The 135,139-nt window shown below is 37.5% G+C and overlaps 1 long non-coding RNA gene across 1 annotated transcript; it reads left to right on the top strand.

Moving 5' to 3' along the window:
• The first annotated feature begins 31,609 nt into the window (after window positions 1–31,609).
• LOC114044092 lies at window positions 31,610–101,184 on the top strand. The gene is made up of 3 exons (XR_003569172.1): window positions 31,610–31,631; window positions 35,193–35,371; window positions 101,088–101,184. It is a non-coding gene; the product is annotated as an uncharacterized LOC114044092 (long non-coding RNA).
• The last annotated feature ends 33,955 nt before the right edge of the window (window positions 101,185–135,139 follow it).

Genomic DNA, 135,139 nt, shown 5'->3' with positions numbered 1-135,139 from the left:
TCCTTCCTTCCTTCCTTCCTTCCTTCCTTCCTTCTTTCCTTCCTTCCCTCTCTTCTCTTTCTCCTCTCCTCCTCTCTCTGTGTCCATATAGGGAATCATACCCTTACCTGCAGGTGCCCTGCCCAAAGGAATATAGATTTTGATTGCTGTAACCTCACAAGATATCTTGGGGTTTACAAACCAGATTTCTTTTTTAAGGACCATGCCTTAAACCCAAATCACTTTGGCTGTCATTGATTGTCCAACAACAGGTCCCATCCCAAGCCTCATTTGGTCATTGTTTGAGCTCTGATGACTCAGGGTGAGTGTAAATAGTGATTGTTTCTGTTTTGGCCAGAAATCCTGAGGGTCTTTCCCTCCCAGGTTGATATTTTTTTTTTTGGACTAGGTAAAAGAGGCTATTCTTTGCCTCATTTCTAATCTAGCCTAAATCACTGAATGTGCCTTGCCTCAGACAAACTGAGACTTGGGAAAGATTAGCTTTGAAAGACCAAGGTTTCTCACTGCATCCAGGGCTATCTCCAGTCATTCTGATCTATATCTTGCCACTGGACTCAGATGGCTCCAGAGAAGAGAGTGAGGCTGATGATTTTGCACAGCCTTCCCTCACTTATATTCAATTCACTTACAAGTCATGACATTACCTTCCTGATGCCATGATCCTCTTCAAGAACAAAGGCCAAACAACAAACAACAATATTCCACTGGAACTTTTCTTGGCCCTTCACTACTGATGCCTTCTTTACTGTTGATGATTTTATAGTGCCCTTGTAACTGAATTCATGCTTTGTTGTTGTTGTTCAGTTGTTTCAATTGTGTATGACTCTTTGTGACCCCATTTGGGAATTTCTTGGCAAAAATGCTGGAGTGGTTTGCCATTTCCTTCTCTAGCTCATTTTACAGATGACAGAACTGAGGCAAATAGTATTAAGTCACTTGCCCATGATCACACAGCTCGGAAGTGTCTGAGGTGGGATATGACCTCAAGAAAATAAGCCTTCATGGTTCCAAGGTTAGTGGCTCTATACACTGTGCCACATAGCTGCATAGACCATAATCAGTCTTCTTCTATATTTGAGTCTGGCATTGGCTCTGAGTTTTGCTTAGAGTTTGGAATGTTGAATCTTAGCATTCAAAGAGATTTAGAGATCACATAGCATAACTATGTCATTTTATATATGAGGAAATTGAAGCCCGGAGATTGGTCGTTGGTCACAAAATGAGTTAGTAGCAGAGCTAAAGCTAGAATTCAGATTCTCTAACTCCCTTTTTTTCTACCACGTGAAGTCAAGCTGCCTATGGTGTGGTGGTAGCAACAGTGCTGGATTTGAAGTCATAAGACCTGGGTTCAAATTCTGGCTCTGCTGGTTATTATCTATGTGACCACAGAGAAAATGTTTAATCTCTCTGAGCCTCAGTTCCCTTGCATGTAAAATAAGGGGTTGATCTAGATGACTTCAAAGGTCCTTTCCATAAAAGAAATCTATGATCCTATATTTGGTGAATATCATATTCATAAAATCATAGTATCATAAATTTAAGGCTAAAAGGGGACCTTAGAAGTTATCTAGTCCAATTTTCCTACAGACGAAAAAATTGTGGGCAGAGATTGCTAAATGTAATACAGCTAGTTAAGGAGTAGAGCTGAGATTCAAGTCAAGAAGGCCCGAGTCCTTTGCCCCTCTCAATGCTGAGTCAGGGCTATAAGTTAAAATTCTGGGCTTTCAAGAAAACACCTCTGAATCCTTTATCCTTTGTGGGAAAGGAAGGAAAAATAGTAATGGGAAAACTAAAATTCAGAATGAGCTGAAGCTGGTGAAGGAAGCTAAGGACAACAGAAAGAGGCTATCTAGGGTTTTTAAAGCTATATTGAGAGGGAAAATAAAAAAAAAGGAGTCTTATGAAGGATTTGCTTCAGTTGAATGGCACAGATGGGAGTGAAGGAGACACTCATTTTTTAATGTTTCTGTTTTTTCTTTTCTTTTTTTTTTATTGAAGAAGAGAAGAATAATTTCCCTGGAAATGACTGAACAAATATGACCAGCTAGGAGTTGGTACCCAAGAGAAGTAAGGAAACAACAAAAAAACCATCAAGTTAAGCTTGATGAATTTAGACTTCTTGGTCCAAATTAACTCCCTGGTTGGGTCCTGAAAGGATTGGCTGAAATGATTGTTGAGCTATTCTCAGTGATATTTGAAATTTAATGAAAATGGAAGAAGTACCACAAGATTAGTGAAGGGAAAGTGTCTCAGTTCTCTAACAAAAGAAGGGAACAGAGTCCCCAAACTATGTGACACTGAGCTTGACTTTGATTCCTGGGAATATTCTAGAATAGATTATTAAAGACATTAACAGTAAAAATTAAGGGAAACAATGAATAAAAAGAGTCATCTTGGCTTTATCAAGACTAGGTCATTTCAGTCTAGTTTTAGTTCCTTTTTTTGATGGGAATATTAAATTAGTAGGTGACAGGAATATAATGGGTCTAACAACAGATTTTGGCAAAGCTTTTGATAAAGTATTCTTTTAGAGAAGATGGAGAAGACATGAGAAACAATACAAGACTTGCTTGCAGGGCCTAATGGAAATATATGTTAATGCATCAAGGCCATCATAGCAGGAATCTGCAATGGAGTACCCCAAGGATCTCTAATTGGCTGTGTGCTGCTTAATGTTTTTACCAATGACTTGGTTAAGGGCATAGATGACATGCCTATCAAATTGGTAAATGGCATCAAGCTGGGAGTGATAGCTAATATAGTAGATGTCAAGATTGAAAAAGACATTGATAGGGAGAACATTGGGTTGAATCTTATAAGATGCAATTCAATAGGGATGAGTATAAAGGTCTTCTTGTTCTTGTTCTTCTGCCTATTTCTCTTCCTCCTTCTCTGCCTCTTTTCTTCCTCTCATTCTCCTCCTCCTTTCTTCTTCTTCTTCTTCTTCTTCTTCTTCTTCATCATCTTCATCATCTTCTTCTTCTTCTTTTTCTTGTCTACATTTGGGTTCCAAAATAAGTTCCACAAGTAGAAGATTTGGGAAGCATGGTTAGATAATAGTAGTTTTGAAAAGAAAAAGAGATCTACTGAATACAAAGTCAATATTAGTCGGCAGTGGGATGTGGAAGTTAAAAAAAAAAAGTTCATGTGATCTTGGGCTACATGAAGAGGGGCCTAGTTCCCAAGAAAAGAGAGCGCAGAGTTCCATTTTACTGTATCATTTTCTGACTTTACATGAAATATTATGTTAGCTCTAGGCACCATAATTTAAGAAGACCATTGATAAGATAGTGTTCAGAATAGGAGTGGTGAAGGGCTTTCACTCTATATCATATGAGAATCAGTTGAAACAACTGTTTAGCCTGGAGAAGAGATGATTCAGTAGGGAAATGATATCTGTCTTCAAGTATTTAAAAGGCTGTCATGTAGTGGAGGGATTAGATTTGTCCTGTTTCATCACCAGAGGGCAGAACCAGGAACAACATGTGGAAAGAGGCAACTTTATGCTTAATGTCAGGGGAAGACTTTTCTAACAATTCCAAATTTTCTCACAGCTTTTTTTTTTTTTTCATAATTCCAAAGTGGAATATATTACCTAGAAAGTTGGTGAGTTACCTTCCTTTGAGGCCTTCAATCAGACACTGGATGACAACATGTTAGATATATAATAGTGGAGATTCCTTTGGTATATAGCTTGGATTATGTGGTTGTTGAAGTCCTTCCCAACTCTCAAATTTTGGGATTCTGTGAAACAAATCATCAATAGATAATAGTAATTTTCCATTGTAGGTTTCTCAGCAGTGCATGGGGGGTGTCCTGTTTACTTAGAAACTAGGCCTATGACTTTTTTTCAGTTCTTTTAAAAATGTTTTTAATTTATGGAATAAACAAGCATTTCCATAACACAATATAATAAAAAAGATGATTGTACATGAAACTGTAATCTACTATGCACAACTTGGTATTCCTTTCAAATATATGGCAAAATTACCATTTAAATTTCTTTTTTCCTTTTTTCTTCCCTCTCCCCACCCTAGAGATGTCTACCATTAGACACAAATAGGCATATATACATATATACGTATATATATATATCTGTGTGTGTACATACATTATATATACATATATGTGTGTTTATATAAAATTATTCTATATATACACCTATTTATTATTTCTTTCTCTGGATGCAGATAATGTCCTTCTTTATATGTCCTTTATGGTTAATCTAAGGCCTTTTTCTTCAGATCTCTTACTTTCCTGTTTCAGGACCATTAGATCCTAGAAGAGCACAGGACTAGAATTCCATGACTATAATTCATAGGGAAAAGTCTATAATATTCCAGAGAGTGCTCTTCATATTAACTTTTCATGAAAAGAGATACTGCAAGCAACATGTTTGTAAACTTGGCAAAATAAAACAAAATTGGAGAGCTTGAATCTTGCCTGCTCTTTTATTAGTGCATTTGCCAGTACGTGGTTTCCTTGAGAGAATACAAAAGCCATAAATTAATAAAAAAAAAACTAAGAAATTTTCTGTGTTAGAAATATGTTGTTCATTTTCATACTCATGTGATGAGTAATCTCCCAATGTCCTTTAAATGAGGACTAATTATTTGTTAGAGTTATTATCACAAATGTGAATTTACTGGGAAAAAATATGAGAAAGTTCCAAACGACAGATCAAAGGTTCAGTGACACCAGAAACCCCCTTCCACATTAATGTCATTGAGCTCTCCCTGCCTGAGTTTGTGTTTAGTTCACTTAACAAACTCAAGGAGAACCAGCTGTGCCCTGTCTGCTTTGCTTGTGAAGCTGAGCCTTCCGCCCTCCTTCTAGGCTTAGCAAGAATGGAGAGGACCATTAATCAAACAGTGCTTCATGTAGTTCAATGGCTCTGCTTCACAAGTTCAGTCAGTACAAAATGTTTTGCTCTTTCGATGACCCAAAAGTACAGCTTCAGGGAAATTTCTGTGGAAATTAAAATTGAGCTCTGCCACTTCTCCCTTAGGCTTTTGGATGCCTGTTTTCCTTCTCTGGGCCCCAGTTTCCTTCTTAAAATAAGGGGGATGGGTGAAAAATAATTCCAAAGGTCCCTTCTAGCTCTAACATCTGAAGTTCCTCTGAAGAATGGTTCTAGTGCACCTTAGAGATGTGGGTTTATCTAGGGGGCTAATCTATTGCCTCCTAACTATCTGTCCAACTCCACCCATTTTACCCTGGTCAACTTCCTGCTATCCACCTTGTTTGGACTTTATCTTCTGGCTGCCTCCAAGGACCATGCCCAAGAGAACTTAACTCTTTCAGTTCTGGAACTCTTGCCCTGGGACCTACATGATCTTAACATGATGAGTGTATAGCCTCATTTACTATATCATCCCAGCTATGTTTTACATCCCATCCCAACTATCTTACTGCTGTATACACTGCTTCCATGGTTTCTAATGTCACATTCACCCCCTTCTAGCTTTTGGAACCATAATCAAATCAATACTACCATTATTACTGGAAAGAATGTATCATTTTACTCCTCTACGGTTAGCTTCAATTTATACTGTTTATTGAGCTTATTCCAATGCAAGTTTGATTCACATTAGTGCTGCCATGCCATGGCATGGAAGGCTTATAGATGTCCTTTCTGATTATGATCATATCTTTGCAAAATGCATAACTTTTTAGCAATTGGTAGCACTGTTTTATGACATCTAGAATTTATTTTTAAAAAGAATTGCCGAAAGTATTATGATGATAGCTACTACTATTAATGATGTTTATAATATATTTATATATTATGTTATGTGTTTATATATCATAATTTTATATATTAATGTAATATATTATAATAATATAATATATAATTTATGTATTATATATTGTAATATGATATATATGTTTAAGACCTAAAGAACAGTTTTACATACTTTTTGGGGGGTACAGAATTGTGATCTCATCCTGTAGAGAATCCTCAGTGTAGAAACACCTTCTTCTGATGCAGGTAGGCAAATCATTTGTAATATATAGTCTTTGAGAGTCACTTCATGCACTGGAGAGATCATACAATTTTTCCATGCTCCCCAACTAGTGTGTCAGAGGCAGGATTTAAATCCAGTTCTTCTAGATTCCAGATTCAGTCTTTTAACCAAACAAGGGTGGGGAGCCTGCAGCCTTAAGGGCTCATGTGGCCCTCTAGGTCCTGAAGTGCGGCCCTTTGACTGAATCCAAACTTCATTGTTCTGTGAATGAACCATCACCTGATCCAATCAAGCTCCAAAGAAAAGATTCTAAAAAGGCCTGAACAAATCTGAAGCAGTTGCTAGTGTATAGCTTTGTAATTGGGCTGTTATTCTCCAAGGCAAGGATTCTTATTCTGGGATATGTGAACTTAAAAAATTTTTTTTTAGATAATTACTTTCCTTTGTCATTTTATACATTTTATCTCACACATTTAAAAACATTACTATCAGATGGGGTCCATGGGATTTGCCAGACTGTAAAAAGGGGTCCATGACAAACACAGAGAAAAAGGTTAAGAACTTCCTCTTCATATTATTTGATGTTTGAATATCTAGAGCAGGAACCTGGGCATATTGGTTCTGGAATGGTTGTAGAATGTCCACGTACAAATGATCCAATAGCAGGGCAAGGGGGAAGCTTCTTCTGAGTGAATCAAATGTGGTATTACCAAAAACAAATAAACAAATCACTACCCTCGGAGTAAGAAACTTTGGGTTTGAGCCCTATGCTTACCACTTACTAACCGCAGGGCTGTAAGCGGCTACATGGTGCAAAGAATAGAGTGCCAGCCATAGATTCATGAGGCCCTGAGTTCAAACTTGGCCTCAGACCCTTACTAGCTGTGTGATTCTGAGCAAATCACTTAATCCTCTTTGCCTCAGTTTCCTCATCTGTAAAATGAGCTGGAGAAGGAAATGGCAAACCACTCCAATATCCTTATCAAGAAAACTCCAAATGAGATCACGAAGAGTCGGGCGCTACTGACAAATAACTGAACAACATTGGGCAGGTAATCTCATATCTTTAATTTTAATTTTCTCCATATGTAAAATGGAAAAATGTGGATTAAATAAGATAATCCTAGTGACTTCCTGTGAAATTGTTCAGTGCTATTATGTGAATATAAGAAGTGTAGAGATATTTCTCATTCCTCCTATTTGAATTAATGGAGAAAATGAAGTTTCTTCTTTAAGAAAGATACATACTGCTAGGTGAGGTCGATTTGGTGACCGAACAAGGCTCAAAGTGAAGGTGTGCTAATGCTGGAGAGTGGGGTGGGGGAAGCAGAAGAGAAAAGAAAGAGTGAGGTTTTTTTTTTTTCCTCTCCTTTCATCATATGCCAGGGAGATGGCACCAAAGAAGTAGATGACTATAGAGATTTGCAAACTTCTCTTCAGCCAGAGGCAGCTAGATGGCACAGTTTATAGAATTCTGCATTTGGAGCTAAGAAGGCCTGAATTAAAATCCTGCCCTCAGACAATTACAAACTGTATGACTCTAGGCAGGCCATTTAATCACGGTTTGCTTCAGTTTCCTCATGTGTAAAATGGGAACAACAAAATTGGGATAATGAAAGCATCTCCCATAGTTGCTGTGAAGGTTAAATTAAATAACACATATATAGTGCTTTGTAAGCTTTAAAGTACTATGTAAATGATATTATTATTATTATTATTACCTGAGAAGGTGATGAACTATATGAAGATCACCAGGAAACTGGAGAAAGGAAGAGAAAAATACTGGTGTAAAGTACATTGTCTCTTTATGGTCCCTTTCATAAGGAACAATTAATGATGAAAATAGTAGAAAAGGTGTTTCTTTGTAAAGGAAGAGATTTATATTTTTTCAAGGGATTAAGATATTGCTGCTAATGGATGGTCATTTTGATGCCAAATTTGAATGGGAAAAGAACTTTGTTTTAATATAAAGTTCTAAAGTCTGTGTATGAAAAAAAACAGCTTTCTGATAGGGTTTGAACAATTTTGGAGAGAAGGAAACCTGTGGTATATTTGACTGCTGTATATGATTGAAAGACTCTGGTCTCTTTGTTAACAGTGTGGCATGATGCCTTAACTTGTATGTCAGCAGTTTAATATTATAAAGAAGCAGAAAAAAGATCTTTTATTTTTTAAAAAATAGAGTATAAAGAAACAGTTTTAAAGGTATCAAAGAATTGGAGAAACTTATTGGAAACTTCCTAGATAAGGCATTATGGGTAACTACCCTAATTTGCATATATAGGTTTTATGACTAAGGAGGACTAAGAAAATGAGAAATCACTTGAATATTTGGAAACTGAGGTATGATTTTAAGAGGACTATTGATTTGCAGGGGGAATTTGGGGAGTTGTAACTTTTTAAGTAAAAATTGAGTTACTGAGGTTCAGGAGGCTCTCATTTGAGCCAGGACAGGCACAGATAAAGCAGCATCAGTGGGATAGGAAGAGGAGTTGAAGACAGAGCACCAGTTGAAAACCTGCTCTTTTGGAGCTATGGCTATTTGAAGAAGTCAGATGAGAGAAGGCTTAAGTTAAATGACTCCTGATTGGTCATTTATTGGTTATGATTGGTTTTATTGGTTATGAGCTCCAGTGACATCTGTTGCCTTTCAGAGCCACCATAGATGGGAAAAAAAGGTGAAGCTCTTCATAAAGACTTATTGCCCTTTATTGCTATCTTTGACTTGAGAAGAAAAATGAGAGGGAGCTTTGCAACAGCTTTGGCATCTTGGTGAGAGATACATTGCTATGAACTCTTGGATGGGAGTGAATAGTGCATTGTCCAAGTGAGTGAAGAGCTTCCTGGGCTGGTTTATAAAGCCCAGAGGTAACCATTTTGATAGGGCTGATAGTTGTCTGGCTTATGGAAAACTGCTATTCACATTGACAGCTAAGACTTTTTAAATGCCCATTTAAGGGTGGTGGTTAATTAAAAAAGTTGTAAAGACTGTGTTTGAGTTGAGGAAAGGGGGTATCTCCAGTTGAAGAGTGTTATCAGGAGTCAAACAGTGAGCAAAAAAGCAGTTTCATGTGATGCAGATAATCTTCAACAGACCAATGATACTGAAGTCTGCAGTCCAGAGTTGTGAGTTACTTTAATCACATGAATTTTCCCCTTCCATGTGTTTTCCTACCAGATTCCTATAAATGTGTGCACACCCTTTACCATAGCTATTGGGTTCATTGACAGAAGCGTGGGATCTGTGTTTATATGTGCATTGTGATATATTTATTATTATTATATCTATTATTCGGGCAAAATTTATTCATTATTATTCATGCTTTAATATAATAGCATCTATGATATTATTATTTCTTTTTCAAGTAGATTATTATGCTTAAAATATAAAAGTATCATTATTATGAATGGTTGACTGCATAAATATCACATATCACATGGATACATTTTGCCTTTCTTTATACACCCAGTATTTGGCTTAGTATTTGACATGCAGGGGCTTAATTAATGTTTTGTTGACTTTACTTGACTTGTGATGGTTAGTTGTGTAGATAGAAAACATATTGGATGGGTGGGGGGGTGGTCAATAGCTAGAATGGTGAGTAGAGGAAGTGTATTTTCCCTCAACAGTGACCTTAAGAGTATTTTAATGTAACCATTATGTTAATGTGGCATGGTCTGTTTATGGAAACTTAGACCTGCTAGTGTGAGAGCAGCATGGAATGATTGAGACAAACCCAGAGAAAGAATGATGTTGCATCATGAAGTTAGATGAGAGGCGTGAGGTCCTAAGTGTGACATTATGTGGGTGTTTATACCCCACTCAGTCTTCAGGGCCTGACTGAAACACATTTTCTGTGCTACCCCAGCACTGACTTCACCCTCCTTCAAGCAGCAGATAGCTACAGACCCAGAAGGGAAGAAGAAGGTACAACAGAGGAATCTTACTTGGGAAATCTTTGGGATTTGTGGTTGCTAGCTATTCTTTTTGTTTTGTTTCAAGGAATCATAGAACTCCTGAAGGTTAGGAAGGGATATCAGAGACCATCTTGTCCAACCCCTACCTAAGAAATAATTCTCTTTGTTACATAATAGATAATTGTGCAACCAGCCATTGCTTGAAAATCCCCAGTGAGGATGATGAGTTACTCCTCCCCCAACCTCTGTGGGTAGCCCATCCCATCTTGGGATAGCTCTAGTTATTAGACAGCTTTTCAATTTATTAAGCTTAAATTTGCCTTTGAAACTTCCACCCATTACTTCTAGTCTCTTGAAGATCGAGAACAAATCAAATGCCATTACTTTGAGAGAGTGTTTCACATACTTAAAGCTATCAAGGTCCCCCAAATTATATTCTTCTCTAGGCTAAACATGGCCATTTCCTTGATCTGATCCTTATTTGTCATGGCCTCAAACCCCTTCATTATACTGGTTACTTTTTAATAATATTTTCCAGTTTGTTAACATCCTTACGGAGATGTGGCACCCACAAGGGAACTGAACACTCCATATGTGGTCTGACCAGGGCAGAGTACATCAGGACTAACCACTGGACACCATGCCCCTATTAATGCAACAAAAAATCAAATTAGGGTTTTTTATGCCATATCATACCACTGTATCTTATTAATCTTGCAGCCCACTAAAACTCCCAGGTCTTTTTCAGATGAATATTGTTGTTGAGAAACAGCTCCTCCATTCTATACTTGTCAAGTTGACGGTATTTTATTAAAACTGAATGTGCCAAAAACACTGCTATAAAGATCAAATGAAACAATCTAGGCATAATGCTTTGCAAATATTGAATCAACATATAAATGTCAGTTATTATTACTGTTTATTCCTCTAAGTTATCTGATCAACTTAAACTCAAACAATCATTAATATGGCAATATGGAAAATTGGATCTAGAACTAGTTTTACATTCAGAAAGCCCAGAGTGAAGTCCTGTTTCTGATATGTATTTATGGTGTGCCCCTGGGCAAGTCACTACATCTCTCATTGTCTCTGACATCTCTAAACAGTAAATTACAAAGCAGGGGTCCATCTTCATTGGTGGGAGGAGTCTCCTCAGCAAGAGTTCCCTATACCAATTCAATTACAAGTTTAGTTAGAAAAAAAAAAAGGCTCTCATTACAGAATCTGCTCTGTTTTGTCTGTTAAGCTCTTTGCTTCTACCAAACATACTTATTTCAATGAACTCACGTCATCCATCTGTTCTATTGTTAAATACTATTCATCTTCTCAGTGCCCTAGGGAGGAGTCAGATCTTCTCTACATCATCCAACATATTTCACTTTCTAAGTATGCAATTTTTTTTTGGCATTACTTACACAAATTACTATCCCTGGATCATTTACTAAATTCTTCATCTGGATATTTTGGCATTGAATAGACCAAGTCACTCTTTGTCATATCATTTAACCATAAGCACAAGACAATTGGTAATAATTATTGAAAGTGAATGGTTGTTTTGGGTGATGTAAAAAAAAAACTCTGAATAAAAGAAATTTAAAAGAAAGTAAGACATTAAGACTTGTCTTCTTTTATTTACTGTATTTCTTAAAATGCATGAACTAAAATTTTACATTCAGATTTCCAATGTATACATTCCAGAATTCTACAAATCAGTTCATACCAGTTTTAAAATAATTTTCAATGTAGTTTGTATGTATAGATGTGTGCATATCATGGTTCACCTACTTGGCAGGAATTTAATTACTGAATGTAGTTTAATCTAAAAGACATCTAAAATCCTTCACTTTTCTTTTTCATACACTCCAAAAAATTCTACCAAGAGAGATGAGGTGGTGAGGTTGAATCAACAGTCCCATTTTTGAAATGGAAGTGTATAACCTATATATATTAATCTAAGGATGTACCTGTTGTACTGGAAAAGCCAAGTGAAGCTGCCAGTAGCCACTAGAGGGCACCTGAGAGTCAGAGGCAGATGTGGAGCCAGAACCAAGGCTACCATCATTTATAGGAAGGGCAATCCCTGTAAGTTTTCTATTCCCAGTCAGATATATAATCCAGAGGAAGAGGAAACATTATTTAAGAGGAGAGCGGGGATGGAGATAGCTCCAGAAAGGCTGAGTCACATGTAACTGGCAGTTTTACCAGGCATGTGAAAAGATGCCTTTCCTGATTCAGGACAACCATGTGTGGTAGTTCAATGCTTGAGAGTTTAGGGGATGATGAGCTCAGTGGCTGGCTGTTTGTGGTCATGTGTGACTCAGTGCTGAATGGTTTGTGCCTTAAGCTGATTAATCAATCTCTTTATTGGCCACTGAGCAGGAAGAAACAATGATACAATGGATCTTTCCAAAGGAAGTAGTTCTGCCCCTGGCTTTATTCCACCTATGTTGCCACATAGCGAATGGCTTCTTGTTGCTAGGCTTCTTGTAAAGGAACCCTCTTATGTAGTGAGTAGAGCAGGAGGACTCAGGAAGCAAACTTGAACCTAGGCCTTTGGCTGCCTCTTTTTCTTTTTGCTTCTAGATCTATGCTCTTTGAAATAAAAATTGAAGTTGGTTAAAAAAAAACAACTAAGACTTGACTTAAATTTGATTTATGGAAAACTAAAAGAATGTATTTAGAATCATTGACCTTTAGATATGGAAGGGATCTATAGGAAATTTTATGATGCTAGTGTCCAGACTCAGAAGTGACCATATAAGAGGTAGAGAAGTCTTGGATCCCTAGACAGAGCTGAATTTTCACAGTAGCAGGATTTTTTTTATGTTCAATAAGATGCCCACCAACAAGAAGCTGGGCCTAAGGCCTTGGTCTGGCTTGCCAGAATATATGAACCTGGACTTCTTTGGATGGTGCAGGGTCTAGGTGAAATATGACAATGCCTACTCAGCAGTCTTGCAAATTGGTTTATGTTCAGATGAGGCTTTAATTTTAAGCCCTGTAAAATGGAGAAAATTGACATCTGTCCTTCAAGGATAATTTATGAGGATAAGATGAAATTATGTCTGTGGAAACATTTTGAAAAAGTATAAACTGTTGTATCCCCCTGTACTACATTTGGGAGGATTACATTCTTTGGTAGTATTACTGGAAAATAAAGTGGGTCACTCATGTAAGACTGAAAGATAACAGATGGACATTCGAAGGCAATCCGGTTATAGGATCATAGCATCATCATCATCATCATCATCATCATCATCATCATCATCATAATGATAATAATTGCTCATGTTTATATGACATTTACTATGTGCTAGACGCTGTGCTAAGCCAAGTACGTTAGAATTATTCTCATTTGGAATATATAATCATCCCTATTTTATAGTTGAGGAAAATAAGACAGAGATTAAGTGACTTGTCCAGGGTCCTATAGCTAATAAGTACCTGATGGTGGATTTCAACTCAGGTCTTCTTGACTCCAGGCTTGGTGCTCTATCTATATTTAGCTGTCCATAGGATAGATTGAGAACTAGAAAAGACTTTAGAAGTCACCTAGTCTGATACTCTCATTTTACAAATGAGAAAACTGAGACTCAGTTTCAGGTACTTGCCTGAGTTCAAACAGAGAGTAACTAGCAGAATTGAGGTCTTTTGATCCCAAGTAGAGCCCAGAAACCAGGCTGTCCTACTGGGTTCCTTCCTAGGCAGAGAAAGAGTATAGGGCACAGAAACAGCCAAAATGTCTGATGAGTTTATAGGTATAACTATAAGGCCCTCACTTCATCCACTGTGCCATGCTGCTTACTCCATGAGAGTAGTACCACATAAAGGACTATCCTCTCTCAAGTAGCAATTGTTGCTATATAAGGCCACTGTTAGATATGGGTTGGTAATTCTGGGCCTTTTCTCTCAGAAAATGGTGAAATATGTCTTTCTAAAAGTAGGCACTGCATAGGAATGACAGTGGGCAGTGGAAGACATATCTTCATTTCAGAGAAATTTTTAAAAAATGAACGGGCTCCATCATACAATCTACTAAATCCAGATGAGGAAAAGGAAAACATAAGGAAAATATCTTTAAGACTTTTTCCTCAGATTTATGGTCCAGTTTTAAACTCTTGACAGTCATTTTTCCCCACAACATCCTATTCAAGGAATTGCTGGTGACCTCAATATGTCTCTTTCCATCAACAATCCTTATTTTTTGACCCATTCTTGTTTTTTCACTCACTGTGGATTCCCAGCATCAAAAATGTTATGACATGGATCCCAGTGCAGTCCAAGGAAGGGGGTAAAGGAGGAAAGGGACCTTTCTGTCTAGAAGGAAGACTCTTGGGGATGGGGAATGATTGTTATCACAGACTTCATCATGAAGGATTAGGATAGAGGGGTCATATCTTTGTTCATCCTATCTTAGTCTAGAAAAGCTGGAAAAAGCTCTTATAAGACCTAAGAGGGGATGTTTTTGGGCAAAAATCAAGAAAATGTTACTTTTTAGTGTGAGAAGTTAACTTATGAAACTTGTGATCACAAGAGGTGATATAGGCCCACATTGGTTCCAAAGTAGCTGAGTAAGGAGGGGGAGTGGTTAGTAAGTTATCACCATTATTAAACACTGTATTAGATGGAGAATATCCATGTAACCTGCTGTTAATTATTGACCCATTGTGCTTTCTTCAATAGTTTTATCTGATTGACTCTAACCCTCTTTTACTCTCTTACTCTTACACTTTCTCTGTCCTAGCTCCTTGCATTTGCCGGCATTCAAATCAATTGGCTTGATCCTGGCAAAGCAGATGGACTAGGACTCTGCCTTTTCCTGAAGGTGTATCACTTCTACCAGGTTGATTAATTAGTCTTAATCACACACATGCCTTAGGAGGGAGTGGCTGAACCCTTACATTTAAATCTTTCTCTTTCTTCCTTTAGTCCAACCAGTAACTGCTATTTTGATCCTTTCATTTCCTGAACTCCTCTCTCATATCTCTGAGCCTCCACTCTAGGTCAGATCCTTATTGCCTGATGCCCAGTTCTAAAGTCTAGGATGAGGGAGACACAAGACTGAAGCCCATGGGAGACTGAACTGGGAAGATGTTAGGATACATGTTTTCTCTAAGTCCCTAAGTTCCTATTCCTGAACTTGAAAGTTGGACAAAATAGTTTCTGGAAGGTTGAGTTATCATGAATCTTGAAAAGCCAAGTCCAGCAGCTTGAGAGAATGAGAATTTAATGTCAACTGATTAAGACTGTATGGAATAGCGGAAAGAACCTTGCATTTGGAACCAATGAACCTGAGTTTGAATTCCAACTCTGTTACTTGCTAGCTATGTTACCTTGAACAAGTCACCTAACTCTTCTGTGCTCAAATGAATTCTTCTGCAAAATTAGGGTGTAGGATGATGTGATCTCTAAGATCTTGTCCAGCCCTGAATCAATGATATGATTTGTTATTTGGATTTTGGTTGCCATAAGGTATGTTAGTATAGAAAATGTTGGATAGAAGTTGCCATTTTCTCCAATATCAAATCCAAGTAATGTATGATCCTTGAGTAGAGTGGAGTGGCGTAAATAGATATTTTATATAATTTATCATTATATTATAATTTTACATTATTATATATTATAGATATAATGCCACTTATGTTTGTAGGTTTATACATGCAAATATATGTGATATATGCTTCTCTCTGTCTCTGTTGACTATATATGGAAAGAATTGGCCTTGAATCCAGGAAGATACAGGTTCAAGTCCTGCTTCTAGTGCTTACTGGTTCTGTGGCTCTGGGCAGTCACTTAACCACTAGTGCTCTCCAGGTTCCCCACCCCTGCTCTAGGCAATTCTCTGAGACTATAAGTTGAGAGAAGGTGTTGGCCTCTGGTAGAAAGAATTTCTTCACCTGCCCATTCCTATACCAATGAAATCCCAGGGACAATCCCTATGCAATTATCTACATCTATAGTGTGTTTCTGATGTATACAAACACAAACATACACATATGTATATGAAATACATGTATATGTATATTTATATATGTTCACAATACATATGTGCACATATTCATAATACATATATGTATGTATACGTATGTGCATATGTATATGTGTACATGTACATATAGATAGATAGATGGATAGATAGATAGATAGATAGATAGATGATAGAATTTTTAAAAATCCACCTGTATATTGTATACATCAGGTTAACTGGACTGTGTGGCATAAAATGCTCACATACACATCTCCTCCCTAATGATCACCAATCATTTTCCATGAATAGGAGAAAAGAAAGAACTTGATGTCTTCTTATATTTCTTAAATTGGTGAAAGGAAAACCAGTTTAGAGAGTAGAGGTGGTGATGGCAAAGCACAAAGAAAAATACACCACACACGCAATAAGGGACACCACTGCACCATGCCCTGGGATTGGCTGGTAGATGAAAACATGAATTGAGGAGACACTGTGGATCTATGGCTTTACCCATGTTTGGCATCTCCCTACTTTTGTATATTTAGTTGTTCGTGCCATTTGCTTCACCTGGAATCTTCTCCCCAGCATCCCTGATAATTAAGACCCTGCTCATCCCTCAAAGTTCATCTCAACTGCTACATTTTCCTATCCCTTCCTTGAGCCCTTGAGACAGAGATGATCTCTGTCTTCTCTGAATTTCTATGGCATTTACCATCCATACAATTTCTGAAGCCCTTAGAGTTGCACTGTAGTTATTGATATATATATCTTACCTTCTTATGGGTCTAGTATGTATATTTATGTCAATTTACATATCTTATCTTGTCTTATCTTTCCAGCTAGACTGTAAATACCCGTAGCTCCAGGACAATGAGGGGTTGGACAAAAAGATCTCCCAAAGCCTTTCCAAATCTAACATTTTCTGATTCTTGTGGCCTCTCACATGTGCATCTTCCATTGTAAATAATTTATCAGTCTAAAAAACTGAAAATGTTCTATGGTCTCTCTTCCTATGATCTCTATATGTTGACATATAGCTATATGGATCACATAGATCTCTCTCCATATATATAACCTGAATGTACCAAAACAACAATTTTCTTCTTATTGCAGACAAGGCAATTCTAGTGGTGCTTTACAAACACATTATAGATAACAAAAAGCCTCTGCCTCCAAGCCTTTACAATTTAATCTTCCAAGTGTACTACCATTGTGATGCTCTTGCTGTCTCCAAAGTAACCCAGACAATTTGTTCTCATTGGTTTCTAAGCACCATTTTCCTTTTCCTAGAAGGAATTAATGATTCTCCATTAAAAAGATCTTTCAGTTACATACTTTAACAAGCAATTCGAAAACTTCATTGAAACATCAATTGTGTAGTGGAAAGCATTTGGACAATTAAGTCTAGAGGACATGTTTTCAGGTTAGATGAAACAATGAGTGGGTTTTACTTAGAGACAGAATTTCATTAACCCTTGTTGAAAAATGACTGCGTTATAGAATCACACTGTGAAGCTTTTGCAGAGCATTGATTCCCTTTGAAGACTGGGCAAGTCCCTCTCATATATCACTTGTCTCTATATAGTGCTTTCCTTTTTAACCATTCTGTTCGGTGAGTAGTACAAGTATTATTTTACATATTACAGAATTGTAAATACAAGCTAACTTTCTCAAGGTCATACAACTAGGAAGTGGCAAACACTCAAAGCTTCACTTAGATCCAATTCACTAGCAATTCAAGACACCACTCTTATGATGCCATTGGCCCTTTTCCAGCATGAAGGATGAACAACAACAACAACGATATTGATTTTTTTTTACTTTTATATCACCTTCATTTCCTAATATGTCTCTATTATCTGCCCCTTCCCCCTGAGCTAACCCTTACAACACAGAATAAAAAAGAGGGAAAAAGCAGTTCTATAAAACTAATTAGTACATTAAATTCTAGTCTGTAACTGTTACTGTTATATCCAAAGTACCTCTCCCCACCAGACCCTTGCAAAGAAGGGAGGAAGGTGGATTCTCTTACCTCTTCTTCAGAGTTAAGTGTGGTCATTTGAATTTCACAATGTTCACTTCTGGTTTCTCTTGGTTGTCTTGTTTACCTTGTTCTGCATGCTTGATTTTGCATCAGTATATACATATGTATACATATGTAATTAATGCAAAAATAGCTTATGGTATTACATTACAGCTACACTAGAAAGATTCAGAACAAAGCCAGTTGTCAGCTAGACTTGGATATTAGTTTAGCTCTTTGGTCCATCACAAGTTCTTGAAAACATCTGCAACAGGGCATAATGGATTGAGCACAGAGCTGAGCATAAGAAGGCCACATTTCAAATCCTGGGTCTACCTTCGCTCCGAACCTACGCAAGTTCCTAAGCCTTGGTTTTCTCATCCACAAAATGAGAACACTATGCACATTAGCTACCTCATGAGATAGTTATGAGAAAAGTAGTTTATAAATTAGAAGGTAATAAATGTATGTATTATTATGAGTTATTATTATTATAGTAAGAACTTTAATTCTATTTGCAAATTTGCCAGAAACAAATTGCATTGTACTCAGAACATGTCAGGCACTCTAATTAGCAAAAGGTAGATAAATGGATTGATAAATTTCTGTAAATGTCTATATCTGCAAATATAAATAAATGATTTCTCTCTCTGATATAGATATCTACAGATATCTATTTATACACATACGCAGAGAGAGAAAGAGCAGTTTTTTCTAAGTAGTTCAGACTTTGTAAATTTATGAGCTTGTTGTATCTGTCTGAATTATTTAGTCATTCATTAAGAAAATATTTTAAGGCACTCCTATGTGCAAGGCCATCCATGTACCTAGTCAACTATCTTTCCATCCATCTTTGGTGTATTTGTCCAGTGACAAATTTCTAGGTTGTAGTCAAATAATTCTGTCCTGTATATGTCCCTCTCCTACATCACTTACCTCTAGATAGAGGGGAAATTTTGCATGCCTTGAAGATTTTTAAATACTGAACCTGCTCACTTTGGATTCTTTCAAACTGCTTTAACTCATTCCAGGACAACAGGCTTACCTATTTGAAGGACTCCAAAGATATAGCCAATATTCAGCCAGCCTACCTCAAGTTCCCCTTCGAATTCTTCTAATTCAGAATAATTTATTTTATACTTCATGATGATTGTAGAAACATTTTCACAGTTAAATGCTTCATTAATAGAGTAATACCTAATTACCTTTTTTTTTAAAGATCAACTTGATGATGAATCCCTATTGCTCCTATTTCAGCATGTATATCAGAGGATACTTTACAGAGCTTGTCCATCTGTATGCATATCTAAGAGAGATGGACAATAAGCTGGTCTTAAATTTGAAAGAATAGTGAATTGGTTTGCTTTAGAGATATTGAAAAGTACCTTTTTTGATCCCTAACTTTTCTATAACAGCAACGGCCTATCTTATCAATGCAAATATTTTACTGGTATCCCTATGTGGCATCAAGCCTTGGAGCACCATTTCCTTCAAAGAACTAAAGATTTTAAAACACAGAGAGAAATGGAAAGGCACATGGTATTTGTGAGCAGTTGCAACATATAACCCACAAGGAGCTCTGAAGAACAGAAACAAAGGATATTATTAAAGAATTGGAAGACAAAAAGAGAAGTTGGAATGGCCACATGGAGAGGTCTAGAGTACTTTACTGGTCCCCTCATGTTGGGAGAAAGTGAGGAAAGCTTCCAGTATGATGGGTGGCACAAATGGGTTGCCATATGCATCATTTGAGGAAACTCCCAAATTGACAAAATCATAGATCCACATGTCTTCCCTTGTTATGTAACTCTATGCCTACATGAGGTTTGGGAGGCGGGGCTAGGAAGGCATGGAAATCAACTGGCCAATGATCAATTACCTCCTCCCTCCTCCACACACTAATTTTTGTAAATGCCATTGATGACATTGTAGAGATCAATCATCTACCTAATTAGATTAATTCCACTTTTTTCTTTTATCTGGTTATTTGATATTGTGTCAGCTCATACCATATTTGAGAGTTAAACTTTCAAGAGTATTTTCTTTCCTCTGCCAACTAACTGGCCTTTTCTTCAAGGGTCATGTAGTTCTCCAAAGATGGCCAATTCTAGGAGGCAACTTTAGGCCAAAATTGGAGACTTCATGGAGTCTTTGACTATTGAGACTATTAAATGAAGTCTCCAGGAGATCTGGGAACACATACAACTTTGGAGAGAAAGGAAAAAAAAAACAATGGAAAAATGTACATAAAAACAGTTAAGTCTTTACAGGTCTTCCAGGCTTTCATGACTAGGAGTATTGAAGCAAGGACCAAATAATCATTTGACAAGAATGTTGTAGAGGAGGTTTCACAAAGTGGATGGGTGGGTGTACTCTAGGGTGTTTGCCAATATGAGATTCTTCGGTTCAGTGAACTTCATCACAACCCATGACACAATCAGCTTCAAAAAACAATTATTCTTTGTTTTATGATGTCTTTTGGAATTGTGGGAGAGTTGTTATTGCTGTTGGACGAATAGGGGAAGAAAACTGTAAGGTTAAGATTCCTTCAGCCCCTTCCAAGAATTTAAATATTCAAATAGGTAGGCTAGCAATTTATCTCCTTCTAAGTTTCAGAGTACATTCAGCTGCACACATGGAGCTCATTGATAGCTATTCTAAATAAGCTGGTTACTTTACTCTCTTCACTGAGAGTAAATTCATCCACTCCATCTATCCCTAGAGACTTATGATACACTTACTATAGGTCTCTTTCTAATTGGTGACACAGTGGATAGAGCACTGGACTTGGAGTTAGGAAGACTCATCTTCCTGAGTTCAAATATAGTCTCAGACAATTACTAGCTATATGATCTTGGGCAAGTCGCTTAACCCTGTTTGCATCATCTGTAAAATGAACCGGAGAAGCACTCCAGTATCTTTGCCAAGAAAACTCTCAAAAGGAAATTACAAAGCATTAGATATGACTGAAAATGACTGAACAATAATTCAATTGGAGGCTAATAATAAAGATTTGAAAAGCAAACGAGATCTATAAGTATGTACATTGAACAAAGCAAGAACAAGTATATCAGGCACCTGGGAATAGGAAAAAGGATGTGGCCTGAAATGGTGAGTGGAATCGCAAAAAACAAGTACATCATAGTACTACTGCTGAAATCTTAATTTGAATAACCATTGCTTTGGAGTTGTAATATAAACATCTAGGGGAAAATGGGGAGATGTAAGTCACGATGAGTGCAGTAGGAAAAAAGGGGTCCCAAGGATAGAGTTATAAAGATGCCAGTGGAGCCTCATGAAGCAGATAAGGAAGTGTACACACACACTCACACACACACACACACACACACACACACACAGAGAGAGAGAGAGAGAGAGAGAGAGCAATAGAAAGAGTATTAGTTTTATCTTAACAGCCAGCTCTGTACAAGTTGATGTCAGAACTTCTTGCTTCTGAGAGTTATCAGATCAGAAGATAAATCTGGTCTTATTTTTAGCACCATCTTTATCCACTCCCACCCCCCACCCCCAAGTCTGAAACTGGTTTGGCTTGGTGCAGACCTTGTAGGGTATCCTGCCACTTAGGTATAATAAGTACCTAGTCCCTAATGCCCACCTTGAGGAAACACATAATGAAAACATTTAAACATAATAACTTGGAATAACATCAATCTTTTTAAGAGTCAATAAGCATTTATTAAATGACTATTGTGTTCTAGACAATGTGCTAAGTGTTGGAGATACAAAGAAAGGCAAACTCAGGCTCTGCTGTCAAGGAGCTTACAATCTAATGAGAGACAATATGCAAACAACTACATACAAACAAGTTGTATACAAGGTAAATAGGAAATAATCAGCAGAGAAAAGGCATTAGAATTAAGAGGGAATGGGGGAAATTTAGAGTTAGAGTTTTAGCTGGGACTTGAAGGAAGCCAGAGAAATAAGGAGACCAAGTTTAGGAGTTGTAAGAAGACTGGAAATGAGGGAATGGGATGGGTTATGAAGGGCTTTGAATGTCAGACCGATGATTTTGTATTTGATCCTGAAGATGATAGGGAGCCCCTGAAGTTTGAATAGAGGGGTAACATGGTCAGACCTGTGGGCAACTAGGTAGTGCAGTGGATAGAACACCAGGCCTGGAGTCAGTAAGGCTCATCTTCCTGAGTTTAAATCTGGCTTCAGATATTTACTATCTGTGTGACCCTGGGCAAATCACTTAACCCTGTTTGCCTCAGTTTCCTCATCTATAAAAATGAGCTGGAGAAGGAAATGGCAAATCATTGCAGTATCTCTGCCAAGAAAACCCCAAATGGGGTCATGAAGAGTCAGACATGACTGAAAAAGCAATTGAACAACAACATGGTCAGACCTGTACTTTAGGAAAATCACTTGGGCGGCTGAATGGAAGATGCATTAGAGTGTAGAGAGATTAGAGGCAGGCAGGCCCTCCAGTGGGCTATTGTAATATTCCAGGCTTGAGTTTATGAGGGCCTTCACCAGAATGGTGGCAATGTCAAAGGAGAGAAGGGGGGCATATTCAAGAGATGGTGAAAAGGTGAAATCAACGGAATTTAGCAACAGAATGGATATGGAGGAGGTGGGGGAAGAATGGCGAGAGAGAACGAGCAGTCCAAGATGACTGCAAGGTTGTAAACCTGGGGAAAGTTGGAGTTCAACAGAGAGTTTGGGTCAGGATGGGTCAAGAATCATCAGCATAGTTAAATCCATGGGGGCTGATGAGATCACCAAGTGAAGAACTATAGAGGGAGAAGAGAAGAGGGCCAGGACAACCCTATGGCAAGGAAATATCTACAGACAGTTCTAAAGTGAACTACTAAATAAAACAAAGCCTTGACTACATAGAAACCTGAGGGAATGGGTCCTTTGAAGAAGGATTTTTTTTTTTTGGAAAGCAGGTTTATTCCTTTAAAAAGGAAAAACCAGTTTTGGGTAGAAATATGTCCATATACATATAGCATGTTCCTTCTTTATTTTTTCCAATTTGCTCTTTCTAATCTGTTATAATCATAGAAACCAGATAGCCAATTAATTATACACGTCTGTATAAAATATGAGTAAATAGGCATAGAATGAGAACCTGAGGGACATGTTTTCAAATAAAGTTTGTTATGTATTTCGTGAGTTTTGTGACGTCTATTTGGCTGCTCAGTTAACTTTCTCATTCCCAATTGTGTTTCAGATAAGTAAGGTTGATGATCTTATAAGCCAGGTGTAATTGTAAAAATAATTCTGATCTCCCACCTGGTAAATTTCTTTAGGAGGAATAATAGCATATAATATGGAGACTTAAAAAGGATTTCCCCCCTTAAAATACAATCAGCTATTGACAGAAATGGTAGTGCATTTTTTTCCTTTTCTGTGAATATAGGCCCAAATCAATAAGGTGATTAATTTCCTTGGATTTGGAACTTCCATCCAGGATCTGAACCTTTTTGATTGGTAGGGAAGTACAGCCTCACTGACTATATCAAGTTTACGCCAGATCAGACCAAGTTTCACATCCTCCCGAGCTACCCACATGGGCCATCTTATCACTTGTCTATTACCATTTAGTAGTCTGTGGCTTCTACCTCCTGCCATGGGAATAGTAATAATCAGATTAATAATTCCATTACTTCTGGAAAGGTCATTCTAATTGGCTTCCCTATGAATTCTGTGACTTTACAGACCAAAGCTTTCCCAGAATATTTCTTCCCTAATATATGTTGTGAGTCAGTCGACAAGGATTGTTGTACCAGGTGTGTTAAATTCTGAGAATACAAATATAAGCAAAAAGAGGGACAAGAAAGATGGCTCCTACCTTTAAGGAGTTGGCATTCTAAAACAAGAAGATAATGCATAAAAGAGTGCTGAAAAGGAAAGGGGAAGGTTCCAGTGCCCTGGTAGGCTTGAGTACTTCCTCAAAATGGAGGAAGGTTATAGAAGTAACTCACTGATGGGAAGAGAGGCTATAGGGGCAGAATAGCTTTATAGGGTGAGAAGGCAGCTGAGGAATGGTGGCAAAATCTAGAGAATCGGAAAGAGGTCCAGAGGCTTGTATGGCGTAAGTACTTCATATTTTTCATTCATTCATTCAAAGAAAAATAGTTTCTGATAAACTTTAATTCTAAATACAGTTTACTTTTTTAAACTCTCATTTTGAGCACTTATTGTTAAAGTTCAATTTGAAAAATCACCCTTTGTAGTATGGACTTTATTTTACAATAGATTTTTGTTGATAGCTTTTGTTTTTTCACTGCCTAATTTTACTTCTACATTCTTCCTCTTCCTCCTAGAGAGCCATTCCTGATAATATTTTTAAAAGAAGAGAAAAAAAAACTTTAACAAAATTGATTAAAAAATATTTCCCCAACCTTCTTATCATATATAATGTTCCACAGTCATGAATCATCCCTCTTCTCCACCCCGCTTCCAAACGCTCCAAAGGAACAGGTCAGGTGTCTTCTGATACCTATTCTTTGGGGCTAAGCTTATTCTTGATAATTTTACATTACTTTTCACTGCTTTATGATTATTGTTTTCATTTCCATTGCTGGAGACATTGTGCATATTGCTTTCTCGGCTTTGCTGACCACTTTGTGTAAATTCGTCTTACTCTCTCCATGCCTTTTACATTTAATTCAGTTATCCAATTGCAGTTTTTTAAGATGTTGGCATAAACCTGATTTCTTTTAAACTACTTTACAGTTTTATCAGGAATTCTTGCTGAAAAGGGATTTCTCCCAGTGGTTGATGCTGTTGGGTTATACAACATTGTGTTCGTATTTTCTCTCACTTCTGGGCCTTGTTTATCCTCTTTGTTCCATTGATCTACTTCATAAATACTTTAGGTAGTACCAGATACTTTTTGATGATTATTACTTTATAATATAGTTTGAGATATAATTATGTTAGGACCTACTCAGTCCTACTTTTTCCCATTATTTCTCTTGAGATTCTAAATGTTTGGTTCCTCCAAATCAATTTTATTACTCTTCTATTCTAGCTCCATGAAGTAAATTTAGTTCCCTTTGTTAAATTGATTGACAATAGCACTAAATACGAAAATTAATTTCAGTAATACTATACTTTTTCTTGTAATAGTACATGTAGCCAAATGGTAAACACTGAATATCTCTCCATTTGTGCTTGTCTTCCTTTATTTCTGCAAATAATACTTTGGAGTTGTATTTATGTAAATCTCACGTGTGCTTGTAGGTTAACTTGCAGACATTTGTGTATTTAATGGTTATTGTAAATGATATTTTATTATATTTTCTTCTTAGTTTATATTAGTACTGTACAAAATTGAATTTCCCCCCAGATTTAATTTCTAACCTATTACTTGACTGAAACTTTCATCATCTCAATTAGTTGTTTTGCAGATTCTCTGCCATTTTCTAAATACATCATCATGTCATCTGCAAAAAGGTATGCTTTTGTTTCCTACTTGCTAATATTCATAACTTTAATTTGTATTCTTAATCTATTGCTCAAGCTAGTGTTTCCAGAGTTATGTTAAATAATGGTAGGAGAAGGAACAGTTTATTTAATTTTGATCACAGTAAAACAAAAAAAAAAGGCTTTTCTATGACTATGCTTTTGTAGGGTGTTTACCATAAATGATTGCTATATTTTGTCAAAGGGTTTTTTCTGCACCTATTGAAAAACACAATAGGCTTTGTTTTTATTATTAATTTTACAATTATTTTCCATATATTGAATGGTGTTATGCCTGGTATGAATTCAAATAGGTCACTGCTATTCTGATGCAATTAATCTCTCAACTACATAAAAATTTATCATAGGTTTGTAAAGCATTTTCCTTAGGACAGTTCTGTGAAGTGGATGGTACATTATTATCCTTCTTTTATAGGTAAGGAAATGAAGGCTCCTGGTGGTGAAAGGACTTACTTATCATACAGTTAATAAATGTATACTGTATCAGAATTTGAACTCAAGACTTCTGATTCTAAGTCAACACTCATTTTACTATACCCAGTAACTTCTAAACCCTTTGAAGACAGACTCTCAATACCTCAATACCCTCAATGCCTTGATGATCTCATCAATGTGGGTGCTCTACTGTCAATCAAAAAGCATCCACTAAGCAATTAGTATGTGCCAGGCACTATACAAAATACTAGAGATACAATGAAAGGCAAAATAGTTCCTGTCCTCAAAGAGTTTACATTCTAACAAGGGACATAAGATGTAAATAAATGAGTACATACAAGATGGGAAGGGATCTAATAATAATAAATAAGGTTTGTAAAGCACTTTAAAAATGTTATCTCATTTGATTCTCATAGACACCCTGTGAGGTAGGTGTTATTTTATCCCCATTTTACAGATAGGGAAACTAAGGCTGAAAGATATTTAATGACTTGCCCAGGGTTACACATTCATTAAGGGACTGAGGCAGGATTTGAACTCAGATCTTCCTGACTCCAAGCCTGACATTCTATCCACTGAGCAATCTAGCTGCACTTAGGTGTTTACTCTATTATCCTTTCTTGTAGTACTTCTTTTCCCTGATTCTACATGCCCTTAGAGAATGTCCTTTCTGCGCCTTCTTAGGTAAAAGCACTTTTGATCACATGCTGTATCCTACTTATAGCTACCACTTGCCTTTGGTTTATTTTCAATTTTGATTTTTTTTTTTTTTTTGAGATTTTGGTTTATGTTTCACAGTCAATATGCCATTGTCAGGAAAATGGAAAATGGTGGTGTTAAAAAGGTAGACATTTTTTTAAAGTTTTTTTTTTTTTTTTTGGTGAGGCAATTGGGGGTAAGTGACTTGCCCAAGGTCACACAGCTAGTACGTGTCAAGTGTTTGGTCTGAGGCCGGATTTGAACTCAGGTCCTCCTGACTTCAGGGCCAGTGCTCTATCCACTGTGCCACCTAGCTCCCCCCCCTTTTTTTTTGATTAGGCCATGGGGTTAAGTGACTTGTCCAGGGTGACACAACTAGTAAGTGTCAAGTGTCTGAGGCTGGATTTGAACTCAGGTCCTCCTGGGCCAGTGCTTTATCCACTGTGCCATCTAGCTGCCTCAAAAGGTAGACATTTGTAGCAGTGAGCAGTTCAAGTTCACTTGAAAAAAGGCATTAATTCCGGGGGTACTGTGAGGCTCAAATGAGATAATAGATCTAAAGCACTTTGCAAACCTTAAAGCACTATATACATGCCTGTTGTCATTATTATTATAGTTGTTATTACACTATTATTATCCTATAGTCATCAGGTCTCTGGTCTGGCGAGTACTTCCTTCCCTGAACATTCTACTGCCCTCCTGCTGAGCTCAAGCAACATTTATAGAGGCAGCTGGGCACCTTAGTGGATAGAGTCCAGGGCCTGGAGTCAGAAAGACCTGCGTTAAAATCTGACCTCAGACACTTATTAGCTGCATGACCCTGGGCAAGTTACTTAACTCTGCTTGCCTCAGTATCCTCATTTGTAAAACGGGAATAATTATAGCACCTACTTCCCAGGGTTGTGAAAATCAAATGAGAAAAATAATTGTAAAATGCCTAGCACATAGTAAATGCTTTAAGTAAATTGCCTATTATTTATAGGCAAATAGAAGGGCATGCTAGTAAATGTTTTACAACGAGGCTGGGGTTGGGGAATGAATATACATATAGTTTTAGGTGTAAAATGCATCATTAACATTTTCTAAGACTCTAGACAACCAATAAAACAATAAATTAAGCTCTGATTTGTAGTTCACAATGAACATTGAAAATTTAACAATGAAAACTCAACAGTCAACTTTATTGAGCTGGTTAGAGCTGGCTCCTGCACACTACTGACCTCTCCCCAAATGCAATCCAGCTCCAATTACACATTCTCTTCAACTTTGGACCTGGTTGATTCCACCTGCAGTGTCTTTGCAAACTCTGTTTACTGATGGACAAGCTTTTTGAGCTGTCCATCTCCTGTCCAACTCCATGTCATCATATAGATAGTCTGTATTATTTATCTAGTTTTTTTTTTTCTCTCTCTGAGAATTGAGAAGCAATTCTCTTTGGAGAAGCCATAGATTTTATTGAGGAATCTCTGTCAGTTGTTTTAGTCTTATCTGACTCTTAGTGACTTCATTTGGGGTTTTCTTGACAAAGATACTGGAGTCATTTGCCATTTCCTTCTCCAGCTCATTTTCCATATGTGGAAACCGAGGCAAATAGAGCCATGCAGTCCAGGGACACAATTCTTTTTTTTTTCCTTTTTGATGGGGTTGGGGATAGAATTCAGAGTAACAGCTCTATTCTTTGATTTCTAGAGTGGGGATTGGGGGGAGACAACCACTTCTGCCCAAACCTGGAGGGCAACAGTGTAATCTCAGTAAGATTAGCTCCCATAACATGGTGTTACACAAAAGAAAATTTTGGATCGTAAGCAAAAATATTTATCAAATGAAGCCGTAAAATAGTTAGTAGGGAAATCAGACAGATTAGTTTGAGTGATACAATAGATAAGAGTCTAGGGACTGCTACTCAGAAAGAAATGAAATTTCTGTTCAATTGAGGAGAATGGTCTCTCCTATTCTTAATAGTCTTTGAGATATAAGAACTGGAAATCACAGGGCATGTTGGGACAATTGTTCCTCCCCAATTGAATGCCTGCTGCTATGGGGCCTCCCCTTTTGCATTTGAAGTTCATCTCTCTCTGTCTCTCTCTCTCACTCTCTCCTCCTTTTCTTCCTCCTCTCCACCACTTCCTCCCTTCCTCTCTCTGTATCTCTCTGTTTCTTCCCCTCTTTCTGTCTCTTTGTCTCTGTCTCTCCCTCCCTCTCTCCTTCTCTTCCTCCTCCTCTCTACCACTTCCTCCATTCCTCTCTCTGTCTATCCCTCTCTGTCTCTCTCTCTTTCTTCTCTTCTCCACTGCTTCCTGCCTTCCTCTCTGTTTCTCTGTCTATGTCTCTCCCCATCTCTGTAGTATCTCAGAAGGTACACCCCTATATATGCATACAGATTCCTTTGAGCGACCCCCCCCCAACCCCAAGCACATTTCGCTTTGAGGATTACAATGTGTTTTTTTTGTTTTTTGTTTTTTTTTTTTTGGCTAGGCAATGGGGTTAAGTGTCTTGCCCAGGGTCACACAGCTAGTAAGTATCAAATGTCTGAGACCGGATTTGAACTCAGGTACTCCTGACTCCAGGGCCAGTGCTCTATTCACTGCGTCACCTAGCTGCCCCTGTTACAATGATTTTTAAAGTTTACAAAGGATTTTTATAATCTCCTGTGATTGTAACAAGTGTCCAGCACAGTTTTTGCCTCATAGTAAAGAATTAATAAATGTTTGTTGAATGAATGAACGGTCATATGATATACGAAAAATATTCTGGATATGTTAAGAGCTATCATATAATGGGTGCTAAATCAGTGTTTCTTGAGAATGATAACATATGAGATGAAGAGGTTGGAGAAGATGATCCCTAAGATTCTTACCAGCCCTTGAATTCTATGGATTCTAGGGTGCTTTAAATAAACCTTTAATAGGAGGTTGGGGTTTTTTTTTTGTTTGTTTTACTTCTCTCACTAGTTCAATAACTATACTAAATTAAGACCTGAGTCAATGTGAATTTTTTTAAAGAACATCAACTCCAGATAATACCTGGAGTAATTTTGCTGATTTTTTTGGTGAGGTACTTCTGATTTGAAACAAAACCAAAAACCCAGGACCTATGTCCCAAAAAGACAAGTTTAATAGAGTTTAATTCCTAGGAGCTCTGTATCACAGTATGTGTGGCCTTTTCACAGCCAGTTTACATAGAACCTAATCCTGATTCAATGGGGATACATTTTTTATAAACTGCTAGTGGAGAAGGGACTCTGAGCTTTGGCAAAAGCTCCTGCTGACTAGAGCAGATCATGAAATCACATATCTCTAAGCTCACATTTTGCATGGAGGGTGGCCCACACTGTCAGCATCTGCCTTCTCTGCCAGTAAGTCAGGGATGCTGACAGGCATGAGAAGCAAGTCTCAGAAAAAACTTGCCAATGTTCTCTCAAATGAATTTCTTGATAAGGAAATGCAGAAGCCCCACCTTCATCTGATGGTGATGGGGTGGTCTAAAGTTATTACATCTTTGGGATTTGTGTTTCTGAGAGCAAACTAAGTTTCTATCAACTCTTAAAAGTGATTTGTGTTGCCTCTCCTCTCTCCCCCCTCCAGAGGTTTTGTTTATACCCTTTCAAGAATATTATAGAATTCCACATTTTGGAGCTATCATTGGTATTTTCTATTGAGATCATAACTTTTTTTTTTTTTGGAGTGAAGCCGTATAGTTCAAAGACCCCATATACCAGCAATAGTTAGAATTAAATTTTATGTCCTTCATATTCATTCATTCATTTAAAGAAATATCACATACCTGCTAGAAGTCTAGGTACCATTGGGAATAAAAGATTAGTAAGATATAGTTCGTGTTTTACAGTATAATAAAGGAGATTAGGCATAGGTCCACACTGTGTTCCATTTTCCCCTAGTATATTCAACTCTCCATTAACAAGGCAAATAAAGGTAGAAGAGAGGCTTAGGTCAGTTATGGATAAACCTCTAATCATGGCATATCAGAGCTCAGAGGAACTGTAGCCATCATAGTCTAACCCATTCATTTGACAGTGGTGTGGTGGAATCTGTGATACTACAGTTGAGGAAATTGAGGCTCAAGTTAAGCTCCTTATTTTAGATGACCAAGACTAGAATCTCTATTTCCTGAAATGAAGTCCTTTGACCTTTCCAATATGCCACACTAATCAGTTGCTCTTTCTTTGCAGATATGGACACATATTTGTAGAAATTTACATATCTGTTACCTCTCTCTTCCCCAGCTGTTAATGTGATCATTGGTTGAGGTTATGGGGCTTCATTAGAACAAAGAGGTTTCAGGTCACTTACTGACATTTCTTATCTAGAAGACTTATGATGTTGGACCATTTCCCACTGCTCTGGAGAAGTTGGGCAATATTGGTTGTTCAAGAAAGTAAACAGCTCTACTGTCTATATTTAGATGATATGCCTGATGATATGGGCAGCTGGGTGGGGCAGTGGATAGAGTATCAGGACTGGAATCAGTAAGAGCTGAGTTCAAATGTGACCTTGGACACTGACTAGTTGTGTGACCCTGGTAAGTCACTTAACCTCTGTTTACCTCAATCCTCATCTGTAAAATGAGCTAGAAAAGCAAATGACAAACCATTCTAGGATCTTTGCCAAGGAAACCCCAAATGGCATCACAAAGAGTCGGACATGACTGAAAAGACTGAACAATAACAACAAGAGATGATATAAACAGTTGAAGTTGTCTTGTGGGCAGGGTAATATGTGGAACTGGATCCAAAGTGTAGCTTTAAGGGTGATCCCATAGATTTGTGGGCTGTTGACAGATAGATGGTCATGGAACACATAAGACTAAATGAAATTACTCAAAGTTTTGGTTTACAATGAGAGACTGAAGTCTATATTAACTAATTCACTGCAACACAAACATCTGTTTTTCTGGAAGAGTATGTGGAAGACACTACTGTGATGTTAAAACTGAATAATACAAATTCAAACTAAATTAAAACCAGAAACCCAGTATAAAATCTCACCAGGGATTTCAATTTCAAGTCATTTGAGTTAATTTCATGGGTTGAGTGAGTGAGACCATCAGAAATAGGGTTCAGAGACCTAGCTGACAAGGCTAATTAATTATTTTTGTTTTTATTTGCATTCCCAGGGCTTCACACAGAGCCTGGCATTTGGTAAGTGTTTAATAAATGCCTGTTGACTTGACTTGCCTTTCTCAGGCCTCAGGCCTCCCTATAGAATATAAGTTTCTTGAGGACAGTGATTGTTCTGATTGACTTCATATCCCTCATGTCCAGCATAGTGCTTTGCACATAGTATGTGCTCAGCCAACGCTTGTGGAATTGGATTACTAACATCAATGCAAGATTCTTTATCACTCCATTTTTTGATAGTTTTCTGTAATATTCTGTTTTTCAGCCTATGTCTCTGGAAACTTCTTTTCTCTTTTGCTTCCTCTGCTTCCTCATCCATTTCCCTGATTAGAGTAATTCACCAAGGTTTGTCCTTAGGTCACCTTTCTTCCTTCTTTATACTCTCTGCCTTGATGATTTCATCTACTCTCATAGCTTCAATTTTGGGGATGACTCTCAAATCTCTACCTCCCTTCTAAGTTTAAGTCTTCCATCTGCATCTGCCTGGTGGATATCACCTAAATATTCTCCTGGCATCTCAAACTCAATATGTTCAAATTTAAATTCATCATCATTTTTTCTCTCCTCTCCTTTAGTACCATAGTACTTCTTCCTCACTATACTATTTCTGTAAAAGACATTAAAATTTTGTCAGTTATCCTCCATCATGTCTGCCCTAGACAACTAGTCTGGTTTGTCTTGACACTGAAACCAACTAGAAATGGCTCAATATTGGGACTCTTTGGGCAAATAGAAAACTGCAACTCCTGGGCACATCCCCTACACTCAAAACATACCTTCCTTTTCAATAATTTGGATAAAGTTGACCCTGCATGCTGAAGAAATGAGGATACAATTCAGCCAGACTATGATGGTTTTTCTGCTTTCCATAGGTTTGGTGCTTGACTGGATCAGCATTTTTCCATGTCTCTATTGCTGATAATTTCTCCAACAAGATACTAACAATAGCATCATTCCTTGCCACCAACATCTTTCTTTTTTCCCCCATCTACTACTTCAGGTGTGTGTGTGTGTGTGTGTGTGTGTGTGTGTGTGTGTGTGTGAGAGAGAGAGAGAGAGAGAGAGAGAGAGAGAGAAAGAAAGAGAGAGAGAGATAGATGGCTTCCTTTCATGTACTCCTGTACCTAGGGAGAACTGACTCACATTCACAAAGGCATAGATTTCCTTCTTTTGCAGATTGGTTTGGGTTTTGGTTCCCATAGTTTTTACAAGGTTCTTTTTATTGTTTGACTGCTTTTCTGAGTGTGATTGAATGTCTGCATGGCTCAACTCAGAGTTCCCATGTCTAGAACACTTCGCATGGACCTCTTTCTTTTGAAAAGTTAATTTCAGTTTTCCCCTTGTCCCCATAGTATTTTCAGTCTTCTCTCAGGAAAGGTAAACTTATTTTCTTGCTGTAACTTATCCATTCAGGGCAATGGCTTGAATTGAAAAATTCTACCTGCCAAGGGTTGCTCTTCCACCTTCTAAACAAGGTCCCCTGGTCCACCTTGCTCTTGGCAAGAAGCCTATTGATTGACTCCTTTTCCTGAGTTAGCTGTTTCCTGTGTCCAGGCAGGAGGATGGAACTGGATTCAAGGAAAGTATATCTACTGAAACTCCAGGCAAGGGAAGGATACTGATAGTTGAGACAATGACACTCAAATATTGCCCCTGTGGAAGTCATTCAATTTATTCAATAAACATCTATTAGGATTTCTTAGTTTAAAAGAATTTAGAGCTGAAAAATCATTATGTCTGGTCCAGGGCTTAATTATGTTTATTTCATGGACCCCTTTGACAGTTTGATGGATCCCTTAGATCCCTTTTCAGAATAATGCTTTAAAGTGCATAAATACATGGAATTACAAAGGAAACTAATTATATTGAAGTCAAGATATGATTTTTTCCTATTCAAATTCACAGACCTCATAAAATGTACCTCACTTACTCTTTGGAGTATCCATGGACACCCAGTTAAGAACTCCTGATGTAGAGAGGTGTTGTCACTTGTCCAAGGTTATACAGGTGGTTAAGTAGAAGATTTGGGATTTAAGCTCAGATACTTTGACTCCAGATTCTTTTCACTAACATCAAGTTACTTGGGTTTCAGACTCTCCAGTTGGCACAATGACTTCCTTGTCTTCTTGATAGTCAATTAATTGCAGTGTCATATCAACCAAGACTGTCTAGTCCTCAGGATCATTGTGCTAAGCCATTATTTAAGTCCTCACTTAAGGCCGTACAGAATAGTTCCACTGGTCTATCTTTTCTCAAAGTCAACTGGCTCTCCATTGGCCAAATTCATTAATACAGGCTAATGACAAGTGACCCCTTGTTTCAGTCCTATCATGGTTCTAGATACATCCTACTTGGGATGGGGATACTCTCCAAACAGCCGGGTATTCTATACTGATCTGTGCAGCTGACAGCTCTCAGAAGGGGCTTCCCCTCTTTCATCAAAAAAAAAAAAATGGCCCAATACAAGGCTACCTTTCATACATTTTCTGTTCCAGAGCACCTTATTCCCTACCCCCATTTGTCATGAAATTGTGAGGCTATTTTAAATGTTAATGGATACTGTCTAAGAAGGGCCATTGCCTGTGCCTGCCACTCACTAAATATGGAGAGTGACGTGACGTCTGGATCAGGTCTTGGTGTCACAACCAAAAGCTAATACTCCCCAAGGAGTAGCTATTGTCACAAGAAGAAGACACATTTACTAAGACATAGCTTGGTCACCATAGCCTGTAATTCCTATACTTGTCTTCCACATTCATGAACCACCTTTAGCAGGCTTAATAAATATTTATTGAATTGATTTGAATTAATTAGGTCCTTATTGTAAGCACTGAGAGCATGCTATTTGACTGAAAGTCTTGACCTTGAACTTTTAATGTTGGAGGACTACTCTGTGTTCAATAAATAGCTGGAGCAAGGGTTCCCCACCTGGGGTATCTGGACCCTCAGGGAGTACAGGAAGCTTGTCAAGGGATTTGGGGGAGTATTGATAAATATATTATCTAATTGAAATCAGTGAGTTTATTTTATTTCTTATGTGTCTATAGATGGTAAACTCTAGAATTTATTTTCCTTCATATTTGATAAGGGAATATAATGGGAAGGTTTACTGAAAGTCATGGAGTACAAGGACAGAAAAAAAATTGGGACCCCCTGGTCTAGAATTGCAGACTTTAGGCATCAATTTAGGCACATTTTATTTTATGATTACTGAAATGCCCCCTCTTCTTCTTCTTCTTCTTTCTATTTTTTTGAATAACTTGAGCAAATTACTTTCATTTTATGTTAATAGGATTATCAAGTTATATCTAGGTAGCATGACATAGGAGAAAAAAACTGTTGGACTTGGAGTCTGTGGGACTGGGTTCATATACTGACTCCACTGCTTACTTCCCGTATTGCTTAGTTAGTCTAGGTCTAATGAGAGACAGAGTAGGTGGCCTGTAAGATCCCTTTCAGTCTTAATTCTGTGATCCTATGAATTTACGTATCACAGTAGCCAGTCTATACTGTACAGTGTGCTTAATTAAAATATAAAATCCACTTTCCCATTTTCATTGCTTTTTTCTGTTGCCTTTTCAGCCCATAAATTAGAGTGGCCATCTGGAAAAAGAAGAGGAATTGAATCTTGGAGTATAATTTTTCTGTCTCATGCTTTTATGGAAATGTGGGTGCAGGAGGATGAAATGAGGTCAAAGGAAGCTTTTGGATTACAGCTGATTTTCACTTTTCTTCTTTGATGGGGAATAAGAGAGAGTTAGGTATGTATAATTTGGAATGTCTTCATGAATACAGAGTACTATACACATTCCCAGCAAGGGTTATAACTGTGGGTATGAATTTATCTTTCAGACCACAAATTCATCTGCAAATGAGAGAAAAAGAGAGACAGAGAGAGAGTAAATTTGGATGTATAAGACTAGAATAATGTTTTTCCATAGTTCCATCTAAATTCCATAACATTTCTTACTCTACTGTGCTTTTTTTCCATTTAGAATATGAAAGAAACGTACTGACTTGCCCAATGTCACACATTTTAAATGTCAGAGGTGGCATTTGAACCCCTCTCCCCTGAGTCAAGAATCAGCTTCTTTTATCACTGCCTCACTTGCTCTACACAATTCATTCTTCATTTTGGCTCTTCTTGTTCTAACAGATTTTTTAATACTTTGAGATAACGTAAGAAGGTTTACAAGTGGAGCCAGCTCTGTCTGAGAGCATGAATCACCTGCTGCTCCAGGGAACATCTTTGCTTGCAGACAGCATTAGTTGCATTAAACAGTTTTTTTCTCTGCTATTCACACGTGGAGACAATTCAGGGTCTTGAATTAATTCACTGCAACAAATATTTTATCACTGTGACTCAGTTTCATTTAGTTAATAAATCCAGTTTGACAAGCATTTAGCAAGTGCCTACCATGTGTAGGTGTGCTGTATTAAACACTGGGGGAAAGTAGGAAATGAAAAGACAATCAGTCACTGCCCTCCAGCAAGCATAATATCAGATAGACAGAGAGGCAGTATGGTGTCATAGATGGAGGGTCAGCCTTGGAGTGATCAGATTCTAGGTTCATATTCTGCCTCAAGTCTTAAACATTCAGTGCCCCAGGCACCTCTCTAAGGCTATAAGTCACAGACCAGTTGCCCATATGTCTTGGTGGAAGGAGTTTCCACACTGAGAATTCTTTATGACAAGCAAATAGCAGCTTGGGACCAAAAATAAAAAAAAATCAACAACAAAGCAAATAAATTTCAATAAATGGAAGACAGAGATATAAGATGTTATGAAAGTTTATAGGAGGGAAAACTGAGACTTAATCTCCAAGATAAATTAGGGTTTATACTTATCACTCTCTAAGACAAATTGAAGAGCAAGTGTTCTGTAATGGCAGAGGGAGTTTCCTCTCTCTCCCTGGGAGTTCCCTAGATTGATAAAATCACAGGTCAGGCTCAAACAAAACAAGATGACTTATCTATAGATAATTTCATATCATATCTGTTTCATCTTGCTGAAAAAATCAGAATCAATGAGCCTGAGAGAATGTAAACAATACATTCTCCTTTAGAGAGAAAAAACTTTCCCTTTATTTTGTGCCAGATGGTGCTTTTGGAGGGAGTGAATACTCAGGTGGAGTGAATAATTATTGACATTGGCAATTTCTGGACTGCCAACAAAGTTATATTCTGGTATTGTTTTAATTCACTGAATTAAATGGCACCCCTTCACTGAAATCCATGCTCCTGATTCAAGGAACTACATATATCTCATCACATACATAGCAGTCCCTGAACCTGTTCCCTTCTTTTTTTAAAAATTTAATTCATTTCATTTTTAATTTATGGAATAAAACAAATATTTCCACAACATGATGTGAGAATAAGAATAAGAATAAGATGATGATGATTACGCATGAAACTTCTTCCCTTTTCGGTTCAACAAGCAGACAATCAAGTTCATGGTAAAGTTAACTATAAGTCTGTCTCTGTCTCTTTTTTTTCTGTCTCCCTCCGCCTCCCTCCTTCTCTCTCTCTCTCTCTCTCTCTCTCTCTCTCTCTCTCTCTCTCTCTTCTCTCTCTCTCCCCCCTCCTCCTCTTCCTCCTCCTCCTTCTTCTCCTCCTCTTCCTCTCTAGTTAAACCAGATTCTAGACCAGTATCAAGTCAATGGACATACCTGTTCCAAAATGGGTAAGATGTATTAGCTTCAGATAATTCAGGGAGGTTTGAACAAATCTTAAATTTCCCCCTGTGTGTTTATACACTGATGACTTCATCTTCTTCTGTGGTACTTTCTCAAGAAAATAATTTAATCCCTCTAGTTAAATCTCAAGCCTTTAGAAAATTCATTTTTTTTAATCTCTTAACTCCATGCAAAATACACACAAATCCACAATTACAGCTACTTTATATCTTTGGCTCTTTGTATACCTTAGGCTCTAGTATAAGATTTCTATTTCCCTGCTGGGCATCTATAGATGGCTGTCCTATTGGCAACTTTAATAATTCACTATAGCTACAACCGAACGTACAATTTTCCCACCTCTTCACTCTGATGAAGAGTTTGACCTTCTCTTTGCAAAAACCATGCCCTCTATATCTCCCCTTTGTGGTATCCTCTCCTGTCTTCTCCAGTAGATTGTACCCTCTATCATTCCCCCCTCTCTAATCTTCAATCTCTCCCTGTCTACTGGTTCCGTTCTAGAACCTTACAAACACACCCCAGTCTCCCTCATCTTTAAAACTTCTTGACTAGATCCTAACCTAACTGATGGCTATCATCATACACCTGTTCTCCCCTTTTCCATGAATCTTTAAAATTAAAGGCATCTAGGTACCTTGACTTCTCCCATTTTCTAAAACTGCTGCAATTTGATGTCCAACATCATCATTCAACTGAAACTTCAAAATTACCAGTGATCTCTTAATTGCTAAATCTAATGGCTTTTTAACGAATCTTCGTTTTTCTTGACCTCCCTGCAATCTTTGATGCTGCTGGTCATCTCCTTCTGGATACTTTCTCCTCTCTAGGTTTTTGTGACCTTGCTCTCTCCTGGTTCTCTTTGAAACTAACCATATCATAGTCCTTTGCCAAGTCTTCATTCATGTGGCTCTGCATTGGGCTCTCTCCTCTTTTTGCTTCATTCTATCCCACTTGTGATTTTATCTTGGTAATCTCATCAGCTCCCATGAGTTCAATGATCTATGAAAGTGATTCATAAGTTCACACATGTACACTTATACAAGATACACACATACATATACACATACATGTGTGTGTATGTATATCCAGCTGTAGCTTCTCTCCTAAGCTCTAGCCTTGCTTCCCCAATTGCCTTTTTGATATGCTGACATGGGTATACATCCCATAGATGTCTCCAACTCCACATGTACAAAACAGAACTCAGTATCTTTTCCCCCAAATCCTCCCCGCTTCTGAATTTTTCTATTACTGTCAGAAACAACCACTGTCTCAGTCATCCAGGATTGCTTGGTGTTCTTTTCTGCTCCTTATTTTTAGTCACCTTACATATCATTCAATTTTGTCATTGCAACCTTCATAATATCTCTTGTTCCCTCTTCTCCACTCAAACAATCTCCACCCATTTCAGGCCCTCATTACCCCTCATCTGGACTGTTATAATAGCCTTCTAACTGGTATCTTGTACTAAAGTCTCTCTCCACTCCAATCCATCTTTATTCAGCTCCTGAAATGATTTTTCCTGAAGTGCATGTTTGTCCATGTAATCCCCTTAATCAATAAACTCTGGCTATCTATTACTTCCATGATCAAATATAAAGTCATGTGTTTGACATTTAAAACCTCTTTATAACCCTTCCAATTCCTGACCTTTCAGTCTTCTTACATTTTACTGTGATACAAACACTTTTTGGCACAGGCTTTGTCTGGCCTACTAGCCATTTCCTAAACATGACATTCTTCCCCAGTCCCTGGGACTTTCCACTGGCAATCCCGCGATATGCTTTGTCACCTCACCTTGATCTCTCAGCTTCATTAGCTTTCTCAAAGACTCAGCTCAGAGCTGCCATTTGCAAGAGGCCATCCCCAGTCACCTCAGCTGCTTCGTCTTGCCCTTTCAAATGACCTCCCCTTAGCCGTACATATATCTTGTATATACCTCGTTATTTATACATTGTCTCACGCATTAGAATGTGAGCTCTGTGAGTGCAGGGACTGTTGTGTCTTTCCTTGTGTTCTCAGTACAATGCCTCCCACCAGTAAATGTTTAATAAATACTTGTTGAATGACTGACTCCCATCAAGTCCTATGAATTTTCCTTCCATTTATCTTCTCTTCTCTACGTACACAACCAACATCCCACAACAGGTCCTCATTACTTTTGACTTATACTATTTTAATAGATTACTAAATAATTTTCTTGCTTCTTGACTCTCTCTCTACCTGCCACATAGCTGTCAAAGTATTGTTTATCTTGCATAGATCTTTAGGAATGCATCATTTAAATCTGAAATGAGCATTAGAGGTAATTTAGTCTAACCCCTCTCAACTTATAGGTTGATAAACCAAGATTTAGAGATGTCATAAGGATTCTAGATTCACAATTGGAAAGGTTTTAGAGCTCATATAGTCCAAATCCTTCATTTTATAGATGAGGAATGTGGGGTCCAAGAGGTGAAGTGACTTGTCCAAAGTCACACTGTTATTAAGTTGTAGTCAGTATTCACACCCAGGCTTCTTTATTCCAAATTGACTGCTCTCTTCCACTACCCCATGCTGTCTTTTCTGACTATGTCATTCCCGTGTTAAAAAAAAAATCTGTCAATATCTCCCTTTTACCTATAGGATCAAACTCCTTAAGGTCTGATTCCAGCAGACCTTGAAGGATTTATTTCATTTTACTTTTTAAAAATATACTGTATATACTCAGAGTCCACAGTGGACTGCTAACTGTAACCCAGTTTCACCCTGAGCTCTCCCACCTCCATACGTTTGTACAGGTCTTCCTCCCATGCCTGGAAAGCACTCTCCATATCTCCTTCTATTGCCATCATCTTTGTCATCTTCTTCATCCTTCTCCTTCCTCCTCCTCCTTCTCCTTCTTCATCTTCATCATCATCATCATCGTCATCATATTCTTATTCTTATTCTGCCTCCTTCTCTTTCCTCCTCCTCCTATTAATTTCTTTCTTTCCTCTTCTCCTCCTCTTTCTTCTTCTTCTTCTTCTTCTTCTTCTTCTTCTTTCTTCTTCTTCTTCTTCTTCCATCTGATGTCACCTATTTCTTCTCAGGCTGAGAAAAAGTAGCCCTTAATGCTTCTGTGTTACTTTGTTTAAAAATATGGTAATAATAAGAAAGGAAAAGGTTATGTCCGTTTTCTACCCCAATCACAGTTTTTGATTCATAATATCGAAACACAATCCTAGTTTCTTTTTAACTGCAGAAAAACAAGTGCCCACTGTTCCCGTGGGCAATGAGAACACACCTGCGGTGGGCAGACATTTTTCTCTGGTTGTAATCATTTCCTTTCTCATAGAAAATAACAGATGCCTCTTTCCTCACTCCAATACTCCAGGGGCAGAAATACCAAGCAGGAAATTTGCTGGGCACATTTTGACACTCTTTTGAAAAAAAAAACATGACTCATAATACATTTCCTCAATAACTCTAGGTTCACCAAACCCCCTAAATTGTTTAATCAGTTGTTTAAAATATCTCTTTTTGTGTTTCCTTTATGGACACTGACTTTGTTTTGACCCAAGTATAGAAATAAAACACTTTAAAATCTCAGTTGTAGTTTATTTAGCATTTCTAGAGACCTTTGTATTTGCAAAGGCCTTTACAGCCAGTAACATGGAATAATTCGCCAAAGTGACATTAAGAGCCATTAAAATCTCTGGGTGAGGATAGGGGAAGTACTTCATTACCAGACCCTTGTGACTTTTTCAAATGTGTCCCTTGTGTCAGAGGCTCCCTCTTGACAAGAACACCCATGCTAGACATTGGGGATTTTTATTTCTATTCCTCTAGAATAACCTAAGGGTTATTCTATAACCCTTAAACTTCTGCATCTGACACTTCCGCCCCCAAGAAGTTGTCATCAGCTCGTCTTCAGTAGTTCTTGAGTCACAAGGCTTACAGAATGAACAGATTAACTTATAGGTCAAGAAAAATAAATACAACACTTCACAGCACCTCTCAAAAATAATATCCTTAAGTGACTACCACTTTCCCCAAAACTTGGATGGCAGATATCAAGCACTGATAGTCACATCCATGTGGTAGGGGAGTTCTCCATGCTTCTGAGGTATCTCTTCATATCTAGTCTCTCTTGGGCTACTTCACAGCAGAAGTCCCTGCTTCACAATTATTCCGAGCATTGGCTCAGTGTTGCTCTGCCTAATGCCCTCCAGCAGATGGCACTGGTCCTCTTTGGCTATTTTACAGAGTTTTACCTTGGCCTTGTGTCCTCTTCCATAGGACCCAGCTTGGAGACTCAGGGCTCCCCAAGGCTGACTCCAGTTCCTTACAAAGGATTCTTATATGGTTATGTCTCTTTCATCATAATTCTGAAAGCCACTAAACTCCCATGAGCATCCCAGCCATCTTGTCAGCTTCCTGGAAAACTCTGGAGTTTCTTCCTCTCCCCAATTTCCTATAGCTAGGAGATTGCAAGGAAACTCCATCAAACCTTGGACATTCCTGTAGTATCTGGGTTAGGAAGATGGTGGGGGCTATGTACTTTCCCTTTCCTTTCCCATCTCTTCCTTCAAAACATAGTGGCAGGTATACTACAAAAAGTATATGGGATGGCTGACTTTCTTTTTCAAATTCAATTTAACTTTTTCATTTCTTAATTTTTTATTATTAAGAACTTAATAAATATCAATTAAGAAGAACTTACCTTTATTAAAAGAACAGGAAAAAACAGATTTCATATGGAGTCATGTACCTCTACTATGTACAGTCTGAATTTTTTAAGTGTCTGCTAAACCTGACATGATAGTTCCAATGCTGTCCTACTTTTTCGTGTACCTTTCTCAACACCTTTTTACTCTCATCTGGGCATTTTAAAAGTGTTTCATTAAGGATAGCTCTCTTGGATCACTGATAATTGTTTATTTGAGTATAGAAACATTTCATTTCAACCATTTTTGATGCAAAACTTTAAAAATACATTATCTACTTTATCATCCTAATAAAATAAATAAATATTTATTAAAATACTATATACATGGTGTTTTCTAGAGATAGGACATAATTGCTGCCTTCAAGAAGCCTACGCTCCATTTGGGGCTGTAAGTTACATGCACAGAGAAATAATTCAGATAGAATATAATAAGAGAGATAGAAAGTGCTATAAGAGTTAAGGGAGAAGACATCACTTCTGGATCATACAATAAGAGCTTTAAGATCAAGATGGCAGCGAACTGGCCATTGAAGGAGCAACCAAATTTTATCAAGTTCAGAAGAAGTCATAAATATGACAGAAAGCTCCATGGATGTGCAGGGGAAGATAGAAAATTCAATTTGTCTGTATAAGGTGCAATAGTGTGAGAAAAGATGGGAAAGGTTGGAGTCTCCAGTTGGCTTCTACAACTAGAGCTTAGGGTAGAGCCAAATTGTGGAAGGCCTTAAATATATCTAAGCTTCTGGAGATAATGAATAATCACCAGATGTTTTTGAATGGGAAATTGCATTAGTGTGGTGAATCCAGCAGTGGTATATACACAACGGATTGAAGAAAAGGGAGGATAGAACTGACATCTAGTTTGGAGGTTATTGCAATAGTTCAAGTGACACAGAATCTCAGAGGAGGAAGGTACCTTAGGAAGCATCTTAACTAATTCTTACCTGAAAAATAATTCCTACTATAACATATCCAGTAAGTGTTCACTTAGTCTTTGCTTACAGACCTCTAGTGATGGAAGATATCACATATATGTGAGGCAGCTAATTCCATTTTTCATCAGCTACACTGGTTAGGAAGACTTTTCTGATATCAAGCATACACACACACACACACACACAGTGTGTGTGTGTGTGTGTGTGTGTGTGTGTGTGTGTGTGTATGTATCTTTGTAACATCCATCCAGGAGTGTACTGGTAAATGTTTAACAATCAGCTCTCAGGGGGAGGGGGGAGGAGAAGCAACAATGACAAATTTTTAAGTTTAACATGCCATTATAAAAATTTTCTCCATCACTTAAATCTAAACAATTGATGAAATAATAAATTAAGCCATGATTTGTAGTATTTTCTAATTTCTTCATTATAAATACTCACCCTGAACATTTAATAATCAGCTCTCAGGGGCTGGTAGGAGCTGGTTCTCATTGCTCCTGGTTCTTCCCTTCGAGGTCAAACATAGCAAATCTAATCTGTCTTCCACATGACAATCCTCCTTCCTGACATCAGTCCCAAATGAACAGATATTGAACAATTTTGGATTTATTTACTTCATATTTAGTTCTTACATAATTACAAATATGTACTTATTGTCTCTCCCATTGGGATGTAATTTTTTTCATTCCTTATACTGTACTAAAATCCCTAGTGACTCGCACAGTTGTTGATATGTACCTCACTTAGGTATATTAAGTACTTAATAAATGCTTTTTGATTGATCACTTGATAGTGAAGTACTTGAAACAAAGTTAGTGTCTATCTATTGGAAATGGTTAAACATATTATGATATATAAATGCAATAAAGTGCTATTGTGGTATAAGAAATCATGAGCACAATATGTACAGATGAGGATGGGAAGACATCTGAATTGATTCAGTATGAAGCACAAACAAGAAAACAATATGCAGGATGATTGAAACAAAATAACCAAAACAGAAAACTGCAAAATTGTGATGACTGAGCTTGTCTCCAAGGAAGAATTATAAGAAATCATTTTCTCTGGTTTTTTCCCCCCAGAAGCAAAGTGCCATGGATGTAGACCAATGCATACAGCATCAGACCTTTTTTTTTTTTGATGTTGGTTAATTTAAATCCTCTAACAATATGCCAACTTCAACATTGGACAAGGATATCATATTTACAGTACCAACAGTGAAATTAATGTTTATTGATGGTGTAAATATTGTGTGATTCTATGATTCTGAGTGGAAATAGGTAAATATTGTTCTCAGTTTCAAAAAGGGGAATGATAATGGCTTCTTCAAATGATAGATTGGTGAGCTTGATGATGATTCTTGGCAAAATTTTCCAATATACTTTTAAAGGAATTTTTAATAGAATAGGCTGTGAACACTCAGAAAAAGAAATGGTGATCATTATGATCCCATATGAGTTCTTCAAGAACTAATAATATCAAACTAACTTCATTTCCCTTCTTATTAATTTTTTAAAACAAGATTATAACATGAATAGAATGCTGTGGATGTAGAATACCTTATTTTTAGGGATGTACTGGACAGTGTTTCTCACAATATCTTTGCAAAATATTTTAGGAGGCTCATAAACTTAGGAAATTATATCTTTATTTACACTAATATTTAACTGAAATTTAGAACATCCTTCAATTATGAATTAAAAAACAAAAACATTATTCTTAGTAGCTTCCATAGGCTTCAACATAGTATCAAAGGAGTCTATGGCAAAAAAAACAATTAAGAAACTTCATTATAAATGGAGAAATGTGAACTAGAGAATAATACAGCTACATATCTTTATAACTTGTTGAAAGACCAGATAATCACAATAGTGATTAATGAATAGACATCAGCCTGGTAGGAGGTCTGTAGTGAAGTGGCCCAAGGAATCTGTCTTTGGCCCTGTTATATTCAGCATGTGTATCAATCATTTGGATTATGACATAGATGGCAGACTTACACAATTCCTGGGTGATGCCAAACTTGGAGGAAAAGTTAAAATACTGGATGATTGAACCAAGAGCCAAAAAGATCTCAACAGTCCAGAATGATGATTTGAATCTATGAAGATGAAATGAACCAGAGATAAATGTAAAATCCTACAGTTGTGTTCAGGAAAATCATCTGCTCAATCACCTGTTGATATAAGGCTAGAACAATTCATGCAAAAAAGATCTGGGGGTTTTAGTGGACTATAAGCTCAAAATGAGTCAATAGTGTGATATGGCAACCAATAAAGCTCATGTGATCTTAGGTTACTGTAACAGAAAAATAGTGTTCAGACTAAGGGTAGTTGTATTCCTTTTGTATCCTGCCCAAGTTACATTCTATCTGGAGCATTATGTTCAATTTTGGGTTCCATAGTTGAGGAAAAACATTGACAAACTGGAACATATATCCAAAAGAATGCAATTAGAATAGTAAAGAGACTCAGAATTATGTTACATAAGAATTTGTTAATGGAACTGGTAAAACTGAATCTGGAGAAGAGATGATTGGGGGAGAGGGGGTGGAGTCAGGGCATGGTAACTATCTTCAAAAATCTAAAGGGCCGACAACCCTGAGAAAGAGGGAGTAAAATTGTTTTGCTTGGTCCCAGGGGGTAAAATTAAGCTCAGTAGGTGGCTTGGGAAAAACAGGTTTAACTCCATGAAAATGATCTTGATAAGTAAAGACATCCCAAAGCAGCAGAGGTTGTTTGGAAAGATAGTGACTTTCCCAAGACAGGAGATATTCACGATCTATGACTACCTGCTGAGAATGTGATAAAGTGAATCCTTATTCCAGCACAGGTTGGACTAGATGCCTTCTGAGATCACTCCCAAGACTGAGGAATTATGATTCTAAACTGGGAAAAGAGGTTTTGACTTTAAATAAGGAAACACTTTCTAACAATTAGAATTGTTCAAAAGAATGACAGGCTTCCTTAAGTGATGAATTCCATATCCCTAGAGGGCTTCAGAAGGGAACTGAATGAGCACTTCTTGGCAGTGTGATAGAATGGATTCCCACCCAGATGTGCATTGGATTAGATGACCCCTGAGCTTCATTCCAAATTTAGGTGCTATGATTCTATGAACTTAGAATTAGGTCTGTCATAGCTATCGGATCTTGGGGAAGCTATTTATCCTTCTTGAGACTCAGTTTCCTCATCTGTAAATGAGCATAATATAATCTTCCTTATCTACCTTTCAAAGCCCTGTGTAAATATGCTATCATTACTACTGTTTCTTCATTAATACAATTAATATTACTTACTTTAATGACCACATCTCCTTTCCACATAAATCTCTTTTCAGAATATGAATTTTAAAATGTCTTTCACTACTATTAAAATTCTACTTTGCATTTGTGGAGTCTCTTATGGTTAGATCTATTTGATACCTCAACCTTCAATTAGCCACAGAAAAATCCAAACTAATTTAACATTCCCTTCTTCATCATAGCTTACATTCATAATATTCTCTGTTATTACAAAGTAAATTCACGTAAATTTTCTCATTTTAGCTATACACCAGCCCTGAAAGTAGCATTATGTCCATTTTATAGAAGAGAAAATCAAGGCTTAGAGAAGTTGTGTTTAGCTCAAGGTAACATGACTAGTGTCATGGGGCAGCTAGGTGACAAAGTGGAAAGAGTGGCATGCCTGAATTCAGGAAGACTTATTTTCATGAGTTCAAATCTGGCCTTGGACACTTACTAGGTATGTGACCCTGGGAAAGTCACTTAACCTTATTTGCCTCATTTCCTGATCTGTAAGATGAGGAGAAGGAAATGGCAAACCACTCCAGTATCTTTGCCAAGAAAACCCAAAATGGGGTCACGAAGAGTTGCACACAGCGGCAAAACAACAACACATGACTAGTAAGTAGAGCTCAGGACTCAGACTCAATTTTCCCAACTCCAAATCCAGCCCTAAAAGTTTTACAATAGAATTCTAGCACCTTTACCTTAATAAAGTCAGTCAAATCATAGGATTGTAAGAATTAGAAAGGGACAGAAGGCAAGTCCATTCATTTTATGGATGAGAAAGCTGAGTTCCAACACAAGTGAAGTGATTTGTCTGAAGTCAGGCAGGTAGTAAGTAATAGAAATGACAGTTGAACCCAGGTTGTTTGACTCCTAATCCAATGTACTTTCCACTACTACCCCCATACTGCCTCTTACAGTCTTCAACTTATTTGCACAAACAAGAAAACTCTTCGTCTCTAATGAAAAACTGACTTTAACCTCACAGGGCAATTTCTCAAACAAAATTTGCTTGGAAACATTATTTTATAAAAGTAAAAAAAAATACACACACATGTGTAAACATATATATCAAGTGACTCATACTATGTGTCAATTAGAAGCAAAATGCCTTTTGTTAAGCAATTGCCGTAACTCTTCATTTTCACTTAGTTCCTGATGGACCTTGCTTAGAGTGACCCCAACAAGCCTATGCAGCCACAGCAGGAACATAAAAGGCAATTGACCATTACTGCATAAATCAGGCCAGGCTGTCAAGTGCTTAGCAACTCCAGGCAGGTTCATAATTACTTTTTTCTCTCCTAACTCCTTACCTTTGGATGGAATATCTGGGAACTGAGCAAAGGAGTAGGGAGGCAAGTCCTAGACTCAATCCAGGGGCCAACTTGGCTTTTATGAGAGCCTCCCAGTAAAGGTTTCCAGATTTTAGTGGCCCTTATACAAAGACAATTTTCTTGCCCAGTTTGATGCTATATCTTTCCAAAGAGAGCAAGCAGAAATGTCAAAGACATACAAGCAGCCTCTGCATGGCAAGGGTGGGGGTAAAGGGACTGCAGATGGAAAATTATTATTTTTTTCCAGGCTAACAATGGAGAAGGATTTCTTTTTGAAATCATTACATTGGTGGCTGTGAATTTAAGTTTATACCACTGGGGACAATAATTCTGAAATCTGGATGCTTGGGATGTTTAGACTCAACATAGAACACACACCTTTTCTGCAGGCTCTGTCAAAGGAACCCTCTGATGGGCTGTGGCAATTGCTTTCTTAACTGCTTCCTCTTTTCCTTTCCACCCTTTTTTAATAATACAGCTCTTCTTCTCTGGGCTGTCGCTCCTCTCCCACCCCTCTTTGTGTTTTTCTCATAATAAACTACTAAAAATCCAGCCAGAGTGCTGTTCCCAAAGGCGTGCCATCAGAATAACTAGGCTTTTTATTAGGAAAATGATTCACCCAAAGAAACCAAATTTAAAAGTTCAGAGAGAATGCTTTAAATATATATAAAGTTTTTAAGTGTATATCAATGTGTGACAAAGAGAGGGATGGGGGAGACAGGGTTAGAATCTTTGTTAAGAGGAGAATGGAGTTATGTGCATTGCCCCCTCCTCCCACCAACCCCCTCTAGAATCTGAGTTACGGTTTTCCAAAAGAAGAGAGAAAAGAAGCTTGCATGCTTTCTCTTAATCATTTATTAGTACTTAAAATGACTACATGGAATTTTAAGGAAATTTTAACATAAAGGAGAGTCTTCCTTCCCTCTCCAATTTATAGAACAAATTCTCTAGATTTAGAAGTAAAGGCCCAAATCATTGTGGTGGTGGTGGTGGAAGAGGAGAGGTTTGTACCTGAAACAAGGGACACCGTTTTACTTCTGATGCAAATACAACTGAATCAATTATTTCTTGCTTTGTTGAATACTATTAAATTGTTAGTTCCTAGAAGGCAAGTTTTGTAATCTATGCTTAAATAGTAGACATTTAGAGTTAAGACAACTTTTAGAGGACTTCCAAGGGTGAGGAACCTGCAGCCTTGAGGCCACATGTGGCCCTCTAGGTCCTCAAGTGTGACCCTTTGTGAATTCAAACTTCAGAGAACAAATCCTTTTATTAAGGGCACTCTGGCGTAGACCCTAACCCTGTCATTCCACAGATTAGAAAAATGAGACCCAGAGAGATGAACTGAGTTGAACAAAGCCACAGAGCATATAGGTGGTAGAGCCAGGATTCAGATTCAGGTCTTCTAACTCTCAGTTCACATCTATTTTCCCTGCACTATATTGAACCAGATGACTGAACAAAACAAATGAACTATTTAACCAAGCATTCAGTAGGGAAAGAGGTGGAGTGATGTCACAGACCTAGTTTTAGAGTCACAAGGACCTCAATTCAAGAATCTCCTTTGGAATACATTGGTTGTGAGACCCTGGACAAGTCACTTATCAACTCATCAACTTCAGGAAACTCTAAAGAACAGAACAGTTGCAGATGATCTAACTTGGCATGGAATTGAAAGAATTATTTCAGTGGAATCATAGGTATAGACCAAAATACAGAAAAGAATTGGTACTTGGGGTGTTTGGACCAGCAAATATCTACAGCACATATTCTCTCATATATAGGGCTGTCGTGACATTAGTATATTTAGATAATGCAGGTTTTGTTGTACTTTAAGCCAGCATTAAAATGAACTTTTACAACATTTGCTCCTATTTATTGGCTTTCTTTTCTCTTCTTCAATTTACCAATAAATAATAATTTATTAAGTGCTTATCATGTTCCAGGTACTATGTTACTAAGAAAAAGTGACAATAGTCCCTGCCCTCATGGAACCTAACTTCTAATTGGGGAGTGAAAAAAGTATGTAAATAACTACATGCAAGATATTGTTGTTCATCCTTCATTTTTGAATAGGACCAATGACATCACAGGATGATGTCATGACATCACAGGGCAATGTCTTGACTCACATGTGAATTGGATTTAAGTGAGGCAAAGTTGTACGAAGTCATCAGTCTTACTTTCTCTTCCAGAGCCATCAAAGTCCAGTGGCGAGATGCAAGATGACTGGCAATGGCCCAGAAGGCCACCCAGGAGGTGACCCTAGCATCAGGCTCTAAGCACTCTATCGAACCTACTTTAGCCATTTTTAGGACCATTGGAACACATTGTTTTCATCCACCCATTTTGTCTTGGGGAAGTCTTCACATGCTTGGGGTAGACATGCCCCTGATTCACCACCGAGTTTGAATCCTGTCAGTTACCCTCAATATTATTTAGCCCATCTGCAGAGAGAGTTTTACTGGGGTGTGGCTGCTGCACATGTTACAGCTTCTTGGAGTCAAAGTGACAGCTGAGTGCCATGTGGACACCAAAAATGGGTGAGAAGCCCTGTAAAGGGCTCAACATGCCCTCACACTAGAGGTGCTAATCCTCCTTGAACAGTCCATGGACCCCTATATGCAAGGTACATAAAGAGTAGATGGGAAAAAGCCTTAGAAGGAAAGTCACTAGAAGCTGATGAAAATCCTCCTACAGAAGGTGATGTTTGAACTGAGTCTTGAAGGAAGCCCATGAAGCCTTAGGAAGTGGAGGTGTGGAGGGAGAGGATTTCAGGCATTGGAGATAGGTTGGCAAAAATACTGAGATAGGAGACAGAGTGTGAGAAACAGTGAGTAGGCCTAGGCTATTAAAGGACCACTTGCAAATATGGCTGCATCAGATTGTATGTGAAGGAGAGAATTGTGTAAGAAGCCTGGAAAGATAGGAAGGAGACAGGTTTTGAACAGCTTTAAATGACAGAGGAGTTTATAACTAGATCCTGGAGGTATTAGGGGGCCCTTGGAATTTATTGAGGTGGAGAACAACGTGGTCAGACCTACACTTTAGGAAAATCACCTTGATAGCTTGATGGAGCATAGATTGGAGAGAAAAGAGGCTAGTGGCACAGAGACCAATCTGGAGGCTGTTGCAATCAATTTATGTGAGAGTTATTGCATGCTTGAGCTAGGGTGATGGTCATGTAAGTGGAGAGAAGGGAAAGTATCTGAGAGATATTGTGGAGAAATAAGCTGCATGATTTGGTAACTGATCAGATATGTGGTGTAAGTGATGGTGAGGAGTAGAGGACATAACCTAAACTGTGAACTTGGATGTCTAAAAGGATGGTGGCAGCACTGGCCCCGGAATCAAGAAGACCCAAGCTTAAATCTGGCCTCAGACACTTGACACTTACTAGTGTGATCCTGGGCAAGTCACTTAACCCCAATTGCCTCACAACAATCAATCAATCAACCAACCAATTAATTAATTGAAAGGATGGGGTTGCAGTAACAGCAACACTGTGATGATCATCTATAAATAAACTTAGCTCTTGTCAGCAATACAATGATCTAACACAATTTAAAAGAATTTACGATAGAAAATGCTATCTATATGTAGAGAAAGAACTGATGGACTCTGAATATAGATCAGAGCATACCATTTTCACTTTATTTTTTCATTTTTTCTTTCTGTTCTGTTTCTTTTTTCACAATATGATAAATATGGAAACATGTTTTACATGACGGCACATATATAACCTATATCAAATTGCTTACCATCTTAGGGAGTGGGAAAGGGAGAGAGGGAGAAAATTTGGAACTAAAGTTTTATAAAAAATAAATGTTAAAAATTGTCTTTATATGTCATTGGAAAAATACTATTAAAAATAAAAGGATAGTAGTGGCCTACATGGTAATAGTGAAGTTCACAAGAGGAGTAGGTGTAGGGGAAAGATAATGATTTCTGTTTGAATACATTGAGTCTGAAATACCCATGGGACAACCGGTTCAAAATGTCCAACAGGCAGATAGTGAAACAGGACTAGAGTTCAGAAGAAAGATGAGGGCCTGATGTATAGATCTGGAAACTGTCCTCATAGACATGGTCTTTGAACTTATAGGAGCTGATGAGATCATTAAGAGACAGTAAGAGAAGAAGGGACCAGGTCAGATTCTTGTAGGACACCAATGGCTAGTGGATGTGACATAGATGAAGATCCAGCAAGGGAGACCGAAGTGGTACACTCAGAGAGGCAGGAGGGCAATGATATGAAAGCCTGCCATTCTCTTCCTCCTATGTCCCCCAGACATAGGACTTATTGGGATTCAGGAGTCCTAGGGAATGTCCAGTTTGGTTGTTTTGTTCCTTTCTTCAGTTCCCCTTTGAACAATCAAAGGAATGCCCATTTGATACTCAGCTCACTGGATGATGAGGCAGAAATTCTGGGCATTTTTTGGACCTGAAACTCATGCTGCAGGGAATAGACTTGTAATCTGAGTAGACTCAGTGAATGTAACTGTTTCCTGGCTATCTTGTTATTGGCAGGAGCCATAACCTTTCCTGACTACACCCAGGGGTGGAGAACTTGTGGCCTAGAGGCCATATATGGCCCTCTAGGTTAGGACCAGATTTTCAGGAGTTTGGATCCAAGTTTGTATTCAGTCAAAGGGTCACACTTGAGGACCTAGAGGGCCACATGTGGCCTTGAGGTAGAAGGTTCCTCATCCCTGAGTCTTAGCCTTATTCACCCTCAGCATGGTGAGTAGAACTAATGGCCAGGTCTAGCAAGAAGAAGTTAGCTGCCATGCATTCCATATATTCTAGTGACTTTGAGCATGGTACCCCTCTGCCAGATCTGTATCTTTTCCTTTACTTCTTGTTGCCAAACCCAAGCAAGTCCTTAATATTTCCAGCAGTGAAGGAGGGTATGGGGGAGAGGACTTTTGGTTAACTTTTGGTTCACATAAAATCAGTGATCTCATGCATTTATGGCATTCTTCAATGCACTGATCTTCCTGTGTAGACATAGGCTATCTTCCATGGTGATATTATTCCCTGAGAAATCCAGCAGAGAAATGTATACCCTTTTACGCAAACCTCAAAAACATTGTTTACTTTTGCTTGAGGAAGCATTAGTTTACTTATGACATAGCTTCCAACCTAGAACAAACAAGGATGTCCAACCAAGAAATCACAGATGTCTTGTAAAAGATGTAAAAACAGAAGGTTCCTGTCATCCTTGGCATTTTCCATGAAGGTAATGACAAACATTCTTTAATTCTTCAACCTCCATATCATTTGTCTTCTTCCTCTTCCTCTCCCAAATAAAAACATAAATCTGCTTCCAGGATTTTGACTCTGTATAGACTGTTTCCTAGTCTATCTACCTTCAGCTCTTTTCCCTTCAAATACATTCTGTATTATAACCATATTAATTTACTGCTAAAATGTCTTCAATAAGTCACTACTGCTTAGGAAATGTTTAAGTTCCTTCATTTAATGTTCAAGATACTCAATGGCTCCCCACAATCTGGTCCTAACCTACTTTTCCAACATCATCTCCCACTGTCCTCCTATATTAATCCTCTGCTCCAGCCAGATTTGCTTTCTTTTCCCGGAAAACACTTTGTCCTTTCTCTACTGAATCTATATTCAAATCATTCTCCCTTCTTAATAATTTACTCCCACTTTCAAATCCACCTATTCAATACGTGCCCATTTTTTCAATCCCAACTAAAGCCTTATTTCCTTTTGGAGGGCTTTCCCAAATCACCACACCTCACAGTAATCTCTTCCTTCTCAGAATCACTTTAGTACTTAAGATCATAGGCTTTTCAATTCAGAAGGGATCTTGGAGATTATCTAGTAGAGCCTCATCATTTTAGAGATGAGAAAACTGAGGCCCAAAGAAAATGAGTACTTTGCCCAAAGTCACTGGTAAGCAAGTGGGAAAGCTTGGATTTTAACAATATATTGCTAAATTCAGTGTTCTTTCCATGAAACCACCCTATCCCCACTTATTGTCGGGATCACTCATTTATCACTTAATGCTATCCTGCTTTGTGTTTTTTATTTTGCATTTATGTGTGGCTTGTCTCTTTGACTTGGTTAATAAACTCCTAAGGGGCATCAATTATTTCTTCTATTTAACTGGACCCTCCAAAGCACCTATCACAGAGCCTAACAAATATTGTCAACTTGGAACAGTCAATGCTGGTAAGGAGCAAACTCCCTCTGGTGACTGATTTTCCTGAAACTTCCCTGCTCTTTACCCAGAGTACATCAAGTCACCATGAGGTTTGAGAGTCTAGACTGGGGAGTTGTGAAACACAGTGGGCACAGAGCCCATAGGGATCTGACCTAGTCTACACACTGGTGGGAAAGTGGCGTGCAGCTAGCTATTCAACCACCAGCTCAGCACAAATCACAGGAAATGTTCAAATGGAAAGTTTAAAGCCCTCTAGGATGGATGCAAATATGGCCAGCTCTTCATAATTTCCTCCTCCCTTTCCAGTCTTCTTAAACACTAACCCCCACCTCCAGGCCCCCACAACATAGTCTGTGATCCAGTGACACTGGACTTTTTGCTATTCCTTAAACAAGACATTCCATCTCCCAATTCTTGACATTTTCACTGACTGGCCTCCACGCCTGGAATGCTCTCCCTTCTTATCTCCACCTCCTGCCTTTTAGCTTCCTTCAAGTCCCAACTAACGTCCCACCTTCGATAGGGAGCCTTTTCAGATCCCTCTTAATCTAGTGCCTTCCCTGTGTTGACTATCTCCAATTTATCATGTACACAGCTTGTTTGTATGTAGTTGATTGCTTGTTGCCTCCTCCACTAGACTGTGGGATTCTTAAGGACAAGGACTGTTTTGCCTTTCTGTATTTCCAGTGCTTAACACAGTACCAGGCACATAGTAGGCATTTAAATGTTTATTGACTATTAGAGGAAGACCATCAGATATGTCATAATTTACTGTCCACTGAAATATATAAAGGAAACAACTCTATAAATCGTTGTGGCATAAACACTTATAAAAATTAATTTTATAAATGTAATATAAAATGTAAATTGTAAAAATGTAGTTCATTTATGCAAAAACTCATTCCAGTAAGTTACACAGTAACCTATCTGCTAATTATAACCATAGAATTGCCTGGAGCTCTTTCTAAACTTCACTTTCTAGGTTAGTGACTCTGCCATAGTTTTGTGGCTAATAACTGTCAAAGGCATACTTTGAACCTGGACTTTCTGACACCAAGGCAGGGATACCATGTGGCATCACTGGAAGAATATTGGTATTGGTATTGGTATTAGTGGGCTTCTGTGGCAGGAGCAGCTTGGAATCAGCCTATGGTGTTTACAATGATAAAAGTTCACATTTATATAGCACTTGGCACAAAACAATCTTGGGAGTTTATCATTATCTCCATTCTATAGATTGGAGCCTGAGGCTCAGAGACTCATAGTGACTTACCCAAGATAGTATCATGAGCAAGCTTACCAACAAGTTGCTAATCTGAATCTTCTGACTCTGAGAGAAATGTGCTTTTTTCCCCTTTATTTCAGACTGCAAAAGGAATTAACTTGTTTTATTTATTTTAATCAGTTCATACAATAATCAATTCAATTCCTTTGGCTAATAATTTGAATCTTGAAATAATAATTCTCTAAAACAAAGCTAAAAGGGAAAAGGAGACACTAACTGCCCCACCCCCACTTTCCATAAAAGAACAGTACACTTAGAAATGAAAATTTGTTAGTAGAGAGAAACTACAAATCTGGTTTAGACCAGTTTCTTCCTGCTCAGACTGGGTTCATAAAAACCCCCGGTTGAAAAAGGGGTGGATGCTTTGAAGGAGCTGACATTCATTAATGCATTGAAGAGGTAAAGGACAACAATCTGGCACATAGGAATTAAAGTAATTTTTCTGCTGCAAATGGCAGGAAGTAAATTTTAAAAACAGACTAAACCTGATTTTGCTGCTCTGTTGTCTTTTGGGGGAAGCTGCTCAGTACTGTACTTAATCAGGGAATTTGAAGCTAGCTCCCTGGGCATAAGAAAGGTAGTCGATTTGTTGTAGGGCACTAAATGCCCTATTAATGGTACAAAGGAAAATCTTGTTTCTCATCCTATTAACCCACTCATGACCAGGGGTAGGTCATTCAGTCACCATAGCCCATTGAATTACAGAAAAAACATAATTAAATGTCTGTCATGAACACATAGGTATCACAAGTAACTGCAGGCCTTCTCTGCTCTCAATTTTTTCATCTATAAAGTAGAAAGATTAAGTGCATTCTATTTTGACTGGATAAGTTTTATTTGTTCCAATCAAATGAAGTTGTATTTGTGAATGCTCTTTGAAAAGTATGCAATGCTAAGCAAAAGTAAGGTAAGTACCATAGATCAATGGTCTTCAAGCTCATCAATTACCCACCCCTTAAAGAAATACTTTCCAAACCACAAGGTGATGGGGGATGGGGCTGGGCAGGAAATGAGTATGCTAGAGGTGAAGGAGGAGAGGATTCCCAATGACACCTTCACAGTTGTTGCCAATGTCTCAGTAAGGTTATAACTGTTCTGGAGGGAGTGGTATAAAAGGGAGGAGGTACTGAGAGCTTGCACAGCAAGGGAAGGGGTGAAGTGAGGAGGAACTTTGGGCTAAATGTGTTGAAGACAAAATCCCTCAATTGGATAATTGTGGGGAATAGGGTAGGATTAAACCCATCTTCTCACTCTCCAGTTGGTTATCACATGTTCATAGGAGTCATGCCATGGTCCCCTGGAGGGGTAATTCCACGCTCCCCACTTTGGAATTATTTTATAAAAGAACTAGAAGATACTATTTTAGACTACCAAATTATTTTTTTTAAACAACAATACCTTTTCCTACAGAGAGTGGCACTCTTTGCCCTCTGATAGATAGCTTAGATCCACTTAGCCTTTTGGCTCCAGCAAATTCTTAACTTACTATCCAGCTTTCCCTGGGGATATATTCTGCCTATAGTGTGGGTGTTGGAGATCAGGAGTGGGGCTTATTCTTAAAATAAAACCTGTAAGTAATTTATTTATTAAAAGTAATTGGATGGAGGGAGGAATTGTGGGAAGGGGGAAGAGAATAACTCTCAATATAAGAGAAGAACCTGAGAGGAAGAAAAGAGTGAAAGAAATGGAGTGCCAGTGGGTTGGGTGAGAACAAGCCTCTGATTCTGGGATAATCACTCTTTTGCTGCATGTGCTACAATTTCTTGGAGCTACAGGTGAGAATTGGGTGAATCTGGTGGACACCAAAGGTGGAAAGCATCCTTGAAAAAGGCTCAGCAACCCTCACTCCAGAGGTATTAGTTTTCCCTAGGTGTACCCTCCACCCCACAAAATAATCTATAAAATACACAAAAATTAATAAGAATAATCTATATAATCATCAAGGGCAAAAGAGAATGGGCAGGCTTTCAGAAATAGCATTCCACAGCAAATTGCACATATACCATCATACATTTGGTTTAAAGATGCAGAAAATAAAATATTCCCACTGTGTCTTTTCCTTATTGACCATATTTTTTTATTAATTTATTTTGATTTATCAATAATCACTTCCATATGCTTCTGAGTTTAAAATTTTTCTCCCCCTTCCTCCCCACGACCCTCCCCAAGTGGTACACAGTCTGATACAGGCTATACATTTACATTCATATTAAACATATTTTTACATTAGTGATATTGTAAGTAAAAATTAAAACCAATAGGAGGAGCCATCAGAAAGAGGAAACAAAACTCAACAGAAGAGGAAAAAAATAGCAATTCAACTTCCATAGTTCTTTCTTTGGATATGGATAGCATTTTCCATCACAAGGCTTCTGGAGATGTCTTAGATCCTTGTATTACCAGGAAGGGTTAAGTTTATCAATATTAGTCATTATACAACATGGCTGTTATTGTGTACAATGTTCTCTTGGTTCTGCTCACTTCACTCAGCATGAGAGCATACAAGTCTTTCCAGGTTTTTCTGAAGTCAGCTTGTTCATCATTTCTTATAACACAATAGTATTCCATCAAATTCATATACCACAACTTGCTCAGCCATTCCCCAATTGATGGGCATCCTTTCAATTTCCAGTTCTTTGCCACCACAAAAAAAAGCTGCTATGAATATTTTTGTACATGTGGGTCCTTTTCCCATTTGTGTGATCTCTTTGGGATATAGCCCTAGAAGTGCTATTGCTGGATCAAAGGGTATGCACATTTTTATAGCCCTTTGGGCATAGTTCCAAATTGCTCTCCAAAATGGTTGGATCATTTCACAACTCCATGAACAATGCATTAGTGTTCCAATTTTCCCACATCTTCTCCAACATTTATCATTTTCCTGTTTTGTCATGTTGGCCAATCTGATAGGTGTGATGTGGTACCCAGAGTTGTTTTGATTTGCATTTCTCTAATCAATAGTGATTTAGAGCATTTTTTCATATGACTATACATAGCTTTAATTTCTTCATCTGAAAACAGTCTATTCATATCCTTTGACCATTATCAATTGGGGAGTGACTTGTACTCTTATAAATTTGATTCAATTCTCTACATATTTTAGAAATGAGACCTTTATCAGAGACACTGGTTGTAAAAATTCTTTCCCAATTTTCTACCTTCCTTCTAATCTTAGTTGCATTGGCTTTGTTTGTGCAAAAACTTTTCAATTTAATGTAATCAAAATTATCTATTTTGCTTTTTGTAATGTTCTCTATCTCCTGTTTGGTCATGAATTCTTCTTTTCTCCATAGATCTGACAGGCAAACTATTCCTTGCTCTCTCAGTTTGCTTATAGTATCAGCCTTTATATCTAAATCATGAACCCATTTTGACTTTATTTTGGTATATGGTGTGAGATTTTGGTCTATGCCTAGTTTCTGCCATACTCTTTTCCAATTTTCCCAGCAGTTTTTTTTCAAAGAGTGGGTTCTTATCTCAGAAGCTGGGGTCTTTGGATTTCTGAAATAATAGATTACTATAGTCATTGGCTACTGTGTCTTGCATATTTAACCTATTCCACTGATCCACTACTCTATTTCTTAGCCAGTACCAAGCAGTTTTGATGATTGCTGATTTATAATACAATTTAAGATCTGGAATGGCTAGGCCACCTTCCCCTGCATTTCTTTTCATTAGCTTATTGACCATATTTAAAAACAGCAGCAGCAGCAACACAACGTTTGATTCAGTAGATCAAAATGCAGCCTTAAACCCTCTTGCAAAAAGGGGTCTTCCATGCATATGTCAGATTCACACAAGTTGTATGGAAAGATATATGGAAAGAATCTCACCTCTTTGCAGTACAAGCATTGTTCTAAGCACTGGGGATAGAACTTGAAAAGCATGACAGTCTTGCTCTTGAGGAGCTCACATTTTAGTTGGGGAAGACCATACATAAAAGAAGGCTGATTGGCAGCATTCATGGATAGGTCTTTTGGAAAATTTAGTGGCAAGGAAAATGATAAGGTCTAGTGGCTCTCCATCTTTCTGGAAGAATCATAATTGGTGGCTTCTTACTCATCCAAGTGTCCACTTTGCATAGGGGTGAGGGAATGGGAAGGGACAGCCAATGACTATTGAGAGGAGGGGAGTGGGTCTGAAGTTAACCTTCATGGAATGGGGGCTCAAGACTACCTTTAAAGGGGTCAAGGATGGGGGAGGTCAGCTTCCATCAAGAAGGGGGAAGAAAGGAGGAGGCATGAGTAGGAAGGTTTGGGGAAGGGCTCTCCATAAAGTTGGTTCTCCAGGGTATAGTGGGATCTCAGCTGGGTCTGGGAAGGAGGAATGAAGGGCTTTCCTGCTTGGGCCAAGTTCCTGCTATATGAAACCAATGGTTTGTAATATCCTCCTTGGCCTGCAATTCCACCATGGATTTAATTGCATCATTTCCTGACTGCATTCAGGTGACTGGACATATTCATTTCTCAACAGAACCATTGCAGGTCAGTGTGAATAAAGAGAACAGAAAATTCAGTGAGCTTTGGATAAAGCAATGAAGTAGAAAAAAGTTAATTTCATTTTGGCCACCTGTTGCTACATGAACCCTGACAAATCATACCAGCATTTTGTGACAATGCTTATTGAAGGTTACTCATTCTTATCCATTTATTTCTCACAAAAGTCAAGTTGTCAAGAAGTATTTATGACAGGTTTACTATGTGGCAGACACCATGCTAAGCACTGGGAATAATCACTGCTCTCAGGGAGTTCACAATCTAATTGGTGAGAAAACGTGCAAAGAACAAGATGTATGCAGGATAAATCAGAGATAATCAACATGAGGAAGGCACTAGTGTTAAGAGGGACTTGTATATGTTTCTTACTGAAGGTGGGATTTTAACTCCACTTGGAGGAAGCCAGAGAAGTCAGGAGGTGGAGATGAAGAGGGAGAGCACTCTAGTCATGGTGAATAGTCAACAAAATACAAACAGTTGGGAGATGGAGTGTCTTGTGTGAGGAAGGCTGTGTTACCAGATTATAGAGTACATGTAGGGGAGTAAAGTGTGAGAAGACTGGAAAGAACAAGGAACCAAATTCAACATTACAAAAAGCATTTAATAATATAAATATTTATAATATATTTTAATTAATTAACTTTCAGTTTTCAACATTCACTTCCATAAGATTTTGAGTTCCAAATTTTCTCCCCATATCTCCCCTCCCCCACCCCAAGATGGCATGCAATTTGATAGAGGCTCTACATATATTCATATTAAACCTATTTTCACATTAGTCATGCTGTAAAGAACAATTAGAACCAATGGGAGTAACCACAAGAAAGAAGAAAAAAAAAGAGGGAGGGCAAATAATGTGCTTTGATCTGCATTCAGATGCCATAGTTGTTTGTTTGTTTTTGCTGGATGTGGATAGCATTTTCCATCATGAATCTTTTGGAGTTGTCTTAGATCCTTGCATTGTTAAGAAGAGATAAGTCTATTCAAGTTAGTCATTGAACAATGTGGCTGTCACTGCATACAATGTTCTCCTGGTTCTGCTCACTTTACTCAGCATCAGACCATGCAAGTCTTTCCATGTTTTTCTGAAGTCCACCTGCTCATCATTTCTTATAGCACAATAATATTCCATTCCATTAATATACCACAACTTGTTCAGCCATTCCCCAACTGATGGGCATCCCCTCAATTTCCAGTTCTTTGCCACCTCAAAAACAGCTGCTATAAATATTCTTGTACATGTAGGTCCTTTTCCCATGTGTATGATCTCTTTGGGGTACAGCCCTAGAAGTGGTATTGCTGGGTCAAAGGGTATGCACAGTTTTATAGCCCTTTGGGCACAATTCCAAATTGCTCTTCAGAATGGTTGGATCAGTTCACAACTTCACGAACAATGCGTTAATGTTCTGATTTTCCCACAACTTCTCCAACATTTATCATTTTCCTGTTTTGTCACATTGGCCAATCTGATAAGTGTGATATGGTACCTCAGAGTTGTTTTGATTTGCATTTCTCTAACCAATAGTGATTTAGAGCATTTTTTCATATGACTATAGATAGCTTTAATTTCTTCATCTGAAAACTGACTATTCATATCCTTTGACCATTATCAATTGGGGAGTGACTTGTACTCTTATAAATTTGACTCAATTCTCTACATATTTTAGAAATGAGACCTTTACCAGAGACACTAGTTGTAAAAATTCTTTCCCTGTTTTCTTCTTCCCTTTTTTAAATATTATTTTAATTTAATTCTTTTGTTTTTTAATTTTTTTTCTTGTTTTCTGTTTCCCTTTTAATCTTGGTTGCATTGGCTTTGTACAAAAGAAACTTTTCGATTTAATGCTAATTTAATTTAATGTTAATTTAAAATTACCCATTTGCATTTCATAATATTCTCTATCTCTTGTTTGGTCATAAATTCTTTCATTCTCCATAAATCTGATGGGTATACTATTCCTTGCTCTCCTAGTTTGCTTATAATATCAGCCTTTATATCCAAATCGTGTACCCATTTTGTCTTTATTTTGGTTTAGGGTGTAAGATGTTGATCTATGCCTAGTTTCTCTCACAGTGTTTTCCAGTTTTCCCAGCAGTTTTTGTCAAGTAGTGAGTTCTTATCCCAGAAGCTGGAGTCTTTGGGTTTATCAAGCAGTAGATTACTATAGTCACTGATTACTCTGTCTTGTGTGCCTAACCTATTCCACTGATCCAGCACTCTATTCCTTAGCCAGTACCAAGTAGTTTTGATGATTGGTGCTTGATAATACAATTTAAGATCTGGTATGGCTAGACCACCTTCCCTTGTGTTTCTTTTCATTAGTTCCCTTGATATTCTGGACTTCTTGTTTTTCCAGATGAATTTTGTTATTATTTTTTCTAGCTCTAAAAATAATTTTTGGTAGTTTGATTGGTATGGCACTGAATAAGTAAATTAATTTAGGTAGAATTGTCATTTTTATTATTTTAGTTTGGCCTACTCACAGAACTGATGTTTTTCCAATTATTTAGATCTGACTTTATTTGTGTGATTTTATAATATTTTGTCTTTATACTTTTTATAAAATATTCCCAATATTTTAAATTTTGTCATATGAGTATCTTAAAATTTTAACATTGATTTCTGAAATGTGGTCTCAATTAAACTCTTCAAGGCAAATAGGGCAAGTGTTATTACCAATGAAGAAACAGTTGTTCTCAGACATTTGGTAACTGTCTCCAGGTCATGCAACCCATAAGATGAGAAAGCAATTCTTTTAGAGTGTTCTGTCTTATTTTCCATGACTCTTGCCACCAAGAGATATTGTATAACAGGAAAGCAAACCCATTCATTTATTCTCTCCTGTCATGCTTTTGGAGTTTAATACTCTTTATTACTTTGTTTTTACTTTTTCTTTTTGGTTTGTGTTGTTTCCTTACTTTCTTCGGGGAAAGAATATAAAATATACATCACAATTGAATTGTGGGCATCTACATTTGCGCATGAGGCAACAGTTGTGTGGGGATGATTATTACCCTTAATGGTACTTCCTGTGTCCTACTGACACAGGATATGAAGTAGCTTGAGATGATTACTGATATAAATCCATATGGTGTTTTAGGATGGGAATTAAGTGGGGCCTGGATTTTACCTGTCTAAATTTCCTTTTTGGTACTCAATTTCTTATTTATTTTGTGGTTGAAAACACCAATGCTCACCATTAGGGAAATAAGGGTCCAGTAAACCAGTTAAATTAAATACTTTCTATAGAGTACAGTTCCTCAGAAAGACAAGCCTATAAGTCTTCCTGCTATATGATGTTTTAAAAGCCAGGGAACTTTTTATGAGTATAAGTGCCATTTGTAAATATTGAGCTGATACAATTAATTGCATCTTTGGAGTGTAAACTGAGTACTAATGTGAGTCATATAGTTAATCATCCTATATAACATTGTAAATTTGGATAGAGATCCTGATGGAAGCTTCTTTCAGAAGTGCTATGTTAGTCAGAAAGTCAAGATGATAGGACCCATGGCCCCAATTAACAGGAGCTGTTTCTGTAGCAACTTGATTGTTTCTTGGGTGATCTATTTAACTAGAGTTTCTGCAAAGTTTGCAACCAAAGAGGCTACCTTATCCTGTTTTTAAAGTAACAAAACAGGAGCATGGAGTTTTGGGATAATATGGCCTGGTGAAATGAAGGTTGAATTTTGAATCGAAAAACTTTGGTCAGATTCCAGTTTTGTTCCTTGTGATGTGAACAATCTTGGGCACTGGAGAAGAACATGGCAAACCATTCCAGTATCTTTGCCAAGAAAACCCAAAACAGGGTCATGAAGAGTCAGAGGAGAATGAAAGACCACTAAACCACAATCTCGGGGATGTCTCTTATCTTCTGTGGGCCTCTCTTCCTTCATCTATAAAATTTCAGCATTAGACTAAAAGGCCTCTAAAGTCCCTTGCCTCTCTAAATCAATGATCCCAAGACTATTTAGTCATCTAATGGAGTCCTTTTGTTTCACAGATTGCAAGAAGGATTGAAAGGGGCATCATGAATAAATGTCATGGTAGATAAAACAGGAAGATCTGAGATTGAATGATGCCTTAGACATTTCCTAACTGGGTAACCCTAGGCAAGTCACATCACCTGTTAGCTTCAGTTTCCTCATCTTTAAAATGGAGGTAATAATAGTAACTAACTCATAGGGTTGATGTGAGGATTAAGCAAACTAACATGAAAAGTGCTTTACAAACTTTAAGTACTATGTAAATGCTAATGATTATTGTTGTTACTATTAAATTGTTTAAGATTATGCAACTATTCAGTGGAAGAGTAGCATTAGAACCCAGGGCCCCTGATTTTCAGTTCAATACTCCCTTCATTCCACCATATTGCCTCTGTTTGGCTTTTCTAATATGAATTTAAGTGTTGATTTGTTACATTGTTAGGAGCTTGTTTGCTTGGTTGTGATAGTTGGTCTCATCAAACCACCAAGAGGTAGAGAATGTCAGGAAATTGTGAATTCCACTATCCTCAGCAATACTTTAAGTAAAGAATTGATAGTAAATTACCTTCTAGCAATTTAGAATGGGAGTAGAGGAAGAATACTTTATCCCTCCCTTCATTCTGATCTAACCAGCCTGACAGGTCTTTGAAAAACATGGTCCTCAATGCAGTCAAGTGGTTCAGTGGACAGAGCACTGGGCTTGAAGTCAGGAAGATCTGGGTTCAAATCTGGCCTCAGACACCTCCTAGCTGTGTGACCCTGGAAAAGTCACTTAACCTCTGCCTGTCTCAGTTTCTTCAACTGCAAAATTGGGATAATAATAGTACCTACCTCCCAGGATTGTTGTGAGGTTCAAATGAGGTTATAACTGTAAAGCACTTAGCACAGTACCAGGCACATAGTAGGAGCTTCAAAAATGCCTGTTCCTTTCTCCACTTTTTTGAACACCATGAAAACAGTAATTGGATGCCTCTGAGATCTTTCAACACTTGGCTTTGCTCCCTTTTGCTTTTCTGTCAGCCAAGAAAGAAGATTGTTTTGTTTTGTTTTGTTTTGCTTTTGGATCTATCCCGTCTTAATTATTGTTGAAAATCCACCTTCCTGTTTTATACCTTACCAGCTGTTTATTATGAGAAGATCCTTGAACTTAAAAACTCTTTTATGCCAAAAGTATCTCCCATTCACATATCTAGAGTGTTCAATTTTCTATGGGTGAGATAATGGAGATAATTCTCACCAATGGTCCACTGATAAAAAGCATTGATCCATGAATTACTCACCGATATAAAGTCTTTCTAAGGTCAGCATGGTTATAAATATGTATGTATATTCATACACATATATATACACAAATATATACATATACATATATACATATACACACATATGTTCAATCTATAGTGATTCTGCATGGCGGATCCTGGACATTACATCTATTGATGGGAAAAGGTCACACCCTCTTACTCCAGACCCCCTCAGAGAACTTGAACTATCTAACTGGTGTACAATGATGAACTTTGATATAACCAATACATTTGTTGAGAACAATTCATTTATTAAAGACATTCCTAAATTTTAGTTAACTTCATCAGGATTTTAAATTTAATTTATGTCTGTCTTGCTCAGGAAATCAAGACACTGAGTCTAAATAACATTTGGCTTCAGTGGCAATTTTCTGAAGTTCTGTTAAATTGTGCATTGTTTTCATAAAGTCCTGAGAACTAGAAAATGTATTTTGTGCTAATATATGCTGAAATAAAAAAGCAGATTTGTGAAGCTCCAGGCAGCAGCTTGATGTTATCATATCCATTAGGAAGCAAAAATGGCTTTCTTTCTAATGTATTTAGAACAAGTCCTATTTAATGAAACATGACTAATAGAACTCATTTTAAATGAACCATTTTATATTTACACAAGACCACATTAATACAATGTTCCCAGTGTCAAAGAAATGCCTTTTTCATGTCTTAGTAAGTGCTTGGCAATCGCGAACAATTTGATTATTTTCCAGTTGAAAGATGGTACATTTACTTTGAGCTCAAGATGCTTTCGTTATAAAACCCAAAACAAACATCTAGTCTGTGTCTATGAAAATATTTTCAAAGTAAACACCCCATAGGTAAAATAGACCCCTCCCTTACCAGACTCTCCCCTTACCATTCCCTTGTAGCTCCCTTTTCTACAGCAGACATCTGAGTACAATGACAAGGAAAGGTTAAGGTTAGGCATTATAAGGACTCAATAAGTTGGACTGACCAGAAGCAAAATTGTCCAGTAGACAAAGTTTGCCCTTTGCTTCTTTTCTTTCTGCCTCAAGTCTCTGTTCCCTTCTAATGGGATTCTATCCCCTTTCTTCCCTTTTTTCTTTGTATTATAGGATGGAGATAGGGAATTGGGGGTGGGACCTGTGATTTCACTGATGTAGAGAGCTGAGGAAACTCCTTTTTCTAATGCAGTTTGCCACCTTTTCTGCACCTTATAAACTTAAAGACTTGCCCAGAGCCCTGAGAGATTAAGTAATTTGCCAAGGTTCACATAGTCAATATGTGTCAGAGTCAGGACCTGAATTCAGGTCTTCTTGAGTACAAGTAGAGTCAGTCAGTCAACAAGCATCTGTATGTGACAGGCACTATGTTAAGGGCTGGGGATACAAAGAAAAGTAAAATCACTCCCTGCTCTCGAGGAGTTCACAATCTTCCACACAAAATATACAGAGTAAATGAAAGGTAATCTCAAAGGGCGGACCTATTAACAGTTAAGTACTAGGAAAGGCCTCTTGCAGAAGATAGGGTTTAAGTTGATTCTTGAAGGAAGCCAGGAAAACTAAGAGTTGTCACATTGCAGGCATGAATGGCAGCCAGTGAAGTCATCAAGTCAAGAGACAGAGTGGTACATACAAGTAACAGAAAGCAGGCTGATGTCATTAGGTGGTAGAGTTCATGGAGGGCAGCACAGTATGAGAAGAGCAGGAAGGGGACAGGTTATAAAGCTCACTAAGTGCCAAATAGAAGACTTTATTTTTTACTCTGGGAGGTGATAGAAAGCCCCTGTAGTTTATCAAACATAGGCAGACCTATGCTTTAGGAAAATCACTCTCTCTGCTATATAACACTTTGACTAGAAGATTTCCTGGGGGCAAAGTTGACCTTTGAATTAGATTTTAATGGATGGGCAGTTAGGTGGCACAGTGGATAGAGTGCCAGGCCTGGAGTCAGGAAAATTCATCTCTCTGAGTTCAAATCTGGCCTTGGACAAGATTATTATTAGCTGTGTGACCCTGGACAAGTTGCTTAACCCTATCTGCCTCAGTTTCTCATCTGTACAATGAGCTGGAGAAGGAAATGGCAAATAATTCCAGTATCTTTGCCAAAAAAAACCCCAAATGGGGCCATAAAGAGTGGGATATGACTGAAATGACTGAACAACAACAAATTCAAGGAGATTAGAGGGAGGCATTCCAGTTATTGGGGAAAATGTAGTTAAAGGCAACCAGAGCAATAAATTTCTATTAGTAAAAGCTTAAGAAGAGGACATATTGGGAATGGGCTTCCCTGTTTCTTGCCAAATCATATTTTTATACATCAGTCCTGTCTATAAGGCAGTGGATAAATAGACTTCTAAGATCTCAAGATCACAGATTTGTAGTTAGAAGAGACCTTAGAGCAGGGCTTTTTAATCTTTGTTCCCTGCTATGGACTCCTTTGGTTGTTTGACCTTTAGATTCTTTTTCAGAATAATGTTTTAAGTGACTAAAAGAAAATACATGGGATTACAAAGGAAACCAATTATATTGAAATATAGCTATAAATATTTTTTTTAAAAAAAAGTTACAGATTCCAGGTTAAGAATCCCTATGGCTTAGAGCTCCTGTAATTCAACTCCTTCATTTAATATAGATGGGAAAAACAAGGAAGCCCCAGAGAGATGAAATAGATTGTTCAAGGTCACATGACTAGGAAGTAACTGAGCAGAGATTTGAAACCAGATCCTCTAACTTCAAATCTAGAATAATTGCCACTATACTTCATGTGCAAGGACCCAATGAAAAGTATACATCAGAATTTTTTTCTCTGTTCCTCTAAGTACATAGGAATACTAGTCTCAGACAACTTCCCTTCTTTTTCCTCATCAGAATAATTTATATTTGTTTCTTCTGAATTTTGTTCTTGAGATCTTTCTGTTAGCCTGGAGTTTCAAGAAGTTCTTCCCAAATAGCAGTGGGCCACTGGCTCCAACCTTCTTTTCTCTGAACACTTTGAAATCTACTTTTCTAAAATATAGGGTTAATGTCAGAAGAGATTTGACTTTCCTCTCTTTCTCTCTCTCTGTCTTTCTTCTAAACTCTTTTATGGAAAGACCACTAATTTCCTCCCTGATACTCTGATACTTATTTGTTGTGTTCTACATTACCTTGAGGGCTTTATGACTGATGGCCCTTGAGTAGTAATTTAACATGGGTTTTCTGCCTTTTTGGAGAGAAGACATCCCTTCTCAGTTGCCCTTAATAATAACATATTCCTACCACATCTTGCCTCTAACTACTGGATTTATTCCTCTATTCACCTGACCATTAGGCCTTCTTTCCTCATTTGGAAGGCAAAGCTAGCTGTATTTATAATACAATCAACACAAGATGGAAGCACATATAACCCCTCCCCAAAAGTGTTTTGTGATAGAAACATGATCGAGCAGAGATGCTGACTTTTAGGCATTGACCAAGATGTTTTCCTCAATTCAAAAGCAAACAGAATTGAATTCACAAGTAGAAATGTGATTCTATCTATTTGCTTCACCTCTCCTTACTATAGGTTTCAAGGTAATTTCCTTTGCTTCCCTGGCTGCTTGGCTCTCTGTCCTGCCTGTAAGGGCAAAGCTTGATTTATTTTGAAGCTAGAAGCAGCACAAGCCCAAAACACGTGAGTCTGAAATCTCATCATTTAAGCAGTTCTATCTACTTTGTTTAACTTGACCACTGATCACCAGAGGTCTCCCCCTATTTCTCTGGTTTCCAGGCTCTATATTCCCATTATTCACTTTAAGGAAGAGGACGAGACACACAAACTAATTTATTTAGGAGCCAGAAAGAGACACAAGCATACAAGAAGAAATCCAATTACCTCGTGTGATCTACTCATCTTGTTTTGCCTTGCTACAAAGCTATCCATCTGTGGGCACTGGGCAGTATGGTTCTGCCCTATTGCTCCTTGCTCTGGAGCCTGCATGATAACTAGCATAGGAATTAGAGCAAACATATAATTTGCTGAAGGGGGACATTAAAAAAATTCTTTATCATTGGTTTTCCTGTTTTAGCTTTTATTTCATTTGAAAGCAATAAATATAGTCACAGGCATTGTTTTTTAAATGCTACAATTGCCTTTGACCCCAACCTCCACTATACACATGACTTGGGATGGAAGGCTTGACAAATAGATAAGTGCTTCACAATGGAAAATAGGATTCATCAGCAGTCTGCACTGAGACAGAGTGAATGAATGGCCAAAGGCAAAGAGGAGGCAAAACTTCAGTTACTCAAAATATTCCTCCATTGACAAAGAAATAAAAATGAAGAAAAAGATTGCAACCCTCCATCCTAAAACTGATCATAGATTTTCATTAGACAACATATCTTTCTCTAAAACTCCTCTCAACGGTTTATTCTAGCTTCCAAGGAGCTATTCCCCACCCTCAATCCCCTACTGAGCTAGAGAATACTTTAGAGAGAAGAATTCTATTCAAAACATCTTTGTGTTTGAAACGTTTATTTGGAAACTGATCTGGGTTGAACATTATACAGACTAATGCCTTTTCTTTGATTAGCATACCACCCAATTACCTAAGGCAGTGATGGAGAAACAGGGACAGATGACAAAATCCAGTAAATAGTCTATTAAGTAGCTTACCTACAAGATTAGAAATATTTCCAGCCTCTTTCTGCTGTTAACACACTATTCTTTGCAACAAAACTGTGTAGTGGGGGATGATTGTCTCTCCATACTAGTTAGGTCAACAGGAGTCTATTTAATAAAGTGTCTTAATTGTTTCCTTCCCGCACATTAGTTCATATTACATAGAGGCTGTCAATATCGACACAGCTCAGTTCCAAACCTCCCAAGGAAGCTTTCTCTTACCATCTCCTCTCCCCAGTCCATATGATCTCTCTCTTCTCTGAATGCATGGGTTGTCTAAGCAACTAATTTGCCAATTATTTATGTACTACTTTGCCCAATTTCTTGTGATCTTGAACTGCCATATAAATCTTTGTTATATCACTTTCTTCTAGCCAAATTGTAAAGTACTGGAGGGCAAATCTTGTTTTGGGCTTGCCTGTATCTTCTATAGGGAAAAGTTTATAGTAGGTGCTTTATGAATGTCTGTTGATCAAATTGTTGCTATTGTTGTTGTTTAGTCATTCAGTGGTATCTAGCTCTTCATGACCCTGTGGACCATAACACTCTGATGCTGTCCATGGAGTTTTCTTGGCTAAGATACTAGAGTGGTTTGCCATTTCTTTCTCCAGTGGATTAAGGCAAACAGGTTAAATGACTTACCCAGGGTTACACAACTAGCAATTGTCTGAGGCCAGATCTGAACTCAGGTCTTCCTGATTCCAGGCCCATTGCTCTAACCACCGGTCACCTAGCAGCCTCCTAATGATCTGATAGGCTACAACTACATTTCAAAAGTATCTTCTGAGAGTTTTCTGGTTTCTTAGCCTCTCATAAGAGCTCGGTGAGATAGGCAGGGCAGTTTTAATCACTTACATTTTGTAGATACCAGAGCAAGTTAAGAAATGACAGAAACTTTCAGTGACAAATATGTGATCAGAAAATACAGCAATAATATCTGAAATCAACATTTTACTTTATGGTTTGCAAAATTTTTCTTTTTCAGACATTATCTTAGGTAATCCTGACAAGAACTCTGGAAGTTAGGTATTGTTACAATCCCTTTTTTATAGAGTAGAACACTGTTGTGCCAGAGAAGATAAGTGTTCTGCCTAGGGTTATGTTGATAAAAAGTGCCTAACATGGGAATGGGACAAGGAGCTGGTAAATGTTTAACAACTGTCTCTATGAAAAAAAAAATCTACCCATTAATGCTTTTAAATTTAATCTGCATTATTAAAATTTTCTCCATCATTTTCTAAAGTCTAGAAAATCAACAAAATAATCAAACTCTGATTTATAGAAATTTCTGAGGTATAAATACTCACCCTAAAAAATTAGAAATTGGCTCATAAGCAGTTTGGAACTGGTTCTAGCATGCCCTTGAGTGGAGCTCAGGTCTTCTTGCCTCCAGGCCTAGTGTGCTCTATCATGCCCATCTCTCTATAGCTCCCAAAGGAAAGCCTGTCCCAGCCACAAGCTGCTTGTTAGCTTGTAAGCCCTGCTTTGTGATGAGTTAGCATCTTTATGGAAACTAAAGCAAAAGTGAGGCCTCTATTCACAAACTGCCCATAAGGCTATCATTGTTACACATTGTTCAATTGTAGCTTTCCTAAATGTAAATAACAATGATGATGACAATTAATTCCACATATATTGTTTGATGTGAAAGTCCTACAATAACATTAATTAGAACCAACAAAATATAACACTTTTCTTCTCTTTTAATCTTCAGTACAAATTACATTAATCACCTATCATTATTATTCTATAAAAGCTAAGAAAAAAAAAGCCAACATATTTTAAAAAGGACATTTCAAAGTTTGACTTGCATGAATATAAAACCTGCTTTATGGAGATGAATTCATGCCTATAATGGAACAAAAATGCAAAGTGATAATTTAATCTCCTAGGGAGGACAATGCATTTTTCTGGAGCTTCAAGAAAGAGCTTGCTGTCATTTTCTTAAAATCAAAGCCTGCCCATTCCTGGGTTGAGCTATCCATTCAGTGAAAAACTCCAGAAAAAAAAAATGTTTAATAAGGAGTTCTAGGAAACCGGATTGTGCCATTGTCCTGGCAGGTTCTGGGCTTATGCTAATCCCCCTTTCAGCAAGCTGCCAGTCCTTTCCTGTTTTACCTAATATCCAAAGGTGCTAGCCAAAAAGATAAGCAAGGGCTTGATGTTACTGATAACTTCCTCTCATGAGAGAAAGTTTGTTTTCACAGATAGGGAAAAGAACAGTTTTCATCCTTCTTGAATAGAATGATATCATAGGGAAGTTTACAGGCTGGGTGAGACTGTAAAAATGGAAAATAAGTACAGTGCTTTCTTTTCTTAGTAAGCCTTCACTTTTGGTGTACTATGCCAGGATATGAAAAACAAAAGGCCTGCTAAAGGCTGTGATTATCTGAAGAGCTGTTAAGATTAGTACAGGAAAGGAGCACCAGATATAATAAAGTGTCTTTTTGATGTCTAAAACAATGTCTTCCACATCTACCAAAACTGAGCAGTAGTAAGGAGCTAAAACATCTCTTTCCTTTTTTTTTTCTCCAGAGCCTGGCAGAATGCTTGTCACATAATAGGCATTTAAAATTGCTTCATTTCTCTTGCTTTGCATCTGGGATTCATTGTCACGTACATCTGAAACAGTGTATTTAGTTTTATTTTTCAGTTTTCACATAGTGAAGGGCCCATGCCATAGTTTTCAAAGACCTTGACAAGAAAATACTGAGTGGGGAAAGAAGAGCTGTGAAAATGGGGGTTCCTCTTTAATGTATTTCTGTTATCCTTTTACTGAGTCTCTCCAAAGATGATCACTGCTAGTCAAATGAAGGTGTAGTGGAAAAAGTCCTGAATTTGGAGTTCAAAAAGTCCTGGGCTCAAAGTCTACCTTTGGCACTTACTAGTTAAATGATCATGGGCAAGTCACCTAAACTATCCCCACCTCATTTTCCTCACCTGTAAAATGATAACAGTAATACCTTCAGAACCTACCTCTCAGGGATGTTATGAATGTCAAGTCAAGTCAAAAAAGCATTTATCAAGCACTTACTATGTGCCAGGTACTGTGCTAAGCTCTGGGGATAAAAAGAAAGGCAAAATCAGTCTCTGCCCTCAAGGAGCTCACATTCTAATGGAAGAAATAATATGCTAATAAATATGTGCATATTAGAGATATACAAAGTAAATTAGAGGGAATCTCAATATTAAGTATTAGAGGGACTGGGAAATGTCATGGGATTCGTTTGGGAATGGTGCTCTGCCACGTTAGGGTTCCTCCCTGTAGGGAGTTGAGGGTCACAGTCTGTTGCGTGAAAGCAAGGAAGTCTTAACTGACCTCTCCTTTGTGGACACGCAGCAATCATGAATGGCTCGGCCCTCCTCTGACTGGTTGAGTGCCTCCCTGCATGCCCCGGACACACCCTGGACCTGAGGCTTTCATGCGGAGTGGGATAGCTAGGACTGGCTGTAGGGCTCTGATCACACATCCCAAGGTGCCTTGAGGGCTATAAAGGTCACACCCAGCTAACAATAAACAGGAGCTTCTGCCATCTTGCTGTCTCCCACCTCATCCATGCGTCTCTGGGTTACTGAGCATTGAGCTGGTCTCATGCTCTCCACTGCAGCAGCCGTGACAGGGAAAGGATCAAATGAAATAATGAATGTAAAGCTTGAACAGACTGCAAAGTGCTACATAAAACCCAGTTTGTCATCATCATCATCATCACCACCACCACCATCACTACCACCACCATCATCATCATCATTATCATCATCATCAAATTTCTCTATCTAGTGCTTTAAGGTTTATGAAGTATTTTCTTGTATCATTTTCTCATTTTTGTAAGTCAGGAAAGTGAGGCTCCTGAGTCCTTTGGGATTTCCCCATCCATAACCACCAACTCTGCATATGGCAGCTCTAGAGAGAAGACTCCGGTCTTCAAACTTCCACATGAAGTGCTTTCCATTGCATCATGTACAGTTGGCAAGGCTACTGCCTCATTGTTTATATAGTCCTTGTTTCTGTCCATGTCACTGTCATCTGTTTCAGAGCATAGTAATCAGTTCCTCTAGCTCACTTTGTATACCTCCTGTTACAGCGTCATACTCAGATATTTAAATAACAGATACATTTTGATGGATATGACAGATACTAGAAGCTCAAAAACAAAGTAGGGAATGAGGCATTGGGGCAGTAATAGTAGGGTTTTTTTTTCTTTCCTTTTGAAACTGACCCTACTTGGTGGTAGAGGCAAGTGGGTAAGAGGATAGATAAAGTACCAGGCCTAAAGTCAGGAAGATTCATCTTCCTGAGTTCAAATCTGGATCTGGCCTCAGATCCTTATTAGTTGTGTGACCCTGGGCAAGTCACTTAACCCTGTCTGCCTCAGTTTCCTCATCTGTAAAATTAGCTGGAGAGGAAATGGCAAATCATTCCAGGATCTTTGCCAAGAAAACCCCAAATGGGATCATAAAAAATTAAACATGACTGAAATGAGTGAATAACAACAACAACAACAGCAGCAGCAACAACAATCCTTCCCAAAAGTGTGCCATTCCTCTCTCATTTCTCATTGTTCTTACATTCAAATCCTGCAATATTCAATACTTCATTATTACCCTTTCCTGTTCTCTGTTAATTTCATCTTGGTTAATTTAGTCTTTCCTTGTTCCAAGCTCCTAAAAAGCAGGGCCTGTCTTTTCTTTTTCTTTTTCCTTTTCTTCTTCTTTTTAATCACATGGGAACTAGCACATTATAAGTGTTGAAAAAAAATACCTGTGATTTTATTTTTTCCTTCTAGAAGTATCAAAGGGCCAAGAAAGTGAAACTGGGAGTAGTTTGAATCAGATGCACCCATTTGAGACTTAGATTTCTTTTTAATTTGCTTTTTTTTCTCATATTGGGAATATGAGGAATAGAATGGCAGGATTTTAGAATTGGAAGGGACCTTCCAGATTATCTATACCCACATTTTACAGATGAGGAAACTGTGGCCCAGAAAAGTGTTCTTTCTTATTCAAGGCCACTTAACTAATTAGTGGAAGGATTAGGACTAGAACCCAAGTCTCTTGATTCTCATTCCATTGAAATCTTCCTTCATCTTGTATTTAATCCAATTCTGTCCAAAATATAAAATATCTAACAAGATCTGATCAAATCCTCTATAGTTATTTGGCAGTCCATACTGCCAAAATTTACCCCATCATATTCTGTTATGGTATCATGATTCTAAATGGTTTTTTTGTCTATATAATCTCATAACAGAATCGCAAAATTTGAGAGTGAGCAAATATCAGTAGCCACCTAGTTGGATCTGAAAGGAATTCCTACTATTATTTACTTACAAATGGTCATCCAGCCTCTGCTTAATGACCTCCAATTAAGAGAAAACCATACTCTTTTCTGGCAGCTTGTTCTGCTTTGGGATATCTAATTGTTTGGAAAGTTTTCCTATCATCAAACCTACAATTGTCTTTTTGTAACTGCCACAAATAACTCCTGTTCAATCTAGGCTTCTAAAATGAATTCTTTTTGTTTAAAAAAGCATTCCATTTTTGGGCTTGGACCCATGATTTTATCAGTTTAGGAAACTCCTAGTATAGAAACCCTTCCTTCAACTTCAGATTGATAACTATTCTATATATAGTCCTACAGAGTTGCCTAGAGCATTGAGAAATTGAATTTTGGTTGTAGAGCTAGTATGTGTCAGAGGCAGGATTTAAACCCAGGTCTTCTTAATCCCAGCATCTGTTCTCTATTCACCCAGTGGTGTCAAACTCAAATAGATATAGACCCCTGCAGTCATACATTGGTCTCACCCGTGCAGGCAGTTCTTTCTCAGAGGTTTTAGACAGAATACCACAATATCACATTTGATACACTTTCTGGAACTCCCTGATTCCAGATAACTTTATGCTTTATGTATAGGACCTAGAAAGTGTGATGAAATCCCTCAACCAGTTGGAACAAATTTCCTGACATCATTTCACTTCATCCAAAGCTTTTCAAAAAACTTTTCACACTTAATTAAAGTCTAGTATTGATTAATTTAGATTTAATTTCACCTGGAAAATGTTCAAGGCTAAAATGAAGGGATGTGTGTTGGGTTTCAACCCTACCCTTACATTTGTGGTCAACAAAAAATAAACATGATAAGATCTTATATTCACTTGTATTATCTTTAAAATACTATGTTACTGTAAATGTGTGTTTTATTGTAGACGATCATTTGTGAAAACCTATTATATACATATTATCAACTTTGTAGAAATTGTAAAATAAACATATGGTTCAGTAGTTATTGATATTTTCATATTCATCTTTTTAAAAATCAATAATAAAAACTTATTTTTTCCCAAGCATTTGATAACCTTTCCTCTATAGGATATTTTTGAGAATTAATCTTTTAATACCTTCAAAATTATGTCTCCTTCTGCATAGACCTTTTCTCTGTGTACACGGTCTAATGCTTTTTCCTCATTGTTTTATTTAGGGCAGTTTCTACTTTCTCAGGCATCTCATTGAACTGGGGTGTTAAAGTGCAAATATAATGACTATTATTAATGAGAGGATTAGGAGAAGACAGTTTGTTATAGGTATCTTCACAGATCTGTTTTTTGAGCTTTCAATTTCATTCTTAAATGTTCTTGGGATCATCCAGTAAAAGTGAGTCTTTTAATGAACTTTTAGTAAATTAATTTTCTACTCCCACTGTCTCTCACTGTTTTAAGAAGTGATAATTATCAGAACCTTCCCCTGATCTTCTAAGATTTTGCAAACAAGTTTATATCCTCAACACGTGTTGTTATTTGTTGCTACATCTCTGTACTTGATAAAGAGGTCAACTATTTTCTGGATGAGGCAGTTTGTAGGCTTTTTTGGCCCCTTTGTTGTGATGACTGATTTGTATCAGTTAAAATTCTTTAGGAAATGTTGATAGTGTTTACATCTGTCCTTTTATACGTTTCTCTTTTTCAGCATCAACAACTTTATGAACAGGTGAAATTGGAGTTTTCCTAATTACATGCCATATCTTCTTACTTTTATTCTTCTAGTTTGGTAGTGATGTTTTTTTACTCTATCAAACTGATTATGTGACTTTTTTTATGGGCTACTGATTCAGAAATTACTCTCCATATGAGTAATCAGTAATTTCCTGTATTTTATAATCAAATTGATTTCATTTTTTTGTGTGTGTGCTGGTGTCTATGATATTTGCTACATTATTGCTTCCTGAACTTCTTAAATAAAATATTCATATAGGCATGAAGCTTCTATCTAGTCTACGAGCTTTTGCTTTCTCTCATTACTTGCTCCTTTTAAATTACATTTTTTCAATATAAACACACACATATACATACATATACAAATATACTATCTGCCTCTAAATTCACTTTTATAATGACTTCACTGACTTTTATAATATGTTGGTTTCATTTGAAGGGAGTTATTAAAGTCTGCATAGAATTTCTCTGCCTCCTCATCCTTTGCAATGGAAGCTGTTGCCTAAGCTGAAATTATCTTTATAATGATCTTTTTGCAAATGTTTATCATAAACACTATAATATGAGATAACCAAGTATCCCATAAAATGACGTTTCTTTTTGCCTTCGGATGAACAGTAACACCAACGCTGTCATTTCCTTTATTGCCTCTCCAAGGACAACCTTTTTAAGTCATCCTTCCATTTAGCTCAATTTTCCTTTATCAGTGAACATACCAGTGGTTCATTTACTCTAGTACTTCAGCTTTGTCACTGAACAAGAATCTTACATTCAGAGCATCAACATTCAAATTAATATTTGTCAATGATCTAAAAAATTATTCTTTTACCTTCTTTGCTGTCTCAGTATTTACCACACTGTGGACAAATTCAGAGGTCAAAAGAAGATTAAGACATTTTTCTGTATGGCTCTGGAAGGCAAATGCCAAGTAAGGCAAAATTTCTGGTAAGAAGATGAAAATTACAGTGGTATGAAAATAACTTGTAAGGTAGCAACTTCCCTGTCATTGGCAAGTATTCAAGTGGAGACTGGGTGCAATCTGTTGACCATATTGTAGAAGAGATTCTTACTTGAATAATAGCTGGGCTATATAATCCTGAGATAGCTTCCAACTCTGTGATTCTATGAATTTATTGACTAATCTCCATAAACATTCTGGGTCATAAGTCTTAGAGTTTCATTGATGTTGAAACTTACAAATAAATTATGAAAGTTTCAACCTCTTCAAGTGGCCCCTTTTGTCTTGTAATTGGATCTTAGCTATATTTCTCATGAGAAATGCTTTTGTTAGAATCATGGACTTGCTAAGTTAAAAGCAGCCTAGAGGTCATCTAGTCCAACCCCTTTGTGTTATCATGAACCCTCTCTATATATTTGGCTTAGACTTTAGCTGTAGCCAGGAGCTTTTGGTCTTTGGTTACTATGGAACAAATTGTTCTATGAAGTTTGTATTCAGTCAAAGGGCCACACTTGAGGACCTAGAGGGCCACATGTGGCCTCAAGGCTGCAGGTTCCCCAGCCCTGCTGTAAGCTTATTTCCAATTTATCTTGTATCTCATTTGTGCATAGTTGTTCGCATGTTGTTTCACCTCTTAGATTGTAAACTCCAAGAAAATAGGGACCCTCTCCCTTCTTTGTATTCCCATTGCTTAGCAAAGTGCCTGACATATAGCAATCACACAACAAATGCTTACTGACCTTACTTGACTCTTTCATTAATACTCTACTGTAAACATTAAAGTTTTTAAAAAGTCAAGTCAGAGGCAGCAAAGTATAGTGAGAACTGGCCTGGGAGCCAGGAATATATGGGTTCAAGCCCTCCCTCTGACACATATTATCTGTGTGAACTTGAACAAGTTACTTAACCTCTCAGAGATCTGTAAGTTGTAGAGAAGGTGATTATCTGCATTTGTAGGGGTTTTCTTACTGCAGCATTCCCTGTATCAGTAAAATTATAGGTCACGTCCCTAGACCTAACCCTACAGCAAGTCATAATTCAAGTTCTTTCAATTCACTGGGCCCCAGGGTAGCATGATGTTTCTGTTTAAAAGATTCCTATTTGGTAAAGTTTTGCAAAGCAATGAATCTTGTCATAAAGAAATAGGTTTTGGTTTGTATTTTGGGTAAATAGGAACACTAGGCACATAAAGGCATCCCTTGCCCTGGACTTGACTTGTAGCACATGGCTTTTCTGCTCTATTCCCTCCACAAAGTTTGGGACAGCCTTTGGACAAATAATCATTCTATATAATTTGAAAGCAGGTGCCAGAAGCCCTTTTTACTCCCATAGAAAATGATCTCACAGCACTGATTTTAAGGGATCATGTTATTTATTCACTGGTATTCACTGTACTCTAGGAGGAGCTAGATTACTTGCAAACCCAGCTGTCCCTAATTCACCAACTACCTTAGAAACTTAGGAGTGAAAAAGCTTCCTATGCACATGCCTCATTTGTGACACTTAAGCTCTATTATTCCAAATCTATATAATTCAACACAACCACCCCTCACCCCCGTAGTTTTGCTCTTTTCACCATACATTGAGACAGTGGGGAAAACCTCATTGTTAACTATGTCAAATAGAAAACCAAGGAGGAAAACCTTTTTGATTTTCAAGGCTGGTGCCTATATAAGTTGATAGCTTGATTTTTTTCTTTTTTTCTAAATTTTTCTTTTTTTTTATTAATTAATTAGTTTGTTTATTTTTAGTTTTCAACATTCACTTCCACAAGATTTTGAGTTTGAAATTTTCTCCCCATCTCTTCCCTCTCCCACCCCAACACAATGTGCATTCTGAATACCTTTTCCCCCAATCTGCCCACCCTTCTATCACCCCTTCCACTTCTCTTATCTTCTTCCCCTTCTATTTTCCTGTAGGGCAAGATAGATTTCTATACCCCATTGCCTGTATATCTTATTTTCCAGTTGCATGTAAAAACAATTTTTAACATTCATTTTTAAAACTTTGAGTTTCAAATTCTCTCTCTCCCTCCCCACCCTCATTGAGAAGGCAAGCAATACAATATAAGCTATACATGTGCAGTCATGCAAAACACTTCCATAATAGTCATGTCATGAAAGACTAACTATATTTCCCTCCATCTTAGCCTGCCTCCCCTGTTTATTCTATTCTCTCCTTTGACCCTGTCCCTCCTTAAAAGTTTGTTTCTTATTACTCCCTCCCCCAATCTGACCTCCCTTTTATCATTCCTCCCTCTCTTATCTCTTTCCCTCTTATTTTTCTGTAGGGTAAGATAGATTTCCATACCCAATTGAGTTGTATGTTATTCCCTCCTTAAGCCAAATACACTGAGAGTAAGATTCACTAATTCCCTCTCACTTTTCCCCTCTCCCCTCCACTGTAAAAGCTTTTTCTTGCCTCTTTTGTGTGAGAAAATTTACCCCATTCTACCTCTCCCTTTCTCTTTCTCCCAGTACAATCTTCTCCCACCCCTTAATTTTATTTTTTAGATATCATCCCTTCTTATTCAAGTCATCCTGTGCACACTCTGTCTGTCTGTCTCTCTGTATATATATGTGTATATATATGTATATATATGTATATATGTATGTATGTATGTATGTGTGTATGTATGTATTCCCTCCAACTACCCTAATACTGAGAAACATCTTATGAGTTACAAATATCATCTTTCCATGTAGGAATGTAAACAGTTCAACTTTAATAAGTGCTTTATAATTTCCTTTTCCTGTTTACCTTTTCATGCTTCTCTTGTATTTGCAAGTCAAATTTTCTATTCAGCTCTGATTTTTTTTCATCAAAAATGGTTGAAAATCCTCTATTTCATTGCATATCATTTTTTCCCCCTGAAGGTTTATACTTAGTTTTGCTGGGTAGGTGATTCTTGGTTTTAATCCTAGTTCCTTTGACTCTGGAATATCATATTCTGAGCCCTCTTATCCCTTAATGTAGAAGCTGCTAATTGATTTTTTTACAGGTTTCATTAGCTTCTAGATTCTATAACAAAGAATGTTAGTTTAGCTCATAGATAATAGGATTATGGACCTAGATCCAGAAGCAACATTCATTCAGTTGTTTTTAGTAGTGTATGACTCTTTGTGACCACATTTGGAATTTTCTTAGCAAAGATATTAGAGTGATTTACCATTTCCTTCTCCATTTCATTTTACAGATGAGGAAACTGAGGCAAACAGGGTTAAGTAAGTTGCATAGGATCACACAGCTATTAAGAGTCTGAGGCCAGATTTGAACTCAAGATGATGAGTCTTTCTGACTTCAGGCCCAACACTCTATCCACTATGCTACCTAGCTTCTCAGAAGCAATATTAGAAGTCATCAAATACCTCCCCTACCTTTTATAGATGAGAAAAATGAGGCCCAGAGGCTAAGTGATTTGTCCAGGGTGACAGGTTATCTGAGGCAGGATTTGAAATCAGGTTTTCTAGACTTTTTGTATAGTACTCTACCCATAACGTCATGCTGACTTTCTAACTCACATGTTTCCTTAAAAGATAGGAAGTCCAAAACGGTAGCTGAAAAACTAGTCTAAGAGTCTGACTTATGGGACTTCTCAAGTTTCAAGGTAGAAACTATCTTAATTCCAAGTCTCAAGGCTAAATTTATGAGGATGGGAGTGGGGGCAGGAATGAGCAGGTCCTTGCTATTCAACTTAATATTTCCTAATACTTCCCCATGGGACCTAGAACAATGCCTTGCACACAGTAAATATTTAATAAATTCAAGCTGATTGTGTGATCTCTTTAGCATCATTCTTCCTCTCAGGACAAAAAGTGAATGTTATCCACTTCTAGTATGGTTGTGCTATGAAAGAATGTCTGTGGTACAGTAACATTTATGAGTCAGCTCCACTTTCTCAGCACCAGGACAGCTACATAATTCCTCAGAGTGTCTTTTCTCTAATGACTTTGGCTAGAACCTGTACTCTCTGTGTCCCCATTCCCAGTTACCAGAGAACTGTGAGAAGTGATACAATTCTGTTTAACATGAAGTAGCTTTTACACAGCAGCTAGGAGGCACAGTGGATAGAACACTGGGCCTAGAGTCAGGAAAACTCATCTCCTTGAGTTCAAATCTGGCCTCAGACTCTGAATAGCTTACCCTGGGTGAGTCACAACTCCATTGTCTCTGTGTCCTTATCTGTAAAATGAGCAGTAGAAGAAAATGGCAAACCTCTTCAGTATATTTGCCAAGAAAACACAACAACAATATTTAGATACTTAGAACAAGAACAAATTATGAATGTTTCTGCATTTAATATACTTTCCTACATTACTTCCTTCTCTGGGGAGAGTAGGCTTACTTAGCTCAGTTCCTATATGGTATCAGTCCCACCAAATTCACATTCAAAGGTGGTATCATTGCTGTGTGAGTCCTTCTCTCAGCTATTGCTAGACTGGAGTCCAAATGGTTGTTCCTTGCTCCTTGAGGCATTGATGCTGTGCTGGCTGCAATCTTAGACTCTGAAATGACAGGATGCAGAGGGAGGCTCCACTTCCTTCATACCTCAGGGAAATCAAGGCTGTTCTGTCCTCATAACAGAACTCTTAAATGATAATGGGATTTTGAAGAGCTCTCTAGACAAGGACTCTGTAGGCTTTTTCTAGACTCAAGCTCTCCTCTCTCTCTCAATATTTTAAAATTAATTTCATTTTTCAAATTAATGAAAATATATTTTCTCCTGCGTATCTACCACTCCATGAGAAGGGGTAGGGAAGAAAAACTAAATCTTTGTAACAAATATGCATAATCAAGGAAAACAAATTTCTCCATTGACTGAGTAAAAAACAAAAAATGTTTCTTTCTGAATCCTGAGTCCATAATCTTTGTAGACCTGTCAAACTCCCATGTTGTAGGCTCCACTTCCTTCACTGGTGACTAAAGTTCCCCCAATAATGCTAAAGCAAAGAGAAGGAGGCTAAGACTAACAGGCTTTTTTGACTTACTTTGAAGCCAACCAAAGAGCCTCCTTCTCATCATATGGTTAGCTGACCTGAACCAGTTATGCTATTTCTATGCATATTCCAGTCTCTCCAAGGCACTTCCCCTATACATCATCATGAATCTTTGGGAACCAGGTTTCCCAGTTTCTCCACCTGGGGAGATCCTGTCCCAGGCACTATGCATGTAGCCAACCCCAGTTACAATATGTATGTGCAGTTGGAGCTGAAGCCCAGCAAACATTTGCAACACGAATCCTTCAGTATGTCAAGTTGTCACTTTGTATCATCATTGACATGTGCTACAGAGATTTTCTTTGAATGATACTTATTTTCAGTAGCATATATCCTCAAGCAACAACAAGCTATGCTTTAGGAGGGAGCTATTTTAAGGAGAATGCTCAGGCTAACGATTTCTTCTTTTTTCTCAAGGCTGCATGCTTTATTCTCTGACTTTCTCTGCAATGCCTTCACAAAAATACTTTCATCTTCACCCTCCACTCCAACACTTTTCAACTCCCTTTTTTGTGTTGTTATCTTCTTCTATTAGAATGTAATCTCCCTGTGGGCAGGGACTGCCTTTCTTTCTGCTTGTATTTGTGTTTCCAGAATTTAGCATAGTTCCTGCCACTAAGTAGGTGCTTAATAAATGCTTTTTGGCTTCTTTTGATGTGAAGGACTTTACTTACTGGATGGATAGTGCTCTGGTTTACAAGCTCATCACACCCAGGCTTTAGTAAAGGGGCTATAGGGTGGAGGAACAAGGAATGTGAGTAGGTTATGGCAGGCTGCAGTGGATGGCAAACTGGACTAGAGGAGAAATTAGAGCAGATTTCAATCAGACTGCTGAGTAGTCAGATGCTGACCCAGGGATGAACTTGGGAAGGAAGACAGCAAAATGTTTTTCCTTTCTTCTCAATCCTCCCATTTATCTGCTTCAGGAAAAAGAAGTTTCTTTGATGATTGTTAGTACCCTGATCACTATTCCCTCTTTCCCACTTAAATGTTGCTTTACTTTCTGATGCTTCAAATCTGCAATACAAATTTGGGCAGCATAATCTGAACTACTGTCATATTTTACTTATCTCTCATGTATCAGAATAAAGGAAGTGAGGCCAGGGCACTGGATGTCCTTTTTGGAGATGAAAAGCATCTTGCCTAACAAGGTGTTATTGAGGGCTTGGAGGATTAAGGCGAAGCAAGGGTGGTATGTTGGTGGGGGGGGCGAGGAACTTGTATTGAACTGTTGTAACCCTGGCAAAGAATTTAACAATTCCTGAGCTCTAATTTAAAAGCACAGACTGATAATAACCACAGGCTAAAAGCAGGCACCTTTGTGGCAGCTATCTGGAAACATGGGATTAAAATAAAGCCTTGCCCAGGTGAAACAAGAGGTATTGAGCTGACTAGAAATGCAAAGCCACACCCCTGAGTGAAAACTCAGTTGAAAGAAAGCTCCACCCTCAGGAAGAGAAGGAGTAGAGAGGTGTGTAAACTTGCTCAGACAGGTCATTTGGCCCAGGTATTGTTTAATAGCACAGCCTGCCTTGTTCATGAATGCCACCTAATAGCATACATAAATATAAGCTGCTATTATTATTTTGATGATGATGATGATCATCCTTATTATTATGTACATAAATTCAGGTTGAAATGGATATCAAGGAGAGCTTTGAAGGTTAGGTCCGAAGGGTATGTGCATATAAGGGGAGTAAGGGGGCATTCCTACCCTTTTGTTGATGATAGGGGCATTTATAATAGGTTATACTAATATTCAGTTCAAAGTTTGCCAAGATTTTTTTTACAATAATCCTGTAATAAAGTATTATTATCCTCATTTTCAGATGAAGAAACTGAGGTGCAGAGAGGTTAAGTGACTCCTTCAGGATCATAGCCAGCCAAAATTGAGTCTAGCACTGCATGATACCATGTTTCCCCATGTGCATTAACAGACTTTATGGGAAACATATTTCTTTACCCCAGCCCAGCTCCCAAGGAACAAAACCCCCTAAATCATGGAATTGAGGATAACTACCCCAATTTCACATACCCTACGAATAACTCTGGATAACATACAATTCAATTTACTACATATTTATTAAGCACATGCTGTGTTCAATTCTGGAGATTAAAAGATGAAAAATAATGAAGTTTCTGCCCCCCTCCCTCTGCATAGGAGGGGAGAGTTCACTTCTCATAGCTCTTCTTCCTGGCCAACTTGTTCTTTATAATTTTGCAACATTCAATTTTTGATTGTTTGTTGCTATTTTTCTTTCTAATTACCTTGTTGTAGTCATTGTGTAGATTGTTTACCTGGCTCTGCTTACTTCATTCTACAGCAGGTCACATAAGTTTTTCTATGCTTCAGTAATGCTTTCAAATGAATTTGTGGTGTTTTTTTTTTATCACAAGAGCATATATGTACATTTGAAAAATTATGCATATATACATATCTTTACATGTATATGATATACATAAAATATCACATTTCATGCTATATCATATATCAAAACTTACGTGATCTCATTCAGAGTTAAGTAAGCAGAGCCAGGAAAACAGTCTACAAATGATGACAGTTATGTAATTAGAAAGAAAAACAATAAAAAATGAATGTATTCTATCTATCTACGAAAAACAGCCTGGTATAATGGATAAAGTACCTCCTTCTGAGTCATGAAGACCTGAGACTAAGTCAGATCTCTGATACTTCCTAGTCAGTGATGAAGGGATGCTTAATCTCTCATTACCTCCAGGTGACTCCCTAAAACTTTAAGTGACAGACAGGTTGTTGATCTGCATTGATGGAGGAAGTCTCCACAAAGAGAGTTCTCTATATTAAAGACATCATAGAGTCACCCTTCCTCTTTCTCCTACCTCCTACAAAAACAAAATAAAACAAAAGAAAAACAAAAACCCATAACAATAAATCCCAACAATGCCTCCCAAAACAAAAACAAACACCGTAAAAATACTGGGTGTCTGAAAAATCTTATAGCAGTTTTAAATTCTCTCTCTCTATATATATATGTATGTATGTGTGTATATCTCTACCTCTATCTTTGGGGTGGGGGGGAGTTTGTTTGTTTTTTTGCTTAGGCAATTAGGGTTAAGCCACTTGCCCAAGGTCACACAGCTAGTAAGTATCAAGTGTCTGGGGCTTGATTTGCACTGCACCATCCAGCTGCCCCATATCTAGCTATATCTTTAAGCTGTGTTTAATGCATTTAACAGAAGGTGTTTGCTTATTTGGTACTTGAGTTATTTAATAAGAAGGACTGTTTCCAATAATTCTGTGATTTTCCAAGGAGTTCCAGGGCCATACTTTAGGAACCACTGAGCTTCAATCTTCCCTAGTTAATGGTTTAACTTCAAAGGACTTTGGAGTTCCTCCAGGGGCTTAGTAAGAGTAAACAGAGAAAGTGTGAACAAAGCCCTTGAGTGGAGTTACTCTTAAAGGGTAATTCAAGAACTAATTTCAGTGATCAAAAGGGCATTAATGATTATTGAATCCAAAACTCTCTTAAGAAGTTGAAAACAAAATTTACAGTGGATTTCCCTTCAATGAAGATAATTGATCCTTGAAGAAGCTAATTGTTATAGATTGCCAGTTCTAAACAGTTTACAAAAGCTAATTGTTAAAACTTTAGTGTGAGTGTTTGCATCTCAGAAATACACAATCTCCACAGATCAGTGCTTGATTTGTTGTTTTGTTGATTGTTTCAACAAAAGAAAATATTAATGATTCATATTAAACTTAATAATGTATGTACACGCATTTTGTTTTTCTCTGAGATCCCTGGTTATTAAACCTTCTCTAGTCCACCCCTGTATTGCTCTAAAAACATTGCTTGGCTCAGTAAGAGAACAGTAAAAAGCACTGGGAATGAAGTTATCATCATGCTAAAGTCCTGGTGATTGCAGACTAACAACAACAATAATGATAATACTGGCATTTATATCACATTTTAAAGGTTGCAAAGTGCATGACATCATTCTTTCATTTGAACTTCAAGACATCCCTGACCTGATGTGACTGGAATGAGTTCAAATCCTGCCTCAGACATTTACTAGCTGGGCAAATCATTTAACCTCTTTCTGCCTCAGTTTTCTCATTTGTAAAATGGGGATAATAATAGCACCTATAATAGCACCTACCTCAAGGAGTTCTTGTTAGTATCTGGTGGTATAATGTCTATAAAATGCTCTGCAAACCTCAAAGTATTATCTTTATAAATGCTAATTCCCACATAGAAAAGATTTCTTTTATGAATTTTAAAATGTATTAGAATCACAGATCTGGAAGGGATAAACACATACACACATACACACACATACACACATATGTATGTGTTGTGTGCATACACATATATGTGTGTATACAGACATATATATATATCATATATAATCTCCTATTTCTGGTTATTAAAAACATTCCAGTTCACCTCTGTTTTTGGTGTCCCCAAATCCTACCCATCCTTCAAGAAAGTCTCAGTTAAGAGACAGCATGATATAATAATAATAATTGACATTACTTATATAGGGCCCTGAGAGTTACAAAGTACTTTACACACATTCACTCACTTGGTCCTTATAACAACTCTGTGAAGTATAGTAGATACTGCAGGCATCATTCTCCCCATTTTATTGATGAGGAAACTGAGGCCTGGGATAAGGTCTAGTGACTTGCTTGTAGTCACACTGAGAGTAAGTGGTAGAGGTGAGTTTTGAACCCAAATTTTCCTAAGTCCAAGTCAAAAGTTCCATGTACTCCATGAAAACTCTGGAACATACTTTGGATGATTTGGGTTCTAGTTTAGGCTCTGCTGTTAACTAGCCCTGCCCTGTTCTTCCTACTACTCTTTTTTTTTTTTCCCTTGCCATTCTTTGTATCCTTAGCACTTAGTGCAGTGCCTGGCAGACCGTAAACACTTGCTAAAGGCTTGTTGACAGACTAACTACTTCCTTGAAATCCTCTGTCACAAGGGGGAATCATTTCACAATTTCTTATAAGCATCATGTTCCTGAACCTAAGTCCAATGCCTTTGGTTCTAGTTCAATTCCTATCTTTGTACTGTGCAATTGATCTCTCCCCCCAACCTCCCTCCCCCCAACCCTGCTCCTGTTCCCTGCCCAACTTCTTTTGTTCACCTGGTTTCACAAACACCTATCCTATCTATTCTTATCTTTTTTTTTTTCACACATTTCTGGCAGGATAGGCAGAGATTAGGTTTATGCCTTATGGGCGGCCTCCAACTACTCACTGCTTTGATTGGCTGTTTTTTCTGTTGAGAGAACATCTCCATCTGTGTAGCATAACATTTTTTTTTCCTAGAAAAAATCAGAGTTTTGTATCAGGCTCTTCAGCGTGGCAACCATTCAGTCTTCAACTCTGCTATTTTGGTCTCTGCTCTGCTAGGTAGACCTTCATGGGTAGGCCTCTGTTCTGTGAGTCTTTTGCCACTGGCTTAAACTTTCCACTCCCTATTGCCTCAACCAAAACCACATCAGTTCTGAGGGGGTAGAGTTAAAACATGAGAAAATAGTAGTTCGTACTGTGTTATGAAATAAAATCTCATTAAGTTTGGATCCAGGGTCATAAATTGAGAATTGGAAAGAACCTTGTTGGGTTCTATCCAACTCTTCATGACTCCATTTGGGTTTTTCTTGGCAAAGATACTGGAGTTGTTTGCCGTGTCCTTCTCCAGCTCATTTTATAGATGAGAAAACAAGCAAACAGGGTTAAGTGACTTGCCCAGGGTCACACAACTGGCTGGATTTGAACTTAAGAAGGTGAGTCCTCCTAACTCCAAGCCCGGTTCACTATTCAGTGCATCACTTAGCTGCTTGGAAGGAACCTTAGAAGTTATCTAGTCTTACCCTGTCAGTTTACAGATGAGACGATGGAGGCCCAGGGAGATAAGTAGCTTGCTCAACATCATACAGGGAGTAAATGGCGGAATCAAGATTCAAAATCAGTTCATCAGACTCTGACCAGTGTTGTTTCCACTGTTTTTTTTTTTTTTTAAGCAGGGAAAGAGGGTGGAGAGATAACATAGAGGCCTGTAATTACATTGGTATAGGGGACTCCTTAGGAGAAAACCTGCCCTATCAATATAATCCAGAGATTTTCTGAGACATTGAGAGTAACTTGCCCAGATATCAGACAGCCACCAGGGATAGAGGAGAAACTCGAACCCTGGCCTTCTAGTTCCTCTGTGATTCCTCAGACTGCAACATCAATTTTCTTATTCACTCTACCCCTCTGCCTCTCATTCTTTTGACAATTGTTGCTGTTCAGTTGCTTCAGTCTTATCTGACTCTTCATGACCTCATTTGGGGTTTTCTTGGCAAAGACAAGTTTGCCATTTCCTTCTTCATCTCATTTGATAGATGAGGAAACTGAGGCAAACAGGGTAAAGTGACTTGCCCAGGGTCACCCAGCTAGTAAGTATCTGAAGCAGGATTTGAACTCAGGTCTTCATGATGCCAGGCCCAGTGCTCTACCCACTAAACCATCAAGCTGTGCCTAAATCTCTTCATTAAACCAGATATTTAAATAACACTTCCTATTGAGACCTTCTCTACTTTCTGCAAATTCTTTTGAGACCTTAATTATACACACACACACACACACACACACACACACACACACAATCAGTTTGAAGCAGGGTATGGGCAATCCCACTTTCTGGATTTTGTCTACCATTGATGACAGACACTCTGCCATGACCTTTCTCATCTGTCAAAATAGGAATAGTTCCTGCCTCTATTCTATTTCACAGGATTATTGGCTGGAGAAAAGGCTTTAGAGAAGGGCATGGTTTCCTGTAGGCTGTTTAGTTGCCTCTGAGCCTGTTAGCTGGCTTAGAAACTATAACTACATCACTTCCAAGGGGAAGTGGCTGGAGTAAGAGATGAAGACTGCTGTAGAGTAGAAGGAACATTAACATAGAGGAGAAATCAGGGAGGTGAGTGGAACCCTCCCCCCACCATGTTAATTTTGTTTTGATTCAGTGCAGAATATTCTAATTCAGAATGAGTTATTTCCATGGAATGTAGCCCCATCCAGAGAACCTCTACTCTTTGGTATCCAGAATGGCATCCTCTACCCTACAATCAGGATCCCTCTGATCACAGAGAACTTCTTCAGACTATCAATAAATAAACATTTTATAAACAAACAGGTATTAGAGTTATAAAGACAACAATGAGGTAGTCCCTTCCCTCAAGGAGCATTCATTCAAGCCAGGGCAGGGGTATCATTTATAGATATATGTGTGTATATGTACACGTGCATGTATATGTGTACATGTATGTGTATGTGTATGTATATATGTATATACACATACATTCACACATATATACATATGCACATATACACATATGCATACATACTTATGGATATATATATGTATACACACATGCACACACACATACAAAATAGACACAATGCATTTTTTTCTTTTTGAGGGGAGGTGGTTAGGTTCTGATTCCTAACAGCTTAGGGAATCAGAACAGAAATCATTTAGAAGGTGGCAGCTGAGCAATGCTTTATAGGGAGGTAGGGATTCTAAGAAACAGAAGTGGGGAGGGTATCCATTCTAGTCACAGGGGCAGCCAAAGCAAAGGCAGGGAAATGGGCTTATATGAGGAAGAGTAATCAGGTCAGTTTGGCTGGACCACAGTGTATGTGAAGAAGTGTATGTGAAGAACAGTAAGTTCTAATTAGGCTAGAATAATAGACTGGGGTCAGGGCTTTAAATACTGAACAGAGGAGTCTGTATTTGCTCCTTGAAATGATAGGGAGCCATTGTAGTTTCCCTGAAATATAATTGATGTAAGTATGCTCCTCTCTCATCCTTCCCACCCATTCTCAAGCAGTGATATCCTCTAGAGGATATTCTGGAGACCTATGACCCACACAGTGTATTTATCCATGGAAAGATAACAGCCTAGAGCTATAGTTCTACCCTTTTGCCTTGAAAATGTTGTTTTGGACTCACTAGTTAATTAGGGAAAAAGTTGGGTGCCGAATGAGTGAGGCATACTCCTTCATATAGGTAAATATCCCTTCCAGGTCTTGGGCAAGAGAGGATATTAAAATTTTAGTCACAACCTCTAAACCTTGGATTGGTTTCTGAGACTCTTGGTGACAGAGAGAAGAATTCCTGCTTCCTAGATACATGGTTGTGAAGTTTGGGGTAGCAAGTGCGTCTTAGAAAATAAGGGACTCAGTGAGAGGAACCTGTGACCCTAAGTACATCACTGGAGTTATGATACAGGGAGAACACTGAGCTTCTTTTGCTCTGATTGACAAGAGTGAGGCAGAATTATAAGGATTCCAGACCAGGGGACCTCCAACCAGATCTAGTTGGAGCATGCTACCAGCTGGCTTACATAGTTCCTTGGTAAAAGGTTACCCAGTGGATGTTGCTTTATTTTCTAAAAGCTCTGTTGTAACTTTGATTTTGCTTTCTTTGCCTTTTCAATAAAACTTTTCCTTTGGAAATTCTGTGGACTGTGTCCTTGGTCAGGAATTGGTGTCACCAAATTGTGACGTTGGCTTGGGTCAGGTAATATTTTTCCCTGTGGCTACTATGAGCCAGAAGGGTAAGAAAGCCTCTTAAGGGAACTTGAATATTTCCAGGAGAGAGAGCTTTTGATGCAAGATTGCTCTTATGAATTGGCAGGAAGTACATAGTAGTATAACTGATGGATACTGATTCTCCTTGGGGTTATTATTTTGAAAGAGATAAGAATGTTTTCCCTTGGGTGGTGGAACCAATGCAGTGAGCAAGTTCTCTTCCTTTATGAAACAACTGGAGAACTTTGTACTTTCTGCCCCAAGCTATGTGTTTGTGATAATAGCACCCTATTACATAACTTGGTTCATTATGAAATAGGTCCAATCATGTCAGTCCAAATAACTATATAAGTAGAATAATGTGATGAGGATAGGCTAGGAATTGTAAGATCTGGATTTGAGTCCCTACTCTCATATTTACTAGTAGTATGACGTTGGGCAAGTCACTTAAACTCTCTAAACCTTTTTCATTTGTAAAATGAGGCTAGTGCAGCCATCAGCTTCCCATAGTGTGGGTCTGGCTTATACATAGCTCCCTACATGTCTTTCCATTGGGACAGCTCCCTTTGAATAAACTGTGAGAGAGGAGCTAATTTTAATATTTTCCCCAATAAAATGAAGAAAAAATTTTTCCTAAGGTGGTTTTTTCTCTAACTGTTGAGGGAGAATTTACTCTGAACTTATCTGTTCTTTCCCCTACTCCTAAAGAAACAAACATGGAGGATATTTTTTATACTCATAATGCCTTGGAGGACTAATGTACCCAAGAAGCAGAGAAAAACAAGCCTCAGGCAGATAGTGTAACTGGGGTCTATATTGAGAGAAAGGTTATGTACTTTATGGATCAGGGTAATGAACAGAGAAGCAGATAATCCTGGACAGACTCACTCCTTCTCTGAAGCCTTCAATCTTGGACCACCCAGGAATAGGTTACACCTACAGAAATCTAAGCCTATGTTTCATTACTGGACTCATAAATTTGGAGGAAGTTGTGTCCCAAACCACTCTAAGGAAGTATAGAAGAAAACTTTACTTATTCAAGAATGTGACCAATATTGGTTTTGTTGCTTTAATATTCATTTCCAGGTCAGTAGAGTGTTTATAGTTTCAGTGCTATTCTTTGTCTGAATCTGTTAGCTCAGTGAACAAATGGAAAAGTTGACCTTAGTTAATTTCTTAAGTTCCTGGTTTTCTGACAGAGTGGGGGAAAAGAAGCAAGGGAACTAAATTACAATTAAAAGTTGCCACCTTTCAAACTTAAATCCATGTGGGTTCATGGGTGATGTAAGGGGGAATAAACACATTGGCAACAATAGCATTATTTGTACCACCTACTTCATGGGAGTCTATTGAAATACATATATATATATATACATTATATATATAAAAGACAAGAAGAAAAACAAAATAAAGGAAAAAAAGTGATTACAAAGGTTGTTATGTGCTATTGCTTAGAGATTGCTTAAAACACTCAAGCAATATGCGTATGTTCATTTGAACAAAGTTGTTTTTATGGTCTCTTCTGAAATTCGATTCTTCCCATCTTCAGGGTTTGTTTACTGTTGATGTTTTCACTATTTTTAAATGTATAAAACAAAATACACAGGATTACAAAAAACATATTTTGTGAATTATTGAAATATATTTTAAACAAGTTCATGGACCCCAGATCAAAATTCCCTGCGATGAAAGTCCTTTTTTGGCAAGGTGTCTTCCAATGCATATATCAAAATGACTCAAAGGATATAACTGAGAAAAAATTGTTTAATTTCTTTCTTCTAATAAATTTGAGGTGAGACATAGGCTAAGCAGATGTGCTTGTGACTTGTCCACTAGTCTCATGGAAGAGATCCAGTGCAAAGTCTAATTTGAAGAGAGATTCTCTATAGACAAAGAGGTCCTCCAGATGCCATTGTTTGACGATCACACAGGTTTCATGAAGCCCTGGAGCACTGAAGAGCCTCCAAAAGAGATTGGTAATCATGTAGAAGATTTGGGTTAACCATCTTCATAATGAGAAAAAAAACTATTATCAAAAGTTAACATTTTCCAATTTTGACTCATTCTTTCCCTCTTATTTTTGCCCCCTAGATTCTCTCTTTTAAATTAAAAAAAATCTTTAATTTTATATGTGATCATCAGATCTTCATATTTTCCCTTTCCTACTCCCCCCCTCCCTCACTGCTAACACACTGAAGAAAAAAAAGAAATACAAAACCCATTTCTGATGATGGCACCATCATCCTCCTAGTCACTCAAGTTTGTAATCTCAGAATCATCTTTGACTCCTCCTTCTTCTTTACCTCCTATAACCAGTCAGTTGCTACATCTGATTCATTTTACCTCTGCTATCTTTGACGATAGTCTTCTCCTACCCACTTGCCTTGCAACCACCAAAGTCAGCCACTTATCACTTTTTTGTTGTTCAGTCATTTTTCGTCATGTCCAACTCTTCATGACCCCATTTAGGATTTTCTTGGCAGAGATACTGGAATGGTTTGTCATTTCCTTTTCCTGCTCATTTTACAGATAAGGAAACTGAGCAAACCAAGGTTAAGTAACTTGTCCAGGGTCACAGAGCTAGTAAGTGTCTGAGGCCAGATTTGAACACAGGAAGGTGAGTCTTCCAGACTCCAGGTCCTGTACACCATCCACTGAGCCACCTAGCTGCACCTTTTCACTTCTTATTTCTACTGTTATTCAAAATAGCCTCCTATTTGGTTTTTACTAATTCCAGTTTATTCTGTTTCCAATCTAAATGTTGACTTTGAGGTCCTGGCAGGACATCTGAGTGGAGATATCCATTAGGCAAATGGAAATTTAAGACTGGTACTTTGGGGAGTGGTTATATGTTAGGCAGTGTTTGTGATGCTTCTCATTGACCATATGATTATGGGTTTTAATTTTAGAAGATGCCTTAAAGTTCATCTAGTCTGAACTTCTTGTTATACAGATGAGGAAACTGAAACTCAGAGAATTACATTGACTCATTCGATATCTAACATGTAGTAGATGAAGTATCTGAAGTCTAGGGAGACTAAGTGATTTGCCCAGTATTAAGTGTGATAGAAGAACTAAGATTCAAACTCTGACTCAAAATCTAATAGTCTTCCGACTATGCCCCCCAGCCTTCCAATCATATCATGAAAGTGAGTGCCTACTCCACTTGTTAATCATTGTGGAGCCTTTAAATGACCTTAATTTCACATAAAAGGGGAGTAAAATTTCTAAAGATAAAGAAAATATGAAACAACAACAGAAGGTGGATCCTCTAGCTGAAAGTTACCTTTTGACTCCGAATGATCTTATCTTCACCCAAGGCTTCCACCATCCCTTTGGCAGTCAGTTCATACAAATTGCTCCTATTGTCCAGGAAGGCCTAGCACCATTCCTTACTTACCTACAATGCTTTGAGAAGGTATTTCCTCAAGAATAGGAGTGGTGAGGTAGGTAGTGGATTCAGTGGGGTAGGAGGGACAGCGTGAAATAAGATGGAACAAGGGCCATGGTATCAGTGAGAAAGAATGCCAATAAAAGTATAGTGTTCATTCCGAAAAAAATTCTCTTGGTGTTGCAGCAAAAGCAGTGGTAAAACCGAAGGAATCCCATCCCACTGTGAATGCTTCTCCAGTGACATTAGAATCAATACTTAGTGAACATGCATATGCATGCACACACACACACACACACACACACACACACACACACTGTGTATCCTGCTGTCTTTTCGAGAGTGTTTCTTACAGGGTATGTAGGCATGAGAGTGACAACTCTGGTTCTTTACAGCTGCTATTGATACAACTGTCTCTTCAAGCAATCCTTTATTTCTCCTCCTCTGGCTGGATCTTGTTTTTATTTCCTTAGTTTATATAATGCCAGGATAGTTTATAGAAAGTTTCAAAAAAATCACTCCAACCCATGAAGCCATAGTCATTTCTCAAAAATGATCTGTGGAATTAAGGTACATTTTTGGTTCATCATGAATGTACCCTTCTGCTATTTCCCCAAATGACAGGGTTCTTGGAAATATTAAGACCATGGGCCAACCCTATCCAGATACTAAGTAGGTAGCTACATATGTCGTGAAATGTGAAGGAGATCAAATAATAGTCTTAATAATATCTTTTGCACTGTTCTAACAGTATCTGAACTCCTGATCTGAAAAGTTACCCTTTAGCCTGAAGGTTGCTTTCCTGTTGGTATCTGAAAAAAATAAACACAATGTTAGAAAAATAGCACATTGATTTAGTGTTTCCCATTACCACATTAGCATAGATTAGTTTATCATCATAGATTAGTTAAGTTGTCTCTTAAAAGGCCCTAAGCGATTGGAATGAAGTAGAGTTGGTTGGCATTTGGGAAAGGTCCAGAGCATGGGGTACTATTGGTGGGGGCAGGTCCAGGTGAATGGCTGCAGGGAAGATCAGCAGGAGAACACAGGGAACTTAGGGGGCACCAGAAAGGGAAATGATGCAGGATAAATAAAGACGAACTTGGTTAACTTTGCAATCTTGCCAAGGACAACGCCTAAGCAGAATTGCTACTAATGACATGGTAGTACAATACAGTTCTACAAATGGACAGTAGGGAAATGATTAGCATTGAAGTCTTGAGGTTAAATACGAGCTTTTCCATTTGCCTCTTCTTCAAGAATCTTACTAAAAAAATATTGTGACTCTAAACATCCAAAAGAGATCATTTCCATATATATAGTAAAACACATACACATAATGATTCTATAGGAAGGCATGGATCTCCATTTTTTAAAAAGATAAATAGGGCTGCTAGGTGGCACAGTGGATAGAGCACAGGCTCTGGAGTCAGGACAACCTGAGTTCAAATGCGGCCTCAGAGACATAACACTCACTAGCTATGTGACTCTGGGCAAGTCACTTAACCCCAATTGCCTCACAAAAAAAAAAAAAAAAGAAAAAAGATAGTGATTTCTACAATTACTTTGAAAATTATCCAACTTTTCTGAACTTCCATATATTTTCTTCTGTATATTTTTTAAAATGTTTCAATGGCCCTCTTTTTTGGGGGAAAGTGCTTCAATGTTATTAACTTTTCTACTCCCATTTAAAAACCAAGAGTAAAAAAATGTAACAAGGAAATACAGTCAAACAAAATGAATACCATAGCCATATCCAAAAATTTAGTCTTTCCATGCTTTTTAAGGCATAACAATATCCTATTACATTCATTTACTACTATTTATTCAGCAATTGCCCAACTGATGGATACTTCTTTACATTCTAATTCTTTTCTTTTTTCCTCTTAATACCCACTCTCCCCTTTTAGGATCAGGGTGTTTAATCTGCTTGTGGCTATTCCTTGTTAACCCCACCCATTCCTGCTTTATTCCCTGTTCAGTTTGATATATTTCTACACCAGAATCCCCTACATGTGGGTCCAATGCTTCTCTGTCTATTTCATGAGTGTTTATCCGTTGCCCAATCTCCAATCCTTTCCCCATGTTTGTATAACCATTCATATTTCATTGACAATAGCACATTGGGCCAATTGGACCAAAGGCCTGGCCCAGAGTGGCAATTTCTATGTTAATATATTCCTGTGGTTTTAATCAATGGAGTAAAATTCAAAGTCCTGTTTATAAGGGACACTGGCAGCACAAGCAGCCAACATGGAAGATTTTTACCATGAAAATGACATTTTCTCCTCAATTATCTGGGTGACTCAGGTAAAATCCATGCTTTTCCATCTCTTCCTTCTGAATAAATTGAATAATAGTTGGTTTGGGAAAAATAGTCATGGAAATCCAAGGAAGTAAATATAATAATTTTAAGTATTGAATGAGGAGGAGACTTTGGATAAGCTGTGACAGAAGAAAAGAAGACTCAAGAATAGAAAAAAAAAAACCAAATACACTAGAAGCCAACTCCACCAAAATTAAAGTGAATATATTTTGAACCAGATAATAGATGTCCTGGAAATGAGATGAAAGGAAAAGTGGGAAAAGATTGAGAAGATTAGAGGAACTTATTCTTAGTCTGAACCCCTACATTGCAGTGAAAAGAGGCAAGGTCCCAGGGAATCTGTTTAGGGGTTTCTCCTGATACCCACCTGCTCCCCAAATTCATTTGTTCTCGCTACAAAACAGTTTGGGTAGCACGGGAGCTGCCTTTCTTTGGAAAGAGAGAAGGACCTGATGAGGTTCATCTTCTTGCTTCAAGCTATTGACAACCTAGTAAACATTATGCAAATTTTCCCAGAAAGCTCAATCTACTCCTTATTTTCATTTCAGTAAACTCACATATGAACCTTGATTGGGAATGGCTTTGTTTAAGCATGTTTAAAGGTATTTATTGTTTGTACCTTCCACATGGATTTGCAGGGTATGAACTCTGTTCTCTCAATTGTATGAAATGTGTAAGAACAAGGTATTCTACTTTTTGAACTGCATAGTGTGAATACGTATATTACACACATATGTATACCAGTGTGTACATGTATACATGTATATACACACATATATACATATACAAACCCATACACATACAGACATATGCATGCATATATATATACACACATATATGTGTTTATATACATATGTACACACATATAATGTCTAGGAAGTACTCAGGACCCACAATGTCCTGAGCATTTTAATTTTAGAATTTGTGTTCTTATACAAGAAGCTACCGTGAATTGAGTATGTTTCTACTTTTATTACAATTCAGGTGGGGTCTGTATTCTTCCTCCTCAGACATTTAATGCTCTCATTGAATTGTTTCAGCTACCACGTATCATGACTTATTTAAATCTTAAAAAAAAAAAACGAGAAAAACATTTTAATACTGAGAATCCTCTCTATCAAAAGAAATGAGGACAAAATTAACATTTAGTAGATGAAAATTACAAAAAATAATTTCCTCTACCCTTGCAAGGATTGTAAGAATTAATGTCTTTCTTTTATATGTCTGAGTATCTCCCCTCTATACAGAGAACCATTTCTTTTGTCAAAGATAATAAAGACAAAATAAAAATAGTTCAGCAAAAATATATGCAATATTCCCTATTTATGGTCCCATCCTCCCAAAACTTTGTAAAGAAACTTCCATCTCCTTTTCAAGGAAACCAAATAAGCACAAGAGAGAAATGAGTTCAAGAACAAGACTTTGTTCTTTTAACTATTTGAATGAATGAAAAAGCATTTATTAAGCACTGTGTGCTATGTGCTATACACTGTACTAAGTGCATGGGGGACACATAGAAAAAAAAAGGACGATTTCTCTTCTCAAAGAAGCTCACAGTTTAATTGAAGGAGGCAATGAGTAAAATAAAGTTCAACTCAGTTCAAGTGATTCTTATTTTTGCTCCTTTTATGTGGAACTGTGAGGAAAATTTTAGGCCTTGCTGTTTACTCAGCAGCAGCAACCCAAGGTACAGATATATGGCTTGGGAAGAGCTAACAAATATCTAGGGGTGGGCATTATTTTTTTAATTAAAAAATCAATTAACAAGAATTTATTGACTCTCCCACTTTTGCCTTCCACCTTATCATAAATATACACGGTCAAGCAAAACAAATGCATACCTTGACCACTTTCAAAAATTTATGTCTTTTCCTATACCTTGAGTCCATCACCTCTCTGTCAGGATGTGTTCTTTATCACTGGCCCTCTGGAATCATGGCTAGTCATTGCATTGAGCAGAGTTCTTAAATCTTTCAAAGTTGTATGTTCTTACAATATTATTTTATGTATTATTTTGATTCAGCTCACTTCTCTCTGCATTAGTTAATGTCTTCCTAGATTTCTCTGAAATCATCTCCTTTGTCATTTCTTACAACACAATATTATTCCATCAATCCATATAATGAAATTTGTTTAGCCATTTCCTAATTAATTAGTGTACCTTGAGAATTCATCCTTACTACTTCAAGGATGGATCTGTAATCTCATCTATGTGGGAATTTCTTCCTGTTGTACATATCATAGCTCATCTTTATCTTTTTATCAAATGCAATGCCTGCCTATATCCTTCCATTAATTTTCCACAGTTGGTCCACCCAATTATGGGGACCTTTTTCTAGATCTCTTAACACAGCATGGTTACCAATGGTGAACACAGGTTTTGTTGCTATTGCCTGAACACATTCATGCTCTTTGTACGGATACTGAGAGTGGTTTGGTGCTCAGAGTCTCCGTATGGTCACCTGTTATTCTTTTTTCCCTTGCTTTTTGGTCTTGGAAAAATTTACTCCAGTTATCCTTGTATAACCTGGGCTTCTCTGGGCATGCCCAGTTCTAACATGGAGTTGCCCTTGAGGAGCCTTTTGAGCATGGCTGATTTGTCTAGCATGGAGCCCATTGTGTCCGCTCCCATGTGAGTATGGGTAGCTTCCTTTGATTGGTTGCTTGAGACTTTAAACCTGGAGAGGTTGAACCATTCACTCCCTTTTCAGCTACATCTCTCCTTTCTACCATCTTTTCCTTCTGCACCCAGAGTGGATCCATGAACTGAATCAATGACTGCTTATGTCTCTTTTACCTTAGTTCTGAGAAATGGGCTTACTTATGTTTATTTCTGTTCTGTGTTGTTTGTCCTCAGTTTCAGATGCTGGTGGTATTCCTTATGAGACTAGGAGTTTGAGCCATGGCAACCTTGAAGCCAGGATTGTAGGAGGGATGGTGAAGACCTGAGAATCCAAGGTGCCTGGACTGGAGCCTGAGGTTGATTTTTGACATGGAACTAGGACCATGTTCTTTGGGAACTGAGCTAAGATATGAATGGAATCCTCCTCCCCAGAGACTGAGGTAGTACAAGAGAGATGAGGAGGATTATGCTTCCCATTTGTGAGGGGAACAAGTTTGTTTATTTGTGATCATACCTTTGGAATTAAATATTCCTTTGTATAAAGGAATTCCAATGTATGGAGAGACAGGTAAAATATAATGGGTCATATCAAGTCTTTTGCCTTAGTGCAGGAGTCTATGACCTACTTCTAAGCCCAGTCAGATCTGCCATGTTGTTGTTGTTGTTTGTTGTTGTTGTTCAGTAGTTATAGTCATGTCCTACTCTCCATGACCCTTGAAAGAGATACTGGAGCGGTTTGCCATTTCCTTCACTAACTCATTTTACAAATGAGGAACTGAGGCAAATGGGGAAATGACTTGCCCAGGGGTCACATAGTAATTTGAACTCACAAAGATGCCTTTTCCTGATTACAAGTCAAGTGCTCTATCCCCTGCACCACCTAGTTGCCCCTATCTTCCCTATCACCTATTTTTGCACAGCCCAGTGAGTTCATACTTTTCATTTTTACATTTTAAAATAAAATTTTTTTTTATTCAAAAATATAAAAATCATTCTGAGCTCATGGGTCTCACTAAAGCTCTGGGCAGGATTTTATTCTCAGGCTCTAGTTGGCTGACCCCTGCCTTCCAGTAATCCAGTAATAGTGATCGATCACATTAACTACAAATCATATTCTCAACCAGCAGGAGTGAAAGCTGATGCGTCTCCAGGACCTTTGTGTGTATGCTAACAAGTGAAACATTCTTAACATAATAAGCTGAAAGGTTTCCTTTATGTGCCTCCATCCCTATCCTATAGCTAGGTGGTGCAATAGATAAGAGTTCTGATTCTGGAACTAGGAGGACCTGAATTCAAATCCAACCTCAGACACTTATTAGCTATGTGTCCAGAGCAAGTCACAACCTCTATTTGTCTTAGTTCCTCATCTGTAAAATGGGGACACAGTAGAGAAGAAAACAGCAAACAAACAAACAAAATGTCTTTGCCAAGAAAACACCAAATGGCATCACAAAAAGTCAGATATGACTGAACAACAACCCCATCTCATTCCTCCTTCAAGACACTCCTCGTTTTTATATTACCATTCAACTTCAGAAGGCTCCAGAGGGGAGATTTTCTATCAAAGATGGCTGGTACATTTTAAGTCAGGAAGAGGATGAAAAGTGAAGAATAATTGCTGCTCAGTGGCTGTGAAGATAATAATCTCCCTCCTTTCCTGCAGAATTAGCTGTCCACAATGAGGAGTATTCCTCATCAAGGACTGCTGCATAGGCAGAAGCTGGAAAACCCTTTTGCTGTACTGGATTATTCATCATAGAGACTTTTTTCTTTTGGTAATCAGCTCTATTACAAGCACTGTTATTATTTTAACAGGGGCATGAATGTTTGCTGCTGTGGCTGGATTGTAGACAGAAGCTGCCAGATCTACCCTTCTTCTTCCAGTGTGCCTTGTGCCATCCTAAGTCTTTTCCACGCCTCAAGGTAATTTCCAGTCAGTGGGAGGAGGAGAGGTGGAGGGGGAACAGAGGGAATTGGAAATGCAGATGGAAAGGGGTGCAAACGTTTCTTTCCATCCTTAAAAAAAGACTGGAAAAAAGGAGGATTGTGGGTATTGACGGTGAGGCGGCACACTGCCTGTGCCACAAAGAAGGGAAGAGTGCGTAGAACTGACTTGTTTTAAGTCTGTTGGGAGTGTGGGCTGGAGAACTTCTTATAAATGAGCTAAGGTAAGCTTTAGGTAAGCTTCATATCTGCTTAAGGGATCGTTTTGTGTGACATCAGCAGGGCCTGACAAAGGGCTAAAGATATTAGCCTAGTGGAATATTGACCCTTATCCTCTTCAGTGCAACATTTACCTGAGAAAGGGGAAGCAAATGGCAGCTGATGCCAAGCAGAGTGCAGAGCAGAGTGGCCAGTATTTCTAGGCTCAGATGAATAAGGTGGGAATCCCAAGAAGGTTTTGATTTTCATTTGGTTGTTTTGCCTGTATATTGGGACAGCCAGCTGCTGTATCAGATAGAACACTGAGCTTGCATTTGGAAAGACTGGAATTCAAACCCAGTCTCAAATATGTACAACCTGTGTGACCCCAAGCAAGACACTTAACCCTGTTTGCTCAGTTTCCTCATCTGTAAAATGAGGATAACAATAGCACCTACCCTTCAGGATTGTTATGAGGATCAAATGAGGAAGTAATTGTAAAGCCCTTAGCATAGTGCCAGGCAAATGGTAGGCATCAAATAAATGTTAGCTATTACTATTATTATTATTATTATTAGCTTGAGTGAAAGTCTTTTCAGTATTTTTCATTATGTGAAACAAACTTGTTCTATACTCTATGCTTTTTGTTGTTGTTGTTGTTTGTTTTTGTCTGGGTGTTTTCAAAAGAACTGAGAATACCTAGATGAGTACTAGAATTGGGCCAAATTCATTTGTTCCTAAAAGAAACCCTGGGTGTGCCAAAATAAGCCATGCAGTGTAATTATTAACACACTTGCAGGAGTGAACCAAGGAGCAGTTATGTGGCACAGTGAATAGAGCACCGGCGCTGGAGTCAGGAGGATCTGAATTCAAATCCAGCCTCAGATACAGAACACTTACTAGCTGTGTGACTCTGGGCAAGTCACTTAACCCCAACTGTCTTGCAAAACAAACAAACAAACCAAAAAAACCCAAAAAGAATGAACCAAGAGTGTCTATGGCATTTCCAGATCTCTGGTACTTTGAGACTGCTTATGATATGCAAAACAGTCATCAGAACTCTATATTATAGAGGTAGTGGGAAAAATTGGATTTTGCTTGTCATGTCCAGTCAACTAGTATTGATCAGGCCAGAGTTAATGGCTAGATTATCCTATTTGCTATCTAGGGAGGGAACTGGTCATTGAAACCAGAATGTGTGCAAACTAGAGTCATAGAACAGAATCACTGTACCAAGGAGACATCAGAAGCAGAAGCTATAGAGGTGTGGCACTGAGACTATGTGGAATGCCCAGGAGTGGACACACAAGAGTGGGGGTGATTTAAAACCAAAGCATTGGAACAAGTCAGAAGATTGGGAAAACCATATTAGTTGTGAGTTCAGAGCTAATAATAATGGCTAACATTTATATAGCACCTACTATTATGTACCAGGCACTATGCTAAGTACTTTGTAGATACTGTTTCATTTGTTCCTCCCAATAACTCTATGAGATGCTATTGTTATCCCCATTTTACAGTTAAGGAAACTGTGGTAAACAAAGAGTAAGTGACTTGCCCAGGGTCACTCAGATAGTAATTGTCTGAGGCTGGATTTGAACTCAGATCTTCCTGATTTCATGCTCAGCTCTCTATCCACTGAACCACCTAATTGACTCTAGAAACTAAAAGACACTTTGCTATGTTCTTTTTGTTTTCTAGCATGGTGGAGTTGCCTGTTCCAGCTTTCATATCTTAAAGGGATAGGCAGAACAATCAGCTAGGTGGCTCAGTGGATAAAGTGCTGGGCCTGAAATCAGGAAGATTCACTTTCCTGTGTTCAAATTTGACCTCAGATACTACTAGTTGTGTGAGCCTAGGCAAATCACTTAACCCAGGTTGCTTCAGTTTCCTCATCTGTAAAATGAACTATAGAAGGAAATGGCAAACCACTCCAGTATCTTTGCTAAGAAAACCCCAAATGAGGTCACAGAGAGTCAGACATGACTGAAAATGACTGAACAACAACAATCAGAGGAGGGAACCCATATAACTATGTAATTAAGAACTAGAGATTTGTGACTTGGAAGACAAGAAAGGAATTTGCTCACAATTCATGTTCTATCAGAGATAAAGTATGTCATTTTCTCAGCTATACACAATGTCTGTGCTTGGTGGTCCAGATATAGTCTTGGGTAAGGAACACTTTCATGCATAATAGGAAGGATTCAGCCTTTCCATTATCAGAACTAGAAATGCAAAAAGACAGCTGTTCAAACTGAATAATCCTTCTCCCAGGTGATTTGGTTATAGGGCCCCACTTTTTGTGATCCAACATCAAACTCAGCAGACACTGAGCTTAAGTGGATTTACACCTTTTTAGCCCTAGTAGCCTCATATAATCCCTCAGGTATGTGTCCTATCCCACAAAAATGCCTACTTGAGCCCCTTTGAAAATGTGTTTGTGTCTCAGACACCTAGTTTTCCCCTGACAACTAGCTAATTCCAATTAGGACTCAGGCTCCTTGACAGACCCTACCCCTTCAATTTACTGAAGTATTAACCATCGCTTTTTGTCAATGTTTTTGAAATGTGAAACAACCCTTAACTAGGCTCTTCAGATTTTAGGTAGGAATTTTGTTTTACCTAGTTCTTCAGAGTATTGTCTATTCATCTCAAGAATGTGTAATTGAATAGAAAGACTATAAAACATAGCAAGTTAGACTGACATAGAAAGTAGAAAGTTTGTCTTGGAGTCGGGAAAACTTAAGTTCAAATCCAGCCTTTGGCCCACATTGGCTATGTAATCCAGAACAGGCCATTTTACCTCTTAATATTCTAGAAGACATTTTAAGATTGTTGTTGTTTGTCTTTGAAGAGAAGCTTCTGAAGTTATAGAGAATGTGCTGATCTTCATTGACAAAGAGTTTCCTCATCTGATAGTTGTCTATAACACTGAAATCACAGGTCCATGCTCCATTCCTATCATGAAATATACACTAAATATTTATTATTTGTGGAAAAACAATAACTTTTGAAATACAAATAAATGTTTATAATGTAGTATTTAGACACTCCTTTACACATGAGCCTCCCAAAAATCTACTCCAGGTCTAAGGTATTCTGAGGTTCTGCACAGATGAAAAAAACCCATAGCTAGGGATCTTTGATGCTCTGAACTGTGCATCTCTGCTACTCTCATGGTCAATGAGCTTGTTTCTGCAACCACTTTTTTAAACATATTTTTATTTATTTCATTAAATATTCCCCAATTACATTAAAATTTGTTAACATTCATTTTTTAAGATTTAGAGTTCCAAATTCTCTCTCGCCAGACTCTCCCTTACTCCTTGAGAAGGCAAGCAATGATGTCTATTATCTTTGTGAGGTCATTCAAAACCCATTTCCATATTAGCTGTGTGTAATCAAGGAAAAAAACACATTTGAACAACAAGCTAAGAATTCCAAACTGAATAACAAAGAAAAATTATGAAAATTTAAGAAGAGGTTAATAAAACTCAAAACAAAACACTACTGAATGGATAAATAAAACCAGAAGTTACTCTCAAAAATCTAATAAAATAAAGTTAGTTACCAAATTATACAAAAGAAAGAAGGAAACCAAACTGTTGATATCAAAAAATGAAAAAGGAGAATTTATAGAAATTGAAGAAGAAATAAAGCACATTGTCACAATCTATTTTGTACACTTTTAGACTAATAAAACTGGAAACTTGAAATAGATACTTACAAAAATATAAAATACCCTGATTTATAAAAGACGAGATAGAGCATTTATAGTCACATGTAAATGAACAAAGAAAAAAAATCCTCTAGGACCAGAAGAATTTGCAAGTGAATTCTATCAGATATTCAAAGAACAGTGGGTTCCAGCATTACATAAACTGCAATAATAAAAAAGTATCTTTCCAATTTCTAAATGAGAGAGGGAAGAAGCAGAGAAAGAAAACCACAGACCAATATCCCCAATGAACATTGATGCAAAGATTTTAAATAAAATATTAGCAAATAGATAACAACATATTAGCAAAATTATGCAATATGATTATATTGGGTTTATGTTATTTCAGGAATGAAGAGTTGGTTCATTATCAGAAAGACTATACATATAATGAACCAGGTTAATAATTTAAATAATAACCATATGATTATAACAATAATTGCTGAAAAAAAACTTTCAATGAATTCCAACACCTGTTTCAATTGAAAACTCTGGGAATAATGGGAATAAATAGATTTGTCCTTAATATAGTAGAAAGTATTTATCTAAACCCAAGAGTAATCATTTTTTGACTAGGCAATGGGGTTAAGTGACTTGCCCGGGTCACACAGCTAGTGAGTGTCAAGGGTCTGAGGCCAGGTTTGAATTCAGGTATCCACTGTGCCATCCAGCTGTCCCAAGAGTAATCATTTTATATAACAAAAAAAGTTTTATATAAAAGAAAAAATCAGAAATCTTTCCAATAAGATCTAGGGTAAAGCAAAGACACTCATTGTCCCCACTATTATTTAACATAATTCTAGAAATACTAACTATAGAAATAAGACAAGAACAAGAAATTGCACAGAATATGATGATATATTTAGAAAACCCTAGAGTGTCAACTTAAATGAGTTGAATTAATAACTTCAAATGAAATTGATCAATAACAAAAGCCAAATGAAGATGGTAAGATCACTATCCTCCAAATCCACATTTTTGCCTTTTTTTTGGGGGTGTAAATATGCCAGCAACAGAATCCACTTGCTTTTGGCCAGCACAAGGATTATGACAAAGGTTTTTAACCTGGGGACTGTAAACTTTAAAATATATATTTTGATAATTGTATTTCAATATAATTGGTTTTTATTGCATTCTTGTGTAACTTTTGCATTTAAAAAGATTGTTTTGAGAAGGAGCCCTTCAGCTTCCACAGATGACTGAAACAAGGTGAAGGTTTTATATGCTTTAGTTTAAAGTGGCTGTAGTGCTCTGCATGATACAGCAGAGGGAATGCTGGGCTCGGTGGCTTTTGGAAGTTTAAGGTTATAGGCTTATACCTAGTGACTTCTACAAGTCATGCTTTTCCCATCAGGAAGATTCTGGTCTCCTTTTAAATCCTATGCTGGACTTTAGCTTTTGTACCACAATTAAATTAGCTACTTAAGCCACAATGAGGGGATTTTTCCTCCCTAGAATTATGAAATTCAGGAAAAGATAGGAAAACAACTGACTCTTGTAAATGTGAAGGCAAGTACATACTCAGCCACCACATATTCAAACTGACAATTGCTTTCCCCAGATCTGAGTGTTCCTGGGGTCAGGAGTTTCCAACTTTACTGTAGGCTCTGGGTAAATGGTTGCCAAAGTCTGGGTGTGCCACTTGCATGCATGAAATTATAATTTACAAGGGAATGGGGCTTTAGGTTACCAAGAAAAGCTTTCAGTTACTTTGCCAATGATGTATACATAGTCTACAATGTGTCCAGAAGACTTAATCTGCACATTTGGGGATCTAAAAGTTCACAGCTCAGTTTTGAGTGGGTAAAGAACATATCTACTGGGAATTCATTTGGGATCTCTACATGATAGTTCAGTAATCAGAATAGGTCAAACTGCCTGTGTAGTGGAACTTTGGGAGCACAGGGAAGATTCTTCTGTCCCATATTATTTCCCTCATAGGCTTGTTACAAGTGCCTGGAATTCTACCATTACCTTAGTGGTACTGTCTCATATTAAAATGCAAATGGATTTAGGAAGCTTAAAATATACTTTAAAAAAAAATTCCAAATCACTAACTATAATTTATTTTTAAATTAAAAAATAGTATTTTATTTTCCCCAGTTTCATGTAAAAACAATTTTAACATTCATTTTTAAAACTTTGAGTTTCCAATTGTTTCTCTTCCTCCCTCCTCACCCCAGTCCCTCATTGAGAAGGCAAGCAATTTGATACTGGTTGTATGTGTGTATTCATGCAAAACATATCCATAATAGTCATGTTGTGAAAGAAATATAGACAAAAGAAACCTCAAGAAAAATAAAGAAAGTAAAAAAAAAGTATGGGAAGCATTCAATATTAAACATCCCATATTTACTCTAAGGGCATAGCAGAAGAGAGTTAGTTCTGATAAATGGGGAAGTGGTTGGGAGGTGCAGAGCCTGGGCACAATTCTGGATTGGGAGAGGCTCTGCTCAGTCAGATGATAGTAGCCCTGGGCCACTTTTGGTGGGAGAAAAGGTGAACCTTTGAAGGGGGGAGAGAGCGATGGATGCTGACAGGAGAAGTGGAAGGGAGTCAAAGGCAGATCATGTTGTCTCTGTATATTTCCCAAAGCCTGTGTGACTACCCCTCTTTCCAACCACTAAGACACTTTTGTCTGAGTACACTGAAGTAGAATTTCCCATTTACTGCCTTAGTGGCTTGCTAGGTGATGCAGTAGACAGTTTGGTAGGCCTGGAGTCAGGAAGACCTGAGTTCAAATATAGTTTCAGACAGTTCCTTACTATGTGACTCTGGGAGAGTCACTTAACCCCTGTCAACTTCAGTTTCCTCAACCACAAAATGGGTATCATAATAATAACTTCACAGAGTTGTTGTAAGGAATAAATAAGAAAATATTTATAAAAAGCACTCAGCATAGTGCCTGTCACATGGTTCCCCCTTTCTTTTCTCCTTAAGGAACATTTTTTTTCCTTTCTTTAATCCTTAGCACTTAGCACACTTTGTAGCATACAGGAAGAGTTTAATAAATACTTGTTGACTTGATCACTACAATAGCTTTGTGTGGTAATGCTAGCTGGTGTTACCTCTATTTTAGTTCTGTGAGGAATTAAGCCCATAGAGATTAAGTAATTTTTCAGGGTTACATAGATAGTATTTGTTTGAGACAGGATTTGAATGCAGAATTTAAACTTTAAGGGGAAAAGAAAGGGAAAAAGCTTGTGACAGGCACAATGCTAAGTGCCTTTTATAGATATTTTCTCATTGTTCCTCACAACAAGTCTGGAAGGAGGGGAGAGAGGGGAGGAGAAAGAGAAAGAGGGAGAGAGAGAGAGAGAGAGAGAGAGAGAGAGAGAGAGAGAGAGAGAGAGAGAGAGAGAGAGAAAGAGAGAAAGAGAGACAGAGACAGAGAGAGACAGAGACAGAGACAGAGACAGAGAAACAGAGACAGAGAAACAGAGACATGGACCCACAACAAGAAGAGACCAAAGGTAGCTAGACCCATAAGGAAGCTATTATGATAATCATCAGACTAAATGTGATTAGGACACAAACTAGGGTAGAGTTAGTGGAAACATCAATGACTGAATAAATATGAAAGGTACTAAAGGGATTGAATGTTTAGGGCTTTGCAAAAATTGGATAGGTGGCATGGGATGATGGAGAAGGAAGAACAATTGATTACTCAGAGGTTTTGAGCCTTAATAACTAAGAAAACAGTAATTGCCTTGACAAAAATGGGGTAACAAAGAAGAGAAGATGATGAGATCATTTTGGGACCTGTAGAATTTGACACTCCGCAGGTGGAATCAGCAGAGAGTTAGAAGTATGGCAATGAAGATGAGAGAAAAAATTAGGGCTGAAGGCATAGATTTGGGGCTCATTTGCATAGAGATGAAAATTGAAGGCATTAAGACTTTGTGGAATTTCAGTGGCTGAGAGTACGGCCAGGGAAGAGAAGAGGGGCAAGCTCAGTGCAGGGAAAAGAGAGGAGTTCCTAGACAAGTGAGATGAGACTCAGCTGAGAGAATAGTTATAGAAGCTGGGGTGGGGGGAGATTCAAAGACAAGAGGGATGGTCAGTCCTTTAACGTCCTGAAGACAGGTTGAAGAGGGGGAAAATCCATTGGGTTTGGTGCTTAGTAAGTCATTGCTGACTAGGAGTTCTTGGTTACTTTAAAGAGAGTTGCTGCTATAATTGTGTCATGAGGGTTCAAACTAGATTGCAGGGGACTGAGGGATGGATGGGGCAAGGTAGAGGTGAAGGATATAGAAGTTTACCAATTTTCCAATCTACCAACTAGCATCTTCGCATGGAGAATTTTACCTCTCAAATGTCAGAAACATAGAAGCCTAAAATTCAATTTATCTATTTTTAGGAATTATCCATTATTAAAAAGTATCCTGAAATAGGTTTGTTGTGGGAGGAGTCTGGGACTTAATTTGTCTGTTCACTTAAGCAAGTGCTCTTTGGCTCGGTAGGAGGCCCTAGGCTAGGCTTCTGCTTTTCATCCCCAGTAGCTCATTTTCTCTGCTGCCATTTCATAGGCTGCCAGCAGCTGGGCATCAGTGCTCAGCCTCATGTGGTCACAGACTTGAGTAAAATGTGTGGAGAGCACAGTTTTAGCAGCCAGGAGAGTAGATGTCTGGTATCTTAGAAGGATAAGAGAGAAGAGTCTCTCCAGGCCCCTTATGCAAAGTCCAGCTGTGAGCAGAGTGGGTGAAAATCATTCCATTTCCAACTGGCAATAGCACAATCTGTCCACAAGCAAAGAAATCGAGTGAAGTGTCTGAGTAATTTTATTAGAGCCTTGTGAAGCTCCTCCTTCAGGGACACCCAGAACCAGATCCTGTATGCCTTCAGTAACTCCCTGCCCCCAAGAGCTAACAAAGAAACTGGGTGATGAGTTGTTGCGTCAGTCTCCAGCAGGATCTTTTGTTGTCTATCCGGGTTGGATTGCTGTTCTTTTATTAGGATTTCTTCCACAAATAGAGGTGGAAAGCTTTGTTTTTAAGACAGAAGTGTTTCTTTCTGTTCCCCAGACTGAGATGAGTTATTGACTTCCTGAAATTCCACACCTTGAACTCAATAGAACTGCTGAACTTAATGTGTAAATTGCTTGCAAATGAAAATTGAGAGCAGTTCCTTCTAAATTATGAAATGGAGTCTCTAAAACAGGAATTCTTAACTTTTTTTGTTTTATGGATCCATCTGATAATTTGTTGAAGCCTATGAAGTTCTCAGAATAATGTTTTTAATTACATAAAGTAAAATATATAGAATTGCAAAGGAAACAATTATATTTAAATAAAGAAGAATTTTTCCCCATCTATTTTCATAGACCCAGGGTAAGAGTTCCTTTTTTAGAACAATGGCCAGCCCAGGTATGCTATGAGTAATCTTGAGCTCTCAACAGACAGTATCTCCACAGATAGAGGCTGCCATGACTGCTCTGATTCACAAACTTGCAATAGAGACCACAGATTTCTAGGGGCTAAACCAGTACTACAACCTACGTGTAAGTGCCAGTAAATTTCCATAATGTTCTTGGGCTCAGGATGCAAGAAGCTTGGTTTCTGATTTCCTCATTATTACTCTGCCATATGGCCCATCTCCACAGAAAACATGATTTCAGGACCATTAGAGAAGTTGCCCATATTGGTAAGGATTTAAAGCAAATTGATGTGGCAATATGAGAACTACTGGATTATCTTTTATTTTCCCCACTGTGTGCCCAATATAATGCTGGTACTATAAATTAGCTATGATTATTACTATTTTTCACAATTTGTTTGGTGCCAACTGTGTACTGAGTTCTGTTCCTGCAGAAACAGACTGTCTTTGCCTTTGAACAGTACTTGTTTTATGAAACTAGATTCAGGAAGTAATTATGCAGACTCTCCCATGAAGGTGTTCACAGATGCCTTTTTCTTCTCTGTTTAATTGAATTGATCTTCCCTTAGTTTTAATAATAGCAGTTTATACTTATATAGCTTTGAAAAATTCTCAAAGGATTTTTGATAGATTCTATCATGTGTGCCTTACAATACAGTGAACTGGTACTGTTACTCCCATTTCACAGATGAGGAAACAGATTTAGAGAGATTAATTGACTAGCCCATAGTCATATTGCTTGTCCTCTGTTTTTGAAGAGGACCAGTGACATCACAGGGTGATGTCTTGACTTGAGTGTGAATTGGATGTAAGTGAGGTAGAGTTGCACAAAGTCATCAGCCTCACTCTCTCTTCTAGAGTCACCAAAGTCCAAGATGAAAATCAGGGTGACTGGTGATAACTCGGGATGCAGTGGATGATGTTGGTATCTTCAATTCCTGACCACCCTCTAAGTGTTCTACAACACCTGCTCCAGCCACCTTCGTGGCCATTGGAATAAATTGTTCTCATCCATCCATTCCTCTGGGGAAAGTCTTTACATGCTTGGGGTAGATAACCACCTAAATCACTAATGGATTTGAGGTCTGTCAGTTACCTTTTACCAGGTTTACCCAGGTTTACTGCTGAGAAGGGTTAGCTGGGTGTGGCTCCTGTGCATTCTACAGCTCCATGGTCATGGAGGCAATAAATGTCTGAGGCACTATTCAAAACTATTTTTTCTTGACTCAAGGCCTACCTCTCTATCCTATATGCCACACTCTCTAGTGAAAAAAGAGAAACTTCTGTTTTCACTCACATCCCACATTGCTTGCTTAGGCAGGACAAATTTCTCCCCTCAGCATAAACTGGTAGGGGGCTTCCTCTATTTTCTGACCTGTCTATTAAAGGATTGGGTGGTGCCTGGCTTAGGATTGGACAAAGAAAATGTGTACTATAAACAGGTATTTCCTGAATGTATAGGGGCTGGTGAATGGGAGAGGGAAGGTAACGAAGAGGACAGGGAGAACTAGTAACAGAAACCAAGAAGCGGGGGGAACTTGGAAACTCTTACCGGTGCTGGAGAATGTGAGTGGGAGCCCAGCATGAAGCTTACATCTGTTCACTGGTCAACTCTGGAAAGCCCACAGCAGAAACTAATTGTTCTTCACACTAACCTTTGTGGTCCAGGCATTTGTTTCACTTGTTGATCCTGACCTGCTATACCTACTCCATTCTTTCCAATTAGTGACGAATGTTCTGCTGCGGTGTTGATTCTTGCTCTTCCCAGCAAAATTACATGCTCAAAAGTCAACAAGAATTTATTAAGTGAACACTATGAGTTGGGCACTGTGTTTTCTTGAAAATCTCCATCTTTCATTAAAACCATCTGAGATACTAATTTAGCTATTCTATGGTAAGGTGTTCCTTGCTGAAGTTTGACTCCTGTGCCTCACTGGGACAATTTGTGGTTTGACTTTATTGAATTGCAACCCTTTGCTTTAATGTTCTCTGAAGTTTAGACAAACATTGATTTTGAATTATCCTTAGCAGACTTTAAATATTTAGTCCCCAGTTGGCTCTGATCTGTTAATTGACTTGACAACAGAATGTGGAGAAAAAAAAAAGATTTAGGGAGATGAGAGTTATAAGGAGAGGAATAGATAAAAAGATCAGGGAGGATTAGTGATGCTAATTACTTTTAATTACTGCCAGAAGTTTGAAGGCCCAAAGAAAATTAAGTTCTTTTCTGAAAAATGAGACTATGCCTGGACTATCATATTTAAAGAGACTAGTATGAGATTGAGAAACTGTTGATGTACCTGAGAGAATGTTAGACTATCTTGAAGCATAGGCAAGGAAACTTTCAACTTGATATGATTTTTGAGCCACTAAGAAATCCCTTCCTCCAAGCTCTCTCCCCAATTAACCTACCATCATCCTTGGAATTCTCACCTACTATTTACTCTTTCAGATCAAGACATTAGAGACTTCTAACCACTTAAATTTTATTTTTGATTACATTATGGTCCAAATTATAGGGATATATTTTTTATTTCATTTATATAAGAAACTCTTGCTATGCTCACCTTTTGCTTATATAGATCTGCTATTTATCTATAATTTATAGTCTAAGAGTGTTGCCAGGCATCACAGAGGCTAAATGATTTATCCTTGGTTTATTGGTGGTATGTATCAGAGGCAATACATAACCTCAGGTCTTCTTGACTCCACGGCAAGCTCTTTATCCATTATGTGAGGTTGCCTAATGATGACATCATTGTAACGCATTAATGCCATATAATCTTTAAAGATCATTGATTCTATTCCTATGAAAACATTCAACTGATAAGGACACTTCCAGGAATTAACTGAGGGTATTCATGAGTTTCTATGGCCAGAAGAATTCATATTTTTGTGGACAATCTTTTGGGGATAACCCTCCCCAACCATAACTAGATAGGATCTTGTAAGTGAGATAGTGAGTTTCTGGGTTAAGATTGGAACCCCAATCCAGCAATCCTTGTGATTCCCTTGAACCCTAGCTTGGTAAGATTTGCAAGAATTTCTTCTCTCCTGTAATTGCCTTTCAGAATTTAGGGTGCTTCTGAGGCATGGGAATAGAACTACATGAGTCAAGTAAGTAAAGATGAAAAATTCTATTCATCTCCTGACAGAGAGCTGATGAACTGAAAATGTGGAAAGACATATATTTTCCAGATATAGCTAATGTGGGAACTTGTTTTGCTGGACTAGGTAACATATGTATTATGCCTTTTAAATAAAATTGTTCAATGAGGGAAAGGGGAGGAAAAGATTAATAATAATTTGAAAAAAAATTGTGACTTGAAAAAAAAACCCTAAGCAAAATAAAAAAGTAGATCATTTCACCAAAAGAGAGAATATAGAAAAGAAAGAAAGGCACAGAATTTGAGAAAGAGTCTTGTTAAGGAGTATGAAAAGGGAGAAAAACCATCAAAGGAGACAAAATGAGAAGCATGGGAAGGTTGTCATGAGGGTATAGTGCCATAGAAGCCAAGAAAGAAAGATTATCAGGAAGAAGTTGAGTGATATAGACATACAAAATGGACCATTCAAGGGGAAAGAAGACTGAAATAACACCTATTGAATCTGGTGATAAAGAATTTCTTAGTGATTTCAGAGAATATCATTTCAATTGAGTAGGCAGGGTCAAAGATGCATTTCAAGTAATTTGAAGTATGTGGATCATGAAAAAATGAAAGCAGAGAGTAGAGTCTATTCTTCCTAGAAGAATTTTATCATTGCTAGATATTACCTGAGAAACTAATTTACTTATTCTATTTTAAAGTTTCTTTCATTTTTACATCAAATCATTTCTGAATATTTCCCTCTGATCCTCTTCTATCCAGAGCATCTTTTCCTGCAACAAAGATTTAAAAAAGAAAAAAAAAAACAGTTCAACAAAACCAACCTACACACTGAGCATGTATGACATTATATTAAATATTCCATGCTTAAATTTTCCTGCCTCTGTGAAGAGAGAAGGGACCATTTTCTTAATTCTTTGTGGAGCCAACTTTGGTCATTATACTTACATGGTGTTCAGTTTCTTTCTTTCATTTGTTTTGCTCTTTCCATTTAGAGTCTTGTATTCATTGTGTACACTATTTTTCCGTTTCTGTTCACTTTGGTTTGTTCTAGTTCATGTAAATCTTCTTTTAATTCTTCATAATTATAATTTCTTATAATGTAGATTTAATATTCTGTTACATTCACATGCCGTATTTTGGCTAATCTTTTTTCAATTGATGGGCATCCATTTGGTTTTGCAATTTTTTGCTGCCATAAAAGTGCAGCTATGAATATTTTGGTGTATATGGGAACTTACTAACATCTTTGATCCCTAGGGACCTTAGCCTTGCAGTGAGGTTTCTAGGACAAAGCGTATGGACATACCTTAAAAAAATATTTCCGAACTTCTTTCTAGAATGGTTGGGCCAATTCACAGCTCCACCAATAGTGTTAGTATGCCCATCGTAACAGAGCCCCTCTGAACTGATTATTTCTTTCTTTTGTCAAATTGGCCAATTTGCTGACTGTGCAGGGAAACCTGAGAGTTCTTTGCATGTTTCTCATTAATGTTTTTGGGGGCAATCTCTCATGTGGCTATTAATACTTGGTGATTTTTTTTTTGAGAGGTGGCAAATAACCTTAGAATTTTTCCTTTCCTGGGTCATACCAGCCTGTTTCCTCCCTATAGCAAGAACTGTAAAGTTTCCTGGTAAACCCTGCCCCCCAGAAAAATCTCAATAAAAGAAGAAAGCCCTGCTTAGTGGCAGCAGAAATATTGAGGAGCATTATCTCTCAGACTGGCAATGTTTGTTTTGCTATTTGTGGGCCTTTGGGAGTCTTTTCTTTTTTCTTATTTGATACTTTCTCTGTTGTCTAGGAACATTTTTCTTTTTTCTGCATTTGTTGCTAATACAAACAAAACTTTCCGGTCATCTCATTATTTTCTGCTGTTTACACATTAAAGAATAATCATTTTCAGCCCTATCAGGACCCATCTCATAGCAACAAATGGTTGTTGTTGTAAATAGATTATAGTTAGAAAGTCAGGATGACCTTTCTATAACTCTACCTGACTGCCAGGGCTCACAAGAGAGAACATGGGAAGAGTACAGAACAGGGAATTTGGGATAAATACAAAGGATCATAAATCTACAGCTAGAAGAAACCTTAGAGAACATCAAGTCCAATTCCTTCATTTTATAGATGAGAAAAGTGAGGCACAGAGAGGTTAAGTCCTAAGGTAGTAAGTGTCTAAGATGGGATTTAAACTTAGTTCTTCCTGTCACCATGTCCAGGCCAAATACACTACTCTCTGCTGCCTCTCATTTAAATTCAAGCCAACTCAATAAAGATTTATTAATTATCTATTACGTGCAGAGCACTTTACTAAGCATTGGCAGCAATACAAACATCAAAGCAGATGTCCCTTATTGAGTTTATAAATTAGTAGACAAAAATCTACAACAGAAATTAGAGTAGGATAAATTCAGAAAAGAACTTTAAAGTACTAAAAGTATAGGTTAGTGAAGTCAGAAGGAAGAGGAAATTTTGAGAAGACAAAAATAAAACCTTTCTTATAAAATAACTTGAATCTCTTTATTTGAACCTTTATTTCTGTATATTTTAGTCAATTTGGTATGATATTTACTTGGGGAACATTAACTCTCATATGTTATGTGCCTCCAATTAGATTGTATGAGGGCAGCCAGGTGACACAGCAAATAAAGTGCTGGCCCCCAGATGGGGTCAAGAAGAGCTCACATGATTAATCAACTAAATAACAAAAATTAGATTGTGTGTTCCTTGAAGGAAGGAAACAGGGGTGTGCCAGAGCCAGCTCAAAGTGCTCTCAGAAACTGATTGCTAAATTTTTAGTGTGAGCATTTAAACCTTGGAAATCTGCAAACACTATAGATCAAATCTTGATTTATTGTTTTGTTGATTGCCTAGACTTAGAAAGTATTGGAGAAAATATGAATAATGCAGACAAAACAAAAAGGTGTATCTTATACACAATTTTTTTTTTGGAGAGGTGGCTAAACATACACCAATAACCCCCTGATAGGAACCACAATATTTTTCATTCCAGAGGAGTAGTCTTTAGTTTTTTATTGCATATCTCTATTAGTAAAATATCTTAAGCACTCCCCCACCAATATGAGTATGTATACTTGTTCATGTTATATACATTTACTACTGTTCTAATAACAAAAGCTGTGCACATACATTTTAAAGTTTAATATTAACACTTTCTTAAATTCAGACAATCAGTGCAGCAATAAATTAAGACCCGAGTTGTAGCAATTGCCAATTTCTGAGGTGTAAATATCACACTGAAAATATAATAATCAATTCACTGAATTGAATTGAATCAAACTCGCTCCTAGACACACCAGAATAAACATGCATCAACTGTAGGGTGGTCTGAATACCCAAGGCAAGTGTTATCATTGTCCCTCCCCAACTTACAGAGGCTTTGGTGTGTGTGTGTGTGTGTGTGTGTGTGTTTGGGTGTTTATATGTGCATGTAATGGCAGCATGTTGTCATGGAAAGCACTAAACCAAGAGTCAAAGAAACTTGGGTTTCAAGTCCTGACTCTGTCATTAAATTTCTGAGTAACTTTTTTTGGGTAAGTTACAGGATCATAGATCCAGCATTGGAAGGGACCTTAGAAGACCTCATCCCTTTGTAGATGGGGAATGGCCAATAGTAATTAACTTACCACCAACCTGGGTGTGCCAACTCAACCAGGCCATGCTTTGTTCACACCAATGGGAAAGGGGTCAGGAACAAAATGGGTCAAGAACAAATAAAAGCAATGAGAAGATTCTCTCCAATGAGATAAGTGTATGCCAGAAAAATTAGAAAACAATAATGGGTATTATAAATGAAAAGTGTTATAATGCTGTGTTGTCATGCTAATCCTGTAAGGTTGGTAGGACAGGCATGATTATCTGAATTCTAAAGGTGAAAAATAAAACAGAACAATGGAGGCTCAAGAAGTTGAAGAGATTTGGCCAAAGTCAATATGTAAGCAATGGAAGGCAAGGCTTGCCAGAGTTGGCACTAATAGGCAAATTTCCTTCCAAGGGGTTTGAGCTAGCAATTCTTTAATGGCAGCTTAAGCAGTCAGTAATTGTAGAACAGTATTTGGGCAGCTAGGTGGCGCCATAGTGCACAGAGTGCTGGGCCTCCGAAGTTAGGAAGACACATCTTCCTGAGTTCAAATTTGGCCTCAGACACTTACTAGCTGTGTTCCCTGACCAAGTCTCTTAACCCTGTTTACCTTGGGTCCTCATCTATAAAATGAGCTGGAGAAGAAAATGTCAAACCATTCCAGTATCTCTGCCAAGAAAATCTCCAAATAAAGTCACAAAGAGTTGAACACAACTGAAACGAGTTGTATATTAAATTACCCAGAAGTTCATAATATTTTTATTTGTTGTTGTTGAAAGGATTTTGTGGGAAAATATTGAGAATGTTACTTCTTAAAAGATTACTTTCCATGTGAGTGTCATAGGGAGGAAAAACAACTATCTGTAGTCAGGGGATGCCAGAAGCATCTGTGAATACAAAAGCTGAAAGAACATATGTCATAGGTAAAGAGAACATTGAACTAATTGTAATGTTCTTTCAGGAGGTACAATTACTTTAATTTCTTTTTAAAAGTTTTATTGATGCCTTTTTAAGATCACATTCATTTCTCAGTGTGCTGTCCTCAACAGAACTCTTCCCTGTAAAAAAGAAAAACAGTTAAGCAAAACCAACCCAAACAGTGCCTATGTCTGCCAGCTCAGGCATTATTACATATTTAGAGCCTCCTTCCCATCTACAGACAGGAGGGAAGTTTGTTTCATCATCTGTTCACTAGGGACAAAGATAGGTCATTGTAACTAATCTGAAAGCAGATATCTTTTAGAATTATTTTTATTTACATTACTGTAGTTCCTGTGTATGCTTTTCTCTTGATTTTTCTATTTTTGCTTCATATCAGTTCAAATAAGACTTTGCATGTTTCTCTGAATTCTCTGAATTGCTCATATCCATTGTTTTTCATAGTTTAATAGTATTCCTCTTAATAATATTCTTATCTTGGTATTTTGGTCAGCTCTATGGATTCAATTATCATCTTTGTATTGGTGATTCTTGAATTTAATTATCCAGCCTTAACCTCTCTGCTGACCTCTAGTCAAAATCCCCAACAGCCTATTAGATGTCTTGAACTGGACTTTGCAGGACTTTGAGGAGTCCTTTGCAGGACTCTCATTGTGTCATGCAGCCCTTTAGTAGTCTGGCAAAGCCTACGGATCCCTTCTTGAAATAAAGTTGTTGTTTTTTAATTCACAATTGAAGGAAATTTTTACTCTAATTCGCTCTTGGCATCCATTGAACAGAATCATCCTGGATTCTGATACCTCTTTTTTTGATTTTTTCTTTTCTGTTTTAACTAAATTGTTATTGATGTCTTTTAAAAATGTATCAACAAAATTTCTCTCAGTATCCCTCCCCTTCCCTCTTTCTAGAGAGCCATCCTATATGACAAATAATAATTTTAAAGACAAAAACAAAAAAGAAGAAAAATATCAGCGAAACTGATCAATACATGGAAAAAGCCCAAATTCATGTGCAATGTACCACAGTCACAGACCTGTGAAGAGGCGTAGTGGAGTGTCTTCTTTTATCTCCCCTTTGGAGTCATGATTTTTTATATTTTTTTATAACTTTTTAAACAATTTTGCAACATTCACTTTGATCATGCTGTGATTGCTCTTTCTGTTTACATTGTTGTGGTTACTGTGTATATTGTTTTCTTGACTCCGCTTACTTCACTCTGCATCAGTTCATATTGATCCTTCTATGCCCCTCAAAATTCATCACATTCATCATGTCTTATGGCAAAGTGATATTTCATTACACCCATGTACTGCAATTTGTTTAGCACTTCTATTAATGGACATCCATTTTGTCTCTAATCTTTTGCTACCACAAAAAGAGAGGTGTAGGGGGCATTCAGGAAGGACTAGCACTTCCTGTGTGAGGGTTTGCTAAGTCATTTTCAGGACTGCTCATCCACCTTTGGTATCCATCTTTTACCCAATTCTAACCAGTGGCTCTAAAATAAAAAGACATAAAAAGACATAAAAAAACTGTCATAAAAAGACAGTTTTGCCCTCAACCAGGCTGAGGGAAATCAACAGGCCTCAAACCCATTATTGAGGTAGGGTGATGTCTACTCCAAAAATGTGAAGACTTTCCCTGATGAAAGGAGCAAATGAGAACAATTTGTTCCGACAGCCATGAAGAAGGCTGAAGTAGGTGCTGTGGAGCTCTTAGAGCTTGGTCAGACATTGAACATGCCAAGGTCATCCCCTGCATCCCTGCCCATTGCTGGTCTATCTGACTTTTGTCTTGTCTCTGGACTTCAATGACTCTAGAAGAGAAAGTGAAGCTGACAACTTTGCTCAAATCTGCGTCACTTAAAGTTAAGACATGACTCTGTGTTATCATTGGTCCTCTTTGAAAATGAAGGGTGAACAACAACCCTAAAAAGTTCTTGGAGTATATGGATAGCAATAGAATCTCTGGGTCAAAGGTTATGGACATTTTAGTCACTTTATTTACATAAGTCCAAACTGCTGTCCAAAATCCATTGATTCACAGTTTCACCAACCATGTGGTCTGTTATGTATTTCTATTGTAAGACATCACATCTATCTTTCCTTACATTGATCCTCATTCATATGTTCTCCACTGTGGATACTCTTCCTCTTTCACAGTTTACTCATAAAAGTAAATGCTCTGGATATATATATAAAGCTAATCCTCTGCCCCTTTTAAAATCAACATCCTTTTAAACCAGGTGTTCCCTTTCATATTTATATCTTTCATGGGTAGTTCACAACAAATTCAACATTGAGCTTTGCAATTCTAAAAGCCATGGTAAGCTTTGAATCAAGCATGTTTCAGATGGATTAAGGGAGGAGAAGGGAATGGAAAGAACATTTATATAGTATCTACTATGTGACAGACACTATGCCAAGTGGTTTTACAGATATTATCTCATTTGATCCACATAATAACTCTGTGAAGTAAGTGTTATTAATACCCCCCCATTTACATTTGAAGAAACTAAGGCAAAAAGAGATTAATTGGCTTGCCCAAGGTCACACTTGTAGGTGTCTAAAGTCAGATTTGAACTCAAGTCTTCCTGATTCCAGGAAAAATTCTATTGTGGCACCAGATGAAACACTAATATTGACCAAAGACTCATTATGGCTGGCGGAGGGGTTAAATACTTGTTGCCATTGGTGGTGTTTTTGTTTTGGCTGTGCTATTTGTTCTTTATTCTTTACGTGCTTTAATTCACACCTCTTAAAAGTGGAATGGTAGAGGATTTTTGATTTCTTTTGTTTTGTTTTTGCTTTTAAAAATTGTCCCTCATGCTTTGTGTGGATTCAGAGCTAGAGTGACTGGACATTTCATTTTGCCCTGAAAAATGTCAGGTACAGAGTTACTTGCCAGCTGTGACACGCAAGATTTCTTTTGCTGATCCAGGTCATCTGAGCTTAGCTAAAGATGTGAGGAATGAGTAAGCAATACTCTGCTTTTAATTTACACTTCTATGTTTGATTATCCTCAAGTACCATAAAGAGAACCATAGAAAAAAACCAGGAAGAGGTGATGATTGGAGAATGCTGGTTACGATAATCACTTAATATATAGTCACTAAAGCAAGGCAAGTGATCCCACGGTATTTTTAGAGTCAGCAGAAATGTTATTTTTAAAGGACTGCAACTGCCCTTCTGTTTTCTATGGGAGAACATTATGATCACCAGACTTCCAGCAGCTTGATTTTTTTTTTTTTTTGATTAATTAACATGGTTTAGGAGACAAGCTTTTTAGAAAATACCACATGGCTGGACAGACTAAACCTGTAACCTAGCCATTTTTTCTCACTGATAGGTATGCCTATTTTGTGCATGGCTGACTTTGCCAGTGTCCCTAAAAGTGCAATCAATCATATTGCCATTTACTTTGAAAAGGATTAGAGCAAAACCTTTCCCCCCTCTTTCCCTCCATCTTTCATTCTCTTTCTTCCTTCCTCCTTTCCCTTCTTCATTTCCTTCTTTCCCTCCTCCCTCATCCCTCTCTTCCTGCTTTCCCTCCTTCCACCTTCCTCCTTCCCTTTATCCTTCCTTCCTCCCTCCATCCCTTCCTCCTTCTTCCTTCTTATTTTCCTTCTCCCTTCCTTCTTTCTCCCTTCCTTATTTCCCTTCCTGCCTCTGTCTCTTCTTGTTTTGCTCCTCTCTCCCTTTCCTTTCTCCCTTTATTCCTCTCTCCCTTCCCTCTTTCCCTTCCTTCCTTTCTCCCTCCCTTCTCCTTCTCTTGCTCCCTCCCATCCTCCCTCCCTTTCTCCCTCCCACCCTATTTATTTATTTATTTATTTATTTATTTTTCTTTTTGGTGAGGCAATTGGGTTTAAGTGACTTGCCCAGAGTCACACAGCTAGTATGTGTTATGTGTCTAAAGCCAGGTTTGAACTTAGGTCCTCCTGACTCCGGGGCCAGTGCTCTATCCACTGTGACACCTAGCTGCTCCCCTTCCACCCTATTTAAAGGAATTCTGATTTGTCTCAGAATGCTACTTAAAAGATTACTCATTCTCTTTAGTGTCAAAAACAAAAACTCTTCTAATCTATGATCTAAACACTTCATCAACATAAGAACTGACCAATATCTTGGATAAGTACCTATGAAGAGGGGCAGTTAGGTAGTACATTGGATAGAGTTCTGTCCTGGAGTCAGGAAGAGTCATCTTCTTGAGGTCAAATCTGGCTTCAGGTGCTTACTAGCTGTGTTATCCTGGGCAAGTCACTTAGTTTCTTCATAAAATGAATTGTAGAAGGAAATGGCAAACCATTCCAGGATTTTTGCCAAGAAAACCTCGAATGGGGTCACAAAGAATTGGACATGACTGAAAAAATGACTAAACAACAACACCATATAAATATTACTAAGGGCAAATATGGTAGGAAGTTGTTATTATGAAAGCACCTAGTATTTCTTCAAAGGAGAAAGTTGATTTCTGAACTTCATTTCCCATAATCCTCATAAGATTCTTTGCATAAAACATTCCAAAGGATCTTAATTTAATAAAAATAAATCAGATATAAATGAAAATAACACTAAAGCAAATCAAAATACAATGTAATTGTGTGACTACTTGGCCCAGTGGGTAGAGATATGAGTTTAAAGTCAGGAAGACCTGAGTTTGAATCTTGCCTCAGACACTGAATAACTGTATGTTGCTGACAAATCACTTAACCTTTCTCTGTTTCAATTTCCTCACCTGTGAAATGGGGATCATAGAGAACCTCCCAGGGTTGTTGGGAAGATCAAATATCACAACATTTGTAACATATTTTACAAACCTTAAAGGTATATATTAATGCTAGCTATTAATTGTAATTACTGATCTTTTCCCTAAAGAAAAAAAAAACAATGAAATGCACTTTCCTCCTTATAGAATCTTTCATCATTTCATCACTCCAAGGTACTGAAGACCTGGAAGGGCTATATGGCAACCATAGAAGTACTTAAAAAATAACTCAGCACATGCTAATAGAAACGTTTACTGGTTTTGGCCTTGGCTTAGTGATTGGGACATATATAAAGAAACCCCTTTCCAGTGCACTCTCCCTCCTCACCATACTTGCTCTGCCAGTAAGGATCATTTTTACTGGTCAAACTTTTTAGTGTTTTATCATTTATACTGTTTAGAAGACTCAGTTCAGGACTGTTACAATCTAAATGTAAAATCAACAATTTTATCTTCCCTTTTACATTATATAAATGGTGTCATTTTCATTCTATGGTTTTTGTTGCCAGTGTGTTTTTTTCAGAAAGTATGGGGTGGGGGGCAGAAGAAAAGAAATAGTATAAAATCCAGGCACTGGAATAATGAGTGTGAGAGGGTAAGTCCCCTTTTCAAAAAGTCTCCAGGTCAGAAAATTCTCATTGATATTTTGTCACATATTGGATGCAATGTCCCTTCATCTCATATATCAGGCTGCTTATCTGAAACTGAAGCCACTACAGCACTTGGAATAGAAGAGATTTTCTAGAGACTCAAGATGAACTTTGAACTTAAAGAAGAGATCTTTTTTCTTTCTTTTTTTTCATTCTATAACACAATCAATTTTGAGCAATCATACTTGCCCTTATAAGGGAGTAACTGAGATGGTTTTTTTCCCCACCTCCTTTTCTTCCCTTTTAAAGAATATTTTTAACTTATGGAATAAAACAAGCATTTCTACAACACTGACAATAAAAAAGATGATGGCATAAGAAACTATAAATCTACTATGTACAACTTGCTATTCTTTTAAAAAATACAACAAAAATATCATGTAAATTTCTTTTTTTTAATCTTCCCCTCCTTCCCCACCTCCCTAGAGATGGCTACCATTAGAAACAAATAGGTATATATATATATATATGAAAAATTATTCCTTACGTATTTCTATTTATCAGCTCTTTCTCTGGATATAAGTAGCATCTTTCTTTATTTGTCCTTTATAGTTAATTTGGATATTTATAATAGTCAAAATAACTTATTTACTCAAAGTCATTCTTAAAACAATATTGCTGTTATTCTGTACAATGTTCTCTTGGTTCTGTCTCTTTTGCTCTTCATTATTTCTTTCCATGTTTTTCTAAAATCATTGAGCTCATCATTTCTCATGAGATGGATTTTTCGTAGTTGTTTTGTGAACAACATTTGGCAGCAAGTAGAAGAAAAGTCACCTATCACAATAAATATCTACTGGATATTTGCAGTTGAATTTAAGTCAATCAAACCAATCATTGACACAGCTTTATTAAGTTCTATGATTTCCCAGGCATTGTGCTAAGTGCTAGAGAAACAAAGAGAAAGTAAAAATATTCCCTGCCCCCAAGGAGCCTACATTCCACTGGATGAGACAACACATTCATAAATTGGTATATAAAAGTACGTTCAGAGTAGATACAAAATGGGTACCTATACAAATCAAATTCAACAGGTCCAAAACAAGAATCACTATCTTTCCCCTTAAGCCCACCCCTCTACCAGATTCTCTTATTTCTGTCTAGGGTACCATCATTGTTATAGACTCCTAGGTTACTAAACCTGGTAACACCCTTTAATCCTGATTCTCTTTCATGAATTACTTAGAATGAGTTGCTAAACCTTTTTATTTCTATTTCTGCAACATTGCTCATCCAGGTTCCCTTCTTTCTATTCACACAACCAAGACTCTCATTACCTCAGGCCCTTCTCACTTCTCACCTGGACCATTGGAATAACCTCCTAATTGATTTCTCTAACTAAAGTCTCTCCCCACTCTAATACACCAACTACAATGCTGCAGAAATGATTTCTTAAAGTATAGATCTGACCATGTCACCCACCATTCTCAGTAAATTCCAATAACTTCCTATTGTAACCTGTAGAGGCAAACATAAACTCCGCTGTTGGGCATTTAAGGCTTTTCACGATCTACTCACTTCCTAATTTTTTCTAGTTTTCCTACTCTCCCCCACATACTCTGAATCAGCAGCACAGCTTTCTTGCTCTTTTATACAGAAGTTACTCCATCTCCAGACTCTGGATATTTTTACCAGTTGTCTCTCATGCCTGGAATTTTCTCCCTCTCAACTTTATTTCCTGGCTTCCTTCAAGTCTTATCTCAAGTCTTACTTTATGCATGAAGCCTTTCCCAGTCTTCCTTGATTTTAGCGTCTTCTCTCTGTGGTTGTCTCCAATTTATTCTTTCTATATCTTGTTTGGTCATAATTGTTTCAATGTTTTTCCCACATTAGATTGTGAGCTTCTTGAGGGTAGGGACTATTTTGACCCTTCTTTGTATCCAGAGATCTTTGCACAGTGCTTGGCATAGAAACAAATGCTTGCTGTCTTGTCTTGACTTCCATGAATCCTATGGTTTAGCCATACTACTCTACTTGCCATTTCTCACGTCATTCCACTTCCCATTTCTGTGCCTTTGCGCTAGCTGACCCCCATTCTTGAAATACTCTCTCTACTTGCCTCCATCTCTTATAATTACTGGCTTTCTTTAAGATTCAGCTCAGATAGGTTAAAAATTCTTCAGGAAGCTTTTCTCCATTCTCCCAGCTGCTAATGCCTTTGCCTTTAAGAATATTTGGTTTCTACTCTGTATATAATTTGTATATACTTATTTATGTACATGTTATCTCAACTATTAGAATGGAAGCTCCTTGAGGGCAGGGACTATTTTTGCTTTCTCTTTGATTTTCTGGCACTTCACACAATGCTTGGGATATAGTAGAATTTAATAAATACCTGTTGACAATTGATTTGAACGGCTTAACAACTTAAAGTATATAATTTATTAGAATATTACTGTGTTATAAGAAATGACCAAAGGTGTAGATCCAGAGAAATCTGAGACTTATATGAATTGATGTAAAGGAAAGTAAGAAGAACCAGGAGAACAATTTATACAATGACCATGATAATGTAAAAAAAAAATAAGTTGTTGAATGAGAGTCTTTAAGGCTCCATTTTGCTTTAATAATAATATTTTTTTGGTAATCAATTGCCATTAATCACCTTGTAGTCAATGAGCAATGGGATTTTGTATTCTCACCACCTTACAGTTAATTGTGTCGCTAAAAAGATATAGCCTACTATATAGAATATCATTTTCCTCTAAACATTTGATATCTTCCCTAGAGAAATGATCACTTAATGCCCTCAAAATTTCTGTGCTTCCAGTACAGGCATGCTTTATATATAGTTGGTCTGGCCCAGCTGCTCTTTCCATCTTTTTTTTTTCTTTAATGCCTTTATACCTCTTCAGGCAACATATGGAGAACAATATTGGAATCCACGTGTGATGATGACTCCGCTGTCATTGTCAGAGAAAATAGAATAATATATAATTCTATAAAATAGAAATTTTAACAAAATCATTTTCATTTTTCATTTGTTTCATATTTTCCTTCCTGGTTTATCCTTTAAATGCAAGGTAGGACTTCCCCAGGATGGTCAAACTTAACTGTTTCTTACCAAGCTGTCTATTAGCTTGTCTCCCACCCCCCTCTACTTCTTCATGTTTTAGGAGGCAATGTTGCTCATAATCTTTCACAATCCTTCTATGTGTGTTTTCATAAAAGGGTTTATATTCCAAACCAATATCGTGTTTGGCTACTTCATCTCATTGTCTGGCAAGGAGATAAAATGTTTACTGACTGGAAGGAATTTCTGGGTTCTTTTGCCCTCCTTATTTTGATTTTTACTATATACCAAGTAAACACCATAAGAAATCACAATAGACTGCGCTGATGTCTGTTACTTGGTCCATTTACTTTTTTTTTTTGGTGTTAGCTACTTGTTTAAGTAGGTCAGAATGCAGTAGTTTTATTTATATGCCACATTCTTTTCATTTTTATTCTCCTAATTTGATGTTTATGCTAACAAGTTGATTGACTGTAAACAGATGATGTAAAAATGACCCTTACATCTGTATCTATTTATTTCTTGTCAGTTAAGATACAGTAAATTTCATTTTTGATGTTATTTAATACATGCCTTGTCTAGCATCTTTCAAATATCTTCCTGAGAACATATTCATAATGCATAAATATGAGGTGTCAGCATAATCTTTAAGACTTTGACCTCTTTTATTTCTTAATCCTGAGCAATATTTTCCAGTATATTTTTCATAATCCTCCCATATGCCAAACTTTGCATCGATGTCACAACTTTTAAAACATCTGTCAATTTAATTTGAGGGACTTAGTGCATTCTACACCTCCTCATCTTTGGAAGAAAAGTGGCAATTATTTTCATAATGACCTCTTTGCTTGTGCACATCAAACAAGAAGACCAAATGTCCCATGAGATGGTGTTTCTTATTGCCTTGGAATGTGGTAAAATCAACTCCAGGAATTCCTGTATTTGCATTAGCTATAATGTCTTGTTGCCTTCTGATTTCATTTTGAGCAGAGTTTGATATTAATTTGTTTGCTTGCTCCATAAGCATGTTGACTTGATGTTCATTTTACAAAGACCTTATATTTACAGTATGAGCATTTGTCACCATCACCTCTTAGACAACCTAGTGATGATGAGCATTTCTATTTTTGAGCTAGACTGATCTTCAAAAATAAAACAGAGTCTGTCACCAGGATCACACTTGAAATGCTACATGGTAGAGTCTTCTTGGTCTTGTTCTGGTATAGTCTTCAAGAACACAGTGTCAACTCCATGACATAATGAGCTTTGGTGTAGGAATTTTGTGGATGTGTAAATAAATGTCTTTGCTAACGTCTTATTTAAATATGCCAATGATCCATGGTTTCATTGGTGTGGATGTTGTGAAGACTCTCTCCCCACACAGGCCACAATTCATTCATGTCATAACAGAAAATCTTCATGACTTGCTGTAACTGAAGAAATGTATCACCTGAATAAGGGGGGAGGGCAATTTTCTGAGGATAAGACTCTATGAATTTAGCTAAGGTTGTCCTCAGATGAAAGATAAATCTTTCTTTTTATGCCTAAATTTGAAACCTTTCCACCTTAGTAAGATTTAGCAGAATTTGCAGTCCATTGACATAGCTTTTGAAAACCCACAACAAAACACTAGAGTAAGCCTTTAGTGGAAGAATAAGTATTAGAGAAAGGTGATCATACTGTAGGAGAAAGGGAAAACCTGCTATTTGCTGCAAGAAAGGAAATAAAGATAATTGTGTGTCAATAACGGCATCTGTACCAAGTGAGAAGCTTATGATACACTTCCTCACCTATAACTAATCTTAGAAGCACATGGAGAATGATCATGAGACAAAGCCTGCGATAAGGAATCATGTATCTATCATTTCTAGTTATGATACTGACTTGCCTTTAAAAGTTAAGCAATTCACTTTACCTCCTTTCTGACCTATGATTTCATCTTAGAAAATAACATAAGTTGGTTCAGAAAAGAGCCTGATTTTCTCAGATGGACCTGTCATAGAAGTGGTTATGATTCTGCCTCATCTTCTGATTAGGGGATCAGGGAGGGGTGTGTATATCACATAATGGAGAGAATGGAAAAGAGTGCTGGATTTGGAGTCAGTAGACCTGGCGCTGAATCCTAGCTTTCCCACTTAATCCCTCCATGTCTTTGGGACAGTCACTTTGACTCCCTGGAAAGCAGTTCTACCATTTTAAGATGATAGAGCTGGATTAAATGATCTTTAAGATCCTTTCCAACTCTAAATCTATGATCCTATAATACAATGATCTTTAGAGACCTACCAGGCCATCTTCCTGTGATTCTTCCCAATATGTGCAAGAAGCATTCGAATTTAGTCCAAGGTGAATGTTTCTCTCCGGGGGATTAGTATGAGAAAACAAAATGTGGGAAGGAGTGGTCTAATCTGAGAATAATCTGGCATTCATAGCAGAATTGTGGTTGCTGTATTTGCATAAACATTCTGAGGAGTCTTAACTTGGTCTGCCTGTGTTGTGTGTGTATATGTGTGTGCATGTTTAAATATGATATTTATCTGAAAGGTCATATTTCCAAATATCAGATGGTTTTTTTGAGTCTTCAAAGATTTTAGGGTAATATAACTGTCACTCAAAGAGGCCATTGATTCTTCCCACTGCCCATTAAGGAGGAGATGAATCACTATACTTTCAATTAGGGAATATACTTCCAATTGCTCTCCATTGCAATCCTATCTTTTATATGTTGGCATAGGGTATATGATGTTGCTGAAGTCATTTTGGAAGGAGAAAAAGCAAGTGTATAACTGCATTGTGGTAAATTGACATCAGCCCATAAAGTTCAATTTCCAGGAACCTATGTGTTGCTTGATGGTTTCAGTAAATCTAATAAATTGTATGGGAACAGATGGCGGGGCAAATTATTCCAGATGAGTGCCATTTCCAAAGAACTGGAAACAGCATTGTCCTGCCTGCTTACAGATGTTAATCTCCCAAGCTGGAGAAGTGCTAAGAAAGGAAACCAATACATAGATAGTTTCTTCAGATTATCCTGGTAAAAAATTTGCTCAAGTTGATATTCTTGCCATGCCGACCTCATTTGCACTTTGGGAGGAAAGATAAATGACCCAGAAAACCATGCCTTCTTTCTCTACGGAAACATTTTTAATTCTTTCAGAATTGTGAACTATAATTTCAATTCTCAGCAACTGAATTCAGCTATGCTATAGGCAAAGCTATGATTAAACAAGACATGCTTTTCTCCTGTCCTTCCAATCTTCTCAAATGACTGCATTAAAAAAATCCACTTAGAATAACAGATCTCATTTTTTTTCCATATGAAGACCAAACTGAAATATTGTCCAACATCTTGTCATCTCTGTAGTGCTTTGGAGAGAGTAGATGATCAATAAATATGTGCTATATTAATTGCCAATTTAAATTTTATATAAGAATGCCATTTATTCACTTAAATGAAGGACTTTAATTTTTTTGCTAAATGAATAGTACTTTTCTGGTTCATATCAAATGATCAGAAGATCAAAATTGCATATTAAAGCTTTGAATGAAATAATGCCTTATTTTGTCTGATGCATAAGAGGTGGGGTGATGATGGGGACATTAGTGAAGTTGAGGAATGGATTCTGAAATAATTTTTGTCTTAAGAATTAGTGCTGATTTATAATGTTAACTGTCATCTTTATTGCATTTCTTACAATACAAAATCTATGTTGAATATCCTCATGATCCCCTTTAATTTTTTAATGTCACCTTTTCTTCAGGAAAAAATGTTTACATGGAAACAAAGGGTTAATTTTATTTTGTTTCCGTAAATATAGAATTCCTCTCATTATGGCCTCCAATCCCAGCTAAAACTATAGAAGCTCAAGAGTATAGCTATTTCTTGAGCTCAAATGTAATCTGGAGTTTGGATTTGTTTCTATTCTTCAGAGTTATAGTACATTGTTGTTGTTGTATATGAGTAACCAGATGGCCCCTGGAAAGAAAGAAAATATGCATATTGGCTTTTCTATCCTATTCAATTCAAAAAGCATTATGAGGAATCATGCATTCATCTGCAAATACATAAATAGAACATCTGCAATAGAAAGCAAAAAGCAAAGACCAAGTGTAAACTTGTTACATTCCCTAAGTATGGTAGGAGTACAATATAACACAATCCTTTCTCTGTGACAGCACATTCTGAGTATGGTATTCGGTTCTCAGCACCACATTTTAGGAAGGACAGCCTCAACAGTATCCATAGGAGGGTGATCAGGATCACAATAGGACTTGAAAATTTGCCACATGAGGAATGGTTGACGGAACTAGCTATGTTTATTTTGGAGAAAAGAAAACTCTGGGCGGAAATGATAGCCGTCTTCAAATATTTGAAAGGCTATTGTGTGGAAGAGGGATTAGACTTGTTTTACTTGGACAGACCTGAGAACATTGGTTGGAAGTTGTAGAAAGGCCAATTTAGGCTTTTTTATAAATAAAAACATCCCAACAATCGACACAGTCCAAAAGTGGATGCCTTGGGGAGATTGTAAACTGTATAACTGAAAGCCTTCAAGTAAATAGATAGATAGATAAGGTAGATGCATAAATAGATAAATAAATGAGTGAATAGATGGATGGATCAAATAGATGATAGATAGGTAGATAGATCATTAGACACAAAGAGAATTTATTAAGCATTTGCTATGTGCCAGGCACTGAGAGAAGGACTAGGAATACAAACAAAAGAAAATAAGACAGTCCCTGACCTCAGGGATCTTGTGTTTATAATAGGGAAAAACAAGACATTCAAAGAGAGTTGAAAGAAGGGGGTAAGTGGGAAAGTAAACATATGGAAGTATTATGTAGAGACACCTGGGAAATGAAGTGGAGGCCCAATTCCAGGCAAATAAAGTGAAGGCTCACTTATCAATGCTGAATGTTGTATGGGTGTAGCCCAAGGTTCCAGTTGAAGGAAATGAAGGTGGAGGCCAAACTGCAGGAGGCCAGCCTGCAGGTACCATGGAGTGCAGGCTGAGTGACCACTTACTTAGGATGTTCCAACACCCTAACAGGACATTCTTGGTCAGGCACAAGTTGGAATATTTGACTTCTAAGTCCTCTTCCTCATATGATATTCTATGACACTATGAACAGAGTTTTTTTTTTTTAATTATATGGACTTGTATGCACTTCTGGTCAAACTATGTTCCCTATAAAATGACACTAACATGTCAATGATTGTTTTTACAAGGTAAGTTTTGATCTTGTTCCCTAACAGTAGTCTTAGAGAGAATATTCTTTAAAATCAGATTGGTATTTAATAACTCATTTACTTATAAAAAAGGAGTTATGATGATTCTTTTTTGAGGCTCAATTAGCTTTCATTTATGCTTATATGGAATAGAAGTATAGAAGGCAAGGACTCTGTCTTTTATTTTATTATCATGCCTATAGCATTCAACACAGTGCTTAACATATGTGCTTAAAAATGCTTGCTGATTGATTCTTAGAGCATCTACTTATGACATTTTAAAAACAAACACATTAATTATTTAAAATATAAAATACATATCTATTATAACAACACGCATGTATATATGCACATGTGTATTGCATGTTTTAAAAGAAGTAGTATGTTCATTTAAACAGGCTATATAAGTAGGTATGTGTATATCTATATGTGTAAATGTGTGTGTGTGTGTGTGTCTGTCTGTCTATCACAAATACCACACGAAGGGCTTCTATGAGGATTGGAAATCATGAAGCATAAACCTAATAATTTGTAGGTGATAAACAAAGAGGTGACTCCCCGACTCTGGAATATGGAGAATTCTGATGTTCTTAGCAGCAGAGGGCAGTAGTGACCCTTGTATACTGTCAGTGTGTTAAGTAAATTAGTCCAATCTTTTCTAATAAAAAAAAAGAAAAATTTAGTGAAACTATCCCATAATTATGAGCCTTTCCCCTCTTTCAGTTAAGGATAGTATTTCTATTAGAGTTCAGAACAAATATATTGAATATTTTTCCTGAACCCCAATTATCTGAGAGACAATCTTATTTCTAAATTAAAGTAAGATGACCTTATGGCATTCCTATAGATGTTGAATTAGTAACCCTAATGAACTGAACTAGAACTTTTTCATAATGTTTCTAATCATCTGTGCTTTGTCCATTTTCTATCAATATAAGCTTTTTGAGGACAAAATCTCTCTCTCTCTCTCTCTCTCTCTCTCTCCCCTCCTTCCTCTCTGTCTCTTTGTCTTTATTTCTGTTTTTCTCTCTCTTCCCCTCATTCTCTTTCTCTCTCTTTTTCTGTCTCTGCATCTCTGTCTTTGTCTCTTTCTCTGTTTTTCTCTATTTCTCTCTCTCTTTCTATTTCTATCTTTCCCTCTCTCTCTCTCTTTCTCTCTCTCCTTCCCTCCCCCCACCCCTGTCCACTTGTTCTCACTGAAGCACAGAATTTAAAGTTTGAAGGGATCTCAGCAGCCATTTAGAGAAGGATAGAGTGGTATATGGAAAGATTATAACATCTCTTGGTAGTTCATTCCCCTTTGGGATAGCTCCAATATACTAGATTGGATGCATTCAGTTGGCTTCTTCAAGCCAACAGGTAGTAGTTGAAGGTCTTTCTACGTATAAGTTACTGTGCACAGTTATATGTTGATGGCTCTGTGATCTCATTAATGTGAATGCTCTGCTCAATGAGGAAGATCACAACTCATTCATGTGTTCTTGTTCTGTGTAACTCCTGTCCATTCCATTCCACAAGTTTTCCAAAGGGGATCCAGAACCTTCTAGGGACCTTCCTGTATCTCTCTTGATATTTTGTGGCTACAATTGACACATTCATCTATCCATTCATTTATTCATCCATCCATCTATCTAACCATCTATCTATTCATCTATTCTTTCAACAATCACTTTTAAAGTTCCAAATATTTGCAAAGCATTATGCTGGGAAACATCCTGGGCAAGGAAATCTTTGTTCATGTAGCTATAAATAAACTATGAAGTACGTCAGATTGCTTTGTGAATGACCATATATAAACTAAGCTGGTATTGTGGTAGTTTGAAAAATGACATGTAATTCTTTGTTGTTTATATGAAACCCAAAGCCTGGTATTCCTTTTCTCAAATATTAATTTCATCCTTTGGACCTAAAGGGCTTTTGGTTCTGGCAAATATAGGTAGAAGATTTCCATAGAATCCTTCCTCCACAGCTACAGTCTTGGGTACCATTCTGGGAAAAGTGATGAAGCAAAGGCAATTTCGACCACTCATTCTCCTGAGTTTATGGCCATTTGGCTTTGCTTCAAGACCATGGAGGTAGGAGAAATGTCTCCTCATATTCTCCTCCCCATTCTCTTACCTAGAGTCCCACAATTGTTGGTCAGTCATATATATACTTGATAACTATATGTATCAGCCTTTCACTCAGTAATTTACCAGGAAGTGTGCTGAATTTCATCTTTTTCCCCCATTCTTTATTATCACACCTACATAAGGGGCAGCATTTCTGCCTTATATTGGGGTAGGAGGAAAGTAAAAATATGTTCACAGAGATGTATGGTTGCTTCAAGGGAAAAGGGAGCAGCATCTCCTTACCTTCTTTCAATTATCTCTAGATCTTAGTTGTTTAAGAGACACATTTTCCTACCTAAAATAAAGCAAGATGATTACAGGGTACTCCATGGCCCTTTTAAGTGTTACATGTTTGCAACAAAAATATCATACTGCTTAGTTAATCATCTCTACTGACTTGCCTCTTATCTAGGTAGAAGCAGTTTGGAATTGACAGTCAATTAAATAAAGCCCTGCACATGGTAAAAAAAAAAGAGAGAGAGACACACAGAGAGAGAGATGTAATTTTTCCTCTATCCTCATGGTTTTGGCTAGATTCTATTTTTAATTTATCAGTTATCCAATATTCACATGATCAGTGCCCCTAATTCTTATGGACCTTCTACTTATTGGCTGACCATTTCTCTTTGTGAAGCCCTTTCTTTTTTCAAATTTCAGTTGTTTCTGTTGGTTACAAGTAAGGATGTATATTTTTCTTTCTCAATATTCATGTATATAACTGCTTGAAATGGTAGGGAGAATGTATAATACTATAACATCCCAGCTGTTTCTACAGAAAAGAAAGTTGGGGAACTGTCCTAGGCCTTGTGCTTGGCTTAAGCCATGTGGTTAGGCTATGTTGTGAATTAGTTGACCTTACCAATTGGTACTCAAAAGTCTCAAAGAATTAATATAAAACCTTTCCTCCAGAAGTTATAGGTCTTTCCAGTTTCCTTTGGATTTTTTGAAAGGGACTGTTGCAAATATACTGGGATAACCACACAAGACTTATCTCCATCTTGCCCAACTAAGCAGAATGATGGCAGGTCAATATTAATCTCTGAACAGTCACTAGAAAAGGATGTATGGGCCAATGGAAGTAGGGGTAGGGGTAAGTTTGGGAAGCCAAGGCATAACCAGATTCAAGTGGTAGCAGGAAGATTAAGACTGCTCAGAGACGAGGAGAAGAAGAAGAAGAAGAAGAAGAAGAAGAAGAAGAAGAAGAAGAAG

Source organism: Vombatus ursinus, unplaced genomic scaffold (assembly GCF_900497805.2).
Source record: "Vombatus ursinus unplaced genomic scaffold, bare-nosed wombat genome assembly UNPS02014772.1, whole genome shotgun sequence".
In the NCBI taxonomy this organism is placed as follows: Eukaryota; Metazoa; Chordata; class Mammalia; order Diprotodontia; family Vombatidae; genus Vombatus; species Vombatus ursinus.
This window is presented reverse-complemented; position numbering and strand designations above follow the sequence as displayed.